Genomic DNA, 116,863 nt, shown 5'->3' on the forward strand with positions numbered 1-116,863 from the left:
ATCAAACAAAATGAATCAACGATATTTGCCCCTTTATTTAGATGAAATCCTGGTCTGCTCCATCAAATACTTTATCATGATTATTTGTCAGCAACATCTTTTTCATAATATTCAATCAGCGTACATGTACACTCTCAAAATTACTTCAAGATAACTGTTTGCAGTAGGATCTTTAATAAATGTTGCAAAGTTTGGCATTATCGTCTCAAAATTACCATTAGCAAATTCAAACTAAAATCATGCACAGATTCATTGTGATATATCGAGGCAACAGTCTGTGTCTGATTATATAATGAAGGCACATGTAAAATAGTTCAAATTTCAGAGCAAAATGCAATTTATTGATTCTGCATCACATGGAAAATGGAGTACATGTAGCTGTTAGGAACATGTGCTGTATGTCTGATTTTTAAACAATAAAAATCCTTATTAAACTGTTTTCATTCAACAATTTGTTTGCTTAACATCCATCATGGAGTTTCTTTTTACTTTCTTTTATCAAAACAAACTTCAAATCAAGGTAAACATGTGCATATATCTAATATGTTGCGTATTTTTCATCCATCAGAAATGCTGTAGTATCAAATTACTGGGAAAATTTGATGGATTAGCTGCAAAAAAGGATGACATTGACAGTATTCTTTCCCGTTCTATTATATTCAGTCCATATCACCAACTTGCGATGACATCTTCTAGACACTGACAGTCGCTGTGTCATACAGTCAATTCACGTACTCGCTTGCAAACATTACCATAAGTTTTCTAAGTAAATTTCCTCTCTTTGACAAATTCTAGACCTAGTACAGGTCCATGACAATCAGGAAAGGGCACAGGTATTGACAATGCTCCAAAATTAAAATATTGAATTTTCATGTAATCACAAATACAACTCTTTAGGGTGTTGAACCTTTTTCAAGTTAAAGGAGTACTCCATGCTTAAAATAATATGATTGCACAGATAAAGAATACAAAAAACACATTAAAAATTCGATCAAAATCGGACAATGAAGAAGCTATAGAATTTCCAAGATTTGTGTTATTCCAGTAATACAGTTCTATGCATGTCTTTATGAATATTCAATGAGCAAACTGATGTCATACCCCACTATTCTAGTGTAATTGATATTCATTGAAGTGCACAACTTATACAATTATGAATGCTACCTATCATTCACACAGTATGAAAAAATGAATGAATTCTGATTTCATGTAATAACTTACATGTATGAGGAATAAGGGAATGTGACATCAAAAGCCCACCTAATGAACAGTCATGATGATGCGCAGATACATGTGTATATATATTTTTTTAAAGGTCAAGTCCTCCGCAGAAAAAAAATTGATTTAAATAGAGAAAAATCAAACATGAATAATGCTGAAAACCTCATCAAAATTGGATGTAAAGTAAGTTATGACATTTCAAAGTTTCACTTATTTTTCACAAAACAGTTCTATGCTCAACTCAGTGCTATGCAAATGAGACAGTTGATGATGTCACTCACTCACTTTTTCTTGTTTTTTGTTTGAATTATACAATATTTCAATTTTCATGAATTTGCCAAAATTTTAGGACATGCTTTTTTGAACCACAAAATGTTAAAACAATGGAATTTCACATGTTCAGGGAGGAACGTATCTCTGTTTCACATGACAATGACAAGAAAATCAAAATATTTCATATAATATAATACAAAAGAAATAGTGAGTGGGAGATGTCATCGGTCCCCTCATTTTCCTTACCAAACAGGATGTGCATAATTACAACTGTTTTGAAAAATTTGGCGAAACTTTAAAATGTTATAACTTTCTTATTTTACATCCGATTTTAATGAAATTTTCAGTGTTATTATGCTTGTTTGATTTTTCTCTTTCTATTCAAATCAGCTTTTTATTGGGTTGGACTTGTCCTTTAAATACTGCTAATTTTTTTATAACTTCCTTCTTTGTTTTCAGATTTTGGTGAAATTTTTAGCATTTTGCTCTTTCAATTTACATACATGTAAATATTTTCAGCCCGCAGTATCTATCCCCTTGACCCCATTTTGTATCTGCCAGCTTATCCACTCCAAGCATGCCGCATGTATGAACAGATAGCAAGCATAAAGGGCATAAAGACCATAAAGTTAAAAGCTATACATTGTTACTATTAAAAGACAAATCTTCCAAAAGCTTATGTAAGTGCAGATTCATAGTTTATATATTTAAAAAATGGCTGAAATCTATGTTTACAAAAGGTTCATAACAAAGATATACAGGTTCACAATCATAAATGTACATGTATAATAGAGATAGACTGAAAGATTGTAAAAAAATTTAAACATGAGTAATAATTTAAACTGAATGATGGAAGGCTAATAATTAACTCATTATTACAATATATTTAAAATGATTATTTCATAAATTAATTCTAAATTGTTTCAATTGAAAACCGTACTGGTAATCAAATTTTAAAGTATCACTGTATGTCAGTGCTAACTGATGGGTGTTTGAATTTGCTACAAAAGGAATATTGTTACCCCTTCACCACTATTATTTTCAGTATTTTTTTCAGGATTCATCAGGCTAAACATAACAAAAAATACAAATTAACAAGGTTATGGAAAAAATGTGTTATATAATACTAGTGGTGGGCTATAGAATGGTGATGTTTTAGATCACAGACAGGACCAACTCCATAGATGCAGCTTGTGCTCCTGAGCATTTTGACATCATTTTCAGAAATATTGGTCAAACATTGAGGGGGTGCAACCCAAAAAATGATTTGGGACAAAAAGGTAGTTGACGGTTGACCCCCACTCTTTTTTGTCAAAATTGTAATTCTTGGCTTCTGCATAATCTATTTCATTTTTTTTTGCATTAATTTCTATGAAACATTATTTTTGACGAAGAATCATTTTTAACATATTCTAATGTATTTGGAAGAGAACATCAAATACATTTTGTAAAAAGGGTTGTTTTGTCATCATTTTAATTCAAATTAATGTCAAAACCACTCAAATAAAAATCCATCCTCTTCCCAATTCAACAAGTAATATGTGGAGATCTACATACAGTGTATATGTATAAAACCATCAATAAAAAGAACTGGCCTAAATGATTACTTGATTTCAAGGACAATATGTATTCAAATGTTGAAAAACAACTGATCAGGTATACATGTACTGTAAATACTTGTATGATCAACCAAGTTAAATCATTCTTTTGATCACATTATGCAAAACATGTGTTATGAACATGTACCTCTCACAAATTAAGGTTTTCTGTGGTACCAATACACAGGCACTATTACTTGTACCAGTAGTAAAAAAATGTAGAATAAGAATAAAAGCCAAACAATAACCTGATTGTACATGGATACTAATGGATGCTGATTCAAACTATAAAATTATGCAAAAAATGAGAAAAAAAAGTCAAATGAACTAACTCTACAGTGCGTATCACAAAAACAGTAAAAAAAAATCCTCTAAAATTATATTATGTAATATCCTGAAGCCGTTTTCTGCATTTAAACATTGGTACAGATCTCTTTCAGCAAATCGCGATATAACTGTTGAAAAATGTTTCCACTTGAGTGAGCAACAGTTACTTTTGAAAAGTTTGTGAAAAATTATTTGCGCAGAACTTGGAAATAGTTACATGTATATGAATAAAAGTGGACGACAATCATGAAAACACATGAACTTTTGCTAGAAAGATTTATTTGAAGATACCTTTTACCTTTTTAACCTGCCTCCTTGCCCAAAACACTTCATACATGTAGAGCGCCACTGCGACCCCCCCCCCCCATCCCCACACACCGAGGCCATCGTGATGATATTTACGCAGAGCTGTGATTCACATGCTATATTTTCCTTCTGTTACTCTTTATCAACTTGGGGAACAGTGTGAAGAAACGAGTATTAAATGAAATATGAAATGTAAGCCCACTCTAAATGACAAAAACTTAGTGAAAAAAAATACTGGAAATGTCTGAAGTAAAGTTTTGTTTACATTCACTCATGCCCCCAGATCCAGCTGGCACAAAAAAGCTAGTTGATGTGCTTACCAAGGGTCAAAATATTGATTTTGGTGGCAAAGTTGTTAAAAAATTGTATCTGTTTTATTTCGATTGGCTAAAAATGCAAAAATAATTTTATGAGAAATGAACCGCACGCTCAGATTGTTTTTGGCTTTTTTTCCATGACACAGCACGAAAATTATCATTTTTTGCGTAAACCAATATCTGCAAGCTTTACAAAAATGGACAGTGCTCACTCAAGTGTTAAATTATGTCAAAATTGTTGCTGTCATCTGATAGATGAAACACAAACCCAAGAATATATGTGAAAAAATATCCACATGTTGTCAATCCCCAGGACTTTTTTGAAGTGTAAACTTTGTATTGATAGGCACTGTATAACACACACACACCAACACACATATAAATAAAAAAAATGAAAATCCATACTTAATATACAGTTAAAAAATGTTTAAACGAAAATTACAAAATAATCAAACCTAATCCTGCACCCATCCCCCCCCCAAAAAAAAAACAGTCTCTCTTACACGTCATACTAAGCAAAATCTTTATCGAGAAGACACTTCCAACGTTAACGTCATCAATATAAAAGTAAGAGAATCATGGACAGTCTAAGCCTTTTGACGAGGCCCCACCACTTGGCTCTATTCCTTGTCAAGCAGTGGCCGAGTCGAGATTAGCGGCCTTAAGAGAATTGACAATACCCAAGATAGAGCGACTCTAGTTGGGCGATATTCTTCTTCATAATGGCGTCTGAACTAAGGGCGACTGTTCAACAGCAAACGCATAAACCTGACTCTGTACTTTCGACATGAAATGGTCTTCTTTTAAAAAAATATATTGCCTCCTTTACTGCTGAAGTTTCTTGCATTATCAAAGTGTACAGGTGGATGGCATCACTGACGATCTCTCGAGATGGCCATGGACAACAAGACAGCGGGCATTCCAATGTTTAGCACAATGAAATAAGGTAGTCTGCAGGCAAAGACCATGTTGATACTTAAAATCAACAAGTTTGGCTTCCTTCACACTGTTTCACACAACTTTCAATTTGTAATGAGGACTCAAAGCAACAAATTCACACAACTCTCCTACATGTAGATTGCAGGGTTAGCAGAGCAAAATTGAAGGGAGTTCTGTTTGGGACTGCATGATGGCATTTTCAAAACTATTGCCAGTTGGATGATGTGGCAGTGAGAAAGCCAATTACCGATGGTGGAATGTGAATCCCAGCTGGCACTTGCATTGGGCATCAAATACTTCATACCTGGGTAAAAAAGAGAACAACAAATAAATTACAAGTGGAATGTATCTGGCTACATCACACGATTCAATGTAGCAGCTGTGCTGACATTGAAAACAATTGCGTACTCCTAAAAATACACCATTCATTAGATACAGTACTAGGTTCATTGATCCTAAATGACCTTTGAATTTGATCATGTGACGTACGACTCGTGCCAGACGATGTCACACTTGATTACCCTTGTATATTTTGAAGTAGTGATGGCATTCAAAAATACCCTAACATGTTCCATGTTCATTATTCTTAACCCTAAAAGAGCTGGGTTATTTGTCCATCTCACAGCCGAGGGGTGGGGCGGATTCCGCCCTCTGAGATCTCGGCCGTGAAAATTTGCAGTGGTAGTGTGCGATAAAATCTACAAGGCTGTATAAATAATTTTTCTGATTTAGATTTTTTTTAAATGAATTAATTATACTAATTTATGCATGAAATAAAAGATTTGCTCTAATAATTACTTATTATGGCCCCAAAATTGTAAATTTTTATTCACAAACTCTTTGTAGGATTCTGATAAAATGTACATCAGAAAAAAATTGGTATTGCAAATTTATTATGTACATGTATTTTATAGTTTTGTTAATTTCTTATGCATTTCCCTGTTTTTTACCTATTGTTTATTTATGGAAATTGTTGCAGACTTTATTCTGATCACAAACAAGACAAAATGATTTAATTTTAATCAGTAAAAGTAGAAGTAATGATACATTTATGAATTTTGGCTAAATACAAAATTTGCATTGGATTTGTACATGAATTCACGTTTTTGAGCCCGAGTTTGAGTCTGACATGCACTTACATAATGTTGCGTAATTTCGTAACCACGTACCCGGGCATCACAAATTTGGTCTCAAAAGTTGTGCGAGACTTTCAATCAGCGAGCGACGTGGTAAAAAAATTTCGCACGGCGGATTAATCACAAAAAGTGTTGAGGGGAGGGGGATTCCCCCCCAGCCTTTTAGGGTTAAATGACCTTTGACTTTAATCACGTAACCAGAAACCAATCATTGATAATCGACTACTAGTTTCATGTACTGGATCCATATACTTTGAGATTCATGACATTTCAAAAACTTAACCTAGGTTAGGATTTCGATGTTGATTCAATTCAATTTTTTCAATTCAATTTCAATTTATTTACCATCTTTAAAAATAAGTGTACGTACAAATATGACATAAAATACAGATACATATTGTTTAAAAATGAAGGGATACCCTTAATAAGCACAGTGCTTGTAAGCAGGGTCCCAACACAAACAATAACATGTACGTAAACATTATAATACAGATTATACATCATAACATAATACAAATTATACATTAAAAATACATATGTAACAATAAAAACACACATACATATGCATACACACAAATTAGAGAGAAACAGAGAGGGAAGACAGTGAAGGTGGAAGAGATTTACTACTGCTACACTACGGTCTACGCTCCACCTAGGCCTACCCGAATTTGGAGACCGTGAACTCAATCTGATATTCCGAGTGACAAAGGTGGGATTTTATGGGGGGAAAAATATAAAATTCATGCAACATCACGATGACACGATCTTTAAAAACAATTAAAACTAATATTCTTACTTTACACAAAAGTTTAACTTCTTTTCCATGCTTCTATCAGTCTCAAAATTGGTGGTTTAAACTTGAGCCAACATGAAGTTCCTCACACATAATTTGCCGCCGATTTCAAAACATCGCATGCATGCGAGGGTCCAAGCTCAGACCCTCGCGAATGCCATGTTTTGAAATCGGCGGCGAATTATTTACGTGTGAGGCATTCCATTCACAAGTGGATACCATGCATGGGGTCTAAGTTAAACACGAATTTCCATATCTGAAATGACCCTTAACAAGTATTGCATGAAACCACCCTTCAAGTATTGGAACGATATACTCTTGCAAATATTCTGAAATGAACCCCTAAACAAGTACAGAAAGTATTGTTATTCGGTCGTCGGCTACCATTTGGTTTAGTACGACCACATCTTCTACACCTCGCAAATCGGACTCTACGAATGGATCTTTATAAGACATTTGAATTTGTCATGAAATTCGACCCATAACGTAATTTTCTAGCGAAATAGATACCAATGTTTTTGACACCCTTATCACGTTACGTACGTAACGTGCATATCGTGAAAAAGAAATTTGGTGCAGATCCATCAATGTATCCTCGTGTGAGGAACTTCATGTTGGCTTAAATGTCCAATTTTGAGACTGATACTAGTGATAGAAGCATGGAAAAGAAGTGAACTTTGACCCAACTATTCTGCTAAGTGATATTCAGATTCAGAACATTCGTCATTAAATTAGGCTAGTAGTCATGTTAACCGACAACTTAAAAATCCATAGGCCTACTAGCATAAACACGTTTGTAGTGCGAGGTGGGGCTCCGAGGTGGGTATAGCATATACTAACCTCGTAATTCGTATGAGTGGATATAATCTGATAATCAATCATGATTAATATTCGTTAGTAGTACTAGATACCGGTACCAATAGTAATAACTAACAAAATTTAGCTCGAATGGGACTACACTGTACACATTGTCATGATTGTGATTGGGGCTATTCCCACAGTCCACATTGATTCACGAGATTCACTTGCAGCTGCAGTCTGATCATTTTGGCATAAATTGACCACATGTATATGGTAGAAATGTATAAAAAGGGTGGGAGAATGTGAAAAGGGACAGCCTACCTTTATGATGCCATAAATTCAGCACATTCATGAGCGAGGCCAGAATGACGTATAGTGTAGCCTACGTTAATATTGCGTTGATCGAGCGAGCGCGAGCGACGTGAGATGATCTGCGCGCGCCGCATGCCCGGCATGCATGCAGTGCAGTGCCCGGATCATGAGCCCTTGCGAATGAACAAAGCGAGCTACATGTAACCATGATTTGGATTTTCCCTTGTTTTCTATGCATATACCATATAGGCCTAGATCTTAGTCTCGGAGATTGATTTTTGAAATTTTGGAATTTAAGGTAGAAAAAAAAACATTAACTACATTTTAGAAATCTAAGGGGATATGATCCAAATATACTAAAATAGGAAAAAATAAATCGGGGGCTTAATTGTCCTTGTGTTCAATTATAGCTCCCCCTCACAGGCTTTTAATGTTTCAGATCTAGTAGGCATATGGACTGTCTAGATTTTTTCATTTTCTTATTTTTGCGCTATTTAACCCTATTCGATGAGTAGTCCGGGATCTTAGTGAGTATTGAGATCTTTATACAAGGGGTTTTTATCACGGTATCGCTTTTGATAGGGGGTGGTAATTTTTTCACTAATTTGATTCTAGAGTTCATATAGAAAGAAACAAAATGGACCCCTCACCTTTTATGAAGATAATGGAGGCTGACGTAAAAAAATCCAAATTGTATTTTTTGAGGGGGCATGTGCGAGTTGACGATGATTGAAATGCATCAGCAGTGATTGATCCAGGGGGGTGGGGTGATGCGTCCTCTCCCCCTCGTAAGTAAAATGTTGTACCTGAGCCTATATATGGCCCCAGAGAGGGTTGATTACCCCGTCCCCGTGGACCAAAATTACGAAATCGTTGCCTTTAATCAGAGACACTTAACCCGACCCATTTAAACCTCTATTTGATAAGTTAATGGTAAGACATTATAATTAAAACGATTGTACATGATTTTTAAGCGATTTCGAGAAAAGGGTCTTGAGCACAAGTTGCATTATTGTGTACATTTCTCGGCAAATGCTACTGAAAAATAAGACTATACTGAAATTTAGTTCGACCTTCTACTTACTTGTTTTATTGTTTTTCTAGTCACTAGATGGCGACAATTTACTTTAAAGAGCGGTCTTCTAGTCTTTGTTGCATACCTGCTATATTTTTGTTCTGGCTCTGGCGCACAGATGGCGGAGGGGGGGGGGGGGGGGGCTTGGAGTCATGCCCAAGCCGGAGAAACAAGAAAAGCAAGGAGAAAAAAAAAGAAAAGGGAAGGGAAATAAGGATAAGATTAGTTGTTGTGTTTTCTTTATTATATCAACAACGTACAAACATTAGGCCTATATTTTTATTCAAAAAGGGCCAAAATTTTGATCGCTCGCTTCAATTTCTGAGGATTTTAAAGAAATTTTCTGACGGAGGCCTTGTTCATGATGTTGTGACCATTTTATTTATTGTGCTTATTACGCCAATGAGTTTAAGGGTGCAATACTTAAGAAATCATAGTCAATGTATTTTATCATACGCCTAAATAATATTGTGTTTTTATGAAATAAGAAATAAAATATTTCATTTTCAGTATTTCAAATAATACCCCGATGTAATGTAGGCCTAAAAATGAATAAATTTCGGGAATCCCCGATGGATGGGTTGGACATGCTCCCCTGGAAAATAAATACAGAAACCTAGACACGGGGATACTTTCCTTCCTTCTGACCGCGACGTAAAAGTATAAATTAACAACTGATTTGGGTTACATTCATTTAATAGTATCATAAACAAAACCGCAATTTTCAGCAAATTTTTCCTTTTCCGTACATTGTTAAACGATTTGTTTTTCTTAATCATTCTTTCAAAGTCATCGCCACGTTCGTTTTCTTTTATTGAAAAGGGTTCAATTTCCTTTGTTGCGCTATTTAACCCTATTCGATGTATCTTAGTCCGGGATCTTAGTGAGTATTGAAATCTTTACAAGGGGGTTTTTATCACGGTATCGCTTTTGATAGGGGGTGGCAATTTTTTCACTAATTTGATTCTAGAGTTCATATAGAATGAAACAAAACAGACCCCTCACCTTTTAAGAAGATAATGGAGGCTGACGTAAAAAAATCCAAATTGTATTTTTTGAGGGGGCATGTGCGAGTTGACGATGATTGAAATGCATCAGCAGTGATTGATCCAGGGGGTGGGGTGATGCGTCCTCTCCCCCTCGTAAGTAAAATGTTGTACCTGAGCCTATATATGGCCCCAGAGAGGGTTGATTACCCCGTCCCCGTGGACCAAAATTACGAAATCGTTGCCTTTAATCAGAGACACTTAACCCGACCCATTTAAACCTCTATTTGATAAGTTAATGGTAAGACATTATAATTAAAACGATTGTACATGATTTTTAAGCGATTTCGAGAAAAGGGTCTTGAGCACAAGTTGCATTGTGTACATTTCTCGGCAAATGCTACTGAAAAATAAGACTATACTGAAATTTAGTTCGACCTTCTACTTACTTGTTTTATTGTTTTTCTAGTCACTAGATGGCGACAATTTACTTTAAAGAGCGGTCTTCTAGTCTTTGTTGCATACCTGCTATATTTTTGTTCTGGCTCTGGCGCACAGATGGCGGAGGGGAGGGGGGGGGGCTTGGAGTCATGCCCAAGCCGGAGAAACAAGAAAAGCAAGGAGAAAAAAGAACGAAAAAGGGAAGGGAAATAAGGATAAGATTAGTTGTTGTGTTTTCTTTATTATATCAACAACGTACAAACATTAGGCCTATATTTTTATTCAAAAAGGGCCAAAATTTTGATCGCTCGCTTCAATTTCTGAGGATTTTAAAGAAATTTTCTGACGGAGGCCTTGTTCATGATGTTGTGACCATCTTATTTCTTGCTTATTACGCCAATGAGTTTAAGGGTGCAATGCTTTAGAAATCATGGTCAATGTATTTTATCATACGCCTAAATAATATGTGTTTTTATGGAACTAAGAAGTAAAATATTTTTAATTATCTTAAATAATACCCCGATCTAATGTAGGCCTAAAAGATAAATAAATTTCGGGTATCCCCGATGGATGGGTTGGACGTGTTCCCCTGTAAAATTGATACAGAAACCTAGACACGGGGGTGCTTTCCTTCATTCTGACCGCGACGTAAAAGTACAAATCGCAACAACTGATTTGGGTTACAATCATTTTAATATTATATACAAAACCGCCATTTTCAGCAGTTTACCCTTTCCGTACATTATTAAACGCAAGTATTTTTTTCTTAATCATACTTTCAAAGTCATAGCCACTTTCGTTTTCTTTTATTGAAAAGAAACCCACAATTTTTGCGGCATGCATGAGAGGGTTAGACCCAGCATGATATGGCAGTGATATTGATCATGATTTGAGCCCACTCCCTCTATTTCTGTCTCCCATAGCAAATAATAATAATAAATCAACAGGAGGAGCTTAATTTTGTCAAGAAGAGTAATTCTATTGGGAAGGGCATTTTCGTCCACCCCAGGTACATGTATAAAGCCTACACTAATAGCGCGAACCACCTATGACGTAGGTGTATTAGGTAGCAAAGGTCTCGCCTGCTTTCACACCCTCAACCCTCCCCCCCCCCCTCCGTGAGCAGTTTTTTTTACAGTTTTAATTTTTTATACCAATTATTACACATGATTTATATCGCTTGAAACAAAGTGACGAGTTCATTTTATAATCGATTAGTTCAAGGTGAAATGAAAAGATGTAATTATGAAGGATCCAAAAAGTTTCAGCAAAATGATCGGATGTTTCTTGTACTTAATGAGTAAATACATTCTCAAGAATGTATTCAACTGAATATGACTGATGATTCTCCAGGTTTCACATTTTATATGCATTAAAAGGGCCTGTTGTAATCATTTTCTTTCTTTTTTTTAAATTACTATTAAAGGACAAGTCCACCCCAATAAAATATTGATATAAATAAAAAGAGAAAAATGCAGCAAGCAAAACACTGAAAATTTCATCAAATTTTCATAAACAAAGAAGCTAGGACATTTTTAAGTTTCGCTTTATTACATAAAACAGTTATATGCACACACTGGACGGTATGCTAATGAGGGGACGTCACTCACTCACTCACTCACAATTTCTTTTACATGATTATGATTTAATATAATTTTCTCCTCTTTTATTTATTAATATTTATTTATTGGTGTTATTTATTTCATACTGCAGGGTAGGCCTGTTCAGTTATGCAAAACTGCTTTCCAAAGGTGCCCTGCAGTATAAAAAGTTTATTCCTCACCGAACATGTTGAATTATTATGGTGTTCACATATTGGTTCAGACAAGTTGGTCATTATTGCCAAATCTGTAATAATGGAAATATTGTATGATTCAAACAATAAGAAGCAAAAAGAAATAGTGAGGGCATCATCGGCTTTCTCATTTGCATATCACTGAATTATGCATGGAACTGTTTTGGGAAAAATAAACGAAACTTTAAGATGTCATAACTTTCTTATTTCACATCCGATTTTGATGAAATTTTCAGTGTGAGGCTTGTTTGATTTTTTCTCTATTGATTCAAGTCAACATTTTTCTGGGGTGGACTTGACCTTTAATTATACCTTAGCTTATCATACAAGGAAATGTCCTGGGTAAAATATTGAAACACTTGAGATTTATTCAAGGGCCTATTGAAGTGTGGAGGGGGTTGGGACGTATACTGCAACGGTGACAGAAAATTAATTTCATATATATTGTAATCTGATTCATTTTTGTGTTTTCTGGTCCATTAATTGGATTAAATTTCGGACTGATAACCACTTGATCTCGCTATCTTCTCGGTCAAATTTATGCTAATCTGACATTAAAACCTCAAATTCCTCATGCCTTTCTTTTTAGACTTAACCACCCCGCCCCTTCCCCATTCGAAGGATGGTTACAATGCAAAGACGCCAATAGGGGCAATTAAGCATTTGAAGTTATATGGATATATAGGCCCTATGTGTGTGTGTGTATATATATATATATATATATATATATATATATACATATGTATGAAGAGCTCACTTGCAAAAGGGGTTAGGTCCTCAGATATTTTTTTGGAAAAGAACATTTAAAACAAAAAATATGAAGACAGGTAGATTTCTTTTATACCCAATTTTATGTTCACATGGTAGGGCATCATGGAAATTTAGTTTCACATAAGAATATTGCAATATGGGATCAATGATTTTCTTGGAGTGGACCTTACCCCTTACGAAACCACACTCTTCTGAAAAGCTTATTTGTCAAAAGGGGTTAGGTTTATTTTTTCATAAATTTTGTTTTTTTGTCTCATAACCCGATTTTTAGTCGGTCTGATACCGAAGAAAATTCGAAATTCACTTTAAAACGTGAATAAAAGGGGCAAAGACCAATCACTTTTTCATTCAAAAGAGATTGGATTCATAGGTCCATGATTTTAATTTTTGAAAGAATAAAGAGAAAAATTAAAGACAGATTTCTTTTATACCCAATTTTATTTTTACATGAATATTGCAGTGAGAATAAAAACACGATTTTTCTCGGAATAGTCCAAAGTGGACCTTACCCTTTTGCAGCCAAGCTATATCACGTTACATTCCGTGTTTAAGCTTCTTTTCATACACAAACTAGTCGAATGATATCCATGGGATATTGCATTAAAAATATATATTAAAAAATTATCATTAGCTTTTTATTTTTATACTATGCATTTTGTTATTTCCTGGGGGGGGGGGCAACAGGACGGGGGCTCTCAAGTTCCCAAAGAGTCTCTCTAGAACCGCTACATGGGCATTCAATGTCTGGTCACGCCATTGCCTCTCCTCATACTTATCCACCTGATCACTCTCTGTATAATGATCTTCATCCCACTCATCCTCACCATTACCATCTCTATTATCACTGTCATAAAAAATATTACTTATCTTCTTTATCAATTTAGCATCAATATAATGATCTTATTATCCTCATCATTTCCATCTATCGTAAACTTACACTTATAGGGCCATCATCATCTAACACCTTTTATCCAGGGGCACATCTATTTTTTTTAAGGGGGGAGGGCACAATCAGAAGAATCAAAGCTGCGCCAATGTTTTTTTCGAAACCCCTTTTGTCATGTTTTCCTGGCATTTACTAATGCAATAGAAATACTGCAATAGAAACAATGACAGGTAGTTCATGCTATAGGAATATATGGGTCTGGACATAATGCTTTTTAATGCACATTTTTTTTTTCTAAAAGAGAGGGGGAGTTAAACCCCCTAATCCCCCTCCCCAAGTAGATCAGCCAGTTATTATCATTCATCATCACCATCATCATACTCAACATTCCTTTTCCTTTCCAAATCAAATACATCATATACATGTAGAATTAATTTCAATAATTTTATTAGTCCTCATCACAAAACACAAGTTCATTTTGCTTGCATATTACAAGTTCTTATGTATCTGAAACATTTAAATAAACAAAACACACACTAATGATTACATTTATAAAGTACTGTACTTCATTTGAATGAAATGACTTAACCATAAAAAGACGAGGGGGGGGGGCTCATTCAGCTCCCCTTATGATCTCGGCCATCAATCACGACGAATATCCGCATGCCTGCATGCATTACCCATGGCATAATCTACAAAATGGTAAAATCAAATTCTTCCAAAAATCTCATTGCTAATTATGCTATTAAATTTATGAGTAAAATATAAATTTTGCTCTTATCAACAAAAATCAAGGCCCCTAATGCAAAATTTTTATTCACAGACTCTTTATAGGATTCTGATCAAATGTACTTGAAAATATTCAATAAATATTACAATTATTTTGAGTAGAAGAAATAACCAGTTGAACCACGATGAACCTCTTCCACATCATATATTTTATATGTATTTTATTCTGTAATTTTTTAATGTATTTCTATGTTTTTCGACTTACGAACAATATTCTGACCATAACAACAGATAGGGGAGGCAGGGTAAATTGTGACACTTTCTGCATTTTGCATGTTAGAATTAATAGGCATAATAATATTAAAGAAATAAGTACATTGCCTTTAAATTTGATTCTTTTAAATTTAAATATTTTTCACCAATATATAACTTTCTACCAGCACACTGAAAGTCATTGTGACCTTTGAAAAAAAACAATGCCAAATGGCTCAACTTGCCCTATCTGTGGGGTAAGTTGTGCCACCTTCTGGCGTAAGTTGAGCCATAAAAACTATGTACAAAATGTATGAGGGAAGAACTAGCATGTCAAAATGTTTATTTAAAGTCTTTTCACTTGCTAATTCTCTGTAAATACTAACATGCTCTAAAAGTAAAAGAACTGTCATGTGAATTTGCTCCTTTCTGCCTGCATATCAATGGCTTTTAAGGTTAGTTTGTTAGTTTATTACCATAAGAATAACCATGGCTCAACTTGCGCCATGTTGGCTGGCGTAAATTACCCAGGTCCGAACTTAATACAATATTTTCACATCAACAGATTTCTTATGCATCCATAAAAGACTATGACAAGAATGAGAATCCATACCTGGACTAACAATATTGTTCTTATTTCTTCATTATATTTAAAGACGAGTGTGAGTAAAAAGCACTGATCTATTTCAGACCATTTTTTACTTTTTTGGCTGAAATTTGTATTTTCCCTCTAAAAATTGCTTTTTGTTGAAAAAAATGTGGTCGGGTTAAGGGTTATGTAATGGGTCATCAATACATGACACCACCACAATGTCTGACTCATTCATTATTGGCCTGGGGATGGTGGCTCAACTTACCCCGCCTTCCCTACCGGTGTGTTGGGTCAGTTGGTAGAGCATCTGTCTCACAACCGGGGGGGTCGAAAGTTTAAACCCCAGCCGTGTTGGATGAAAAGACATTAAAAGATGGAAGTTGCTGCTACCCAGTTTGGCGTTCAACAATCAAAGGGATGGAGCCTCGTCGATCTGGCGCTGCACAGCGGCTGGCAGGCCTATGATCAATTGGGCAAAACAAATTTCCGGAAATTTCATTTCTGATGTCTATTTCGAACAATAAAATATGGATAAACATTAGATTGAGTTTAAAGCGACCTTTCATTGACAAATCATGGGGAAATCAAGGCTTATCTCAGAAAAAAAGGAGGGATTCAAGTCTTTCACTCGGAGGCTTGCCTGGGGATGTTATGTAATAGACGCCGGCATGTCTGGGAGGTCTAAAGGAGAGCAATAGTTAGTAGACTAACCAACCAGAAGTAAACTGCGTGTTTTCACTTTGAAACATGTAACTTTACAGAGATTATTTATTTTGGTTTACAATCAAGAGACCTGCTATGATTCTAGGAATTGGGATTGTTGGAAACTGGAACTGCTGATCCGAAGTAAATCACGAGTTCAGTCAAATTTGTGATGTCCAAACCTATCGCATAAGTCTGACGGGTGCTCACGATGGACGGATTATATTACGCAACTCAATTGGCCTTTTGCAAATTTCATATTAATTCAATTTCCCAATAATTTGTCAGTGGCTGGGCCCTTTAATCAGTAAAAGGAGAAATAATAATATATTTGTGAATTTGGGCTATAACACTATTTGCATTAGTTTTGTACACAAATTTGTGGTGTTTAGCTATTAAAAGTCTGCATGCACATGCAAAATGTTTGCGTAATGTCAGAACACACCAGGTTGCAAATACACGCGACTTAAAAAGTCAACAAGTGGCGCATAAAAAAAAATTCGCACAGATTTATCACAAAATATGTCGAGGGGGGGGGGGTTAATTCAGCCTTTAGGTTTTGCGATAAATGCAGTCTTATTAGGGTTAACCTTGAAATAGACTGGGGTATTTTGGAGGCTTGAAAGAGTTATGATGGTAATTCAACAAATATTCCCAACATAGCCAAAGTTCATTGACCTTTAATGACATTTTACCTTGATCACGTGACCTGAATCTCCTGCAGGATTTTCACTGATACTTGATTACTCTTATGTCCAAGTTCCATAAACTCTCAACATTGTGATTCCATTTCAAAAGCTTTTTACATTAAAAAAAAATTGCCTTGGTTAAAATTTTGTTTTGATTACCCCAACATAATCTAAGTTAATTGACTCTAAATGAATGTTGATCTTGGTCATTAGACCTGGAACTCAGACAGGGTGTTCAGTAATACTTGATTACCCTTATGTCCAAGTTTCATGAGCTAGGTCCATAATCTCTCTACGTTATGATGATATTTCGAAAACTCAACTAAGTTTAAAGGGTCATATTGACTTCAGAAATCAATACTGCTAAGATCTTGGCTGAAATTATCAACTAAATATCCCTATGCATACTAGAAAGTTGAACTTATTTTTTAAAGATCACCTGATATTTAGAACCCATATTTTTAAAGTCGCATGACTTCTGGCCGGTATTCCAGCCTATCGGGTATTTGCAAGTTCACTGCTAGGCCGGAACACATGCCTATCGGGTACAAAGGGTTAATGTCCCTTTAAAAATAAAGGGATGGTCCGGGCTGCAAATATCTATATCTAAATGAATATAGTAAAATTCACAAAGCAAAAGGTTGAGAATTTCATCAAAATTGGATAACAAATAACAAAGTTATTTAATTTTAAAGTTTACCAATATTTTGTGAAAACAGTTATATGTACATTGACATGAATATTCATTAGGTGGGTGGATGTCACATCCCCACTTTCCTTTTTCTCATGTTATTACACAAAGTCATAACTGTTTCATTTCTTCATACATGTGTAAATGATGTGTCTCCATTATGATGAAAGAAGTTGCGGCAATAAATAACTAATGCCCTTTAATAAGTTGTCAATCCAATTGTTTTAGTTCTTTGTAGAAAATTTGTCATATTATTATAAATTTCATATAATAAAATACAAAAGAACAAGTGGGGATATGACATCATCAGTCCACCTAATGAATATTCATGAAGACATGCCTAGAACTGTTTCACCGGAATAATGAATATCTTTAAAATCCAATAACTTCGTTATTTGTAATCAGATTTTGATCAAATTTTCAGCATTTTGCTCAGTAAATTTTACTCTATTCATTAAGATATATCTCCTACCTGGACTAACACTGTGGATGATACGGATTGAAAAAAGTCGGCTAACTTCCTTCATTACCTCTGAGGTAATTGGAGTTCCTCTATCAGCAAGCATTTATGAGGAAATCCTTGCCTTGAGTAGATGCTCTACAATATTTCTGCTACTGTAGCAGTATTGTCTACCAGCGTTAATATGTAGCAGTGACCTCTTGATGAACATGAGGTAATTGGCCCTTGGGAACAGCAACCCAAAGAAATGGTTCCTCTATGTTTGGCTTTAAGTGGAATCTTTCTCAGTCTTTCTTTCGGTATTAACCTCTGATAAGCACCGTCATACCTGATGAATCACTAAGAATCAGCTTGCAGACCTGGTCAAAAGAAATTAGAAAGTAGTTTATCAGCTGTCTCATTTGCGCCCAAGTGACATGAATACATACATGTATTAGACATTGATATTGCATAAAGTACATGCAAAGAAAATTTGCCCTAATCCTGGAAATCAATGTGTAGTTCCAAACTTTATAGGGTGATCTTTATAGGGTGTGTTCAATGTCATTTCAAAATTTAATCGGCAACATGGATCAAGATTAAAAAACGTGATTACAAAACATGGATAGAATGAGAACCAAAGGGTGTGTTCAATGTCCTCTATTTCCGGTCGAATAGTAAACATCTTTCAAATCATGATTCGAAGGAAAATTTAAACATCGAAAAAGATGCGATTAAAAACGCAATCAACTCAAATTTTACGACCTTGACCATCACGAATGGACATTAAACACAATTTGAGATTTGAAGCGTGTTTAAATTTGCTCTCGTATAGGAAGCCTACACAAACTGGTGCCAGAACTGACCTTTCATGTGATGGGTCAAACTGCGCACTAAAGCTGCACTAACTAAAGAGGGAAATTTAAAGACGATCAACACGTAAACTGCTTTATGTTTTCAACACTGAACAGTGCAACGCTGATCGTGTTTGTGTTCAGTGATTTCTAATTTAGTTTTCAATGATTCATGTTGCTGTTTAAATTTGAAAATCGACATTGAACACACCTTTAGTTTAATTTTTTATTTATTTGGGACAATCTACAAACATTTCCAGATAAAGGCTATATTGTGATCGATTGTTCATCCTTCATAAGCCCTTTTTTCAAGCTTCCTCCTGATATGACAAAGGAAAATGGCACATGGCTTGCAGAAATTATGTATCTTTCAATGTTATTGAAATCATGTGTGTGAAATTTCGAGAATCAAGAATTTACAATTTCCCAATCTGAAGCATGTTCCTTCAAAGGCATATTTTTACAGATATCAGCCAGCAAAATCCAAACCTGGTAAATAATTTGTATGTAAATAATCCAACAATCTTTGACAGTCGCTATTGTTTTCTTTTAAGATGCACATAATTAGAAGGCGGACACTATCTTTGCATCAAAGGAAGGCTCACATTAACCGTCCATATCTTTGTAGTTCCGATCAAAATGTACATGTACATGAATGACCATCACGAAGAGGTCCATGGTACAATGTTCTAACATTGTACCATGGACCTATTAGCGACGGACATTTAACGTGATTCTTACCTTTAAATAGACAAAATCCGCCGCCTAAAGATTATGTGCATATTTATGACAACATACAGGTCTTTTGACAATATACATCTACCAAGGCGTAAGTGATCATTTGCAAAGGGACAGTTCAGTTTCTTGGTCTTAGTTTTGTTGCCTGATGCCCTGTGTCAGAAAATGCTTTTCAATCAACATGCATTAGATTTCGAGCAGAAAAATTGAAAGAAAAGTTGGACAAAGATTACCAGTGTCTTTGATTTTCCAAGATTTAAAGGATCTTTCATCTTCTGCACATACAGTTTATGCAAAAGCAATGTTAAAACATGAATCATTAGTTATAGTTCATAATTGTCAGAATGAAATATAAATAGGAAATGTGAAACATCACCAACTTTTAGTCTTAGTTCCAAATCACCCCAAATAAACTGAACTGTTTTGTGAAATAAAGCACAACACTGTGTTTAGTTTTACACATGATATTTTAACATTTAAAATGAAATTGTTTAAGTGTGCTAGACCTTTAAAATCATTTGAAATATGAAGTCAATACCATAAATTTCCCATAAATATAGATCATAACTGATGGCTTTACACCTCCCTTTTAAAATGACTTAAATTCAACTCAACTCAACTTTACTCTGCAAATAAAATATAATAAAAAAAGGCACGTACATGTACAGTATTTATTTCACAGATGGAGGGTTCAAATGAAGCATTACTGTTATTATGATTTTTTCTCATTTTCATTGAACCCATTCTCATTTTCATTGGCCCCATACATGTAATTTACAGATCAATGCAAAATCTGATATTATGGGGCCAATGAAACAAACAATAATAAAATCATGTCTGGCAGAACAGTTTCCTTACTGGAGTTGCTGCCCTGGGTAAATAAGACACTAGTATAATCATTAATAGTATTGAAATGTCAAAGAGAGACAAAGAGAGAGGTTGAAAACTACATGTGAGTCATTACAGTGATAGAAAAGCTGCAGCAGTGGTTAAGATGAGTTTTGTCCCGGAGAAATGCTCGTTTGAAGTCATTTAGAGATTTGCATTTAACTTAACAGAAAATAGGTAATGTATTCTAAAGAGAGGACAAAGAAAATAAAAATGTTTGTTGCAAAGGAAGATCGGTGGTAATTGTAACAATTATTGTTACAATTGCAATTTACTAAGATCTTTTACTGATTATTCAAAAAATACAGGACAATAGGAATCCCCAGCAAGGGTTGGTCGAGGCTCCGATATAATAAACAAGCAAACTCCATGCCAATCCCTGAAGGAAGGCAAATTGAATTACATGAACATACCTGAAATAGTTCCCGCTGTCAGCTTCAACATTATTTGGTCTCAAGACGCTAAACACTGTCTGTGTTACAGCTGATTCAGGTAGTTCTTGAAACAACTGAAATTTCAGAGATCAATAATAAAAGAAAATAAAAAATTAAGATATAGTGAGTATGCACTATGAAAAAAATGCATAACTAAAAGGGGCATAAAATCATATTACACATCAAGTTTTCTATAAAGATCAATGTAATCAAGAAAATGTGGGGACTTAGAAATATAGAATATGTAATGCATACTTCAGCTCATCAACCAATTAAGGAATTTATAAAATGTGTATCTTCCACATGGTTACTTTTTGAAGTAATTTGACTTTTATATTTCAGAGGACAATTTAAAATGTATTGCAATGAGATGTTGCATTTGAGTGAAACTGTCAAAGTTCTCAGTAATATAACATTACAAAATCCTTTAATACAAACAATAAAATGGACATTTGTAAAGCGCTGGTGTTCATCATGAGACAATGCTTTATGGTGCAATAAACAAAAGACACGGAAAAATGGAAACATGTTAGGCCAGAGAAAAGCTTCATTTACTTGAAAGCATATACAATGTACATATATGTGAATAACCAAGTTTTTAGTAATATTTTGAAGGTCCTGCTTGACAAAAAATATTGCACATGTCTTGTGGAAGTTAATTCCATAGCATATTGAAACAATCCATAACCCACATAAGTCATCGATAGTGGTACAGAAAGGATGCGCTGACAGTTATTTATGAGAAGATTGAGATTATTGAGATTCAGTTGAGATAGAGAATTTCTTGATTAAATACAAGTGGGAAGAAATGCACACAGCATAAAGCGCCTGGGATGGGGCACCAGCCGCATACATTACTGGTTACTGATCAAGCACAAAAGAGAGGGATTGACTGCAGCCAAGCAAATGCATATTCAGAAGACTCACAACAGAAATAAAGTATGTTTTGAACTGTAGTACATGTACATATCATAAATACATAACATACACATGTAGATCACCATACATGTGCATGTACTTTTAAGTATCCCAAATCGAAGGTGTCACGATGAAGCAAACCAATGTCAAAATATTTCATTTGTGCCCCCACCCTCCGGACTATGGCCACCTGCATGAAAGACCCTGTGTACAGTGTATGTAAAATATTGAGATTTGAGCCCCATTTATAATATCAATATTATATGAAATCAATAACAAAATTAATGAAGCCAAGCCAAAAAAATGAATATTTTCCACAATTCACTTACTCTTAATATCCTTTCATCAGAAATTCAATGGAGGGGCACATCCCCCCAAAAATAAACTATTCCACAACCAAGAAAAAGAAAGCAAAGGAAAAACTATGAAATGTGGCCGAATGTTCTGTGTATACATGTACATGTATCATGTCAAAATGTTCAGGTGTATACTGTAAGTATCATGTTCAAAAGTTTAAAAATTTTGCCCCATATGCCACGTTCTGCGTCCCTAGTAGTATTTGGATAATTATGTTAACAAAGAAAAATTAATAGAATCATGAAATAGCAATGAAAGTTACTTTGGTTTAAACATATTGTACAATCCTAGAAAAATCATCCAGATGCTGTCTGCACTACCGGTATATAAACTGGTGTCTCGCGGTGTACATGTAGTTATTTATACTGTAGGTTAAAATGAATTTACCTGAAATGATACTGATAACAATATACAAATACTTGAGATATTATAATGTTGCCTGGGGACACACTTTCAAGTCTTATCTTGATAAGTTGAAATTATTAAAGAAAAGGGCAATACGACTTATGTACATGTATCCATCATTGTCGTTCAATTGCGTATTGTTTATGTTCAAACTACAATTAATGCCTCAAGAGTATACATTACAAAATACCCCTCCAGAACTAACAAATAGATACATTATAATACATGTATGCATGCCACAGGGATCATGGTCATTAGCCTTTTGCGAGAACAAATGTCACCTGAAATCCTTTCATATCCTGCATTAAAGAATGAAACAGTATGCCTGTTGATATGAAAAAATAGTACAACTCTTTCCATGTTCAAAAAGTTCTTGAAAAGTTATGATCAGTTTTATGTGTTGTGTGGATGGGTGCGTTTGTGGCTGCCAAGTGTATGTGTGCCCCGCTCACAAGCCTTGCTTTTAAAGGGGTCCTAAACCAATTCAGATACATGTACATGTACAACACTGTACATGCCATAATCTAATTGATATGAGTTTATGTAGTCCTAGATGCATTGTATATTTAATTATATTTATAATGTGATATTTTGGTTTTAAATTCAGTACACGCATGTAAAATTGAATTTTAACTATCCCTTCAAATCTAGAAGAATACCCTAGAATTAATGTATACCTTCTTTTTTCTGTTATTTGTCAAGTCCCTGATGTTACCTACAAAATTACCTGAAATTGGTCCTAAATTAAATTGTGTGAAAATACATACATGCATGTACATCTAATGCAGTAGTATAAAAATTATTCAAATCTTGAAAGAAATTGGCACATTATCATTATTTGCATTTAAAAAATGAAAAAAAAAGTGAATTGCTGGCATATGATGTACATGTACAGTATGCACATGGTATCATTAAAGGGTTTGTTCAATCTATTGAGCAGTGGGTTGAACACATCCTCAACAAAAGTAAATTTATAGATTGTATAATGGACAAATGAATTCTCAGGTGCCATGTCCCTCTACTCTGTCCCTCATGTTCCTTGACAACGATAAAGGAAAAAAAGGATATTTGTAAAAAGAAAGGAAAGGAGGGTAAGATATTATGTTATTGTCTGAATATTATTTCAAAATCTATCACAATATCAGATTTTCATGCTAAGGTCAACAAATTTGCTCTCTCGCTGGGAAATACTGTCAGACACCAAGTTTCGACTCATTGCACCAATGTTTATTTTGCCAAATACAAGAGTGCTTCAACTCTTTGCCTGTTATTTTCCTGCTCCTCAACACTAATATGCCTATAAAAAGGGCAGAACATTTGAAAAAGAAAAGCAAAATAATGAACCAATTCAAGACAGAAAATTGAATTGACTTTTTGCTGGTTTTATTATCGATCTGTAGACATGGTTTAATAATAATTGTTAACCAATTGAATTGACTATAAACCTGTGTGAAACTCATAAATGGTCAAGAAGCTAGGCCGACAAAATGATGGTGTGCACTTCAAGTTTTGTATGCCAGACCTGCACAGTACAATGCTGCATTGGAAGACTTCTTTTTATACTGTAGAAGTACTCTCTTTAGAGTTTCTGCTCATAGAGGTGGGTTATAAATGGGTGATTTGAAGCAGATAAATATAAACAGCAATGGTAAAATGGAAAGTAATTTTCCTGGGTTTTTGGCAGAAACGTGCTGTCACTCACCATGGCAACACAATCTCAAACACATTTGGAATAGAGAATTGCTTTAAAGTTTTTAGCTGAAGACCAATGTGGATGCTAACTTTTGATGAACCCTGACCAAAACCCTGAGAATAGCAGTTTTTCTGTGTTTGTGGCTTTAATTGCAATGACCACAGCAAAAAAATTTCTGACAATGCAGTTGCACAAATTGTCTTTAATACACATCTTTACTGCATAAAAAAAAAGAATGTGAGAGTTACATGTAAATTTCATAAGAATTCGTTGAAAACTGATGAAGCGGTTTGAAGAGCAAGATTCATGGCAACATGATTTCTGACACATGCAACAAATATATCTTGCACATCTTTACCTCAAGACCAATGTGCATGCCAAATTTCATGAAAATTGGTAAAACTGAGGAAGTACATGTGTAGTTTGAATCACAATGTTTTTACCTAATTTTGGCCATATTTGCACTGACGGGCAATCCTACAATATGCTGTATTACTCCCTTAACCCTAATTTGGATTCTTCTTATTCAGATCTTGGTTGGGGATTGCTCACGACGAAAATTGATGAATGGTAGAAAACGATGTGATCACACAGTTACATAACCAAATTTCACTTAGTTTTTGGTGCTAATTTACATACATGTATAATTTATAAAGCCCTTGGCTTGAACTGCTAGTTCTGAGACCTAATCCTCTGTCGTGAAGTAGCATACCGGTACTTAATAAAGGCTGATTTGCTTACTTTAGCACTAGCTCTTTTAACTTCATTAAACTGAAGCGCAAGCCCAAGTACAGCAGTTGGCTAGAGAAATATGATACTGTTGATTACCAAAAGAAACCCACACTGCAAAACACTGGTGTTTATGTAACACCAGCCTGGTATCTATATCAGTCCACATCACAGAAGCATTCACCAGACCTGCAAACCTCTGGAAATGAAAAACTTGTATTCTGTGAACAAAAAAAATGCATATTTCCCAAAAAAATGTACTTTTATTTCATAATGAAATACATTGTGCGAAAGCTCATCGCGGCGCTCAAGCTGCATGCAAGCTGTAATGTGCACTGGTTTTAACAAAATGATTGAAAAAAGTTTCCTGAAATTACATTGATTCAAAACCCATTTGTGTTATTTTTCAATTTTTTTCTCTCACAAAATCATAGTTTTTAAAGAAAAAACATACTGACGTATTCTGGTTGCAAAAACATACTAAATACGCCCAAAACGTACTGGTTGGCAGCTCTGCAACAACACTTAAGAATCAAAACCAATATTGGTTTTGCACTGATTGGTGTTGGTTAAATGCCAAATTAGTGTTAGCGTAGTTACACCAAACCGGTGTTGTTTTAACACCTCTCCAGTATGGACAGATATACATGTACATGTAGATACCTGGCTGGTGTTAAATTTACACCAACCTTTTTTGCAGTGCACCTGAAACGTCATGTGTGACAGTGCGTTGATACATGGAGGCCTTACAGCTGTACATTTGATAGGATTTAACACACCCTGATATCGCTGTATAGTTTTATTGGTTTTTTCTTTGAAGTCTTGCACAAGTTTTGAGACCAATTTCACACAGAATACCTCACATTTTTGACGTGTAGATTTTTTAATTGATGATATCATCTTCAAGAAATGGTGATTTATTTATGTATTGTGTGCATATTCAATGGAAACTGCCTTCCTTCATCTCAAATTATCACATAACTTAATGAATTTAGTGGTAATTATGACTTAATAATAGCCTGCAGAAAATTAAAAAAGAAAATTAAAATTAAAACCTACAAATACATGAGAAATTTAATAAACAAAGAAGTTCCATATAAAAGTAGAAATTGCCCCTTCCCCTCAATCTCAGGTACAGCAATTGCCCCTCTATGAGAAATAGATCTGCCATTTGCTATAATGATACATGGATGTCTAGACTAAATACTTTTGCCTATAGGGGTGTAAGTTAAGAAAATGTGAAGGGTTATTCATTTAATTTTGACTTGTTCTCATTTCTTTATTTCTGCATCAACCTTGTTCAAACTTGGTACAAATGATCCTTGGTTGATACCATGTGTGTGTTGATGAGGTCAAAGGTCATCTAGGGGTCAAAAAGTCAAAGATAGGAGGCCATTAGTCATTTTTTTTTTTTACAGATTTTGGTTTAAATCAATTTTTTTTGTTTGCATCAATATTGTTCAAACAGTATTCTGCATTGTGTGAATAGTTGAGTTGTTTCATTATTGATGTGATCTAAAAATGGAAACAGTTTAAACCCATTGACTCATTTGTAATAGATATGTGGTGCATTTTGCTTGATTGTAAGAAAATCAGTATGGGGTCGGACGTACACTGTCTGAATGCATGTCAACTTTAATCAAGCATAACTCTTCACCAGCATCAGATTCATTTGTTAATTCCATCTTATGTGAAAGACAACTAACCAAACAGTATGTATATTAAAAAAAATCCAGTTTAGAATGTCTATGTTTTGAGTAACTGATCTTCAAAGGGGGTCGGACGTACAGTGTGCAAATATTTTGCACAATGTACGTCCGACCCCTTCAAAGTGTACGTCCGACCCCAAATAGATCAGCCTGTAACTAAAACAAAGCAATGCCTATCAATTTCTTTGCTTCATTTCTTGTAAGATTCATCCTTTAGCTAACAGCTCATATTAGAATTTTAGTACCTGCAACACAAAAATCACAGAGATTTTGACATGAAATCTAAAAGCATAAAACCTGCTTTCGTCTGATGTACGTCCGACCCCTCACATTTTTGCCCATATTTTCTATTCTTCATATTGCAGCCTGGTCCTGTCATGCTGTAATGATAACCTAGGTCACATGTTATGATATACTAAAATAAATAAAACACTGCTATCAAATTAAAGGAGATACAGCTCTTAAATGTGTCCGAATGTACGTTCGAGTTTTATGGAATGACCCTATTATCATACACACCAAATTATAATGAGCCTATAACTAGGTTAAGTTAACTACTGAAAAGTTATCGCATTATTAGGACTTCAGATGGGTGAGATGAAAACATGTCAGTGTGACCTTGACCTTTGACCTCAAGATCAATGGGCTTCCTAGGACCCATGCTACATGTAGTATCGTACACACCAAATTATATGAGCCTAGGTTATTAAAGTTACACTGAAGTTATTGTGTTTACAAGGACTTCAGAAGGGTAAGATGAAAACATGTCACGGTGATCTTGACCGTTGACCTCAAAATCAAAAGGCTTCATGGGATCCATGCTAGTACATGTATTTATATGAGCCTAAGTTATAAGTTAAACTGAAGTTATCACATTTACAAAGACTTGAATACAGTGACCAGCAAATAATTTGTCAGATTATTGGCATGAAATGTAATCAACTATTTTTATTCAAAGCCTGTAGCCCATGTCAAGTTCGCTGATTATTCTTTTTTTCTATTGCAAATAGAGCATATGAATGCACAAACCAATCACGTTTATGGTATGATGCCTACTCCCACCACTGCAGTGCAATTCCTCCATGTAGACTTTAAGTAACCCATATGCACTTCATAGATCTGGGTTACTTTAGTAGACCTATGGAGGAACAGGATGCCACAAAGCCAGATTAAGTCTCAGGGTAGCAAATCCTGGCAGAAATAGACTGAAAAATATAGACCGACTTCTCAGTAAAACACAGATGGGCAATGTGGCATTTGACTGCAGCAACTCCTTGGGTAGAGTTAACTCAGGCATAATTAAGACTTTAAGGAAAATGAAACCTTTGGAACATGACAGCTTATGCCCAAATAGAAAAAACAACAAAGAAGTAAACCAACAAAGATTTGAGAAAATTGAATAAATAAGAAAGTTATGACCATTTTTAGTTTAGATCATTATTTTAATGCAGATCTTCCTATTAGCAATACAACAAAGATTTGTGAAGTCACATGTGAACAACTTTCCTATTACTTTTGTATATATCTCACTTAAACTGCCTCTTTTATCACATCTATCAGTAGATCATTCATACAGTGTAGGAGGGCATGTAATACAGATTAATTCAAAGAATACATGTAAATCATAGATGAAATATAACCATAAGAGAAAATTAGGGGGCATTTTAATTCTGTAAAAGGGAAAGTTGTAGTTGGTCACATGTGACATCACATATCTTTGTTGCATTGCCAATGGGAGGATCTCCATAGCATTAGTTATCGCAATATTCAAATGATCATAACTTTCTCATGATTTGTCCGATCGTTCTCAAATTGTCTAATTCTTTGATTTTTCTGTTTTCACACATGCCCACTTGTCTAGGTTTCATTCCCTTTGATGTTAGGGTAATATGATCAGCCAGCACCTCAGGCCTCATTCATGTCTCAGAATCACAATCCGCATAATTTGGTAATTTGCGAAGGTTTACTAAACGCTGTTGTTGGGCCCCCTTCCCCATGAGCATAATCAAGCAATTTAAAAAAAATTCTGAAATGCAGTGTCCGGTCTTCCCGGATTCAATTTCAATCTTACTTGTCTTAACAAAATGACTGGCTGAAATGACCGAAATATAACGTTAGATCTAGAATGAGGGTCTAGAGACTAACATTAGACCGACAATGATCTAGTCTAAAATAAAACCCTAATTTTTTCAAATTTGTATATTTTTTAGACACACTTTTAATATAGAAGAATGTAAGGATAATAATAATTGTCATTTATATAGCACTTTATCAATCTACGACTGCTCAAAGTGCTTCACAATTATTATTACCCAGTCACTGGATTCATAGCATTTCAAGCAGCCTGTTAGGCGCACACTTGCTAAACCAACCACAATGAGTTGTTTCCTACTGTAGGCCTACCCATTTAACACCTGGTGAGAGTGGCAAAGTGTGGATTGATGCCTTGTCAAAGGACGCTAGGCTATGGTGAGATTCAAACACACGACCCTCTGATTACAAGGCGAGAGTCAGAACCGCCACACCACGGCGCTTCCATGGAGAGAAAAGTAAAATGCCACTTTCAGAATTTGTATCTGCAACTGTGCATCAATGTAAAGCAAGCAGGAGATCAATAAATATTACAAAAGTCATGGAGGAAAAACCCTATAAGAATCTATACCATGAACAACTTTGAAGTTTTATGAATAAAAGGGCATACAATTCAAGAGTATACCTTGCCGCGCGTAGCAGCGCATTGCACTTTACAAAGGATTACAGTCCCAGTCATTGCATTTGTGTAAGTTGTACTTTTGCTGCTGAATAAAATCTGCACATACATATTGTACTCTCCTTTAAACAGGTAATTATCTCCTTCAATATTACACATCATGAGGAGACAGGAATAATCATTGTTTCTGGGGTTTTCTTTAAGAAATTCTGACATTCCACTGTCAATCCCTTTGAGAGGAGTCAACATAGTTCAGAGTAACAACCAATGCACAACCTGACTAAAGCTTTAGGTCTAGATCTACATGAGTTGATTCAAATGGATGATTCCACCCCAACAAAAAGTTGATTTGAATAAAAAGAGAAAAATCCAACTACTACATGTAGTAGCATAAGCTGAAAATTTAAAAAAAAATCGGATGTAAAATAAGAGTTATATTTTAAAGTTTCGCTTAATTTCACAAAACAGTGGGTATGTAAATGAGGGAACTGATGACATCACTCACTATTTCTTTTGTATTTCATTATTTATTTCTTATTTTATCCACATTGTTCTGTGGAAGAGTTTTATTTTTCCCTGGACATGTGGAATTACCATTGTTGAACATTTTTTATTCAGTCAAGTTGGTCCTCATTGTCAAATATGTAAAAATTGAAATATTGTATAATTCAAACAATAAAAAACATAAGAAATAGTGAGTGACATCATCGATTCTCTCATTTACATGTGAGTAAATTGTGCATGTCACTATTTTGTAAAAAATAAGCGAAATTTAAAATGTCATAACTTTCTTATTTTACATCCAATTTTGATGAAATTTTCAGCATTATGCTTGTCTGATTTTTCTTTCTATTGAAATCAACATTTTTCTGAGGTGGACTTGACCTTTCAGCACTATTCTTTTTCCTACTTCACAAGCTTTAAAATGGTACCAAATTTGTTGGGATTCCTTCAAGATTTCAGAAAAAGTCAATAGGGTCCATCTCTTCAATGTAACTAAATTCGGCCCTCAATATATTCTTTTACAGAAATTTTTTTTGCATATTTTCCCCTGTAAATTTTAAATATCCCTGTTAATATTTCAGAATATGAGTTGATTTAATCATCATTTTTTGTCTTATTTCAAAATTTTTTTATATGGTATGGAATTTGTTGGGATTCCTTCAAAATTTAAAAAAGTCCTTGATCCCTTGCAAAGTATATTTAAAACTTGAATTTTAGGCATAAAGTAAAAATAGGTGGTAGCCAACTGCGGGCCATTCCACTTTAAGTGGCGAGGTTCTCGGGGCTAGTATTATTGTGTTGGAATGGATCGCTGTTTTTGTTGGTCGTTGTAAATCATTTCCACACCCAAATTATCTCCTCTCAGTGTGTCTGTCACAAGGTTGATGAGCTGCTACAATGTAGGTACTATTTGCTTTATAGATACTGGTGCTAGAAGTTGGCATTGATGCTTTTGATGAAGTCAAAGAATGGATCAAGATAAATTCCTAATAATTGTAACATCTCTTCATTTCTCGTCTTGGCATGAGGGGGGCGTGAGCCGTAGTATGGCCAGTCTCCCCCCCCCCCAGTCTGCAGTCCTCCTTGTCTTCGCACATGCCTGTCTGCATGATTCTAATAGTAATAGAGGATACAAAATAACTTTGGAATGCAATGGCATGATCGACAATGAGAACAACCTTCCACGGCATACATTTTTTTTCCTGAACGTTACTACACGGTATATAGTTATAGGAAGCACTGGCACTGGTCGGACAGCGCCCTGCGGGCCGCTTTACACCAAAAATGCAGATCAATGCAGCCGGAACAGATTTCTTTCTCCTTTTTCTCCATAAAAAGAAAATGATATGCTTTGGAGCGGCTTTCTTTGTTTCTTTTCTCAATGAGATAAAAATGCTATGAATTGGAACAGAAATTTCAGTGTAAAAATGGGGGTCCTCTCCGCGGCACACCCACCATGCATTACATACTGAGTGCCTCCCCCCTCCCTGGGTAGGCATACACTACAAGGGGAAGTGTATACTGAGGTTATGTTTGTTTCCCTCTATGTTACTACACAAAGATCTAGGAAGCGTTTGCGTCACCGCACGCCCGGAGAGGGGAGATGGAGGGGGGGTTACATATTGAGGACAATTGTTTAATGTGATATGGAATTGTCCTGGGGGGGAGGGGGAACTCAGTATATAATGCATAGTGGGTATGTGCCGCGGAGGGGGCCCCCATTTTGACACTCAAATTTCCGTTCCAAGGCATAGCATTTTTGTCTTATCATATCAATTTGTTTGCGCTCCTTTTTTGCAGTGCGTAGCGTGTTAAATTATTTCCCTATGGAGAATAATAGAAAATACGCCGTTTTTTTAGGGATTTGCTAAGATATCTCCCAAACGCGTCAACAAGGTGATCTATCAAAACAGAATAGAATTGAGCAGATTCTCACCTTTAACATGATATGATTTTCATTTAATTTTAGTCAAATTAAGTTCTGTCACTTTTGAGGTTTTTGGAACCTTTCTTGATGATTTTGGAAATCCATTTGTACATGAGCCAATGGGCAAGTGCGAGAAACGAAACGTTTGGTGCGACTTCACATTGTTGTAAAAAAATATATACGTCACAATAGACCCTATCAAAAAAAGACATTTTGCAGAAAATGCTGTAGATTGCGAATACCTAAGAATGATTTTGATTGGATAAAAAAAACCTCTGTCACTTTTCACATTTGCAAAAGCTTTTGCAATAATTGGTCACTATAGTTTGGCGGGTTCAGCCGATGGCATTGTGTGTACACAGTATAGTACACAGTACACACGCATAGCTAGGCAACGCAGCGCGTGTATTCGTACAGGACGACTTGAGTGTATGTTGGATAGGACCGTACCATTTTTGACCGGGGGTGTGCCAATGAATGCAAGTGATCAAGAAGAGTTACAAAACTGAAGGGAGTGAGAAAACAAGGAAAGTGAGAGGGAAATTTATGAAAACAAGTAATGCGAGGAAATATGACAAGAAAAGGAGAGAAAGGAGAAGTGAAAACACGCAGCTGAGTGCGCTCACGATATGTAAGTTGAACACCCCTGCACCGCAATGTAGCAGCCCGCCACTATACACGTAGACTGCCTGCACGATGCGAAGACAGCGGCGCGTATTAGTGACTGTGCGTCAAACGTCCCATTTCTATGCCTTATAAGAGCGTTTTTTGTACACAACAAATTGATATGTGAGAAAAAGAAATTTGCTCCAAAGCATAGCATTTTCTTCTTATCGAGAAAAAAGACAGAAATCCGCTCCGAAGCTTCGCATATTTTCTGTTACGCCGTTCCGGCCGTATTGATCTGCTACAATGAGCCGCACTTTTGGTGAAAAGCAGCCGCAGACCGCTGTCCTGTCCGACCATCGCCTCTGCGCTAGCGCACCCGGCGCCCGTACCGCCAGGCTAGCTGCATGCACGTTCCATAGGGATGCATATATATGCACTCACACTCAGGTGACCCGTTCCAAGGACCCCCGTTTTCACAAACATTCATAGTTCCGAAGCCCGTTCCGAGGACCCTCCTTTTTACAATAAGCCCGCTCCAAGGCCCCCGTTTTTTGTCTCGCCCGCAGCACACACCTACATGTACTACTTTTTTGGTAGATCAGTGCCCTCCCCGGGAATTGTGAGGGTAGGGATGGAGAGTGCACTACAAGTGGCAGGTGATACAGGAGGTAGTGGTAAAACTGGAAATGCTATTTGGACCTATAATGCTATTTTTAAATGAGCTTCGGATGAAGCTACATGTACGTGTACATGTTGTATTATTTCAACACTACTTATGAATACTTCTATACATGGCTACATGGATACGTGCACTACGAAGGCTGTTATTAATAACCCGTTTATCGATGGTCCTGTCGAAAATCGCTTGTTTCTGCCACTTAGCGATATCGATAATCTTTCTCTCTGTCGATAATACCCGCTATAAAAACTATTATGCAGGGACACAGACTGATTTTTCGCATTTTCAGAGAATTCAAGGAAACGGCCCTTTGAAAGTGGCTTATCAAACGGAAAATCACAGAAAACTTATTTTTCATCAAACTGCACAGAACAGCAACATAAATTATTCCAAAATCTCAACGAAATACTAGCTCACTCCCACTTTGCTTTTATCATACTAGAAGTGGGGTGATCGATCGTGACAATCCAAACATCATGACGTGACTATACTCGACTCCATTCGATCGAATCGAAAACATCACAAGCGCAACTACATGTAACATTCCTGCCCTCTACGTTCGAACAGAACGCGAAGCTACATGTATACAGCAGGATATCAAAATGGCGGATAGGCGAAAGAAATTGACTGCTCGGAATGTCCAAAAAGCCCCAAATTGTGGATAAAACTTCATCCAATCCTAAAATCGTGAAAGGTGATGCATGCTAAATATGATTGTTAAAAGATGCTATATCATGTAGTCATCACTCACACGTACACTGTACCGTATTGCGAGGTATAATAGTAGATAGATCTAGTACATGTATACTAACCTCGTACCATGAACCGCGTTTGGCAGTGGATTTCTAGCTAGTGCCTGGGTCGCGCGTGCTTGGATCTCAGTTCTGGTGTCCACGACACTAAGTATGGCTTGATTTTTCAGTGCGCGGTGGCATGGCATGGCCTGGGCTACATTGTATGGCTACGGGAGCCTACAATAAACTACAAAGTAGGCCTAGGCCTAGTGTACAATACATGCCATAGGCATAGCTCCGCGCTCCCCGGCTCAACATCGAGGAATCGCACACCATGGTGACTCAATTAGGCCTAGGCTATAAAAAATCGACTTCAGACAGTCACAGTGCAGTCATTTAATTATTCATTTATTGGCATTGCGTGCTAAAAACTAAAAAGTAAAAGTAATGGATTTGGAGCAAAGACATGGGGCACCATCATCACGTATCTCAGTCACCATCTCCACTAGACAGGATTAACCGTCGTTTCTGGGGATTTATTCAACAATTTCTGACATTTTACTGTAATCCTGGAGCCAACGTAGTTCAGCGGAACAACCAAAATACATTACAGAGACTGAAGCTTTTTTGGTCTACATCTCGACAGGTTTTAGGAAATTTGAAACTTCCATACCGGTACTTACCATTAAATTCTATAATTACATCGTCCTGTAGGCCTACTCCTGTTTTCCCGATTTGTAAGACGAAGTACCAGTACGACAATTACCAGACGGTGGACTGTACTGTTTCCAGAAGAAGTAAAAACTGCAGGATGGTAGTTGGTACGGAGTATGGTTGGTCGGTCACCCGGCAGTTTCGGCCGGGACAAAACCTTTTTTCCGCTGTGACGCAGCGGCGCGGCGTGCTTGGGCGCCAGTGCAGTGCAGTGCTGGGCAGCTGGCCTGGCTGGATGACACTCAGCGCGCGCCGCGCGCGCTTTAGTGCAGTACGCAATCGTACATTTATAAACTGGTTCAAATTATAATTTCGATGCTCTCTCTGTGTATAAAAAAGGTACTGCACCCGCAGAATTACAGACTTGCACAGTCATTAACTGATAACTTTTTTAATTTGTAAGAATTAAAATTCTCTTCCGTTTTGTGATGATTATGTTTATAATTTAAATGATGAAATTATTTAATTCATCTGTATTATACTGATTCAAAATCATAATTCTTTACATAAGTTTACTGATGTCATTTGGTGAAACAGGTGAGGTATTTGCTTTTGGTGTTGGCTGGTGTATTTTTGTATAGGGGCAGTGAAATATATAGCAGAAAAACGGTAATACCATGTCATTAGACATTGCATTTTTATTGATGTGTTAAGAACAGGAATCATGATCACCTGTTGTCTTGCCTTTAAAAAAACCCCTTTAATATTCCTAAAATAATATTCTACACTCTTTCTAGGAGTTCTCATCATCCCTAAAAAGTAGTAAAATTGAACAAACGAAAAAGTACAAGCAATTTAGCACACAATGTGATGGGCATTATTTTTTTCTTTCTCCCGAAATGGGGGATTAGATTCAAATTTTCAGGGGACCACTTCCATTGACGAGTGGATACCAGGCGCGACCATGGGATTTCGAAAGCACCCTAAACAAGGGAAGCAAGTCTTTTCCAGATTATGAAAATGATCCCTTAACAAGCTTTGGAAAATTGACCGAAAATACGTACCTTTCCTAACAAAATATATCCCTTTTTAAGTATATCGTTTTTGACACCCTCATAACCTTACATATACGTAACGTGCCAACTCTTGAAAAGGATATCCCTTCTTACACATGGTCGCGCCTGGTATCCACTTGTCAATGGAAATGCCCCCCCCCCGGGCGACCCCTCGAGTTCTGGGAAGAACCAAATGTGACCGTGGAAGCTCGTCTTTAATCGGATATATCGCTGTTACCATACAGTAGCAACCAGATCGAAATTTGCACACGAAACGCAGATTGAATGTTTCCGTTGCGGATGCGAAACGTAAAAAAAAATCATGTCACAACTTGCATTACAGGACAGTGTTTTGCGACGGGCCCAAATAAAAAGTCTCTTTCAAAATCGATATATACCGTCGTAAAGTCCGTTCGCGTTGCACAGCGAAAATGTGGAGTAGCAAAATCGAATGAGGAGAGCTGTACAGGTGAGGGTGGAATCCCTCTCGCTTAGCCTGGCGGAAATCATCGGATATAGATGGAAAGCGCCACCACCACAATAAACTCAAACCAACCGACAAACGCCGCCACAATGCGTTAGTCTTCGCCAGATCAAACGTATCGCTTACGTTCAGCATAACAGCAAAGACAATAACTGCAGCTTCCGCCTAGATTATAGGCTAATAAAGATGGGGAACACCTCCATTGTAGACAATTTTTAGGCCACCGGCATACACCATAGCTCCCCCAGTTCTTGTCTATTTACTTATTCATTTATTTTTATTTATTTTTTAATTTTTATTTATTATATTTATTTATCTATTTATTTTATTATTATTATTATTATCATTTTTGGGGGGTGCTTTTGTCATTTCTCCATGTGTTCTTCCTCAAGGCCCCTTTCCCCTTCACGACCCCTACCCCACCTAACCACCACCCATAAACCCCTTTCTACATCTGCATGAAGAAGTTTTGGTGAATCTTGGATTTCAACACATACAAACGTGAAAGGTCTGAAGGGTGAGTGAAACTTAACACATCGAGATAATACATTGTTAACAGACTTACATCACGATAGTGTACAAGTTCAGACCCCTTAAGATTTATGAATTCATTTGTTACATCTGGCGGCTACTCCCCACCACCAAAAATGTCCTGCAATATTTTTCAAAAGACCCTGATGCTAAGCAAGACAATTTTCCTCCGATTTTATGAAAATTGGTTACCTTCTCAGTTAGACAGATGCCGCTGCCACCCATACTAGAAGTACAATATTCAATGCTGAACAAATCCTCTCATCCTCTGGGAGCCTGAACAAGGCACAGCGAGAAGAGGGATAAGTCTTGAAGAAAGACTCAGGCCTTGATAGGATTAATGAAATGAGGACAGCCATGCTGGATAGAGAGGTCTGGATCGAAGCGCTTTTAAGTTCATGGTACCTGAGATAGCATAGGCTAAAGTCTTGTCCTGCCCGCAAACTTACTGACAGACTGACAATGCATTCTTTAGACAAGACAGTAGTACAAGAATATAAATATTTGAGGAATAAATATCAAAGCAAAAGAGGATAAATGCCTAAATGCTTTAGATCTATGTAATTTAAGTAACATAAAATGATCAGATAACCTTTCCGGCTATGTCATTTGATAGCTGATGGAAGAATGTAATCGTATTAAATATAACTATAAGTTTGCCACATTATATTTAAAAAAAAAAAATTTAAGTACAGAAAGTCCTGTTATAATTTCATGGTTAAAGGATATCATGAAATAAAGAAAAATAGATAATTGTTTCAGTCTCATGATTTACTTTGATTTGAATATGAATATGTTCTACAATATAAACGAAAACTGATGTCAACACAGCCCAGTTTTTATTTAATTTCATCATCCACAATACAACATCGTCATCACCATCATCAAAATCATCATCAGGGGCGGCTGAGGAAGTTGAAATTGGGGGGCACAGGGAAAATAGGCACTATATACACCCACTCTGAAGAACATATATATTTACCATCAGATTAAGTTATTGCCTGACGTAGCTGTTTTTTCGTGGTAATGTATGTTGAACAAACCCTTCTTGAAGGATATTTATGAATATTAAATCTCAAGTATATATGCATGCAAGCTATGTATTCCGAGAGAGAGAGAGAGAATGAGGGGGGGGGGGTTGAAATCCTAAGTAGTAGAACTTGCTTAGTGGTCTATTCTGGCGCTAATTACTAGAAAATCATCGTCGGAAAATTCCCTCACGAAAGATCCCTTTTATCGATTGATGAGAACATCATAGGATCATGTTATCACAGAAAAATGATGGAGAGAGCAATTTCGGCCTCCCAAGGGCACTGTATGGTGAGAGACTAACTTAATGCCCTCTGTAGGTATGACATGTATGTTAGATAGAATTCATCCAATTCTGTATTTTGTGTAATATATACATGTATGTGGCCTTTGAGCGGCGTAAAACAGAAAATGAATAGAATGGAAATACTTGACGAGAAGACATACATACCAAATATAAGAGAATAAACTTTAGAAACGAAAACGATTAAAAAGAAACGTTACATTATCAAGAGCGTTATCTTTTTTTAAATAAGTGTTTTTGCTGTATGGGAAATTTTAGGGTCAAGGGTGTCCCCTGCCTCTATCGATTCCACTGCCTATGCAGAAAGAAAACGGTGCTAATTGCAATTACTTTACATTGACAGATTGAAAATTTGGAGAAACTGGAAAAGAAAAGTTGCATTTATCAGAGGAAAATAAGGGCATATTCAAATTGGGCAAGGGGCACACTGAAGAAAAGGAATTCCTTGTGAAAAAATGAGCTACACTGTAAAAAATTGAAGTGCTAATTTAGCACTTACAGTGATTGTATTGTGTGACTGCACTACGAGTGCTGATTTAGTCATTCAAATTTGAACTAGAAACTCAGCACTCGTAGTGCAGTCACTATACAATCACTATAAGTGCTACATTAGCATTTCATTTTTTACAGTGTAAATGAGGCAAGAAACACATCTAAAAGGGACTGTTCGATTTAAAAGATGCACTTGCGAGAGTGGAACGCTTTATCAGGAAAACGAATGTATATCGGGCATGAAAAGAGCGGTTAGAAAGAGCAACTTATTTGGTATACGAGAGTGGGCATTCTAACATGTCGAAGATAAAAAAGGGGGCACTGTAAGGTATATTTATCTTGGGTAAAAAGGACACTTTTTAGTGCTTCAAGCATGGAGGGGGGGGGGGGGGGGAAGCACTCTTCTCCCTGCCCTGATGATCACCACCATTATCATCATCAAATACTTCTCATCTCATCTTAGTCAAGGTTCCTTCACTTACCGCGGGGCAATTATAATTGACTCAGTCACATCATGAGTTAGGCTAATTAGTTCTCTTCATATAAAAATGTATAAATCTTTGCTACTTACCCAATAAAAAAAGAAAAGAGATGTGGACATTGCTGAAATAACTATTCCAAAGAACATCATCCAAAATTCAGGAAATAGCAACAAGTCGTAAGGATTTCTTGAAAGTTTGTTTACGTAAGATATGTTCGAAGACTTCTTAGGGCCCATGGAGATGGCATTTTTACAAGTTGCGTTCGTTGTTTTGAGAAGAGAAGCTTTTGTTTCTGGGTTTTCAGCAGGTTGTTTTAATTCAAGAGATTCCTTGACAGGTTTGGAGAAAGTTGCGCTTGCAGCATAGCCAACGACAAGAAGAATAAAGCCACTTATTCTCAAAGTGTTACGCCATCCCACATCTGACACGAGCTTATATGTGATCGGGTTGAACACCAGCATGCCTTATAGAGAGACAGAGAGAGAGCGAGAGGGGGGGGGGGTGTCAATTATTATAATCTATTTATTTATTTTGTACATATTCATTATGAAAAATTTTATTATCATTATTATTGCTATCATCATTACTACCATCATTATTATTATGATTGTCATTGTTATTTTATTTTTTTTGGGAGGCGGCACTTTCCCTTCATAGATATAACGTCCATGTAAAAAGAAAAGAATGGACTATACTTGCATTAACAAACTCGATTTAAAAATACAAATAAAATACCTAATATGCATGTAGATGAGATGGTCTGAGTACCGGGGGGGCACTTCCATCTACGAGTGGATACCATGCGCGACCATGGAGTCTCGAAAAGCACCCTAAACACGTAATTTCCATATTCTGAAAGTGCACCACTTAACAAGTACTGGCGTGTGAACCCTATACCCTTAACAAGTATTGGAAACAAAATGATACTTCTCTGGAATGAACCCCTAAACAAGTACAGGAATGTCTTATTGTTACGGGTCCTTCGGTCGTCGGCTTTACCTTATTTGGTTTAGTACGACCCCACTTTCTACACCTCGCGCAAATCGGACTCTAAACACGAAGTGTTGGGGCAAAAAGGATATTCTTTATAAAACATTTTAATTTTGTTTAATCATCCCCGCAAATTCGACCCTAAACACGTAATTTTCATTGCGAAATTTCACTATTTTTGTTTTTTTGACACCCTTTACACGTTACGTACGTAACGTGCCCTATCGTGAAAAAGACATCCTTTTTACGTGTTTTTTTTTGTCGCGCATGGTATCCACTCGTCAATGTAAGTGCCCCCCGGGTCTGAGTAAAACTGAAGTTCAAATTACCAGCCGAGGTTCCAGCTACTGCCACAGCAGTTGCTCTCGAACAGGAGTCTTTCGGGAACCAGTCAACAATGGCAACCATTCCTGATGTTACGGAAAAGGCCGAACCGAACCCATATAAAATTCCGAACGTAAATATCATCGGAGGATAGATGGGCATCACTGAGGTGACGAGACAGGCGCTAAAGCATAGAGATACTCCCATGAACGCGACTAGCTGATGAGAAGTCTTCTTGATGATTTCATCCGCCAGTACAGCCCCTATGAGACTTAGTCCTGTTGCAATAGTGGGAACCCAACCTACAGACATGATAAAACAAAATTTAAAATTTCTTATCACGGCAATCCTCTGGAGGTGTGTGTGTGTATATAAATATATATATATATATGAATATATATATATATATATATATATATATATATAAATGTGTGAAGCTATACATGTACAACAGCTTTGGCAACTCTTTTATTTAAATATTGTAAAGAAATGGATGAAGAGAACAATGGTAGACGTAGCTTAAATCAAGGTTCCCCAGAGCTATCTACCCTTTGGAAAAATTGGTTATGCCGAAAAAATGTCTCTGCCGGGAATCGAACCCGGGCCCCCAGCTTTGAACGCCGGTGCCTTAACCACTAGACCACAGAGACGGGCTAGTGGATAGGCCGACCGAGATCCGATTGACCGTCAGAAAGACAGATTTTCGACACTATACCAACTACCTTTGTCGGGTGAAGGTGGGTTTTGAACAATGACAAGCCGTCATGCCTCAGCTAGATCAAAGCTATTGCTTCGATACAGTACACGTATGTGAGAAAGTATATACAAATGTGTGAAGCTATACATGTACAAAATTGTTCAAAATTGTTCAAAACCCACCTTCACCCGACAAAGGTAATTGGTATAGTGTCGAAAATCTGTCTTTCTGACGGTCAATCGGATCTCGGTCGGCCTATCCACTAGCCCGTCTCTGTGGTCTAGTGGTTAAGGCACCGGCGTTCAAAGCTGGGGGCCCGGGTTCGATTCCCGGCAGAGACATTTTTTCGGCATAACCAATTTTTCCAAAGGGTAGATAGCTCTGGGGAACCTTGATTTAAGCTACGTCTACCATTGTTCTCTTCATCCATTTCTTTACAATATATATATATATATATATATATATATATATATATATATATATATATATATATATATATATATATATACAGTATATATATATATATATATATACAGTATATATATATACATATATACATATATATATATATATATATATGAACGTATGACCGTATCCTATCTCGTCCTTTCCTAAAGAACGAGATAAAAAATGAAGAAAAAAAATAATGGATAAACACGGAAACTTCTCATGTAATTTTCTATTTCATTGTGTAAAACAGCGCTTTGGAACTTTTATGTAATATCGGTCATTAGTATAATTACTGATTTGAATAAGGGCCTACAATAATACTTTTTCAAAAAGTCACTTCATGCATTTTCCATTTCTAAATCTGGTAATATCGATTAAGCCTCTTGATAAATCAGATCAAATTAATGTCAAGTATTCATACCGGAAGAAATGAATCTTTATGCTCTTCCACATCCTATAATTTTGACCCAAAAAGGTATGGCAAAAGGAATTAAATCCAACAGGCTGATCCAAGTGGGCTGAAAGGGGGGGGGGGGGTACGCCTTTAGCGGGTCTCAATTTTTTAGGGCCAGGCATGGAGAACAGGGCAAAATTTATTTAAAGCTACAAATAAGCAAAGCACAAAGTTTACAATCTAATTTCGTAATTTTTCGACATTTTTGCATACGTTATTTTAAAATAGGGCCTATTTATCAAATTGCACAATTTTCTTTTCCATTCCTAATTTTCTCAATTTTGGGGTCCTTAATACATAAATAAATAGGGCCCAAATAAATCAGTGATCGATACTCATAATGTGGTAAAATGAACGGGGTATATACCCTATGCACTTAATAGTTGCAGTGAAGGGCAATTTTCAAAAAGATAATGCCATGTAGGCCTATAACATAAACATGAACATTTTAGTTTACCCTGGCCTGGACTTTCTTTCTCGCTCCATCTGTATCTAACGGTTTCTGAAATAATGGTCTCATTATAAATAAAAATTAACATTAAAATAGATTCATAATGCCAATGACCCCCCCCAAAAAAAAGAAAAAAAGCCATCAGAGAAAACAATATTTGTGTCAGTCAGCCCCCACCAGGAATACCAATGACACTCATGAAATGGAGAGAAAAAAAAGGGAAGAGAAAAAAAGAGAGGGAGTGATGTTGATATTGTAATTTCCAAATAACAAAATCATAAATAGATTTGAAGTTACATCGATCGGAGCCAATCCGTATCAAGCAAATTGGATACATCGAGCTGACAATCCCGTGAGAACAACAGATAGCAAATAGTCTAGGTGATTGACCAGTGAAAAAATGTTCGGAAACCAGTACAAGCATGAAAATTGGCACAAAGGTAGAGTAAGTTATCCTAAACATCCTTAGCGGGGGGTGCCAACGTGAGTTTCCCAAATATAGCAACGGTTACTAGGTAACATATTTACCTGAGTAATCAAGCTTTATTGGGTTTGAAGAACAGTTTTACAAGCATTATGTCACATTAATTTTTATCTAAAGCATATTTCTCTGTATCACAACAGTTTTGATCCATTCATTCATAGCAACGGTTTCTAAGGGTCCCTTTCGATAGCAACAATAGTATATCATAGTTCAGATCATTATAATTTACTCAGAAAAGCTCAGAAATTAATTTTGGCCCATAGATTACTTATGTTATGAATGTTTCAACAGCACCAAAGATTTCGAATATTTCCTCAATAACCAATATAGGGTGTTTTTATGATTATAATATTTGTGAGCCACCACATATTTTCTACTTAAGCAGTGATACATTAATCACAACAACCCAGGAACATGCACACCATGTTTATCCGCCCATGATAAGTACCAATTACTAAGTAACATGTTTTCTGCAACCGTTTGTTAAAGGCCGTATGGTAAGATTATCAATGCGTTTAAGAAGTACTCGTACTAGTAGATGCTTAAAAACGTAAAACCTTGCACAAATTAAACTACCTCATGATATGGTTTATATTTAAAAAAAAACGGTGTCTATCATGTGTCCATGGGGTCCATATCATTGGCATAATGATACTTGTTGCATATTAGAAAATTCACCTTAAAACCAATCTTTCTCTATTTGGAAACCATATTTATCAGGAATTAACTTAAACATAATTATGTTAAAAAATTAATGATTGATCAATTCATTTGGCGTCTCTCATAGTAAAGGGTTATTTGTTAATGTTTTTTTTATTACTATACATGTATAGATACATGCTTATCAATGAATGGTAATAGACCTCATGATTACTTATCTGACCGACTGACAATAAAGGTAGAATTGATCGACACTGTCTTGTATTATCAAGAATCAAAGGTCGAGAAACCATTGACATTAAATTTGTAGCTACCTATTTTCCAAGGAGGCCCTACTTATCACTTTTTTGACCCTGTATATCTACAAATGCCCTTGGAATGAATTCCACAAAATAAATATTGAACGAGAGGTCACTCTTGTAGAAGAACGGTTACAAGAGCTGACCAGGAGGTCAAGGGTTCTCATAATTAACTTAAACATCTCTGATCTTGGAGAGGTGAAAGAACTACCGCCAAGAATTGATTCAGTCAACTGATTTCAAAATAATTTAAAACACCAAAATATCGCCAGAATGTAATTTTCCAAATGAGTGCTTGCATAGATACCATTTTATACATTGCTAACAGTATAGTCGGTCGCTTGAAAGGCCTTGGTTTTACCCATCCCTTCCGTAGCCTACAAGGAAGATATTACTAATTGCTGTTTCCAGACCTATTGCTCCGTGCAGGAGTTGATTTTGACTTGTCATTTCCGTCTCCAGGTGTTTTGACTTAGATCAATCCTGCGCAGCTCCGGGATCTATCATGAAGTGAAAGTTCCTTTTCCAGGCGTGTTGGCTTGCTGCTACATGATCTATGGTGTCTTCTGCAGAAGTTAATTTGGACCTGTTATTCCGATTCCAAGTTTTTTTTAACATTGATCAATCCTGCAGCTCTGGCATCTATCATGACGTGAAAGATCTTGATTTAGACCGGTCAGTTCCATTTCGAGGCCTGGATCCTGCAGCTATATGATTGATCTATCACGACAAGATCCTGCAGAAGTTGATTTGAACCTGTCAGTTCTGTTTCAGGTGTGTTTGCCTGGATCCAGCAGCTCCGTGATCTATCATCACTTGAAAGCTCTTGCAGAAATTGATTTTGACCTGTCAGTTCCGATTGCAAGTGTTTTGAGTTAGATCCTGCAGCTTCAATATCTATCATGACTTTAAAGATTTTGCAGGACTATACGCAGCTGACTTTGTCACATACATGTGAAGCACTTGTAATATCAGGTTGTCTGGACGTTATCCATACTCGGCCACAGAACAGTAGTATTTAGTTCTGATATTCTTCTTCCTTCCACATGTATACCTCCAATACTTCTTGACATGTCTAGATCATATAGAAATGATTCTGCTGGTGGCATTATCACTTTGTCTCGCAATATAATGTTCCTTTGGGGAGAAATGTTTCTTATACTTCGATTGATGAAAAATTCATCTTTCCATTGATAGGATGTATTTTTGCATGTATTTCTCTGTTGCCTCTAATATTCTTTGTCAAACATAATGCATGATTCACCATGTTCACAGTGGCTTTGCTTTCCCCTACTTATGATTAACCAAGAAAGTCTTAACTTAACGTCATCATCTAGGAATTGCTGTAAGACATCGGTATATTATGCAAATGACTCTACTGCCCAGCATTATAATCAAATAAAAAAAGATGCATACAGTGGTATTGCTTCTAAATCTTAAGTAAAATAGATGCTGAAATATAATGGGCAATGAAAGAATCTCAAGCAGGTTTGAAGCCAAACCAACACCTTAAAACTGCTTTCTATTTTCCAATCATACTTGTTGATGACCTGTTACAACATATAATATATTGCAGTCTATTGCTTCGTCTACATGATTTGTAGGATGCGGCGTATAGTTTGTGTCAATAAGCATGATAAGGCAGAGATCTTCATTTCTCTCAAAAGATTTTGTTGTATAATCACCAAATGTACTGCTTCGTTTCCGGCTTAGTTACATATTTACAGGTATAGTCAACGACGCTTGTGCTGTTTCAGGTCTGCTGACAATGCTTCAATGCTATATACAGGGAACATAGTTTACAGTCAATGATGCTTGAGGCTGTTTCAGGTCTACTGTACATTCAAGTCAGTCAATGATATCAAAACCTTACTGACAAGTAAGTGTGTGGGCATTACTCGACATTACATCCAAATGAAGCGATTAGTTCATATCAATAAAATTTCAGCTTCCCTTCGCCGGTGTCCCATGCCACATCCACTACAATACCCTGTGTCATTTTCATAACAGGAGAGATCTTGTATAATTGTTTAATAGTAAGTATATTTAATGACCCAGTAATGATTTTTTCTCTGTGTTAGCTGTGTCATGTATGAGTAAAAAAAAGTTTGAAGAAAAATGATGAAATTATGTACACCGAAATTAGGTTTGTAATGTATATACGATTATTATGCAGATTATTTTGGGGACTGTATCTGAACTCTTTTTGTATATTATGAGATATTCATTATAATTCCAAATTTCATACTTTGACCAATTTTCTTACCATATTCTCATTAAAATAATTTTTTTGGACTGTATCTGAACTCTTTTGTATACTATGAGATATTTATTAGAATTCCAAGTTTCATACTTTGACAAATTTTCTAACCATATTCTCATTAAAATATTATGTCTAAATGTTGTATTCAGGAATATTATCTATAGTTTCTACGGAAGATAAAAATTATGTTGCTTAGCAACTGTTGCTATACATGGTTGGAATGTTGCTTGATATGTCATTGTGAAATTGGCGCTTAGAAGTCAAAATATAGAATTAGGATAACACTTCCAAATTTGTGGTTGCTAAGGTAAATAAGTTACCTAGCAACTATTGCTATACAAAGAGAGATCAGGTTGGCACCCCCAGCTAAAACTGTTCAGCACTATTTAGTCTACCCGTCAGCCAAATTTCATGCTTGTACTATAGTGTGAACAATTCTTGCTATATTTTGCACCGATCATCTACACTAAAATGCACATGTACATTCACGTCACATGAATGAGACTGTGAAAGTGAAGACAAAATGAATCACGAGCTCGGTGACAAGTTTTCGTACTCAGCATTGTCTCATAGGACGTACTTGAACCTGATTGAAATATCATTTAAATCAATTTTCATCAATTCTTCGAAAATGTATACTCCATAATTTTCGAGAGACTACATTAGCACGGTAAAATCCCGGGGTAATTAAAATCACCGTCTAGCATGTCTCTCCGATCATCGTAGACACGTTAATGAATATTCATGATATTTGTATAGTGATCATAGTGCGCATGTGCAATGAGGAAAAATAATTTCGCTGGGGGGGGGGGGCTAGATAGGGTTAAACAATTGGTTTATTTCTGGCTCATTCATGGTCTAAGTAAACGTGGTAACTATTGTATGACCAGTCATATCCGATGCTGATCATGCTGGTTTTGATAAAAAAGTCAGGCATGTCTATAAAAAAGTGTAATTATCAGCATATGGCACCCTATGAGCACTTGTAAAGTTTATTTTATACAGCGGTTGAGCGGCGATAGCTTTCTAATAATTTGAGATAAAAGCCCATCCTTTCAAACCTTATATAGTATTATCAAATCATTTTTAACAGTAATTCAAATAAAGAGACATTGATATTGATAGGAGGAAAAAAAAAGAAAAAAGGGTAGCTTCTCGCACTTATTATTTTTCACTCTAGTATTTTTATATCATAAGTCCTAATTTGATACTAAGGGGGGGAGGGTATTCATTTATTTTTTAAACTGTAGCATGCCTTAAAAAGGGTGAGTCCAAACCGTTATTTTGAGTACATGAAAAATCTAACAAGCATAACACTGAAAATTTTATTTCATGAAACAAAAACAAAAGTTATGACGTCTTTAAATTTCGATTGGTTTCACGAAACAGTTATCACTGGCGTAAATCCCGGGGGGGGGATGGGGGATATATCCCCCCACTTTTCGAGGAGGGGGGGATGGCCTGTACTAACATCCCCCCACTTTTTACGAAAGAAATGAAAAAAAAAATCACAAGAGATAATTGATTTATTGGTGAAAATTCTTCCTAAAATACCGCTTAACAAATAAAACAATATTATTGAATCATAAAATGCATATAAAGAGCCAGTTCACCATTTCCGAACGAAATATTTATGTCCTTGTTATAACATTGAAGAGAAACCCCCGTTTCTTCCAATTCATCAATGTTAGGGTCTTTGGGAAGGGATTAAGATGGAATGTCATAAAAAATGAATGTAATCTCTAATAAAACCATTACACCATCATGGGGTAAAAAAGATAATAATATTGAAGGGTATTTGCCATATGGACATACAGTGGCGTAAATACGGGTTGACATGGGGGCACATACCCCCATCGGCTGATCAAATAAAAAAGGGGGAAATGAGAAAAGAGGGAGAAAGGAAACGTTGTGGGAAAGAAGAAAATATTATTCATTATCATGTTATTTTATATTATGATTATGTTATGTTACATTACGGGCCTACGTCTTCATTGTTCCTGGTGCTCGCATTGTCTGTTTAACGAGATATACAATCCTGGTGTACTAAAACATCCCGTTTCAAGTCTATATAAACTAAATATATTTCCTAGCACTTGAGTTATCATTGTTTTATGTAGTTGACATGTGCTTCTTTTACATGACTAAAACGGTGATTGCCCCATGTTCAGGTCTTCTTTTATATATGAAACATTTCCTGTCCGTGATTACGTTCGCATTAGTGGATTGGTGAGATATGTCTGCTCTTCATGAATTCCTAAAATCGGTCCTTAAAATGTCCCTATTTCTTTCGTATTATGAAAATATGAAATATTTCAGTGTCATCCTCATTATGATGTGAAACTATTTTCAATCCCTCCTTGAACATTTGGAATTGCCAATTTGTGAAACCTACTGTTATTCATTGTCAAATCTGCAAAAAGGAGGAAATATTCTACTTTGTGAATGCGGGGAATATTGTGCATAAAACTGTTTTGCGAATTTGAGAGGAATTTGGACTTTCCCTTTCCTCCGATTTCGATGATTTATGTATTTAATCGACTTTTTGTTCGGACATTTCAAGTTCATTTTTGTTGATTTCATTTTCAACTCAACAATAAAAATGTAATGATTACACAGTAATCAAGATGTCAATGCAGATTAATATACACTACTTGCGAATAAAAAACAAAATTAAATCCTATATTTCACAATACACCGTTTCAAGTAGAGCTACCTTTGATGAATGTACAAACAGAAATTCGAATTTTGATGTATTCATGTACACACTCCTCCCTAATTTACAGAATCGGAAGTTAGTGAAAGACATTCAACATTACAAAACATTACTTCAATCAAAGTATCCACAGATTACGAAACAAACTTTATATAAATTATTGCTGAAGTAATGAAATTAATGAATCAATGTAGACACTATGCGTTTATATGGTATTGATGATCAAATTTGGGCCTGGGTGAAAGACTACTTCATATGCGTAAGCAGGTGACTGTTATCAATGGAAATTGTTCTGAGCCCCGTTTGGTAATTTGCGAAGTACCCCAAGGAAGTATATTTGGTCCGATGTTTTTTTGTAATGTATTTGAATGATATAACCAATTATCACTATATGCCGATGACATTTTGCTTGCAATGACCCAGTTGAACTTGAACGTAAAATAAATGAAGATTTGAATAATATTGCCAATTGGCTTCGTTATTATCGAGCAAGTAAGTTTGAATATAATTTTATGATCATTTCGTCAAAACGCAAACAACGTCTGTTTGCCAATGTACAAATCAAAATAAATTCCTATAAATCGTATGGAAAAATGTAAATATCTCGGTGTTGTACTAAATGAATATATGACGTGGAATGACCAAATTGACAAGACGAAAAGCAAAATTACTTTAAGTCTATACTGTTTAAAACGCGTGAGACCATATGATCTATCTCAAGATACAGCTTCGTCATTGTATGTCTTATTCTACTCCACTTTGACTATTATATTTGGAGAAATGCAGGGAAAACCCACATTAACCGTCTCATTATAATGCAGAATATGGTCCTTCGAATTGTGCTCAAAGTAGATTCCTTGTTCAGCACATCAGCATTATACACCAAATTGAATGCTGAACCAATCGTCTGTAGATGGAAAAAAAATACACTTGTGTTAATATTTATGTTATTCAATGAGCTTTTTCCGTATTTTATACATTACATTAGGATTGGTCTTAAGCAACATTCTACCCACACACTCCGTAAATCAAACAATATAATAAACTTAAAGGTCAAGTCCACTGCAGAAAAATGTTGATTTGAATAAATATAGGAAAAATCAAACTATCATTATGCGGATGTCAAATAAGAAAGTTATGACATTTTAAAGTTTCGCTTATTTTTCACCAGTGACATGTACAACTCAGTGACATGCAAATGAGACAATCGATGATGTCCATCACTCACTATTTCTTTTGTTTTTTATTGTTTAAATTATACGATATTTCATTTTTTACAGATTTGACAATAAGGACCAACTTGATTGAAACATATAGTATTAAACAATGCTAATTACACATGTTCAGGGAGGAATTCATCGTTGTTTCACACGACAACAGGGAGAAAATTGGAATACTTCATATTTCATATAATAAAATACAAAATGAATAGTGAGTGATGTCGTCAGTCTCCTCATTTGCATACTTACAAGGATGTGAATATAACTGTTTTGTGAAATTTAGCGAAACTTTGAAATGTCATAACTTTCTTATTTTACATCTGATTTTGATGAAATTTTCAGTGTTATGCATGTTGGATTTTTCTCTCTTTATTTGAATCAACTTTTTGTTGGGGTGGACTTGTTCTTTATACCTCGGTCGCATTTGCTCTACGGCGGCCGTACGGCGAGTCGAAAACAGCCGTTTTAACATGTTTTGTAAAAGCTACATATGGTAGGTTTGAATAAAAAAAATAAAACGGGTGTTTTCGACTCGCCGTACGGCCGCCGTAGAGCAAATGTTGACGAGGTATTAAAAACACCCAAAACAGACTTTGCACAAAATAGCAGCCTAAATCTTGCCATACTTGATTTAATTCATTGGCAGAACATATTTTTACCAAATCTAAATTAAATTTATTTTAATCTGAAATAAAAAAAAGTCCTGAGATCTTGATTATCCCTTTTTTACCAAACTTTTTAAAATTGTTTTGTTGCAATTGTGTTTTTGTTTTTTCTGTTTTGATTTTGTTTTTCTGTCTTGATTTTGTTTGTTTTGTTTCATCCTCCCTCTTTGATTTTGTATATAAGTTTTTGCTTGACTTATTTTACTTTGTTATGATGTTATTCTTTATGTTGTTAGTACATTGCACGGCCTGTCTGAAAACCAGCCATTGGCTGATCGAGGGCTTTCCACAAGTTTTAATTTTATAGCTTTTTCCACATAAAACAATTATTGTCACAGGTCCATTATTTTGGAATGATCTACTAACCGACTTTAAAGATCGCAATTCTACATGTATATATACTTTTAAGCATAAATTCCTCGGCTCCTTAGTGTTCCATTTCACTATTCTCAGTCCACCTCCCTCTGTTTTTTCACTCCTTATTTCGTTTTTTTTAAAGGATTTTTTTTCTCTTTCTTTTCTTGTTGAAAAGATATTGATATTAAAACAAGTCGACAACTAATTATAATTTCATTAATAGGGAATTACAAGCTCTTCTTTTTGATAGTTTTTCCTTCATATCCTCATCATATTGATATTATTATCTGTCTGCAATCTGAACGTTCAATTGTATAACATTTGTCTTATTTATTATGAATAATGGTGATGTATTGTATTATTTCATTAATGATTTACTGTCTTTAAATGGACGTTACATTGTATTTGATATCTTATGAGATATGGAAACAAAACCAAACTGAACTGAAACTGAGCCGAGTTTAAATAAAATAAATCAAATCAAATCAAACCTCTACGCCTGAAGAATGTGTCATGACATTGAAGAAAATATTTAATATAGAAAAAGGCAGATATAGAAGATGCTAGGGATGATGAAATAAGTATATAGATAGGAATTTGGAGGAACGCTACATGAATAAGGGAATACGGAATTATTCGCTATAGAATGATCGGTGGAATTTTTAACTGTTACGACTCCAGTGCTTACATTTACTCCAAAACTACTGCAAGAAATAACTAATACGAGATACAGAGAAATGAAGGTCAAAAGTGACAATTATGATAGAGATAACTGTTACCTGTAGTTGTTATTCCTATGTCAAACTCCTCTTGTAGAGATATATTAATGATACCAAAGGAATAGAGAAAACCAACTATGAAGACATTCATGAGGAACGTTGCCATGGTAACAATCCAACACCATCGTCTACGGATGAAGGAAATACATCCAGGACCACACTCATCCCCCATGATGGTATGTATGATGGCATTCGATTAACAAGTGGATCAGTGCATGATTGTAAAACAACCGTACAATGGTGAGTTGAAGATGATGGAAGGTTGACAGTAGGGGGCGTATCATTTTGTCTCCCTTTAAATAGGTTTATTAAAAAGATATATGTCGAGAAAAAGGAATAGGTGAAACAAAATGCGACATATTTTTGAAAATAATAATACTTTTGAATGCGACAGATGTGGAATGTGTACATTATCATCTTTAATGTGTAAATTTCATATATCTGATCTTCGTTAACGGACCTACATGCATACACTCTAACTTACCACCGGAGTTTCCCGTGGTCAAAGTACAAAGGTTATTATGTATGACAGCGGCATAGCAGGGGTCGTTGGCCGGAGGGGGGGGGGAAATTTTCCAGTCATAATTATGATGTGAACATGAATTTTTAATGATCGTGCACAAGTGTTAGCGCCAAGCTCTTTGCGGCAGTAGCATGATGCGTAGAAAAAAAAACATGAAATGGAGGGGGCACAGTATGGCACGTGTGGCAAATGCTTTTAAACAAAAGTGTTGAGTGAGCGATCGAAGCAAGCGAGCAAAAACTTTTCCTTTTCATGAAAATCTAACTTTGTTATAGATATTGAAATGATTTTCAGAAAATAACATCACATCGTACACTGTTTTCTTTTCCTTTTCTATCTTTTCTTCAATCTAACCCAATCCATAGCGCCTGTTCCTTTCAGTATAACAAAGCGCCACACACATTACTCCATGTTTGTGCCACCATGCAAAACATCAATCCTCCTTAGTGCTCTTGGTATTAATGAACTTTGGGGGCCATGGCCACAAACCCTTTCTTCCGAACACCAGTGCTGTATATTGGTCGGGTGCGGCCATTGGGCCATTTGAAAATAAAATTCTAATTATGTAATACATTTTTACATTATGAATAACATATCGTATTTCTATACTCCTCTTATTGTATTTTTTCTTAGTTGTGATAAAAAGCCTCACCACGCCAGTATTAGTGTAAAGATTAACGCAGGAAAGGTCCAACGGGGTTCGGTGATAGAGCACTTTGAACTGTACACGGGAGGGGGGGGGGGCACACTGCCCCCTGCCTGTTACTCGACTCACTATATGCGTACTATATGTTTGCATTCCAACGTTTTGTTTGTTTTAGATATCTATCAGTTAGGATAAACATAATTCAAGTTCTAAGAGTGTGATGATAGAACAGAAGATTTGTGAAGAATACAGCAATCTGACATCTGACAAGAATCTCAGTTTTGGTTCAGGAAAAGCATAGCACAACCCGATGCTATCCTTGCCTTAATAAACAAAAACTCTAAGTATGTCGATATTTACACCAATAGCGAAATGAAAATAATCTTTTAATGATTTTTTCCGAAGCGTTCGACACAGCCGACCAAGGTACAAAAATTCGGTACAAAAATTTAACCCTTAAATAGCCGGGATATCAATTCTGATTGTAATCAAGAAAAAATTAATTAATTTTATTCAGTAAAAGTAGAAATAATGATACATTTATAAATTTAGCTAAATACATAGTCCAACTATGTATACAATGTTGGTTCAACGCTGCCCAGCAACAATGCTCCAACGTTGTCTCGCAACATTGCTCTGTAACATTTTTTTTTAATTCTGTTTTTATTATAACAAATTGAAATAAATCAAAAAATTTACAAATGATTAGGTGATTGGAAATCACATAAACACAAATAAGTTACACAAAAAAGACAAAATAACAACCATAATAATAATAAAAAAAACATACCCACTTATCCTCCCCCACCCCCCAAAAAGGGGATGTGGCAAAGTGATTACTTAATATCAGTGTTATCTATGCAAAGATAGGTGATTTGGTAAATAAAGTAGACAAAACAAAATATACAAGCTATGATTATGAAGTGGTTTCCAAACGACCATTCATAGGATTGAAAAACACAATTGGTTATCCAAGACGACATAATTATGGAGGTTTTTTAACGAACAAGTATATCAAGGAGACTGAGATACAAGGTGCAAGAAAAAATGGGATATGATGTCTACAACCATATAACCAATACAGTGCAGTATCATTTAAAAATGGGGCACTAAGCCTGTTATTCAAAATATACAATGTTAGTTATCATGTAACCCTCTGAGTTCCACAATAACTCATCTGTCTTGTCTGAGTGAGTTTCTTGTAAAAAAGTAACACCATGCAATATTGAGTTTTTTTTTCATATAATGAAATATTTTCTTTCTTTTTTGGAAGTCTTGCAATCCACGGCAATTAAAAGTATGAAGCTTTATATCCATATTGGAAAAATATAGAGATTGTCTTTTAAATACCACACTATAAATATTGTTTGTTGTGTTACATCAAAATACTCAATACGGACTGAAAAAACAACAACCATGCATTTAATTTTCAAACAAATAATCACAACATGAAAAAAAGAAAAACAAAAGGAAAATAAAAAGCATAACAATGCAGGCAAAAAATAATAAAAAAAGAAAATTAGATACAACCAAAAGAAGAGAATCACAAAAGCGCGAGATGAAAAAGAGGGCTTCAAATCAAGGCCAGCCCTACAAAGCGCCCAAACCATGGCATGATGCAGCAATCACAAAACAGACCGAAATCCGGAAAGGATGTAACTTAAAGGGTCTAAAATCCATCAAATCAGAAAAAAATAAAACTTGTCATTCTTTCTTTTTTTGTTCAGTGGACAAAAATCAAATATGAAACTAAATGAATGTAACAACATGGAGCTGAACTTATAAATATATATATATATATAAATACATTATCCTTATTTCTCAAATAGGGAAAAAAGAACCCCCTAAGTCAGGAATATCAACCTCGAAAAAGTAGGCCTATTGAAAAATACAATGATTCTTGCAATAAGACAAGGAAGATATGGCCATCAAAGTCAACATTTTACAATATACAAAAACATAAAAACTAGGCAAAAAAGGATCAAATTCAAAAACAGAAGGTAGAGTAGATGTAAGTCCTTTAATTCTACGAACGGATATTATCCATTATCAAAACCTTGACCTTGGTAGATAGAAACAGGTAAAAGGTTAATACAGTCATCTCAAACAATGTGCAGCTTTCCAGAGAAATCCCCCCATAGGCTAGTTTTGCTGGAAATAAGAAGAATGTCTTTTCCCCTGCTTCTTCAATTCTCGGAGGGCATCCATCTTGCCTTTACGGCTTTCTAGAAGCTTTTTAGAAAAGTCGTCTGACACAAACAGATTCCTATCCTTGTATTTAGATGACTTAAGCTTGCTAATGCAGGTCTGTCGCACCTTTTCCTTAGTAAGGAAGGAAGAAAATGCAATATGGACCATCCTTGGACGGCTCATCAGATCCTCAGCACTGCAGTATGATTTTATGTACATGTATGGACCTGTTGTGGAGGTGTGCATTTACCGTGATGGCCTGGGGGGGGGGGGCACTTACATTGACGAGTGGATACCATGCGCGACCAAAAAAACACGTAAAAAGGATGTCCTTTTCATGACTGGCTGTTGTCGTTGTTGGGGTCCGGTGACACTGTTTGAAGCAGAGATCACTGGCAGGCAATCCTACAAACTCTTCTAGGACCTCTCTCAAGACAGACTCCGGGAAACCGTAGAACACTAGATTGTTGCGACGTGCCCGATTTTCAAGGTCATATCTAATTTCCAACTAAGTTTTTCCTTCTAAATTTTCAGTTTTTCTACCCTCTCCATCAAGTCAGATTCGAGTAAGTTACATGAGCTTACTTTCTCATCTTGGACGTCAATTCTTGCAGAAAGTTCGGCGACGTGAGTGGAAACAAGGGCTTCAATGCGAGTATCCATACGTTTCTCAAAACAGACCATGAAGCTGGTGAACCAAAGCGGGGCTAGCTCGGCAGAAGCACCCGCGGGCTGGGCCCCGGAGGAGGATGGAGTTTGTTCTGGGTGCCATGAGCCTAATTACATCAGGGGCCCGTTGCAGAAAGAGTTGCGTTTAAACGCAAGCCAAGAAATCAATCGCAAGTCCCAAATGCGCGCTGTTGATTGGTTGAAAATCAAGTTGCGCATGATTTTTAGAGTTGCGATTGATTGCAACTCTTTCTGCAACGGGCCCCAGGAGGGCTCAAGATATTCGTTCGACCATGGACCTACCAGCAAATGGTTCGACCCAACCCATTCGAATTTTTTTTCAATTTGATGTTGCTGATTGACAAAAATGTATGAATAAAATGCTTCTTTTGATTTTTCATACAGTCAATGGAACTTCCCCCAGTTACAATAGGTCTTTGATGCATCATTACCAACCCTCAATAAATTTACGATCCTCATCATCTAATCTCTTACAAATTCCAGTTGCTAAGAAATCATGCGGGGAGCGGGCCTTTGCTCATGCAGCGCCTTGCCTGTGGAATTCTCTCCCACACAGTTTGAAAACCCAGACTTCAGTGACCACCTTAAGGGCAACCTGAAAACATACCTGTATAAAAGTGTTTTTGATAGACATTGACTGATTGTTCAGACATGTATTACATGTATATGTAAATAGTCTTTGTCGTTCTGCTCTGAAGCGCCTTGAGCATCTAATCAAGATGGAAAGTGCGCTATATAAATCTTATGTATCATTGTTATCATATGATTCAAAATCTAACACTGAACTTCCTTCGCCCAAATTGGGATGATAAAAAGTGACTTGGAACTATTTTTTTGACTGGCGGACTAATTACGGCTATTTTACTGTTTCAGTCGATGAATTTGATCCATTCATAGTTATCTTCATAAATGGCGATTTATTTTTAAAATGAGCTGGCTACGGTACCCTTTCCTGGTGAGATATGGAATGCCAGATATATATCCTATCCAATGGTAGTAAACGATTCCGAGAGAATACAGAGTGACCTTGATAAACTAACATGTTGGCAAAATAAGTGGCAGATGGACTTTAATGCTAAAAAATGCTATGTCATGCGAATCTCTCATGCTAGAACCCCCCTGAAGTATAATTACACCTTATATAACACTGTACTGGAAGAAACCAAAACCCATAAGTACCTGGGTGTAGATATAAGTAATCATCTTTCATGGAATTCTCATGTAGACAGAGTCTGCTCCAAGGCAAACAGAATACTTGGTTTCCTGAGAATGAACTTGCATTCTTGTCCATCACATGTCAAGGAAATGTCGTACAAGACAATGGTCAGACCAATACTTGACTATTGTTCATCAGTATGGGATCCACATACTCAAACACTCATCAATAAATTAGAGCAAATCCAGAATAGGGCAGTTCGTTTTATCAACGGAAAGTATGAAAGAAAATGTAGTGTAACTGATATGAAGAAGACACTCAAAATAGAGTCTCTTCAACAGAGACGGAAAGCAAACCGAATGTCATACCCCTTTCATAAACCCCATTAAAATGAATTAGGCGGCTAATAGCAGCATAATTTGGTCGTAAAATTGGAGGAGGACAAGAGTTATCCGCATTACTCTGATGCTGCTATTATCCGCATAATAGCAGCATCGGGACAAGATTTTGAGTTTATGAACGCATTTCCAAATAATGCGGATAATTGCCATGGTGCGGTCACAAGGTCACCCTTTTCCAACACAACCGCATCGGAGGGGGCGTGTCCAGTTGTCATGGCGATTATCCGCCTTTTTCATTACGGGCGCTCGTAAAAATAATGCGGCTTATTTTCGGAGTTTATGAACGCAATTTTTATTGAATTATCCGCATTACTCTTAGGCGGCTAATTGGAGGATAGGTTTATGAAAAGGGTATCAATCTTCCAGCAGGCAATGTCGGGCCAGCTCGCCGTGCCGCTGCGATCCACCCTGCACCCGGCCAAAAAAAACCCTGCGTAATACTGCAACCACAAATAGCTTTATTCCGATTGCAACTAACAAAAACTGCTATAAGTTTTCTTTTATACCACGTTCTGTTGTTGACTGGAACAACTTGCCAAACTCAATCAAATCAATTCTCGACAAAGACAAATTCAAAGTAACAATCCAGAAGTACTTAAACCAAAATCAATACTAAGCATCGCCTCTCACCTCCGCGTAACGACCATCAGCGCACCCTAAACCCTGCCCGTTTGACCCCTTTTAGGGGAGTTGGGCAGTATCCTGGAAGTAAGTAAGTAAACATTCCACCCTCTAATTTCACATTTATTTTTTATGAATTTTTCAAAAGTGCCATTTTAACACACAAGTCTATGGGGGAATGTTTAACGCGCGTGACACCTCTGCGGCCAACGAAGAATTACCGGGATCATCTTCAGTATCAACTTTATCAAGCTTACAAAAAAAAAACCAAACAAAATAAATAGTGAGTAAGTGACATCATTGACTCTCTCATTTGGATGTAACTGGCTAGTTCATTTAACTATTTTGTTAAAAATAAACGAAACTTTGAAATGTCATAACTTTTTTATTTTACATCCGATTTTGATGAAATTTTCAGCATTGTGCTTGTCTGAATTTTCTCTATTGATTCAAATCAAAATTTTTCTGAGGTGGACTTGACCTTTAAGCCTGTTCACGGTTGTAAAATGCGCACAAGCAGTAAAAGGTTATTTGAGATAAACCATGTTGTTGGTTTTCAAATTCACTGACCGTATTTGATGATTATTCAGGTATTCCTTTTAAACTATTTTTGTCATCACATCCAGGCTGAAGAGTAACAAAGTCTTTGTATTCACTGGTATTTGACAGTAGCCCCAAAATAGTCAAAAAGTTCGAGGACCAGACAACAAAAGAAACAGAATTTTTTTACCCCTGATGTCTCGTCACCTGCTCTATACAATGCCTTTCATTCTTAGAATTTGAATGCTTTGCCGGAAAACTTACGCAACATCTTCATTTGAAAATGTTAGTGCTCATCCTAATGGAAAATTTGAGAAAAGTTGATCATCAGCTAACAGTGAACTGGCTTATTGGTATTGAGGAACTATTACATTTCCTGTAATTCAGTATATTTCTGTTGACCCTTGATACTGGTCAGGAAAACGTTGAACTACAAGCGTCAAAAGGTATTTGTTTCTCATGTTATTGTAACCGTGTTATTCAAATAATCACAAGTGAATGGGTTAAAGATTTTAAACAGGCAACAAACAAGTGACTTTTATTGGCGACCATGAAGGGACAGTTTGTTAAATACATGTTGCTGTGTTTTGCTGCAGGCATATGATTGATTAGTAGGACTGTTAAGCCGATATTTTGTTCACGCTATCTGTCATCTAATCTACTATTATAACTTACTTGTTACGTAAGCTCCGCCCCAAAAGATGTTTTAGATGTCAAGCATTTCACATGCAAAATTTGTACGGTAATTTGAATGAAACTTAACTAGAATTCACCTCCAGAGCAGAAATTGAATGCGTGATAGTGATTATCGTTCGTGATTCTAATCATGTTTTAGTTTGGGTTCACATCATCCTTCAAATTACGATTTGTTTTACCGTGTGAAAGGGCGGCCAGTAAAGTTTCACTCAAACTACGATACGAATTTTACGTTTGAAAGGCTGGACCTCCAAAACACCTTTTTTTATTTGGGGGGGGGGGGGGCGAGCTTACGTGACCTTTCAAGCACTTCCATAGATATTTCAATTGTCATGCACTCATCGTAGTTTTTATTTGCGATGCAGTGCTTTGATTGACAAGTCACCAAGGACACATATTACCTTTACTCGGGAATTCGAGTTCAAATCACAGTTTTCGAGTGAGCGTGTGAAAGGTCCAATGATTCTAAAGACGAATTGCAATCATCACTATAATGATGATTCAAGTTTACGTGTGAATAGGTCGTGAGTAAACTATAGCTCTGCAAACACCCGTTGTAGTTTTTAATGTTTGAGGTTATCATTGTAGGGATTCCAGCGCATTAGTTACAGTTCAAGGTATATACGGATCTTGACTTGGTAATGCATCAGTTTATTTGCCTCCCTTCTCGGCGTTATATAGTCTTTGATCAGTGTAAAGATATACACTCGCACCTAATTGCTGTTAACAGGATGACACTGTTCTCGAGTAAGTTTTTTTTATTACTACTTACCATATAAATCGAATCATTTTTATTGTTTATTTATTTTCTTTTCACGTTTATTAAATCAGGTTGACCTCATTATATTGCTGTCCTCGAGGGCCCCGAGACATAAAAAAAAAAAAAAAAAAAAAATCAGTATTTACAATATGTACAAAGAATGCATCAGTTAAAATGCCATATATATAAATCGTTCAAAAATTGATATAATGAATATAAAAATACAATCAAATAAAACAGACAAAATTAATTTCAAGAAAAAACAATGTATCTTGTACTGTCAAACTTAAGTGAATAAAAAGCGAGGAATTAAGTCAGTAAAAAAGAATAAAGTTAAAGCAATGAGAATTCACTCAGTATGGTGGTAACTGAAAAAAATAAAGGCAATGACGAAGGATTGCATATTATTGTTTCAATCTCAGTAAATCTAAAGCTGGTAAAAATTAGATCGTAATGGTAGAAAAAAATAGTTGCAGTAAACAATCATTACATTAGAAAGCCTATAATTACCACCATATTATCATAGATCGAGTTCTGGTATCTTAGTGAAATTGTGAAATATTAGCTGAAAACCGATACTTCTAATCATATCTAACACGTCAAACCTCCGTTTGGAGAAAGACCGCAGTTCAGATTGCAAACTGCGGTTTTATACCCCTTATACGTTTGGAATTCCCAAAAATCATTTCCAAGCGCAGATCAACCCTGCTTGGCCAGGTAATGCCCGCTGTCTCAATTTCACATCCACAGCTGTATATGAGCGTTGAGCCAGGAGCGAAATGATAAACAACAGCTGTGCTATTTACGTAAGACTTCTCTGCCTGCATGTAGTAAGACCTTCGGAATGATATTATTGCATTCGATATTTGATCACGTTTTCAAAGGCATATTGTATTCAGAAACCCAATGTTAGTCCATTTTCAATTTCGACGAAGAAAATCGACCTCGAAATAAGGAAAGTAAGGGAACAAGTGGAATGCCTCTGGCCGTCTCACCTGCATCACGCGGTTCAATATAGCAGCAGTGCTGACTTTGAATACTACTCTAACTCGCACAAGATGTTCAGTGATACATGGTGACTCTTATGTCCACTTTTTATGAACTAGACCAATAAACTTACAGAGATATCATGGTTATTCAACAAAAAACCCCAACATGGCCAAAGTTCATTGACCTTACATAACCTTTGACCTTGATCATGTGACCTGAAACTCGAACAGGATGTTCAGTGATACTTGATTACTCTTATGTACAAGCTTCATGAATCAGATCCATAAACTTTCAAAGTTAGGATGGTAATTCAACAGATATACCCAATTCGGCCAAAGTTCATTGACCTTTGACCTTGGTATGTGACCTGAAACGCGCACAGGATGTTCAGTGATACTTGATTACTCTAATGTCCAAGTTTAATGAACTAGACCAATAAACTTTCAAAGTTATGATGGTAATTCAACAGATACCCCCGATTCGGCCAAAGTTCATTGACCCTAAATGACCTTTGACCTTAATCATGAGACCTGAAACTTGCACAAAATGTTCAGTGATGCTTGATTACTATTATGTCCAAGTTTCATGAATCAGATCCATAAACTTTCAAAGTTATGATGGGAATTCAACAGATATCCCCAATTCGGCCAAAGTTCATTGACCCTAAATGACCTTTGACCTTGGTCATGTGACGTGAAACTCATGCAGGATGTTCAGTGATACTTGATTAACCTTATGTCCAAGTTTCATGAACTAGGTCCATATATTTTCTAAGTTATGATGACATTCCAAAAACTTAACCTCAGGTTAAGATTTCGATGTTGATTCCTCCAACATGGTCTAAGTTCATTGACCCTAAATGACCTTTGACCTTGGTCATGTGACATGAAACTCTAATAGGATGTTCAGTAATACTTGATTAACCTTATGGCCAAGTTTCATGAACTAGGTCCATATACTTTCTAAGTTATGATGTCATTTCAAAAACTTAACCTCAGGTTAAGATTTGATGTTGACGCCGCCGCCGCCGTCGCCGTCGCCGCCGCCGTCGGAAAAGCGGCGCCTATAGTCTCACTTTGCTTCGCAGGTGAGACAATAAAAATGACGGCATGGTTTGCAGGGATGTCACCGCGCTCACACATTGCCATCCATCGTGTGTGGCCGGCCCCTGCTGTGACTGTATATGCTGGGCTATTGTGTTATCTTCGGACCAAGGTTAAGAAAAAGATGTTTTGATACTTACATTGCTTGCTAATTGGGGCAGTTAGGGTTAGTCGTACTTGGATAAGCATGATAAGAGAATTGATGAAGAGGGAAACGGGTATAGCATATGTGGGACAGTGTATTAATATTGCTTGGAAAAATATCCCACATTTTACGAAATTCTGTGCTTATTTTGCCCATTTATCAGCAATTACACATTGTTTTCCAGAGTTATTGGGCAAATATTTGTTTATTTATACATAAAAACACTTGGGTAGTTTATTGTATTGGATTCTATTCGAACTCATGTTGAGATCATTACTACAACTGGTGTTTATCTTTAAGACAAGGATCGACTGCCATTTTAGGTTGATTTAAGTAGGGGAAGGCGGGGTAAGATGAGCATAGGGGCAAGTTGAGCCACCAGCCCCAGGCCAATAATGAATGAGTCAGATATTGCGGTGGTGTCATGTATTGATGACCCATAGCATAACCCCTAACCCCACCTCATTGTTTTCAACTTTGAAACAAAAAGTAGTTTTTTAGAGAGAAAAACATGAATTTCAGCCAAAAAAGTAAAAAAGAGTGTGAAAAAGATAAGTGCTTTATAAACACACACGTCTTTAAATATAATAAAGACATGATAACAACATTATTAGTCCAGGTATGGATCTTCATTCTTGTCATAGTCTTTTATATGATGGATGCATAATAAATGTGTTGAAACAAAATTATCGCACTAAGTTCGGACTGGGGTAAGTTGAGCCAAACAGCATGGGGTAAGTTGAGCCAAACAGCATGGGGCAAGTTGAGCCATGGTAATTCCTATGGTAATGTATCCTAAAAAACAAACAAACCATAAAAATCAATTGAAATGCTGGCTGAAAGGAGCAAATTTACATGACTGCTCTTTTCCTTTTAAATGATGTTAGTATTTATAGAGAATTAGCAAGTGAAAAGACTTTAAACAAAAAAATTGACATGCTGGTTCTCCCCTCATACATTTTGTACATAGTTTTTGTGGCTCAACTTACCCCAGAAGGTGGCTCAAACTTACCCCATATATGGGGCAAGTTGAGCCATTTGACATCGTTTTTTTTCAAAGGTCACGATGACTTTCAGTGTGGGGATAGAAAGTTATATTTAGGTGGAAAATATTTCAGAATTAAATTTCAAGGCAAGATACTTATTTCGACAAGATTATTAATCATATAAATTCTAACATGCAAAAAGCAAAATCTGTCACAACTTACCCCGCCTTCCCCTATTATTAAATACTCCATTCGATCATATTGTATATCAGCCAATAGATCTTGAATGAATGATTTTATTAATTATATATATCTAATGAATAAGTGAAGCTGGAACGTCTTAATGACGTTTTTACAACGTTTTTACAACATTTTCCTGACCAGTATCAAGGGTCAGATTGACGTCGTATATTGACATGATAGACTAGACGTCTTAATGATATCCATGCAGCGTATTCCTGACCGGTTTTAGATGTCATATTGATGTAATTAGGACGTCTTTTAAAGTCAAATACGACCTCTTAACGACAACTTTGCAACGTATTACTGACCAGGTTCAGATGTCATATTAATGTAGTTATGACGTCTTTATAAGTCGACTACGACGTCTTAATGACGACTCTGCAACATATTGCTGACTAGTACTAGATGTCATTTTGACGTCGCATATTGAAAAGATTATGACGTCGTATATAGTCAATTCTTATATCTTAACGTATTTTGATGTAATAATGACTTTAACATTGATATTAAATTCTACATGTAATGTACACACAACTCTTCAAAGACCTTGTCATGAGGATTATCTATTGTTACTGGGGTGCTCTGACAATGCCCAGCATTCCCAGTAACAATATAATGAGCTCAGTGTTTGTTTGATCAGGGCGATTGTGATTTTTGTCATGTTTATGCACCTGAGAGAGAACTCAAGGTGTACCGTAGCCTTTAAGTACATGTTTTCTTCCTATTCAAATGCCAAATATCTGAATTTATCAAAAGGAAACAAGTTAGTTTGACACCACGTCTGAGAAAGAAATGTTATAGGAAAGAAGCGGTAATTTGCATATACAGTTCGTCCCACAAAAACGAAACCGAGATTTATCGATGATTTATCATACCTTAATCGCAAATACAATAGACAAATGACCTATCATTGTAAAACCTAGAGTCTTCTCTTTCATTTGAAATAACTCCGATTATTCCTCATTCATACATGAGTGAGCAAAAACAATTTGAAGAAAAGAAAACAGAAATTCACTTAGCGGGCGGTATCTGAGTTTCAAATGAAAATCACATTTAAAAAAATTCAATATATCTGCTCTTTAATTTGATACCTCAATTACAAAAAATGGTCAAGAAATTAAAAAGTTCTGATTATTTGAAATAAGGCTTGAATTCCAATAATTTCATAAAATGAAGAGGTTTTACGGATTAGCTTTCAGACTTTAGGCCCCCTCACACCTAACAGAATTGCTTAAAATATGCCTTGCGATGGCTGGCGAAAAGCATTTTAACAGAAATCGCTTTCAATGGCAACTGATAGTAAATCATATTTACCCTTTGTGTTTATGTTCGTACACCTTCTGAACTAACAGCTGCAATTATACACATTCGCACGGAAATTTTGAACATGTTGAAAATTTCCCGACGAATTGAGAAATCGTTGTTCATCTGTTTGAATTCGCATCTCTTATTCAGTCTGCGGTAATCGTTAGTTTATCGTTCGTGTTTGATTGTCACGCAGTCCCTGATCGCGCTTTTGCCAATTAAAGTGGACCGATCTCAAAAGAACCCGTAACGAGGCAATACGATGACACAACAAACAAGATTTCCCGATCTATTCCCTCGTCTTCGTTTCTAATCGCACGCCATATCAAACCATTGCTCACTGTTCGTTCGTCTTATTGGGTTATATCAACCCTTCGCTCGCCATCGGCCGCAATTTTCTCAAAGAGGTGAACCGAAAAATCGATATCCTTAATTTCTTGCATGTCATATTCATCCTTCGCTTACTGTTCTTTGGTAACATTTGACAGTAGTTATACCATGGTCACATTTGCTACGGCCGCCGTAGATTCTAAAATTTCTACGGCGAGTAGCAATTCTACGGTCGCCTCAGAATTTCCACGGCCACTTACTCTAGCGGTCACATATGTTACGGTCGCCGCACGGCGTATTTTTTAATTTATGGAGAAAAGAAATCTGCGGCTGACGTATGTCCTTGAAATCATGACGTACGGTCGCCCTAGGGCGACCCTGCGCTGGCCGTAGGTTTTTCACAAATACTACGGCAGGCGCAAGGTGGCCGCAAGGCGCCCTCACGGCGGCCGCAGGGGGACTATACAGTGAGAAATACCATCATGATATTTTACATTAAACATTTCATTTCAGAAAGTTTTCAAAGTGTCGCACCATGCCCATGCGCGTATTCTGGGCGGGAGGGAGGTGGGGTTCGGGGCCCGGGCCTCGGGTAGGCGAAAAGGGGGGCCCCATAAAGAGGGAGGAAAGAAAGGGAAAGAAAAGGGAGATAAAAAAAGGAGGGGGAAATAAGAGAACGAGAAAAGGGAGAAAAGAAAGAGAGAAGGAAACAAGAAGGGAAAAGGAGAGAAGAGAAAAGGGGAAAGGGGGAGGAGTAATAAAAGTGCTGGGGCGCCAAATTGATGTTCGACTTAGGAAGGGGGGTCGCCAAATTAATGTTTGATACTGATCTGAATATTATACGATCAGTAATGTTCGACCTAGGAAGGGGGGGGGGGCAATTCGACCTTTGTGGTGATTCGCGCTTCGCGCTCGCATCGAATGATTAGTTAGATGACATCCTGTTAATGATTACCTCAATTGCGTAGAATGTCTAGTTTTGGAACGGAATATAATCGAATAATTTTTAAGTGCCCATCCTGATCTCGATTACCAATAATGCTTAGAATTTCCAAACTTTGGGTCATTTTGGAATATAGACAATCATCAACTCGCCATGACAGATAGATACCCATCCTGCTCATGCTTACAAAACTTCTCAGAATATTCTATTTTCAGGTCTATACACAAGCTATCAAAAATCGCGTTCGCATTATTTATTTGGACTTATGAAATAAATCTCCCTATAACCATGTTAACTTGTTTGTATGAATAAAGTTAAGATGTTAATAAACACGTTAGTCTTAAGTAAGAACTAAACCCTAGGAAACAACAACAAAAATCAGCATTTAACTCCCCATGATAGTAATAATAATAATGATAATGATAATAACATCATATTTTACCCAAGTTAGCCGCTAGTGAAAGGGCAATATCTGTGCTACCTGGTCACATTTGTTTTTTTTTAAGTGGTATTACAGTATATCATATTCATGGATAGTTTGCTTTTTATTAAGTCATAATAAAAAAGTTGTCTGCAGTTGTCCTTTTCATGTGATTATGAAATAAGATAATTCAACATGCATTTAAGGCACCTGTTTGCCTGACGAGGAGGGGTCACCATTTTTTTCCGAAAAGTACACATGCATATGGGCCAAAATTATAGGGAGAGGGCCCCCGAGGTGCAAAATTCTGAATACGCGCCTGGTGGCTTCCGAGCAGATAACACAAAGGAGAAGGGGAAAGGAGGGAAGAAAAACACGAGGGCAGCCGCACGGCCACCGTACGCTCAACGTACGGCCGCCGTAGACCGTTCTACGCCATGCCTACGGCTAGTCTAATTTCTACGGCGAGCGTAGAAAAGAAAAAATGTTATAACTCCGAGTTAAAATTCTACGGCCACCCCTACGGCCTGTAAAAAGTAGGAATCCGCCGTACGTCGACCCTGCGGCCACCGCAGATTTTCTGCGGCCGCCGCAGAAATCTCTCGAATTCATGTATCTACGGCCGCCGTACGGCCGCCGTAGAGCATATGTGACCAAGGTATTACTGATCGCATGATTTGACTGAAATTTTATTTGAATTCATTGGATTCGCGTGCATTTCGTTTATTTTTCCCATTCGTCACCCTTCGTCCGCCTAGATTCGGTCAGGTGGGAGGGGAATTTTATTCGACACTCAGTTTTGTTGACGATCAGTCATGCATAAAGTCTTTTGTTAACCAATTATCTATTTATTTATTTAAAAATCTTTATACAGGATAAGCATGTTCAGATAATATATACACTGTTTTTCAACATGGTCCTGTTGACATAGTAAATATCTAACAATGTACAGAAAAGATGCATTCAACAATTTAAATTCAGGCAGAGTAAATAGTAAAACAAAATTGAGTAACATAGGTATTAACAAACATAGATATATAAAAATAACAAAAGATACATTGATACATACAAGAGCGCCTTGAGCACCTAACAAGGTGGAAATGTGCGCAATATAAATATCCTATATTATTACATGTGCACTGTGTAATGAATACCAAACTGAAAGTTGAAAACATAAACCGGCATAGAGATGTATAGAATGGAGAGCGGAGAGTGTTACGAGAAGAGTGTTTTCTTATATTTCCTTTTAAAGGGATCAATTGAAGTTGCATTCTGGAGTTCCGAATCTAAATTATTCCATACATTTCCTCCTGCATATCTTAAGCTATTCTTAAAAAACTCAATGTTCGGTTAAGGTATAACAACGTTGAGCGAATTGGCAAATCTTGTATTTATTGGATGCCTATCAAAAACCACATCAATAGAATTACATAAACTTTCCAGTGGCGGACCGTGACCCGGAGGCGTATTTTTTTTTTACACCACTGCTCCGCCAAAATCCCCAGAAATACGAAAGAAACGACTCGCGGGCAAGTCTAATCTGTGCGCTCTTGAAAGCAAAGCTCTCGGAATTCCCGCGTGAGATGTGCATGTATGAACCCGGTGTATTAAGTTGAATGAATTATCCAAAACCACCTGAAATCATCCCGTTACCACATTATTTTCTTAAGGTTATTGTTGATATTATGGAAAAAGGTTCTAAAAACCATTTTAATTTGTAACTGAGCTGATTTTGTATTGACAATGAAGATGTAAAGGATATTGTCTATTCAAAGTCTTGTGGCGAATTGAATTTGCTGAAAGAAAGTGTGGTGAGGGCACTTTTAGTATTTTTCCTACAGTAGGGGAAGGCGGGGTAAGTTGAGCAAAGGGGCAAGTTGAGCCACCAGCCCCAGGCCAGTAATGAATGAGTCAGACATTGTGGTGGTGTTATGTATTGATGACCCATAGCATAACCCCTTACCCCACCACATTGTTTTCAACTTTGAAACAAAAAGTAGTTTTTTAGAGGGTAAAATATGAATTTCAGCCAAAAAAGTAAAAAAGAGTGTGAAATAGATAAGTGCTTTATAAACACACACGTCTTTAAATATGATAAAGACATGATAACAACATTATTAGTCCATGTATGGATCTTCATTCTTTTCATAGTCTTTTATATGCATAATAAATGTGTGGATACAAAATTATCGCACTAAGTTCGGACTGGAGTAAGTTGAGCCGAACAGCATGGGGCAAGTTGAGCCATGGTAATTCCTATGGTAATATATCTTAAAAAACAAACAAACCATAAAAATCGATTGAAATGCTGGCTGAAAGGAGCAAATTTACATGACTACTCTTTTCCTTTTAAAGGATTTTAGTATTTATAGAGAATTAGCAAGTAAAAAGACTTTAAACAAATAAATTGACATGCTGGTTCTCCCCTCATACATTTTGTACATAGTTTTTGTGGCTCAACTTACCCCAGAAGTGGCTCAAACTTACCCCATATATGGGGCAAGTTGAGCCATTTGACATCATTTTTTTTCAAAGGTCACGATGACTTTCAGTGTGGGGATAGAAAGTTATATATAGGTGGAAAATATTTCAGAAGAATTAAATTTCAAGGCAAGGTACTTATTTCGACAAGATTATTAATCATATCAATTCTAACATGCAAAAAGCAAAAACTGTCACAACTTACCCGCCTTCCCCTATACAGTGCGTATCAAAAAAAAAGTTTACACTTAGAAAAAATCCTGTAAAATTATACATTTGTAATATCCTGAAGATTTTTTCACATTTTAACATTGATACAGGTCCATTTAAGCAAATGACGATAAAAACTGTTGAAAAATATTTCCGCTTGAGTGAGCACCACTTACTTTTGAAAAGTTAGTGAAAAATGATTTGCGCAGAACTTTGAATTAGTTATGCCATTAAAAGTAGACCTTAATCATGAATAACACGTGGAATTTAGCTAGTAAAATTGATTTGAAGATATCTTTTACCTATTTAACTTGTTTCTTTGCCCAAACCACTTCGAGGAGTGCATTGCGCCACACCCCACTCCCCCACACAGCGAGGCCATCGGGACGATATTTGCTTTACACTGAGCTGTGAATTACATGAAATGTCTTAGGCTTGATTTTCATTTTTTTAATCGTTGTCAAGCTTGGAAAAGGTGTGGAGAAACAAGTATTAAATAAAAAATGAAATGTAAACCCACTTTAAATGATAAAAACGTAGTGAAAAAGTGCTAGAGATGTCTGATATAAACTTTGGTTCAGATTCAGCTATGTCCTCAGATCCAGCAGGCACAAACATGGTAAAAGTTGTGTATACTAAGTGATAAAATTTCAATTTGGGTGGCAAAATTGTTAGAAAATGCTTGAATGTATCCGTTTTATTTCAATTGACTAAAAGTGCAAGGGAAATGTATGAGAAATGTTTCACAGGGTAAGTTTGATTTCAGTCTTTCCCCTTGACACAGCGTACAAACGGGCATTTCTGCGCAAACAGATTTCTGCGAGCTTTACAAAAATGGACAGTGCTCACTCAAGTGTAACATTCTGTCAAAACTTTTACTTTCATTGGATAGATTAGACCCAAACTCAGGATTGTATGTGAAAAAATTACCCACATGTTGTATATTTTTAAATTCCCAGGGCTTTTTCAAAGTGTAAACTTTTTTTTGATACGCACTGTATAGGCCTCACTAACGTCCCTACGGGGGGGGGGCAGGGGGGCAGTCTGCCCCCCCTGACGAGTCACAAACCATGCAAGGGACGTATCCCTGCCCCCCCCTGACGAGCTTGAAGCCCTTTTTTTTGCTTGTCAATTTTTTTTTTCTGGTACGAAATCCTATATTTGTGGTTGAAGACCTAGTTATTTATTTATTTTTTTTTTGCTTGTCAAATTTTTGGGCGGACGAATTTGCCCCCCCGTGAAAAATCCTAGGTACGCCACTGATATAGGACTTCTAGTATTGACTTGTTCTGAGGTTTTCCCAACCTTAAATACTTTTCAGAATCACGTACAGAGTATACATTTGCAGCAATTTGTACGTAGTGCACCTGTTGGATAAAGTTCAGTAGTAGCTGTGATCTGAGAAAGATGAAAAGAGCCCGAAAAGAGAAGCTATAAGGGTGGGGAGTGCGAAGGAATAGAGATAAAGGGGGAGAGCTAGGAGATACAAGGAGATTGATTTGGAAAAAAAATATATTGTGAAAAAAAAATCAAAAGAAATGGACCTTAAGCAAGAGGGGTGGGGGAACAAAACAAGAGTCTACCCAAGCAGAAAAATCAGATGAACAAAACGAAAACGTTCATTGGACATCTAAATATTTATGAAATTTTAATCACATGAAAATATGGGGAAATCACATGACAAATTGCCGATTTCATGAAGTCATGGATGCACCACTAACCATTTATTTTGTTTACAAATGTATTTATACTGCAAAAAAAATCATTATTTGACCCATCACATGATTTTTTCAGAACTCGAATCAAGCCTTACATAAATTGTTATGTAGGCCTTCTTAAAATATAATGAACTCAAAATATTGAGCTTGACTATATTTTTACACCTTTAATCACTCAATTATATAAATATTGAATCATAAATTCATATTTTCAAGGTTGTTAAATAGAACTCATATCAATTTGTTTGCGCTCCTTTTTTGCAGTGCGTAGCGTGATAAATTATTTCCCTATGGAGAATAATAGAAAATACGCAGTTTATGAGGGATTTACTAAGATATCTCCCAAACGCGTCAACAAGGTGATCTATCAAAACAGAATAGAATAGAGCAGATTCTCACCTTGAACATGATATGATTTTCAGTCAATTTTAGTCAAATTAAGTTCTGTCACTTTTGAGGTTTTTGGAACCTTTCTTGATGATTTTGGAAATCCATTTGTACATGAGCCAATGGGCAAGTGCGGGAAACGAAACGTTTGGTGCGACTTCACATTGTTGTAAAAAAATACATAGGTCACAATAGACCCTATCAAAAAAAGACATTTTGCAGAAAATGCTGTAGATTGCGAATACCTAAGAATGATTTTGATTGGATAAAAAAAACCTCTGTCACTTTTCACATTTGCAAAAGCTTTTGCAATTTTGGTCACTATAGTTTGGCGGCCGGTTCAGCCGATGGCATTGTGTGTACACAGTACAGTACACAGTAAACACGCATAGCTAGGCAACGCAGCGCGTGAAGAATTTCACTATTCGTACAGCGACGACTTGAGTGTATGTTGGATAGAACCGTACCATTTTTGACCGGGGGGTGTGCCAATGAATGCAAGCTAGTGATCAAGAAGAGTTACAAAACTGAAGGGAGTGAGAAAACAAGGAAAGTGAGAGGGAAATTTATGAAAACAAGTAATGCGAGGAAAAATTACAAGAAAAGGAGAGAAAGGAGAAGAAGTGAAAACACGCAGCTGAGTGCGCTCACGATATGTAAGTTGAACACCCCTGCACCGCAATGTAGCAGCCCGCCACTATACACATAGACTGCCTGCACGATGCGAAGACAGCGGCGCGTATTAGTGACTGTGCGTTAAACGTCCCATTTCTATGCCTTATAAAAGGAGCGTTTTTTGTACACAACAAATTGATATGATAAAGTCTGTAATAATGGAAACATGAAAAGCATATCTATCATCTAGATATCCTGGAAAAAGTTTTGAGGAAATCAAAATTTCGAAAAAAAATAAATTTTGTAGTAATGATTAATGAACTATGGTTAGTCGTGCACCTATGATGTCAGCAAGTTGGTAATCGCTTGGTGATATTCACTTCATTGAAAATTCATAACATTCTTATTAGTTGTCCGATTTCCCTCAAACTTTTTATGCCCTTTCTGTCAATCTGATTTTTCTTGTCCCGTTGAAAAAAAAAGTTATTTTGGCGTAGACTTTCCTTTAAAAAACTGAGAAAGAAAGAATTAATAGAGAGGTAGAGAGAAGATCGTATCTGCCAAATAAAAATGATAATAATAATGATCAAAATATGACTAATATAAAATCATATTTCTAGAGCGCATATCACTGCAGAAGCAGTCCCTATGTGCTGTGTAATTAACTAGAGAAAAGCAAAGGTATCAAGGTGTACTTATCAATAATTACAGACCAAATTTATCGACAAAGTGATTGTGCCTAATTTAATGGGATTTAATGACAACAAAATAAAGTATTTTTTGTATTGGGCAAAAAGCAAGAGGACAATGCAGAGACCACTGTCGCCTAAATCAGAACGGAGAATGCTGGAGAGACTCAGAGAGAGAGGGTGAGTGCTGAAGATCAGAGAGGTGAAAATTCTAATCGACGAAGAAAAGAAATCTTGTCTATCTGCAGCTAACCCTCGCTAGTTCTTTGTTTCATGTATCTGAATGTCTGGAGGTGCCATAAGTGCGATTAGGTCCCTACAAACTAAACGCTTTTAAAAAGCTATATATCTATATTGAAATCATAAGGTTTGTTTTGTATGACCATATTGAACGAAATCAAGATGTGTACGACGAAACGTGTGTGGTCAACGTGTTAGACTCTAGCGCGAGCCGTTTCTGTGGGGTTTTTCAATATTTTGGCGGAGCAGTGGTGTAAAAAAAAAATACGCGACCCGGAGGGGACAAAGCATAGGAGGGGCACTCTATTGTTTGCGAACAATGCTGTTCCCCTCCAATGCTTTGTCTCCTCCGGGTCACGGTACGCCAATGCATGAACGTATCGGAGCATATCCATAGACACAGTTATACATAATACATGCAAGGAAATAATTTCGTCTTTTTTCTAAAACCTGCCATTTCAATCTCTTAATAATGTCAATACCATTATGAGTATAATTCTTTTCAACTATTCTCGCTGCTCTTTTTTGTAATCTAAACAAAATTTTCCTATTACTGACAGTACAGTTCCTCCATACTGAACAAGAGTAATCCAGTATGGGCTGAATTGTACAATTATAAATTTTATTTAGAACATTCGTATTAGTGAAATTACTGACCTTTTTCAAAGAAAATAACTTAAAAGCTAAAGATTTACTTAGGTTCTTTACATACAAAATCCACGAAAGAATCTCATCAATTTCGATTCCTAGATACCTAATATGTTTTACTTGTTTTATAATGCTATTATCCAGATGTATGTTTAATTCTTATGAAGATTGTGTGTTTCGTTTTAATAACATAGTATACGTTTTGTCGACATTAAATTTTAATTTCTTTCTCTTATACCACCTACTTATGTTTTCAAGATCAGCCTGTAATTTAGTAGTAATGACTTCGGTACTTTTATCAGAAATATAAATAACAACATCATCTGCATATATATTGCATGAACATGATAATAAACATTCACTTAAGTCATCAATAAAAACAAGAAAAAGTAGGGGATCCAGGGCACTACCCTGTGGCATTCCTACAGAAGAATGATTAAATTTAGACGATTTTCCATGACAATAAACAATTTGTTTTCTACCTGATAAGTTATTAGTAAACCATATCAACCAGGGTGACCAGATTTCACAAAATGAAATACGGGACAATCGACAAAAAAGATCAACAAATAAGGCTACACAGTGTTACACCTGTGAACAATTATAAAGAATTGGAAAGGATCGAGGCCGTGAACGAAAGAATGAAGGAGAGAAAGAAAAGACGAAAGAAAAGAGATATATTGAGAAGAAAGAAAAAATTAAGGGGAAAATGAAGGAAAAAATAAAAAAAAAGAATATAAAGAAAATTAGAATAAAATGATGAAAGAAAGAATAAAAGAGAGAAAAAAGTTTCCGTCATTCTTTGAATTGAATAAAGAAAGAAAGGAATGGAAGAAAAATACATGTGTTAAAGACAAAATAAAGGAGAGAAAGAAAAAAAATAAGAAAAAGGAGGAGGAAAGAAAATTGTTTCCTTCATTCTTTGAAAGAAAGAAGCAAACAAAGAAAGAAGGAAAACAGTAAGGGAGGAGGGAAGGAAGGAATTAAGGGAGGGGGGAGAAAGAGTAAGGGAAAGAATGAGAAGGAAAAATAAAATAAAGAATGAAAGAAAGAAAGAAAGGAGGAAAGAGAGGGAGGAAGAGTGAAGTGAGGAGGGAGTGAAAACATAATGGAAGAACAGAAAGAATTAAAAGAAAAAGGAGAGGAAGGGAGGGGAGAAGAAAAAAGTTTAAAGAAACAATGAAGGAAATAAAAAGGGTCACCGGAATCCGAACCCCCGCTCTATATACCGACTGAGATATCGCAATCGCGCCTCCTAACCATAATATGTTTACACGTGAATATGAAGAACACATTTGTTCTTCACTAAAGATTATCCGAACCATATCAATCCATCATCAGAATGAAATAGACCAATCGTGGAGTTACACTGCAAAAACTCCGGTGTTGATTTAACACCAGCCCGGAATCACACCAGAGAAGCATTGAAACATCACCAGTTTGGAATCAAAGCGATGCTTTTTTAATGCTAATTAGTGTTGACTGTAATTATAAACACATATCTGGTGTTCGACCAAAACGAAACTGGTGTTGTTTAACACTTCCCTGGTATGGACATATATAGATTCCCGGCTGGTGTTAAATCAACACCAGAGTTTTGGCAGTGTAGAGGCAGACTAATGGCAACATCAGGTCAGAATAATCAATATATTTGATTTAATGTATTCTTTTCTTCTGCATTCATACACTGTTAGAAAAAATAAAAGAAGTTCCTGGAGCAGAGTCTCGAGAACACCTGTAATCTTACCGAATTGCGTAATAATCATTCTGTAAATTCATAAAACAAGAATTTTTCTGCAATTTAACAGAACAGGTCTGTTTAAAAAAGGGGAAAAGCGTGTTTTATTCAAGGAAATTTGTAAGATTCCATACATCAAATACCAATTTCCTGTAAGATTACGCAATTCGGTAAGATTACAGGTGTTCTCGAGACTCTGCTGCAGGAACTTCTTCTATTTTTTCTAACAGTGTAGCATTCGCATAATATGTTTTTTCATTACACAACAAAAAGCATTTTGATAAATATTTTTTTTGGCATGAATCACTAATCAAATGAAATGTTATTCTAAGCAAATATGACCTACACTCAAATAAATGAAGTTCCTGCAGCAGAGTCTCGAGAACACCTGTAATCTTACCAGATATAGCGTAATCTTATAGCAAATTGGTATTTGGTGTATATGGAACCTCACTTACAAATTTCCTTCAATAAAACACCCTTTCCCCTTTTTAAACAGTAACTGTAAAATTGCAGAAAATTCATGTTTTATGAATTTACAGAAAGATTCTGATATCGCTTTTTGCAAAATCTTCTTTCTTTTTTCTGTAAAATCAGGGTTTTTTTAACAGTGTATATGGCCTACAATCAAAGCTGCAGAGATCAAATCTGCATTGCAATATACATGCCGGTACTGTTAGATGACCAATAGATTGACTTTTTTTAAAATCAATTTGACTGACATAATATTTATAACACTATATTATTAAAATCCTACACCCGATACCGTATCTTCACATGATCCCTTTATGATTATTTTCTTTCGATTTTGTTATAAATATACAAGTATATGTTCTGTTTTGATTCCATTCACTGAATTGTCGTCAATATCCTCATGCAGGTTCCGTATCGGTAATTAGATTTGCCTAGTAATAATACGTTGTGGTTTCCTTACTGTTGAAATGAGGAAAGAAATGTTACATTTATGAATAATATATCATGTTGTATTATATAAAAGAAAAAGGAGAGGAAGGGAGGGGAGAAGAAAAAAGTTTAAAGAAAGAAAGAATGAAGGAAATAAAAAGGGAAATTTGATAAAGAAGACGGGTAATAAAAGGAGGAAAGAAAGAAAAATGAACACAGAGAGAGAAAGGGTCAGATAGGAATTAAAGATGGAACAAAAACAGGCAAGCAGGAAGGATAGAAGGATGAAGAATGATAGAAAATAAAGAAAGAGGAATCTGAGAACCCATGATATAATTATACAAATTTCCCGCCGATTTTGTGATTATTTTGGCATGTTTGGTGGAGAGAATCTGCTCCGATCCTACATGCCTAGCTAGTACTAGCTTGCCACACATTGGCAGGAGGCCAGTTCGTTTGCGATGTATTGGGTTAGCAAGAAAATCACCGCAGAGCTTGCAAAAGTTATTTTATTGTTGTCTCTGCTTCGTCATCTGTTGGTTATTTTGAAAATTCGTCACTTTTAAATACATTTTGTTGAATATTCTGAAATACGGGACAATTAGGCGTCCCGGGGAGGGTTTGTCGGGACGCCGGGACAAAGAAGCAAAATACGGGACAATCCCGGGAAATACGGGACGTCTGGTCACCCTGATATCAACTCATTATTTTTAACACCATATCTTTCCATTTTTTCCAATAGGATATTATTAATACAGTCAAAACATTTATATATGTCCCCAAAACAAGCACCAACCATCCCACGTTCGTTGAAAGAATCATCCCAATCTTCTAATATCTTATGTAAACATGTAGTTGTCGAATGATTAGGTAAAAATGCATCTTGCTCAATGTTTATGAAATTGTGTTTTGTAAGATAGGAAAGAAACTGACTTTGTACATCTTTTTCAAGTAACTTCGCCAAATGACATACAACAGATATTGGCCTGTAGTTAATCATATCATCCAAATCCCCTTTACCTTTATAAATTGGAGTGGTTCGAGCGATCTTCCAGTCATCTGGTATAGATCCGCTAGACAGGCTTTCATTAAAGATTACACTCAATGATGCACTTATAAAAGGAGCGCTATACTTAATAGTTTGGTATCTGAATTTAAAATGTCGAGATTAGAGTCATTCGGCAACTGTGAAAGGATATTTGTTACCTTTTCACTAGTGACACACTGGAATGTAAAAGTATAAATGCTGTCAGGATGAATCCAAACAAAATCATCGTTTTTAAATGAGTCTGAAATTTTCTTGCCAACATTCATAAAAAAAAATCGTTAAAATCATCCCCATTCAGGGAATTGGGTATATCATTATTTTTTGTTTCTGTCCTGTAAATTTATTAATTTCTTTCCATAATTTCTTACTATAACCTTTATACATTTCAGTTATATTATTAAAGTACTCTCGTGCGATAGCGTAGGTGGGAAACCGGTGAAAACTGGTTTGTTTCATAAAATTATATGGAAATATAAGCATTGTTACGAAGAAACATAACATTGTTATTTCTTGAATTTTCTGCGATTTAGCTATTAAAATAAAGAGTGGATATTGAACGTTTTAGGTGTGTGATTTTCTTTTTGAAATATTGATATCCCCTGCCAAATGACTTTTTGCTTTCCTTTCTTCAAATTGATTTTACTTACTCATGCGTAGATGTGAAATCTTTTATCGTATATCACCTAAAAGAACAGATTCCAAGATTTACAATGATAGGTTATTTCTCTATTGTATTTGTGATTAAATTATGATAAATCATCGCTAAACCTCGGTTTCGGTTTTTGTGGGACGCACTGTATATCGAATAGAAAATGTTATCTATCCATACCGCCCCGAGTCCCGCATTTTCTGTGAGTAGTAGTTCGCACCAACGTGACGTCGCTATTGTTCAAACCGCTAGCAATTGCTTTCTGAAGGCAAGAAAGGGATTCAGGCACTACCATACGTGCATACGGAATCAAGCAAAAGCCTAGAAAAAGAAATGGTTACTTTTGATGGATCTGACCCATCGTCTTAATGCAATGTTCTCCTTCTTTTAGACTGTTTGAAGTCCTGCTAGACACTTCTGTTTAAGGAAATTTCTGGCTCATCTTTCCACCTTCAAGACCTTTCAAAGGTAACCCAACAACTCACGTATTTTAAAGCTATTACGTTACTGTATTGTTGCAAAGTGGACCATTAATTCCATTTTATTCTTCTTCAGAAAACTGTACTCTCACGTCCGTACTGTTTACATGACCATGGGTCAAATGCATAAAAAAGTAGCAATTGATTTTGATTGTCTTATTCCATGTGCATAAAAACGAGCTACCAAATGATTTTGCTAGTAAGCTCAAGCAATTGCTAATTGCCTGGTAGCATTTACTTGACGATTGCTAAAAAGTGTATGCATAAAGCGAAATAGCAATAAAGCAATGGCTAGCAATTGCCGGTGCTTGAAGAAATTACTTTCTAGCAATGGCTACTTTTTATGCATCTGACCCATTATGGATGCTGGTATATTCTGTCTGATGTGATGAAAACTGGCTGTCAAATTCAAACGCAGGTCGGTGGATGAGGGCGAAACAGCCACATCCCACCAATTGGCGGCGCAAAAATATAAGATAGTCATGATACAATAGAAAGAATTTAGGTCAGTAGAAGTTTCAGTCGCCCTTCGCGCTCACATCATTGATCTAGTTAGGTCCATATCCGATTTACAATTTTCCTACATGTTAAACAGTGCTAAAAGATCCAGTTTTCAGGTTGGAATTGTCACCATTCTTGAGCTCATGTTCCGCACTCGAATCATTCAGGTAGTATCACCTTCTCTTTTTGGGAACAAATCTAAAAATGTGCTTTAAACTTCAGTATTTAATTACACCCTCAAAAAAAAATCAGAAGACGGTTTTTAGCGGCAGATCAGGAAAATTTATAATACTTCTCCACCTCCCTAATAGCGAAAGCTGAATTCCGAAATCTAGTTTAACTCAAATTTTATATTAACTGACTACAGATATCGACGACACTCTATGAACGAAGGCACTGCAGAGAATAATCAAGAGTTCGTGCACAACATAAGAAGAAATGACGTCACAAAGAAGCAACCGTGTGTCTGATGATAAACTTTCAAAGCTTGATTTGCATCTACCAAGTGAGTGGATATAGAACTGATGTTTTATCTAGATATATTCTATAAAATGATGGCGACTGAAGGCCATAGCTGCATGTATATGATCACACTCCAAATGAAGAACCTAGACTCCAAAATATTGACCATAATTGACGGACTAATGTAATAGATTCCATAGTTATTATCAAGGAGCTTCCTTGTTATTATCAACAATGCTAACATTTTTTTTATTCAGGTAGCAGAGCTTAAAACAGTATGCATGGTATGTGTACATGTAACTCATGTAAGTGTTGCATATTCATTTCATTTATTCATATTCAGATTAATATTCCACAAATTTAAAGTAAATTTCATCGATAACAAATCATTTCAACTGGAAAAAAATACTTCGTCTGCATGAAATAAGCAGATTTCGACACGCACTAACATAGAAAAGGTGGACGGGTCTGCTGAAAAGCAAAGCTTGTAAGATGTAGGCCCACTATCATGACTATCAAAATGAATATACAGTGCATATAAAAAAAACTTTACACTTTGAAAACGCCATGGGAATATACAGCATGTGGGTAATTTTTTCCACATATAATCATGGTTTTGGGTCTCATCTATCGAATGACATTAAAAGTTTAGACAGAATGTTACACTTGGGTGAGCACTGTCCATTTTTGTAAAGGTCGCAGAAATATGTGCAGAAATACTTGTTTCCACGCTGTGTCAAGGGAAAAATCAAACTTACCCAGAGAAACATTTTCACACATTTGCCTTGCACTTTTAGTCAATTGAAATAAAACAGATACATTCAAGCATTTTGTAACAACTTTGCCACCCAAATTAAAATTTCAACACTTAGTAAGTACAACCTTTACCCTTTTTGTGCCAGCTGGATCTGAGAACATTGATTAGCAAAATGAAAATCAAGCCGAAGCCATTTCATGTAAATCACAGCTCAGTGTAAAGCAAATATCCTCTCGATGGCCTCGGTGTCTGGGGGAGTGGGGTGGGGCGCAATTCACTCTTCGAAGTGTTTTGGGCAGGGAAACAAGTTAAAAAAGGTAAAAGATATCTTTAAATCAATTTTACTAGCTAAATTCCACGTGTTCTTCATGATTAAGGTCTTCTTTTATTGGCATAACTATTTCAAAGTTCTGCGCCAATCATTTTCACTAACTTTTCAAAAGTACGTAGTGCTCATTCAAGCGGAAACATTTTTTGACAGTTATATCGTCATTTACTTGAATGGATCTGTTCCAATGTTAGAATGTGGAAAAATCTTCAGGATATTACAAATGAATTTTACAGGATTTTTTCAAAGTGTCAACTTTTTTTATACGCACTGTATAGTAATACGATAAAAAAACCCCGAGAAAATCTATTCACACTATAATGGACACAAAATTATACATGTACAAATATTAACTTTAAAATAATAAACAGTACGACCATGGGTAATTAAGAAAGTTCATAAGATATTTGATTAAATCAGTAAGAATTAAGAAAGGATTTTGTTTAATGAGTAATCAAATTAGTTCAGATTAACCGCCTCGTTTAAAGGGGAAGTTCACCATGACAAAAAGTTTATTGTAAAAATAGCAGAAAAAATAATAAAAAAATATTGACGAAGGTTTGAGAAAAATTCATCAAATAATTAAAAAGTTATTTGAATTTCAATTATTTGATTTGTGACGTCATATGCGAGCAGCATTCCTACATACATGACATAGCGAATGGTAAAAAATTAATGAAATGTCATTTTCTCAGGAAATTCAAAATTGTTTTCACTGTACCTTTTGTATGTCAATAGACAAATCATTTCACACCCGATCATGAATAGAAAACATAATTAAGTCATCAGGAACCATAAAAAATTTGAAATTAATGCATTTTATATTACATAACACATGGGGCAGCTGCTCGTTTATGACGTCACAAATCCAAAACTTTGAACTCAAATAACTTTCTTCTTCTTTAACGGATTTTCCTCAAACCTTCACCAATAATTTTTACTATTTTTTCTGCTATTTTTACAACAAAGTTTTTATCAGGGTGAACTTCCCCTTTAATGCTCTGTCCAGACAGACAATCGCGATTCCAGTCCTGTAAATAGATCTGATTTTAGGTAAATGATAGTCATTAGACTGTATATTGATAAAACTACTACTACTACTACTACTACTACTACTACTACTACTACTACTACTACTACTACTACTACTACTACTACTATTACTACTAGTTTTAGTACTACTAATACAACTACTATTACAACTACTACTGCTACTACTACGACTACTACTACTGATAATAATAACAACGGCATATTTACCAAGGATAATAACCTCAGTCCAGAAAACTGTCTCCCTACAGGCCCTACTATTATTGAAATGAATAATTATTACTTATATTTTTGTAGGGCATTATGAACGATAAGTATATTGGAATAGCTTTATAACACGTTTAAGCGGGACAGAGCTCTGACTTTCAGAATACGTTTCTGACGAAATGATTCATCTGTATGAGCTCTAAAAGTACATTGCAAATCACTCGCAGTGCTTTTTTTTTTTGGGGGGGGGTGGTGACGCGACAATTGCGCTGGGCTACATTTCATCTTAGATATAGGGTTATAGTCGGGGTTCAGTTATACCACACCCATTCTTTACACCAGGGCGTAAGACAAGAACGACAGAGGGCGAAGAACAGGCGGTATGATATGCATACACCGTTAATTCTTGATAATAAACATTAAAACTGAAAATCCCTGTTAACGTCATTATTTCTCAGCCCTCATCAACCAATCAAATAATCCAGCACAGATGAGTTAAGACACTCATTTACTTCACAATAACTTAAAATTCCACAGTCCAACAATGACGTTGATTACAAGTATTCGAAATCATGACGACGACAATTGATGACAAATGATGGTTCAATCTGCAGTTCAGAAACAAAATTAACAATCATAAATAAGGAGTCTAGAATGTCAACATTATAACACAATTGCAAATGTATAAGCCCAAAGGGTATGCTTAGTTTTCTTTGATCTAACTGAATGAATCTGAATATATCGAGTTTGTTCATACCACAATTAACATACCAATGCCTACCCTTGAAATGGTCATCAATAAATATTTCAACAAGTAAAGCCTTGATAACATTATAATAAACAAAGGTTTAAACATCGTACCCATGGTAACCAGTTTCAAATGTGTAAAGAATTAATTCACCACTGTTGTACACAAGAGCATAAATTCCACTCAAATTTGCCTACTTATATCATTCCTTTATACTCCATGTAAGTTGCATATGAAATTAACCCATTTTGGGAATTCGTATGGCCGGGAGGGGGGAGGGGGGTTTGGGGGCTCCCAGCCCCCTTGATATCTCGGCCGGTGACCGCGCGATCGCGCCGAAAACCGGCACTCAGGTTGTCTGGGACATAATCCACAAAATCGTATAGTAATTTATTTCATGCAAATTGCTATTAAGTGATTATGCTAATTTATGCATAATTAGTTTGAGAAATCATACTTTTTCATCTCCCTAATAAAGCTCCAAATGTTTTAATTATTGGTGTAAAAACTCTTTGTGGTGTTCTTGGCAAGTGTACAGGAAAAAATGCGATGTCAGATAAATTTCCCATGTTTTATATATTTTTTTTGCAATTTCTTATGTGTTTCTATGTTTTTTAGCCCTTTTGTTTTTCATTTTTTTAAAATGAAATTTGTTTGGGACTCTTCTGAGATTATAAACACCATAAAATGAATAAATTTTAGACCAGCAAAACTTAAAGTAATCGTACATTTATGATATTTGGCTGAAAACACAATTTGCTTTGACTTTGTACATGAAATCACGTTTTTGAGCAATTTTTGGTCTGACATGCACTTGCATAATTTCGGAACTGCATACCCGGGTGACGTAAAACTGGTCTCAAATGTTGCGCAAGACTCGAAAGTAAAGAGTCAGCGAGCGGCGCGGTCAAAAAAATTCTCGCGGCGAAAATGTTGCGCGAATCGTTGGAGGGGGGGGGGGGGGTTGGCTCAAACCCCCTCGGCCTAGATAGGGTTAAGTTACCCCACTAAATGATATGTATAAACCTCTTGTCTTATTATTGATTCTACTGTCAACAGTGCCATAAATCTAGATTCATTTTTGCTGCATAAACTCTTACCGTAGATGTACTTACAATTTCTTATGTCTATACACATTACCGAGTAACCTAATATATGTAACCAAGCCCAAATTAAATCATCAAATTTTCATTTTTATCCTTTTCCGTATCATTACAAAAAAATCTTCATAAAATCATCTTACATCTTAACTTCAAAATAAGATACAATTTAAAACTTACAGCATTGATCTGGCATGGATTACCGTGAATATTCGGGGATTCGGGCATACTGGAAATTACCCTCGAAGCAGATTAATCAGAATCCAAAGAGAAACGCCCTCAAGGGCAAACGTTTTCCCCGCTTCGACGTCACCAAACATCGAATCTATGACAAGGTAATTAAAACACGTTCTGTTCGTAACAACCCCCTAGTTTATCAATTACCCGGGATAAAGTTGCATGGGCGTCTCCTGGTTGGCTGCACCCATTAGTCCAAGGAAAAAATAGGTTTGACCTCAAATAAATTGCAACATACTTTGTTTCACCGTGATGCAATTTTATTAAGTCTCCAATATGACACGCTAACAGTCCAGGAAAACCCAAGTTGTGGAAAGACGTCTTCATGGTCTTATTTGCATAAAACCAAAATGATAAACAGGCCTTTCTTGTATAAACATTGCAACGAATTTATTTCGAAACAGTGCATTTTCCATACTTAAAGACCAGAAAAAATCCAACTGGTAGTTATATCGTCTAATTTACATAAATGCTAGATGGCTGCCATTGTGAGAATTTTTCATGATTGATTGTAGTAGAAGGCTACTCACTAGTCTGATCATATCACTGAAATAATGATGAAATCATTAAACTTTCACCATTGTTATATATTGTCATAATATCCAATTCAAAATTGAAATGTAAGTCAGATATGACCTCTGCAGGGGCCGCGGAAGCGGGGGGGGGGGCTGGGGGCTTTACCCCCACTTTTTTTCAGAACCGTGTACAAAAATGTAAAAATTAACATATGATTGTGATTTTTGGCATGGTCAGCCCCCCACTTTGAAAGCAGTTCCGCGCAGGGTGACCAGATTTCACAAAATGAAATACGGGACAATCGACAAAAAAGATCAACAAAGAAGGCTACAGTGTTTCACCTGTGGAAGGGAGGGTGATCGAAGAATGAAGGAGAGAAAGAAAAGAGATGAATTGAGAAGAAAGAAAAAAAAATTACGGGGAAAATGAAGGGAAAAAATAAATAAAAGAAAGTTAGAATAAAAGGATGAAAGAAAGAATAAAAGAGCGAAAAAAGTTTCTGTCATTCTTTAAATTGAATACAGAAAGAAAGGAAAAGATAGGAATTGAAGAAGAATACATGTGTGAAAGACAAAATAAAGGAGAGAAAAAAAGAAATTAAGAAAAAGGAGGAAAGAAAACATGAAGGAAAAAACATGTTTCCTTAATTCTTTGAAAGAAACAAAGAAAGAAGGAAAACAGTGAGGAGGGAAGGAAGGAATTAAGGGGCTAGGAGGAGAAAGAATAAGGAAAAGAAATAGAAGGAAAAATGAAATAAAGAATAAAAGAAAAGAGGAAAGAGATCGAGGGAGAAAGAATGAAGTGAGGAGGGAATGAAAACAATGGAAGAAGAGAAAGAATTAAAAGGGAGAGGGAGTTTAAAGAAAGAAAGAATGAAAAATAAAAAAAGGAAATTTGATAAAGAGAGGTAAAAACAGGGGGAAAGAAAGAAAAAATAAACACAGAGACAGAGAAAAGATCAGGAAAGGCAAATAGGAAATCAAGATAGATGGAACAAACGGGCAAGCAGGAAGGGTAGAAGAATGAAGAAAGAAGAATAGAAAAGAAGGAAAGAGAAAGTTCAGAATTAAAGCAAAAAAAAAATCCAAGCATCTAACAAAAAATCATAATGAAATTTGGTGTTTTTCAAATATATTTTTAAGACTAAAAAAAAAAGTTTTAGAAATGAATAAAATTTCAAAGTGATTTTTTATGTAAAAATTAGATGAAACCAGGCGCACCGGAACACTTTAATTTTTTTTTTTGGGGGGGGGGCAAAATCCCGAAGGGGGCACAATATTTTTGACAGTGTGATATGACCTTTCTCATCTTCATTTGCAAACGTCCATAAGAAAAGCTGGGATGAACCAGAGAACATAGCTGCCATCTCGATGTGATTAGTAACAGGTATTGGGAAGAAGTTTTTGAATCTAAAATACATAAGTGCTATATCATATGAGCTGAAATAGTATCAGACAAAACGCCTTCCAATCATGCCAATGAAAAGGAATAGAGGAAAATACGGGGCTGTGAAAATATCTTAAGATTTTTCTTCATAGTAGAGCAGTACTGTAACGCTTATTTGTTTTCTTTTATATTCTTTATTTATATGTTTATTCATATCTCGGATGATATGAGTCCGGTCAAGAAAACACTTTCACAAATGATTTTATTTTTTTTCATGTCTAAACATTATCTCAAGTTGCTTTCGAGTGGGATTCACCATTTTCACAAATTATGAATTATAATCCTCTACACGTGATTATTCTCTGTGTAATTTTCTGATAACATGTCTATATTGAGCTGAAATGACCTTGGTATTCCCGACCTTTCGTTTGAGGACGCGGACGCTTATTTACAACGGTAGTTGACTTTGGAAGGGACTTTTTGGGCCCGTCATCATGGTCGTAAAACTCAGTCCTGCAATGCAAATTGTGTGACATGAGATTTTTTTTCGTTTCGCATCTGCGACGGAAACATTCAATATGCGTTTCGTGTGCAAAATTCTGGTTGCTACTATGGTAACAGCGATTTATCCGATTGAGGACGACTTTCCAAAGCCACATTTGACTCCTCCTAGAGCTCGAGAGGCCGCCCGGGGGGCCCACTTCCATTGATTAGTGGATACCAGTAGCGACCACCCGTAAAAGGGGACAGAGTGGGCAGGTACGTTACGTATATAGGCCTATGTATCGTTATAAGGGTGTCAAAACGAATGCTGAAATAAGGGATATATTCAATACTTGTAGGGTTTCACAAGCCAAATACTTGTTAAGAGATGCATTTTCATAATCTGGAAAAGAATTGCTTCCCTTGTTTAGCATGTTTAGGGTACTTTTCGATACCCCATGGTCGTGCCTGGTATCCACTCATCAATGGAAGTGGTCCCCCCGGAATTTGAATCTAATCCCCATTTCTGGGGAATGTAAAACGTAATGCCCCTCACATCGTGTGCGAGAGGCATATCGTTTGTGTATAAGGAGTAAACAAAAGAAACAAAGAAACAAAAGGAAACGAGTTCAAAGGTATCGCATATGATGTGTACATATCAACGCGTGCGAAATGTTCGGCTGGAGAGGTTGATCTTATCCATGAAATCAATTGCCAGTGATCCACCAATAATCCACATTAAATATAATATCGATTCGATGGACTGTAATGATCTATATTTAAGCCTTCATTCAGTAAGTTTTTCCTCACTCAATATGTTCTCGATTTGTTTGAAAAACCACTTTCTTCTCCATGTCATAAATCTATTTTAGGTCCTGCATTTTGAATATCTCCAGCCATCTGTCGTAATATACATGCATGTATGCGGTACGGGTGTCGCGAAAAGGGATTTTGCACACGAAAAGCAGATTTGTAGGGCCTTTAACACCCCTGTTACACAAAGCTTAGCATTGATCGTAGAGCAGTTTTCTACGTTTGATTCTATTGACTGTAATGCATAATCAATCTTAAAAATCAAGTGTATGATTAAGCGTTAACTTTTGTGTGAGGGGACCCTAATACTAGCGTCCGTGATGATTGCGAAAGGTCCCAATTTTCTTTAGGGCACTGACTTGCTAGCACTGTAATTGAAACAAGTTTCTCGAGATGTTATGGTTTCTGGGCTTGACAGCTATGACATAGATATGTCCGAGTATGTGTTCACGCGCGTTTGTGATATCGGGTCCGGTCTGAGCGTTTCTGGGCGACCGCGCGTTTGTCAGACGACACAGCCAGCATCATAGAGTTATAAACCTAATCATTGGTCGACCACTATCAATTTGCCATTCGCTTTTAGTCTGAAATGTATTCTTTGAAAGGTTAAACGTTATCACACTGTAATAAGATGGAAAAGGGGCTTATCAAAGAGGCTTACAATGATAATGTATTTGCCCCGTCAGGGACAATTTTTTTGTCACTTTTGACAATGGAAATGACAATTTTCAGTCAGAAAAGTGCCTTCGTTTGCTTTTGTCCCTAAATAATAATCATTTTTCTACTTTCAGGGGGGCACATTAAAAAAAATTATTTGGGGGGGCAAGTGCCCCCCCCCCGCTTCTGGCGCCCTTGGATGAAACATTGCTGCATCATACACAACAAGACTCAAAACGAAAGCTGAAACAACTTGATCGATCTAGTAATGAAAACTCATTAAGAACTTGTTCCTCCGATCTGCACATCTCCAAATCAGTAATCTGAGAACCCATAATATCATTATACAAATTTCCCGCCGATTTTGTGATTATTTTGGCATGTTTGCAGAAAATATGCTTAGATCCTACATGCCTATAGCAAGCAGGCTGCCACACACTGGCAGGAGGCCAGTTCGTTTGCGATGTTTAGCAAGAAAATCACCGCAGAACTTGCATAAGTTTATTTATCGATTTTATTATTGTCTCTGCTTCATCATCTGTTGGTTACTTTGATGAAAATTCGTCACTTTTAAATATATTTTGTTTAATATTCTGAAATACGGGACAAATAGGCGTCCCGGGAAGGGTTTGTCGGGACGCCGGGACAAAGAAGCAAAATACGGGACAATCCTGGGAAATACGGGACGTCTGGTCACCCTGGTTCCGCGGCCACTGCTCTGTCGAACTCTAAAGACAATGACTTAAAGGATCATTGACCTCAATATATACATACAAATTTATGTTTTGCATTATTACTTCGTTAGGAACATGGTAAGGTTAAGTTGTATTCAAAGTTGTGACTTTGAACTCCTTGGGCTTCAAAGTCACTTTTTCATCGGTACTCGGTTTTGTTCGGTACTCGGTAACTCATGCCCGCCTTCCTGCTCACTTCTCCCTTTCTCGTTTTCTTCCCGTTTTCTTCCCTACTTCTCTTCTCTATTCCTAGCCCTTCTTATCTTTGTATTGTACTTTGTGTATTGTATATATTTTATTTGTCCACAGGCGTATCCCGCCCTAGGGACCGACGCCTTCCTCTGTACACATAAGTTGTTTATATTTATATTCTTTATGGAAATTGATTTCATGTGAATTCTTGTTAACAAAAATGAGTAATTCTGTAAAATGGAGGAAAATAAATGTTTATTTGTATTGAATTGAATTCAAAGGTCAATGGATTTAAAACATGAAATTATTCTCTGCTACAGAGTATGCGGGTACTGTCTTCGAAAGATCTCCTCAGTCAAAGGAAATATAACCAATCTCTAAACAATAGTTGCAGGTCAATCACAAGTTATATTAGGCCAACAAAATATGTGAACAGCCTGTATGTCCTGTCAGGTATTGACGACCTTTTTTAAAAAATTGATTTTTCATGATTTTGTTTAACAAATCACTTATAAACAATACAATTAATTTGAAAATAAAAATAAGAAATAAAAAAGCAGCATACACATCATTAGTTTACATAAGAAAAAGTACAGCTTATCAACAGAATAAGTGATAAACATGTAGTAAAAGCAGTCACTCGACACTTCTAAGTATTCCTCATCCCCTGTAGTATAGTAAAGGCAAGAATGTAAATAACAGGTAATCAGGTGATTCACCTATTAGATATTAACAAATTTCCATCCTCAGAAGGCATATTAATATATTCTTCACTTACAAAAATTAAAAGTGAATATCTTACAACTTAAATCTCCATTTCCGAAAATGGCTCGTAAGTTTATTTTCCTTGGCAATACGATATTCAATATCCTTGTTAGAGGTCAAATATGCTTTATAGCAATCAAAATTTGGTGGTTTATTCTGAAATTAACAAATATAAATATAATTGAAGCAAAATAAACAAACGTGTAAGGAATGTATCATCAGTATAACCGAACATCTTTTCAAATTTTGAAACATTCTGTTAATTAGGCCTTTTGGTCTCATTAATAATAGCTTTCATAACTTTATCCCAAATGGGTTTCACAACAGGACATTCAATTAAAAGGTGTAAATAGGTTTCCGGGTCACTGTTACAAAATAAACAATTAGGGGAGTCCTTCCTTTTAATTTCATACAGGAAATCATTCAAACCTATTGCTTTATGAAATAACTTGAAATAAAATAGCGCACACGTGTCATTATAGTGGACTTACAAGTTATTTACATGAACTTTCTCCCAATTAAGCCCAACTGTGTTATCATTCCCATACGTTTTTCTGCAACACATGGTTCAAATAGAATACGATATGCATATTTGAGTTCTCAAAAGTGTGGCTCTGATTTCATGAAAAATTCTGGTGGGGTTAAATCAGAGATAACTAAACTGGCTCTGGGCAAGACGTAACGCGTTACATCTATAACGTTAGTTTGATCCATTCGGATCTTGCTGAAATGCTGGTGGGGCCGGTCTCCCGGAGCCGCCCGGGCTGCAAGCATTGGCGGCGGAAGCCAATAAATTTAGGGGAATTTAGGACAAGCGCCCCAAAAATTTTTGACAAGCAAAAAAAAAAAAAAAAAAAAAGGTCATCAACCGAAATTTTAGGGGGGGGGGACAACACACGTTTCAGGGGGGGCCACATGAAATTTAGGGGGGACGCAGGAAAAAAATTGACAAGCAAAAAAAAAAAGAAGATTATCAATAAAAAATTTAGGGGGGGGACCGTCCCCCCACCTAAAATTTAGGGGGAGACACGTCCCCCCGTCCCCCCCGCTTCCGCCGCCTATGGCTGCAAGTCAATCGCAAACTTCTCTGCTGCACGAATAGCTATTTTTATTCTGAAGTCCAAGGTAGTCTACATCAATGAATGCAGCAAAGGCTTGTTCTAGCTCTTTACTTGAAAGTAGTTTACTGGCTCTCTCCCTTGGTAAGACGTGCATGTAGCATATATTTGCTGGTGGTAAATCGTCATTTTCGCTGTCAAAACACGACGGAGACTACGGCATCTTATCCGCCATCATAGATTCTGTATTCTGTAACCAAAACACCTCTTTTTATTCGGCCATTGCTGCTCTAAATTTTGACCAAATTTCATGTTTTTGGTTTCTTTGTAAAGAAGAAGAATCATTGTTTTAGGTCATGTGTTTGGATTTATAAAATAATAATGAAATATAGGGTAAACTTTTGATCTAAATCAAGAATTTTTTTTTCATGCAACAAAATTTGTTGCTTTCACACTTGATTTCTGTTTGAGCACAGATGATTTTAAGATCATGATAGAGTTGAAGATCTAAGCTTTGATATGATATAATTTTTATAAGAAGATGTAAATATTTTAGATGGGTCAGCAGCCAGCTTTTCATAGGACAAGTACATTTAGTAGCTCAAAAGAAAGAATACTGCGCTCTGATTGTTCACAGAGACCACACACCCACGCAAATTCCAATGTTCCCCACACTGAACATCTACAAGGTCACACTCACCATGTGGTAATCTCTTCAAACTACCCGCGCCTGTTGTTTTGAAAACATTATTCAGCCAATAAGAACTCTGGATTTTATGTTACTCAGAAATTTCAGAAATCTCGTCTTGCATCTTGATGGAAAAAGCTGGCTGCTGACCCATCTAAAAGATGCCAAATGTCAAGAGTGACATTGTAAGAAAGTATAGAATTTGAGCTTTCTGATGATATAAATAGTGTTTGTGCCTAAAACGCAAAATGTTGCACAATTTGCAAATGAAAACAGAGGAAGAAAATTTTGTATGATGCATCTTTTCAGGTAAAACATTAACTTATTTATCGAAATATTACATTCAAAAGAAATATAAAAAAAGTAACATTTACTCTTTCCCATGGTACAAAGAATAATGAATATTACTCAAGGAAAAGTGGTTAAATTCTTTGAGAAAGAAAGTCTAACAATTCACGAGATTTTGCAGGGACATGAATTCAGCCACGAGAGGACTTGGATAAATCTTGCTCATTAACATAGGGGCTTGCCGACTGACTGATACGTATAGCGTGTACAGCGAATTAAAAAAAAAAACGCGAACGAGGTTACATGCATTGTACACGCTTGCACGCGTTCGCAGAAGTCCTTAAAGGGGAAGTTCACCCTGAAGAAAACTTTCTTGTAAAAATAGCAGAAAAAATAGTAAAAAATATTGGTGAAGGTTTGAGGAAAATCCGTTAAAGAGTCAGAAAGTTATTAGAGTTCAAAGTTTTGGATTTGTGACGTCATAAACGAGCAGCTGATCCATGTGTGATATAAAATGCATAAATTTCAAATTTTGTATGGTTCCTGATGACTTGATTTTGTTTTCTTTTCATGATCGGGTGTGAAACGATTTGTCTATTGATATACAAAAGTTACAGTGAAAACCATTTTCAATTTTCTGAGAAAATGACATTTCATTTATTTTTTACCATTCGCTATGTAGGAATGCTGTTCGCATATGACGTAAAAAATCAAATAATAGAATTTCTAATAACTATTTAGTTATTTGATTAATTTTTCTCAAACCTTCGGCAATATTTTTCAGTAATTTTTCTGCTATTTTTACAATAAACTTTCTGTCAGGGTGAACTTCCCCTTTAACACCCGGTGTGAATGGCGGAATTTCCAGTCGAATCAATGGTACGATTTCGCATATTAGTATTTTAATTTTGTGTTTAGGAGCAGAATTTAGCAATGGCAACATGCTGCATGTATTCACACATAATATTTTACATATTATCATGTCCAAGTACCGTGGTTGCGTTTGGCGCACCACGGAAGTGAAAAACTAGAGACATTTTCCTTGTCAACCCCACAGTCTCATTAGCCCACCTAATGAATATTCATGACGATGTGCATATAACTGCTTTCACGAAATATTGTTAATTTAAAATTCAATAACTTCGTTATTTGTTATCCGATTTTGATGAAACTTTCAGCATTTTGCTCTGTTAATTATACTCTATTTATTTAGATATACATATTCAGCCCTGACCATCCCCTTAAGTGATCTCCAGGGGCCCGTTTCTCAACACCGTCATAAGTCAAACTTTTTGACTAAATCGGAAATAGTGATCTACTTGTCCGCTAACCGTTTCACGAAGTCCTCTTTGCCAAGATCGGGTACAACAACGTCACTAAATATTTATGACACCTCCAGAGCTGTCATAACTTCTTTCTTAGTGACCTGGTAGCATCACGTGGGTAGACCATGACATGCAAAAGTTCCTAGAAATTAGAAAATTATAATCTTACGTATTTCAATCATAGAGGTTGAAATTACATTACAAAGCAAGTGGGATAATGCTATGATTCAATGATAATTGCAATACTAAGAAACTATAAAAACTGTTAGTAAAACTTCTAAAAAACATTTATTTTGAAAAAAGTAAAATAATTTAATCGATAAAGATTCTACCACGTCAGGCCATCCATAAATGGACTCGTACTTGTCGTTTTCAGAACCCTATAACATTTGGATAAATTTTATCTCTAATTTATGCATAGAATTTATCAAATCGTATGATTCTGTATCAAAGATTTAAAAACTTTATGGTAAACTATATTTTGATTATTTTGGAATCATAAAAGACTGTATAATTATCATCATTTAACAAAGGAAACCGTTATGGTTTACTTTCGTAAACTATTAAAATTGGATATCCCGGGGGACCCATCTCAACGTCCACTTGTGAGTTTTTAGTCATGAAATGAATGATTCATAATTCAATTTTCTCAGCAATTGAATGCTCCAGTCTTCATGGTCTAAGTATGTATAATGCATAATTAACCTGTGCTATTATTTTTGAAAATATTTTTTGAAAGAAGGTATTTCCCAATTCATCACAATATTTGCAATTTTGTCATCATTTTTCTTTTTGAAAATTATGCTATTTGGTGACTAAGGCTACGTGTCGTCTGCTCTTTTTACCGATAATATCGATATCAAGGTATTCTAGTTAGGAAGCCTTTCGAGAAACAGGTTTAGTAAGATTGGAACTAACTTCGTGGTTGGTGGATAAAGCTATATCACTAACTTGTCCAGGTGTTGAGAAACGGGCCCCAGAAAGATTCCATCTAATTCATGAATCATTTTTAATTCATTCCTTTAGACCTGTACGTATGTCCTGCGGTAAGAAAACCCACCAATGGCCAGTTGAAAGATATTGCACATGATCTTGGATTTCACTATGAAGACGAAGACATTCAGGTTTGATGAACAGATATTTTGATATTATTTATTAAATAGCTTTTCTATAGGACAGCGCATATAAAATACAATAAAATAAAATATAGAAAAAATAAAAAGAATGACCAATAAGGCCTACATAACATGAGAACGAAAAGAGAACCGCCAATCAAATAGGATTCAAACAGAAAATGTTGATATAAATGTATTCTGAGAATTGAGAAATGCGCGTTTCGCAAATGAATTAATTGTTTATTGATATGCTTAAATTCAAACATTGCTTAAAAAGAAATTTGTGCAAATGAGTGAGGGTATGTTTTTGTATATTTGCGTATGCTCTTATGGTTTCAAATTTGCTTCCCTATGAAATTCCGGATCCGCCCCTGCCAAAAACTCCCTCAGATAAACACACATATATATACCTCGTGCACAAACATATCAATGTTCACGTAACATAAGATATAAAGTTCTTTCACGTGTCTGTATTGATAAACCACGTACAATAATCTTTTTTTTAATTCAGCGGATTTTCTCCGCCGGCCATTCTCCCACACCGTTCAATAAAATATTGTACTTTATAGATTTTGGCAAATCATTACAATGAACTCTAAAATTTTCTCTGCAAATGAATATCCGAACAATTTCCGATCAATAAATTGTTATGAATTCATCAAAGAAATAAATAAATTAATAGTTTCGTTCACTTCATCTCCCATTTATGCCAGATTTTATGTTGTACTATCAACTATGTTACCATGAATATTGTTTTAATGATCACTTCTCTTGCATGTGTGCGTTTCAAGAAACTTTTTTATATTGTTTTTATTTTACTGTTTCTACTCATTTGTTTCATCTCTGTTGTCATAACTATGTGACAACTCTTATTTTATAATTGTTTCTTTGTTTTAAATGATGCTATGTTGATGTCCATTATTTTTAAAATATTTTTATTTTGTTCTCATATTAATTTCTCTTTAATGAAATAAAACTGGACGTGAATACTGGATTAAATTGAAATTCATGTCTTCCATTTTTATGTTTGATAATTTTAGAACTACAAAGAGATAATCGGAGAAAGTATCGAAAGTATAAACAATGCAGAGCGGTTGATGGAGCCAAGATTACCAACCAAATATCCCAGACTGCCTGGATACAGACCAAACCAACAAGAAAATCCTTATAATGCATGGTATGATCATAATGGTTCTAAACGTTAGGGGGGTAATACTATGTGTGTATTCGAGGTCTTTATTTCATAAGAGAGGTTATACGGTGTTTGATTACCTTGGGTATAAGCTTTCGCTGTATTTCATAAATTCCACTTTATCTATTAAGTATATCATGTATATCAGTCTTTCGATTTGTTGTCAATTCAGAACATGAGTACATTTATTTCTAACACCTTGATTCGGCTCTTAATTAAAGCATACCCATTTAATTTTACAAGGAATAAAAACACACAAACATACGCAAATGAATGCTGGTAATATGTGTCAAAATAATGGACAAGGACCGTTGCCCCCCTCAATCCGATGCTATACTCCCTTACCACTTACAGGTACTGGAAATGCGAGATCCAGGGATCTAGATGTGGTAAATTGGCAGGAAAACGGATAGCAATCAAGGATAATGTAGCAGTAGCAGGGGTTCCGATGATGAATGGATGCTTCGCGCTTGAAGGATACACACCGGACTTTGATGCAACGGTTGTCAATAGAATTCTGGAAGAAGGTACAAAATATATTATCGTCTCGACACCTATTATAATTTTAATTGGTTGACTCTTAACAAGTTTAAGATGGGTCAATGTATGGTTTGACCACTGACTGTCCGTTCAACTAGTTTTTTGACTTTAAAAACCATGGATTACACATCGAAAGTACATCTCTCGGGCCAATATGAAGTGGGCTATGTCTGCTTTAAGTATTAGAAGCCATTTCAGAATCAATTTTTTGAAGCAATCGTGGATTTTTGGATATACCAGACCCCTGACTTTCCTTGTAACTTGGTAACCATGGTATAGACACAAAATCAAACTACTGGATATTGAGCAATCTACATAGTTTTTTCAGTAGTTAAAACAATATCATACTCCATTTTTGGAAGCCATCTTGGATTTTCGAACATACTGGACCACTCAAAGGTGTGTGTGTGTGTGTGGGGGGGGGACACAATTGCGTTTTCCATTGTTCTTTTATACATACACACATACTCTCACACATATATAATGAATATAAATAAATATAGGACAGTCACTTCTTAGCTTTAGGTTTACAAAAGAACATGTACATTTATATATAATTATAATGTATAATTTTTTTATGACAATTTCATGTATTATGTCCTGAAAATTTCTGACCTAAAACTGGACATTCTATGAACGTTTTGTAACCATGAACATTGTAGGTATATAACTATACAATTAATGTTAGCGCGAAGCGCGAGCGGAAACAAAATTGAGAATTCAGACCAAAAAACGGGACACTCTATTCATGTTTTTCAAATCAAGAAAAGGATGGGGCATTGGGTATTAAAAAAAAAATGTGAGCGCGGAGCGCGAGCAGAAAATTTTTGATAAACGTTCTGATCTAAACGTTTTAATAATAAAAAAGCTGCACGAATCTGAATAAACATGCATGCTCGTGTATAGATCTACAGCTAAAATCTGGACATTCTAAAAATGCATTTTTTATTTTAAAAAATTAACGTTGGGGGGGGGGGGGGTGGGGAGCTGCCTGGAAAATAACATACAATACACAGCACCCCTAAGGAAAATATTGCGGATACTTTAGCACCCCAGCACCCCTGCGTCCCAGGGCCATGGTTGAAAACCATTTGTTGTCATTTGTTCCAGGTAATGGTATTTTTGGTCTTATATTGACCCGTCTATTTATTCAACTAAAATAATATGAATAAAGAAGTGTCACGATATAGGACCTAGCAATTAACCTGTAACATTGTATATTGGCAACCAGGCACATTATATGTACCAGGCTATAACTGGATCACTGAGCAATGATCATGAACACTCGTGATGGGGGGGGGGGGTGAGGAATACTAGTTTCTAATAATACTAATTTCTAATACTAATTTTCATCTTAAATTGCAATAGGGCTTGTATAGGAGAAGAAAACTGCTTCGACAACTCAACACTTGAATTAACAAATGCAAGTACAAGTCTAATGATGATTCCTTTTTTATACCCCCAAGAGTAAGACATATGAAATTAATGTCATATATCAGAGAAGAACTCTTATAATAGTTCACATTACTTTCTTCTCATCCCCTCTAATTGCCTAATTGGATGTACGATATTTTGCAATGGAGTGGTCTATCTTTCATGTCTTTGTTTCTACTGTATAAATATGTGGATTTTCTTGGATGTGATCTGTATTTTTAGTGAATGGTGTCAATAAGTAAATCTTCAAACTAAAGGAAACTTGACATCACCTTTTTCTTGTTTCGTTGAATTCTCACCACCAGGGGGATTTATTGCCGGCAAGACAACCTGTGAAAATCTGTGTTTATCTGGGAGCAGTTACACAGCAGCTAAAGGACCAGTATTTAACCCTCATGATACCACAATATCATGTGGAGGATCAAGCTCTGGCAGTGCTGTTGCAGTATGTCTCCATCTATTGATACCTATAAAAATTCAATCATGTAGTAAATATTTTGCTAACTTCAGAAATTCACCTTAAATAGTGAAATCTACAAAATAAAATGTAAAGCCATCCACACTGGAAAAACAGGAAATTCACCCATTAAATAAAATACCCGAGCGCAGTAAATATTGATACCAGCGTTTCCTTTGTATCTGAATCGGTATATCAGGTAGGTTTAAGGCCCCTTTCACAATTGGTGGCGCGACTACTTCCAACCGTTGCGATTGTGCGCAACATTTACGTATTGTGACCAAAATGATCGCAAACGGTCGCAGGGGTGGATCAAGCTTTCGCCAATAACGGGGGGGGGGGGGGGCGATTTTTTTTGTACCCATATTTTCCCCGATCGGCCGCTCAAAGTTTATTTTTATTTGTTTCTTTGAAGGGTTAGTCAAAACAATCACTTTTTAGCTTTATTCTCACAAAACATACAAAAATATTGTTATATAAAGCCCTAATTGAACAGTACAAGGGCGAGCTAATTTTTTACGGAAATTTCATGTATTTTGTCGTAAAAATTGAACAGCAATGATTGTGATCCTGAGCAAACTGTGTATGTAACTAAATAATTACTGCGAATCTCTAGCAGAAAGTTTTGATATAGTACGTTCTGGCCTGAAGGAAAACAGACCGTAAGAACTGTTTGCAGTTACCCATAACATTTTAGATATTCTGATATCAAACTGGATAATTCAGGCACGTTTTGAATAATGAAAAAACTGTGTTTTTTAGATTTAGACCTAGAATCTGCATTCTAGATTCATTTATTTTATTATGAAAATCAATAAAGCGCAAGCGCGAGCTTAACAAATTTGAAGGCGTTCTGAAGAGGGTAATTTTAAGAACTATTTCAAGCATCGTAGGAAAATTGTGAAGTGGATATTGATCGTACTTGAATGATACGAGCGCGAAGCGCGAGCCGATTTAAAAAAATATATTATTTAGACCAAGCACCCGGGGAAATTGTAAGGACATTTTGTCATCATATGAAAATGACTATATACTTCTTCCTAATCGCGAGATGAAACTTGTCGATATCGATATTCCAGTCTGAAAATAAGGAAAATTTCATTATTAGGAATTCGTGAACCTTATTTTTCAATCTGATTAATGAGAGATCGAAATCTGCTAATATTAAAGGAAACCAAAACCCAACACGAGAAGCAATCTTATTGGAAAGAGTAAAATGAGAGGAACAATTTAAAAAAAGTTTCATCAAAATCGGTTATGAAATAAGCAAATTATGGGAGTTTGAAAACTGTTGTACTTTCTATGGGGATCCTCATTGGCAAACGTGCTTCAAAATGGCTGATTTTGTGGACAACTCTCCATTTGTTTTGTACACAAATTTTTAGATTTTCCACATTATCTTTCAAATTGCATCTTGCCTCCTTCTGAGCACAACATTTGTCATGGGGATATATATACTTCACACCACATATGTCAAGGTCAGAAGGAGATAATGTGAAAGATGTAAAATGATGGGGAAAGTCTGAAAATTTGTGTACAAAACAAATGGAGAGTTGTCCACAAAATCAGCCATTTTGAAGCACGTTTGCAAATTTGAGGATCCCCATAGAAAGTACAAGACTTTTAAACGTCCATAACTTGCTTATTTCATAACTGATTTTGATGAAACTTTTTTTTTTAATTGTTCCTCTCATTTTACTCTTTCCAATAAGATTGCTTCTCTTCTTGGGTTTTTGCCTGAAAACGGGACATTTTCAGCATTTTTAAATACTGTTTTACAGCCTACTTATGCACATATGATAATCCTATGCAGAGCAAATCAGCCGTTGATGGAGTGCAGGAGACACGTGCGCAGGAATGTTTTGATGCGCGCAGGTGCGGTAGCGTGGTTTACCTACATTTTGTGAACTAACAGAATGCGGTGCCACTGCAAGTAGGTCTGGGATCGGACCGGCCGTTACGAGGCTGTAAATAAAACATGGGTATAATAGCTCATTCGTACTCTTCTTTCTGTTTTTTTTTAGCGTTTCTATCAAGTTAAAAGGACATTTTTTGTTGCCAAAAATACGGGGTTGGGCGGGGCCGGCTCGCCCCCATCCCTTGGATACCCAAAAGTCGAGTCCCCTACTTGGTGATTAAATAATATATTTCCTAATTGATAAACGTTGAATGATTATCTACATACAAATATAGAAAAAACTGAATGGCGCAATAAATGAGAAAATGTTAGCATCAGTGGCATTGGCGGCGATTGGGGGAGGGGACGGAAGGGTTTTCGAATTTTGTACAGCAGCCTATGGGGGAAGGGCCGTCTCACCCCTCCACCCCCTCGATGGACCATAAATCTTAAGAAATCACCGAGTATAGTCAGTGTCGATTGACGGCTAATGGTGCGTCTCATATTAAAAAACGTCGACAACGCTTCGACGTCGACTGAATTTTGACATACTTGAGCTTTCCGACACTGCACTCACGAGAGTAAAATCAAACGATGATAAAACCGAAAGATCGATTATGATATATTGACCCCTAGCTATGTGCTAACTGTCCTTTGCATCCACATTGATTCATGATAAGACGATCATAGTTTATTCATTACAAAATTTGTCGGTAATCATGCAGTCTTATTTTCTGCCGTACAACTTAACATGCTTAAAGCTTGTGTATAGTTTTGGTAAATCCACCAAAATGCACCTATCACTATTCCAATTCATTGCTAGCTAATATGAATGGATATGCCCTATAACAGTTATGATGTGGAGGAGGATATGAAATGAAAATGTGTTTTACAGGATAAATTTTGCGATTTTACATGGAAATTTACCTTGATCGGGTCACCCGATCAAATTAAAATATCTGTGTGTTTTTGTCTTTCAATTAAATCCTATTCCAAATCATGGATTGGGCTGAAACTTTCAAGATATGTTCTTTGTCTGTAACTTTTGGATATCTAATCACTAAATTTATAAGATAAATGCTTGAATGCCCATTTTTAAATTTAAAACAAGCATCGCTGAGAGAGGGCGCTATATATCCAATATTTGAATATTTGAAATTTTCTCAGAGAAGTGCAGTTGGAAAAATATCTAACGGTCTCTACGCTTCAGTAAGACTGTCATATTAGATGATATTCGATTATCAATCACATTATTGACCCTTTACCAAAGCTATACACAGGCTTTAAAGGAATGCTCCGGGCTGAAATATTTATATCACAGAGCCGAATGCTGGAAATTTCACCAAACTCTGATAATAAATAGCGAGGTTATTGAATTTCAAAGTTAAAAACAATATTTTGTGAAAACGGTCACGTGCACGTCGTTATGAATGTTCATCAGGTGGGCTGATGATATCACATCCCCACCTTCCATTTTCTTATGTTATTACATGAAATCTTAATTGTTTCATTATTTCATACATGTGTGAATGATATGTCTCGCTTATAATTAAATAAGTTGCAGCAATAAATATCTAATGCACTTAACCAGTAAACCTCATTTCCTATAATAAAACACCAAAGAACAAGTGGGGATATGACATCAAAAATTTGCTCAATGAATATTCATGAAGACAAGACGTTTTCACCGGAATAAGGCAAAACTTTAAAATATCATAACTTTGTTATTCCTTGCCGATTATATGATCATATTTTCAGTGTTTTTTTGTCTGATTTTTTAAAAAATCTGTTCAAATCATATAATTCTTAGCCTGGAGTATTCCTTTAACGGTACCTATGAAATGTAAATTTTCAGCATCACAAAATCAATATATCGTAAACCTGGAAAGCAAACCCGCGTGTGCTGATGTAAAGAAGAAATACTATTTCTCCCTACATAGGTTTTAGTTGGTGACGTTGATATGGCCATTGGAAGTGACCAAGGTGGATCTGTTCGTCTTCCCGCAGCTTGGACTGGTATTGTTGGTTTGAAGCCAACATATGGACTAGTCCCTTATACTGGGGCTTGGTCTCTTGAGCCTTCCGTTGACCATCTTGGACCCATGGCGAGAACTGTTCGGGACTGTGCTACGCTCCTTGAGGTTTGTTTTATTACCATTACAAATTGACCGCAACCAAATGAAATGCTAAGTGCAACTGTGAGTCGTTTCTGAGAGCAACAAAGGTTGCATTTTCGTTTTTTTCTTAAATTAACATAAGAAATAAATACTCATCATATTTTCTTTCTTTTAGCCTTACACCCCTTCCATTTTCTTACCCCCCCCTGATTTATATCAGCCCTATAGGAAAAAAGAAGGTTTCCTCGTGCGTTTGGTTCTGACTTCCGTCTCTTAGGTTTAAGTCACAACTCACAACTCCGACCGATTAGTAGCCTGCTCAGGCGCCGCTGGAATAAAGGCATCGCCGAACGATTTTTGTTGAAGTCGAGCGGGCTGTAAAAAATCTTAGCGGTGGTCGAGCAGTGACCGGTCGATTACCCATTGATCAAGGCCAAATCTGGATCAAATCGGGGAACTTATCTGATCCAACGAGTTCAATTTTCGACCTAAATCGTTCGACGGCGACCGCTCGATTACGTCGGCGCCCGGACGGCGACCAACCGGGCGCCGAGCGTATTTCGGGCGGCGAGTGAAAAGTGAACAGGCGCCGCCAGAATTTTAACTCATCGCTAAATCTTGAGCGGCCACCGAGCGATGCCCCAAAAACCTGGTGGTGCCCGGACGGCCGTCGGTCGGTGCCCGGGCGAAATTGGCTAAAAACTCGCCGCCCGGTCGCCGAGCATGCTAAATCTTGGAGCTGTAACCTTAACCTTGAGAGCGTGGGTTCGAATTATATTGCTTTACTGCTTTCAACTCAGATGATGCAAAGGGAAACCTTGCATGGGTTTATTCCATGAAACGCAGGTAACAGCTAATTAAGACATGATAATCATTCTGCGTAGTAGAGTGCTTACAGACTAATAAATTCAGTGCGAGATGTGGTGATAAGGAAAATTACTTTTAAATTCCGATTTGACTTTGGCTGCTCATGATTTATCTCCATTTGAAATACAATTTCAGGTGATCGCCGGATACGACAACGGTAACGACCATAGACAGTGCAAACACATACAAGTCCATGAGTATGTCAAAGAGGTAGGAGTAGACTAACAATAATTATTATCAGAATTATTTTTAATGCGAATTTGATATGAAAAGAAAATACAATGAAATTATAAATTCAATCATGGCCGAAACCATAAAAAACACTTATTACTCATTTAAAAAGTGAGCCTATCATGGGTATTGAGACTACTAAGTCTTAAAAGTATTAATGAGATACCAAAAAATTGACGAGATGTTATGTGCATAAATTTAAGGTTGTTGGTGAATCGGACAGAAGCGCATTTTTTATGAATTCATAGGTGACCTTTTTAACATTTCTTTGTATGAAATATAAGTTATGGTCATTTTATTAGTAATGTAAACATATAGATTTGCAAATATTGATGTCTCCCTTTCAGGTATTCAAATCAAGGTCATGATGCATTTCAGTACCCTTGGAAAATTTTGCTGGCTGGCTTCGCTCGCTCGACACTTGCAATTTTGTGCCCGTTATTATTGTTTTTTAAACTCACCAGGCTACGTCTGCATATAGCGTCGCGCTAATGATCGCACACAGTCATTAAAAAGAAAAGTCTGTTCATATTATGATAACGAAGAATTTTTTTGGCACTTGCCCCCATGGCCACCTAACCCCAGTATAAAGTTTGTTTTTAATTCTAATTTTGCGATATTTTTTTCTTGCTTGCTTATATTTAGCTTGAAGGTTCTAATATATCTGGTATATCTATTGGTATATTAGAAGAAGGACTTAGTAACCCTAAAGCAGATCCCGGACTCTGTGGTGTCGTTGAAAGTGTTGTCAACCAGTTATCATCTTTAGGAGCTTCTATAAAGAGAATATCAATCCCCCTTCATTCGAAAGGTAAAGAGTATTGAAGGGCTTGTCTGGTAGATAAGCAATCCGGTTTGTCGGTGAAGGGCATGTGGTTCACAGTGTGAATATATCTCACACTTGCAGTTACACTCTAAAAATATTGGGGTAGAAGTGCTCCATGAGGATTGTTAAATGCCCAACCAACATTCGGCATTTCTTTTGGATATCTTTATTTATCTAGTGTGATGAAAACTTTGCCCATTCTAAAGTAATTGCTGCTTGTTTTTAACCTTACTGGACAATATGCCTTCCACGTTGGGTAAAATACTGCCCAAATTTGGTTGGACACATAATTACCCTCGTGGCGGTAAAGGTTTTACTAAACATTTTCTACAGTGTACCTTCTAATCTGGCGACAAACTTCTCCCTCTTAAAGCCTATCTTGGCTATAAAATGAAAATGTGTTTTATTGGATAAATAATATTGACTGATTTTAAACTTGAACTCTTACCCCAATTGTCCTTTTAAGTTAAAACAGCAACAACAACAACAACAGCAACTACTCACTTGTCCTTCAATCACTTCATTCTCTAATTCATCAAAGCCAAGAAAATAAGCATGTAATCGACAATCACGCTCATAATATCAACGGAGACAGTAAAGAATCTTGGTGCACAACCTACGTGACCAACTCAATCCCTCTATCTTTCAGTATACGTGTGCATGCAGTAGATCCTATGCGTGCATCCGGGGCGGGGGGGGGGGGGCACTTGCTCCTCTACCCCCCTCCCCGGTTCCGTTGACCCTGTTTTAGGGGGAAAACAAACTTTGATTGTGAAAAGTAATTAAATGTATAAAACAACATGTGGAATAGCAGTAATAATGAAATGGTAATGATTTCAATGTGCAAACGTTTAGAAATAGCAGAGATTGAAATAAAAAAAATAATTAAATAACATCACTATATATTCATCAATAACTGCGATTATCTTCATATTTTGACAAAAATTGAATTCAAACACTAAACACCAATATCAGTGGATGAATTGAGCTGTTTGTGATTGATATATTCATGAATGAGATTGCGATAGAATATTATTTAAATTGCAAAGAAATTCGATTGATGTCAGTTATTTGATCATGATGGGAATTAATTCCAATTTTTCATAACGTATTCTACAACCATGAAACAATAAAACAATTTATAGATGTTTTATTGAATCGTATATACAGTATAATCGAATACAAATACTCAAAATATACATCATAATAAACAGACAATGCCTTATTGGTGATCACTATTCATTAATCAGCTTAAGTACAGTTCCGGACACTGGTACTCTAAACCTTTGTCTTAAATCTTATTCGCGGTACCTTCGCTTTCCCTCAGAGTCCCATAGCCGGATCCAATTTAGGGAGCAGTTGGAAAGAGATGGTTGAATCGATTTGTGTAATCAAGGTTCGTTGCAAAGTTGCCAAAGTATTTGCAAAGTCTTCGCAAAGTTTTCTGCCTTTAACGCCCTATACAACTTTAAGGCACATTTGGTCAACTGCAAAATGTGCAATTTACTGAAATGTGCCTTGACACTCTTTGCTCCTCACATCCCATGTATTACTTCACCCTCATTCATTTGCCAGCCACCATTTATGAAGTTATTAAGCATTTTAGTCAGGTCCTTGAAATATCAACGGTATTCCCCCCCTTATCTTACAAGTCTTGATCTTCAGGAAGATGTCGCGATATATTGACATGATTGGGAATTAAAAGGGTGTTACATTGAATGATGCCTATTGGATGTTCTGATCTTTTCACAGATAATGCGAATCATTATTGATAATGATTATAACATTATTGTTGTCATTAGCTTTATAACTATTATTATTATTTCATTATCATTACTTTATTTCTAATCCATTTCTGCATAGCAGAAGTGAAAACGTGGTGCTGTTTGTAGCATTAATTTGATGAGTATAAACACAGATTGCTGGTTCAAGAATAAAGTTTATTTCAGTACAATTATCCTCTTAGAAATAAACATATTGTTCATTATTTTAAAAATACTAGATCAAATTAAATGAAACTGATAAGAGATTATCATTTGATAACACAGAATATATGAAATTAATAACAAGTTTTCTAGTGGCGTAGCTAGGATTTTTTTCCCGGGGGGGCACTGGGGGGTCCTTGCTTTTTCAGGGGTCACCGGGAATTTTTCCGGTGTGTGTGTATGTGTCCACAAGGGCGGATCCGACTTTCGCCAATAGGGGACGGGGCCCAAAATTATCTTCACCTTTATCAGTCACTTCTTAGTTTTATTCTTATAAAACAACATAAACCTAAAATAATCTCATAAGCCTTATAAAAAGTGCGAGCGCGAAGCGCGAGCGATTTTGTTTTTACTTTAATTTATTTTTTCCTGAAAATTTATTTTTCTGGGCAATGTTATGTGTGATCCTGAACAAGATTCGTATGTACCCCCAAGCGCGAACAGAATTTTTTATCAACTGTTCTAGCATTATCAAAAAGGGACCTGTTAAGGACTGCTTACAGTTACCCACGAAGACGGCATATATTTCAATAATGCAAGCGCGAAGCGCGAACAAATTTTTTGACATTCCGACCTAAAAAAATGGTCATTCTAAGCACTTTTTGTATTAATTAATGGGATAGGTATGTAACTAAACAATTGATGCGAGCGCGAAGCGCGAGAGGAAGAAAATTGAGATCTTAGACCTAAAAGCGGGACACTCTATTCATATTTTATAAGTCATAAATAGGATACAGTCAATTGGGTATCATTAATAATGCGATCATAAAGCATGGGCAGACAATTATTGATATTCTGATGTGAAACTGGATAATTTAAGTACATTTTAAATAAAGAACATGCAGGCTATTGCGCATGTTTTATATTTAGACCTAAAATCTGGGCATTCTGAATACATTTGTTTAATGGAACATTATGGAATACACGTAGACAATATGAACTTGGCAAATCAAACAATGTGACCACGCAGCGTGAACTTAAAATGCTGATATGTAGACCATAAAACGGACATTCTACAGAGCACTTAAATTTGTAAATGAAAAAAAAAATAATGAAAGCTCGATGTCCGAGCTAGAATATGTTTTGCATATTGACTTCAAAACTTGCTCCAAATCAGCCTATTGAGCAAGATATAAATCCCATCGACCAGGCAATTATGGGGCGAAGCGCCAGCAAAAATTTTATATAGTAAAACATGAAAAGATTTTTTTTTTAATTGCAAGTCTTCCCCTCACATTATTTCATTCACTCGTCTTCCTTCTCTTATTTTCCTCTTCTTTTTTCTTCTGTCTTTCTTCTTCTTTTCCTTTTTCTTTCTTCTTTCTCCCTCTTTTTTTGTTTTGCTCTGCCAATTTTTTCTTGGGGGGCACACCAAATCTCAGGGGAGGGCACGTGCCCCCCAGGCCCCCCCCGTAGCTACGCCACTGCAAGTTTCTCAATCTCAATCAAAGTCAAAGGTCAACAAACTCAGTGCATGTGTTGTCCCATTTGTGAAAAATGATTTATCTTGACTGTTTCCAAAGTCAGCCATTATACTGTTATTTCTTGCCCCCCCCATTTTAGGGGTGGAGAGGGGCATCTCAGAAATGAATTAGCGATGTAACAATTTTTTTTGTTTCTGGACCTGATTTTTCCCGTTTAAAGCCAGTGCCATAGCTGCTGGTAGGATTAGTCTGCTGAGCAATCCTAGTCTGCAGGCAAACACCCTGATTGAAACCTCGATCAACAAGTGGGAAGACCCACTTGTGGATCAAAGTTTCAACAAGTGTCTGTGTGTGCGGACAACATCTAGGGGACAATGTTCTCTTGTCATGTTATTATATATACTGGCAGGTTCTCACATAAAACAGTTTGAAAGAAAATTGACAAATAGTGTCATGCAAAGTTTTATTTGTTGAATTGAAAATGCAAAGTTTTATATGTTGAATTGAAAAGCTTCATTTTGTACACAATGCTCCATCATGTTACTGGATACATGTACTATAATGTATTTACATGTATGTACAGTAGTTTGATGAATATTTTATAACCTGGGCAATTTAAAGAATGAGAATAGTTTGAATACAAATGGAAAGTATAATATTTGAGGATATAAATTTATAATTTTGTATTTTCATACAGAATTTATCACTTTTTGTGAAAAAATGAAAAATCCGAAAAATTCACAGCAGCTGAAAATTCTTAAAACATTCCATGGAAATTAAAAAAAAAAATCCGAAAAGTTTCTAGCCCTTTGCAACCCTAGGTACTCAGGATATATCATGTAGACGCTTTAGAACTATTTTAAGGTCAAGTCTACCCCAGAAAATTGTTGAATTGAATCGATAGATAAAAACGAACTTAACGAAAAAATGAAAAAATGAAATGGAAACGGTACTTTAATTTTGCCACTAAACATTTGGGTGGAGATTTGTTATTTTCATGTGACTATATACCAGGTTTATTGAAAGTAACAGCTTCCAAATTTTACATGGACTTATTAGAAGAGTGGGTAAATATAAGACATACTAGAAGTACAGAGTTTGGGAAAGTGGTGATTTTTAATAATAAGCTTGTTCGATATAAAGGGAGTTGTATATTTGATAAGATTCTATACGATAAAGGGGTTTATAGACTGCATCATATTTTGGACAATAACGGTAAACTAAAATGTGATACACATTTTCTTAATTTGAATTTAGATGCAAATGATGTTGAAAAGATTAAGCATATTTATGCCTGTTTACCTGTTAGTTGGAAGAACAATAGTGAAATGAATGCAAAGCATAACTCTGGAATCGATTTCAATTTGGGTAAGAAAATGACTAATTTGATGTTTTTAAAATCAAAAGAAATATACGAACAGCTGTTATATAAAAATGAAATTAAACCTTCCATTTTTGACAGAATTAGAACGAATTATGATCTTACCAATAAGGAAATAGAAAGTATATTTTTAAGACTAAGATATTGCACACTGAATAGTCGATTAAGGGAGTTCCAGTATAAACTCTTGCATAATATTTTATACACTAACCACCACCTTCTCCGTTTTGGTCTTATTTCGACCAATTTATGCTCATTTTGTGAAAGGGAAGAAGAAACATATGAACATCTATTTTATACTTGTGAATTTTCAAAATCACTTTGGGATCTATGTGCAAGAAGTTTAAATTTTGAAATAGATAAATTTAGTTGGCAGGAAATTCTTTTCGGGAAGCAGGAGAAAAGTAAAGGTAAATATCAATTAATTAATCATGTCTTGATTTTAGTTAAATATCTTATTTACAAAAACCGAGAATTAAAAAAAACCTCCTTCATTGATTGAAATAAAAAATAGTATTAGGGGGGATCAAAGAGAAGAAAAGAAATTAGCAACAAAGAGGGGGACTCTTACAATCCATTTCTGTAAATGGGAAAACTTAAATTATATTAGACCATATACTGGAGCCCAGAGCCAGTTCTCCACCGGATAGGGGATGGGGGTGTTCAAGGGAGGGTGGGGGGGAATGACAAGGGCTGAGAAAAAAAGAAAAAAAAAAATCATAATCCTTTTTTCTTTTATCCTTTTTTCTCTCTGATCATGTCATATTTTGTTAATATTTCATTTTGTAATTGCTGAAACGCATTAGTATATTAATTTCTAGTATTTTTGAAGTTTGATGTATAAGTTGTATAATTATATTGTAATGGATTTATTGTATAATTTATAATTATGTTTCAAATAGTTTGTACAAAGTATGTATGTTGATTTGAGATAATATAATAAAACATCCTTTAAAATGATGATATACCTCACTTACTATTTCTTTGGGTTTTTTTAGTTTGAATTACTTCATTTTTTTTTTACAGATTTTACATCAAGGACCATCTTAACCCTAAACGATTTTGATATCAAGAACCCGACTTAACACTGAACTGTTAAAATAATGGTAATTCCACATGTTCAAGGAGAAATAAAATTTTGTTTCACATGACAATAGGAGAAAATTAGAATATTTCATATAATAAGAAAACAAAATAAATAGTGAATGGGTGAAGTCATCAATCTGCTAACTTGCATACCGACCAGGTTGAGCATATAAATGTTTTGTGAAATTAAGCAAAACTTTGAAATGTCATATTTTACATCTGATTTTGATGAAAGTTTTAGTGTTATGCTCCTTGGATTTTTCTTATTTTATTCAATTCAACTTTTTGTTGTGGTGGACTTGTCCTTTAAGTTTTAAAAAAATTATATTCGATCAGTCGAAAAGTCATCAAGGACCAAGACTTTATGCATATTCTTTTATACAGCTACTGATATATGGAACTGTCTTTCAGAAGGGATTTATGAAACAACTGTGCGACATGGAGGTGAGATTTATCAGGATTTCGGCGAGATTCTATTTTCTGAATTTGATTGCGAGGCTAGGAGCGTGTGTGTGTGTGTGGGGGGGGGTATGGAAGAACAATAGGTAAAATCAATATTTTCTGAGATGAGTATTTCAGTGAAGGCACTCATTCATATTGATACCCGACATGCTGAATCAAATATGATTTACAGACCCTTCTTTCTACGTTAACAGATTGAATTATTTACGCAAATTAAAGATCAATCGACACTTAATATTATATAACACGGTAACAATTTGATGCAATAGCCCTTGTGAAAACATTGAATACATTTATTTCACATCTTCATGGAAACCAGTACAGCTGTTCATGATAATAAATTAACAAAGAAAAAAAAGGTGGTTTACAATCGGGCCCTGTTAATTAAAATACATATAAATTACGATCATGAACATACATACGTGCAAAATAGACAGGAAATGAGGCTTAAACAACTCCCAACCATCTTTACCCACATCACATTTATATTACAAACACACGAACACACAGAAATATACAAACACACACACATCTTCCCTCTCACACTACACACCATAATTACTTGTAATACTGACAGGGCGACACGCGTTGATAAACAAAATATTAAACCAGCTATTCAATTTAATCATGACTGAGAATAACAACTAGCTCTTTTCCGTAATGAATTTCATGTTTCAATCATTTTACCAAGTTCAGTACTATTGTGATGCCTTTGTGATATAATAATCAATATTAGTTGATCGTCTTCTTGAAGCAATTCCACATTTGATTTTTGTATACTCAAGGTACCGAAATATATATATAGATATATATATATATTAAGGGGGGGGGGGAGTGGCGTGTCGTAGGTCCATATATTTGAACATGGACCCAGTGGCGGACTGTGACCCGGAGGAGACAAAGCATTGGGGGGGGGGGGGCACTGCATTGTCTGTGAACAATGCTGTACCCCCCAATGCTTTGTCTCCTCCGGGTCACGGTCCGCTACTGCATGGACCTATAGGTCCATGATTTGAAATACATATTCTACTACGGCATTCTTTGGGGCATATTTATCTAATGGCTTATCCAGTGTTCTTTAGATAATTTTCAATTCAAGTCAACTAAAAATGTTGTATTCAAACATGCCTCACAGCCAAAGGCTGAATAAAAAACATTTGTACAATTTACAGTAATAAAATGATACTTAAAGTACAATTATGAAATCATATAGATGGATTACAATTACTTCTTACACAATTCACTAGAATGAGTTGTTGAGAATAAAAGTTATACATTGTAGTGAAACTTGTACGCAAATTATAACCACTGCATTGAGGCACATATTAGATTCCGATTCATTAATTTATTGTCCTCAATGGACATTCATTCTTTGGCATTATGAAGTGTACATACATTATTTACATAGATTATACTCATTTCATTTCACTTTATTTATTTCATTTCAACACGGTTAACGAAATTCAGCCAATGGTTGTTCTTTTGAACATCCGTGCATACATATTAAAATCACATTACAAATAAATATAAAATTTAAATATTTTTACTGCACATTAATATACATCATGCACACCGTATATGTCATTATTTCAGTCATTATATTGTTACATTATTATTTTATTTCACTACATGTATAATCACTTAAAGTGATTAAAGTATTTTTTTGGTAATACTTTATTAAATCTGAAAGGTGTTGGAAGTGGGCATAATGGTTTCTATCCATCTGGGTTCATCAACGAGTGTGCCAAAATGATTAAATCTCGCCCGAATGACATCTCGGATCAAACTAAGGTAACTTTCTCAAAATTATGTCCGATAACAATTATTATAAAATATTGTAATCTGGTCTCAAATATCCTTTTGATTTTCAAAACCCAAAGTAGAATTTCGCTTGTGTTCAGAAAACTTTCATCCGTTGGCGAGGTAAAAAAATGTACCAACCTATTTCTTTAGAGGGCATTCTATCGTCCATTCTTGTGGCGTTCTCTTATGATTTTATAAATATGAAATTACCACACTGAAACTTTGAATTGATCGAAAAGGTAATACAAACGTGATAACTCTTAATAACTGATATATATTAGTATCATATATTTTGTGCTTATGTATATTCAATCATGACCTATATTTTTATTAAAGGGATGGTCCGGGCTGAAAGTATTTATAGCTTAATAAATAAATCAGAATTCACTGAGCAAAATGCCGAAAACTTCATCAAATCGGATATCAAAATTATTTTAAATTAAGCAATATTTTGTGAAAATAGTCGCCATGAATATTTATTAGGTGGGCTGATGATGTCACATCCCCACTTTTTTTTTGTATTTTATTATATGAAATTAGATTTATTCAATTTTTTCCTCCAAAAACTAGAAAACTTGGATTGACAACTGATTTAGTACATTAGATATTTATTGCTGCAACTTATTTCATTATAAGGGAGACGTATTATTTATTCAAGTATGAAAACAATGAAAAAAAAATATGATTTTATGTAATAGCATACGAAAACGGAAAGTGGAGATGTGACATCATCAGCCCACCTAATGAATATTCATGACGACTGTTTTCACAAAATATTGCTGAAATTCAAACTTCAATAACTTTATTATTTTTTAACCGGTTTTGATGAAATTTTCGGCTTTTTGTTCAGTGAACTCTACTGTATGTATCAAGATATTAATATTTTCAGCCCGGACCATCCCTTTAATGCCCCAAGCGAAGTTATGTTTCGGAAAAACACACATTTCTGATAATTGGATAGATGACGAGCTTGACGGAAGAAAGAGTCGTCGCTACCACTTGCCACAATTGATTCAACAGATTGCTGACTAAAGTTTTGCATAGGGTCAGGGTCAAAATTTCTTAACGTGAAAAACTTTTTTCTTCCTTGTCCAAAAACTCCTATTTCCTATTTTTTCCCTTCTCACAATTTTTTTTTTCATCGACGGTGTAACATCCGCATTCATGGATACGATAAAGGTTATCAAGCTGGTAGATTAACATCTGTTACATTCTTTTACAGCTCACCTTAATGAAAGCTGAATATTTGAAAAGGAACTATGACGGGCGAGTGTATGCTAAGGGGCGCAATCTAACCATCACGCTTCGTGAGGCCTATGATAAATCCCTTGAAGAGGTTAACATCATTGCCATGCCGACCATACCCTTCACTCCGACAAAACTCTTAACTAAAGATGATTCTCTTCCAGGTAACTATTCGCCATTGTTAGGAATTTAATAATCTTTATTCATATAGGTACACCTTCTTGTAGTTTGATGATATATAAAATTGCGAATGATTATAAATAAAAAATTAAAGAACATATGTTTTAGGCGGAAATCATAACGATTATTATCGCCTTCGGTGCTCATTAAAGCTCCTTTCACTATTGGTGGTGCGACACTGCTTACAACCGTTGCGATTGTGTACAACATATATTGTTACCAAACAGGGGCGTCGATCCATTTTTCAGATTGGTGGGGGGCAAAATCATGAATCAACGTTCCACACAAAACAAACAACCAAACACACACACACACGCTGACACGCACATAGGCATATACATATACACCCACCCACACACACATATATATGTCATTAGAAAGAGACACATATCTCACAAACAAATTAATGCAAGCGCGAAGCGCGAGCTGAAATTTTTTAGTATACTGTCCTGAAAACAGGAAAAAGGCACCTCTTTATAGGACTTTTTGTAGTAACTCAGGAGGATGCATATCTCACTACACAGATAATACGAGTGCCGAGAGCGAGCATAAAATCTTTATATTCTGACCTGAAAGCTTGATATTCTAAGCATTTTTGTACCAATAAATAAGACAGGTATCTAAAAGAACAATAGATGCGAGGGTGAAGCGCGAGCTGAAGTTTTTGATATTTCGATATGAAAAAAAGGAGTTTAAAATCCAACAAAAGGTTATTGCAAATCGAAGTGGGAGTTCTTTTGAGGTTTAAACCTGCAAACGGGACATTCTATTCACCTATTTAACCGTAAAAAGTATGGGTTTTTGCTCAGGAAATGCAAGCGCGAGCTGAAAATTTTTACATTCTAATTGGAAGAATTGGAAAAGCTGACATTTTGAGCACGATTTTAAATAAAGAACGAGTTGTGTATCTCAATCTCGCTTGTTGATTTCTTTGTAACATTACAATCTCATTTTATTTTTGCACTTATACAGAATTATTGGGGGGGGGGGGGCAAAACGATATGTTTGCCCCCCCAATATTTTCATTGGTGGGGCGATCGCCCCCCTGTCCCCCCCCCAGGATCGACGCCTCTGTTACCAAATGATCGCGAACGGTCGCAAGACCTATTGTGAGAACCCTTACATTATATGGACTACAATATCATAAAAACGACTGCATAGTGTGTGTGTAGGTGTGTATCTAGAATTCAGATTTGGGGAGTGACCGACAAGTTGCACAATCTGACAAATTTCCATGATTTTGACTGGCTAGCTTCACACCTTGGCGTTTTAGACAGCGTATGCCCGACGTATTAAAATTTCTCTAAAACGTCGGCATACGCTGAACTTTGATTTTTTTCAAACTCTTGGCGTATACTTAGCGTATTCATAACGAGTTGGACGTATACATAACGTATTAGTAACTTATATCGAACGCTTCATTAACTTATAAGTAAGTAAGTTATTCCAACAAATGCTTAGCGTATTGCTGGCGTACACAACTTATGCCCTACGATAGCCTAACTTACGCATAGCGCGCGGCAGCGTGTCGCTGAGGAACACGTGTCGTAGCCGACTATTAAAATCATAACCGCACGATACATCACCGTATCAACACCACCGCCATGCCGAAGAAAACTCCTGTGAACCCCACCTTTATATACCAATTCCTATAAACGTTGTCAGTACGCCATTATACGGTAGCTGTAAGTTATAAACACGTTCAGTAAGTTTTGTGGTCGTCCGGAGCACGTCTTCATACGTCTTCATACGTCAATATACGTTGGAGTTAAGTTACACATACGTTCAAAGCACGTTACTCATAGGTTAGAAGTAAGTTTTAGGGTACGCTGGACATTATCTCGACGTACATCGACTTATGAGTAACTTACGAGTAACGTGTGTCAACGTGTATCAACGATCGCGTAACTTGCCTACAACTTATGGCCCGCTTATGTGGGACGTATGAGTCATACGCTGGCATACGTCGAAAAATTTTGTGCTTGCACAAAATTTTTAGACGACCTCACCGTATGACGACGTATACCAGCGTGTTTTAGCGTACTCTTAACGTATGCAAAACTTACCCGTAACGTACTCGACGAACGCCAGCGTATTCGCCAAATTCCTCATACGTCGGGCATACGCTGTCTAAAACGCCAAGGTGTGACAGCGCCATAAGGAGCTATTTTACTGTCGGATAAAATGGGACTTATTTGTATTTGTATTTTATTTATTTAATCACGGTTAAAAAGCCTGCTTTCAGCTAGAAGCTGCTTTTCAGCAAGGCCGTGTCGGATAAAACGTCCGACAAGTCCTTTCATGAAACGCTCCCAGGTTCTACTCATAAGTGTGAAGAAGTAGACATAAAATCAACCGCATTTAACGGGTTGTCCTCGCTGAGTACATACTTGTGTTTTAGGTGAAGCATCGAGATATCGATCGGTTTAATATCAGTATCACCATCATCATCAGTAGGCTGAAGTGATCTTCAATCATATTTTCCCTACATGGATTAAATATAAAGAAATCAATAACAGTATCAACCCACATTTCTTCTTTGTAGAATACCACAGACGAGCTTCTGAGGTGAATATCAACACGCATCCATTTAACCTAACTGGTCATCCTGCCCTTAGCGTTAACGCAGGGTATTTAAGAAAGTTACCAGTCGGACTCATGTTAGTTGGTAGACACTATGATGAGATCACAATCTTCAAAGTCGCACAGGCAGTGGAGAAAATCAGAGACGAAACAGCTACCAAAAACGGTTTCCTTATGACATGAAGGAAATATGAATAAATGGGCGTGAAATTTTTTATTTGATCTGACAGTACAGACAAGAAAGTTGAAAAGGGTCGCCAAAAGACGAATACTATTCATATAAAAAACCCCTCAATAATAGAAACACCAATAAGTTTCGCAATGATTGGATTATACATTTCAGGCTCACATCCTGAGATCTGGAAAGACCTTTGTATACGTATTTTATTGTATATCTGTATTTTATTTTTGTCACATTGCTTAAGATTCTTTATGCTTTTTCTTGCATTTGTTTCCAAAGAAACCTCCTCAGAATTATTTCATTTATTGTCATAAAATAAAGCCGACTAAATCGCTTTTGTATCGGTCAATGCAATGGCGTTGTCTGGAGCAATAATAATAATAATAATACGAATACCGAAAAAAAAATTTAGACAGAAAATTGCAAATAACAGAAATGGGACTTAAAGATCAATATAACATCAAAACTGAATATTCCATCCTGAAAATATATTTGAATGCAACGATTTGAAAATTAACTATGATGAAAAATGAAATCGATTTCTGGTGTGTATGATACTTGGTAATTTGTTTGCCTTTTTATAGCATGATTCCATATTAACCTTCCCATATCAAATGATTATGTCTTCATGACACACTTTTTACTTAAATTGGTGATTTGTGAAGGTAATACGCAAAAAACGTAAATACGCAACACACACCCTCATACACGTTTACACACGCCCATCTTGTTCATTCTAAATTAACAACACTGAAAAAGGAGAAGGTGAACTATACACAACAAAAAAGTAAGCCCCCCCTTAAACAAACATCAATAATTTCCGAACCAATGCGAGTTTTTAATATATGGACGAATTTTACGTCATACTTCAGTGAGCACCGTCAGAAGGCAAAAATGTCACTTTTCAAAAGTCACAAGCCAAATATTATTACTTTGATTCCATTTTTTTGGAACTAATCTCACATTCTCATCATGAAAAAATAATCAAAAGGCTTGTAAAAGGTACTTTCTAAAAGACGATGCAACTTTTTTGGCTAACCGCGGAATGGTTTTCAAGGGGGGGGGGGGCTGACCCCCCACTTCCGCGGCCCCTGCAATACGTAGTGCTCACTCAACCATGAACGTACGATGTCAAATTTGTGTGCGGAGTGGCTAAATGATGAATAGTGAAACAGCATAACACCATAAAATTCTCCTAAAAACAACTGTTGCCCAACTTTGTATTGGCACAATCTGAAAAACGACTCTCGTGACTTTCAAAATTCAGTA

The 116,863-nt window shown here is 36.0% G+C and overlaps 2 protein-coding genes and 2 long non-coding RNA genes across 11 annotated transcripts; 1 reads left to right on the forward strand and 3 right to left on the reverse strand.

Moving 5' to 3' along the window:
- Positions 1-2,175: 2,175 nt before the first annotated feature.
- On the reverse strand, positions 2,176-8,117 carry LOC121410069. The gene is made up of 2 exons (XR_005969270.1): positions 8,033-8,117; positions 2,176-5,285 (listed from the first exon to the last, which is right to left on the reverse strand). It is a non-coding gene; the product is annotated as an uncharacterized LOC121410069 (long non-coding RNA).
- Positions 8,118-15,760: 7,643 nt separating this feature from the next.
- Positions 15,761-34,904, reverse strand: LOC121410070. 3 transcript variants are annotated; one of them, XR_005969272.1, is made up of 4 exons: positions 34,643-34,904; positions 20,965-21,059; positions 18,105-18,451; positions 15,761-16,009 (listed from the first exon to the last, which is right to left on the reverse strand). It is a non-coding gene; the product is annotated as an uncharacterized LOC121410070 (long non-coding RNA). The 3 variants fall into 3 exon arrangements; XR_005969271.1 differs by lacking the exon at positions 15,761-16,009 and having other exon boundaries at positions 18,012-18,451; XR_005969273.1 differs by lacking the exons at positions 15,761-16,009; positions 34,643-34,904 and adding an exon at positions 34,038-34,120 and having other exon boundaries at positions 18,012-18,451.
- A 4,015-nt stretch (positions 34,905-38,919) lies between these two features.
- Positions 38,920-57,355, reverse strand: LOC121410071 (monocarboxylate transporter 5-like). Of its 2 annotated transcripts, none has more exons than XM_041601925.1 (3): positions 57,028-57,355; positions 40,310-40,606; positions 38,920-39,453 (listed from the first exon to the last, which is right to left on the reverse strand). In XM_041601925.1, exons 1-3 carry the CDS (start codon positions 57,137-57,139, stop codon positions 39,047-39,049), a joined length of 816 nt encoding a protein of 271 aa, XP_041457859.1. In that variant the 5' UTR covers positions 57,140-57,355; the 3' UTR covers positions 38,920-39,046. The 2 variants fall into 2 exon arrangements, with proteins under 2 accessions (XP_041457859.1, XP_041457858.1); XM_041601924.1 differs by lacking the exon at positions 57,028-57,355 and adding an exon at positions 51,800-52,122.
- A 1,422-nt stretch (positions 57,356-58,777) lies between these two features.
- LOC121410073 (amidase-like) lies at positions 58,778-116,530 on the forward strand. Of its 5 annotated transcripts, none has more exons than XM_041601928.1 (14): positions 58,779-59,012; positions 78,206-78,282; positions 79,162-79,299; positions 93,615-93,712; positions 94,744-94,880; positions 95,250-95,422; positions 97,175-97,314; positions 101,164-101,364; positions 102,343-102,417; positions 103,084-103,249; positions 109,525-109,584; positions 111,293-111,393; positions 112,628-112,814; positions 115,376-116,530. In XM_041601928.1, exons 3-14 carry the CDS (start codon positions 79,233-79,235, stop codon positions 115,594-115,596), a joined length of 1,626 nt encoding a protein of 541 aa, XP_041457862.1. In that variant the 5' UTR covers positions 58,779-59,012; positions 78,206-78,282; positions 79,162-79,232; the 3' UTR covers positions 115,597-116,530. The 5 variants fall into 5 exon arrangements, with proteins under 5 accessions (XP_041457864.1, XP_041457862.1, XP_041457860.1 ...); XM_041601926.1 differs by lacking the exon at positions 58,779-59,012 and adding an exon at positions 59,692-60,009; XM_041601930.1 differs by lacking the exon at positions 78,206-78,282 and having other exon boundaries at positions 58,778-59,012.
- Positions 116,531-116,863: the final 333 nt, after the last annotated feature.

The sequence above is a fragment of the Lytechinus variegatus genome, chromosome 3 (genome assembly GCF_018143015.1).
Source record: "Lytechinus variegatus isolate NC3 chromosome 3, Lvar_3.0, whole genome shotgun sequence".
Lineage (NCBI taxonomy): Eukaryota > Metazoa > Echinodermata > Echinoidea > Temnopleuroida > Toxopneustidae > Lytechinus > Lytechinus variegatus.

Bases quoted from the DNA above. Each gene is read 5' to 3' on its own strand.
- LOC121410073 (XM_041601930.1), top strand. From the start codon at position 79,233: ATGACGTCACAAAGAAGCAACCGTGTGTCTGATGATAAACTTTCAAAG. The intron at 93,713-94,743 runs GTTTGATGAACA...TGATAATTTTAG, and splicing joins ATGAAGACGAAGACATTCAG to AACTACAAAGAGATAATCGG. The intron at 95,423-97,174 runs GTACAAAATATA...TCTCACCACCAG, and splicing joins CAATAGAATTCTGGAAGAAG to GGGGATTTATTGCCGGCAAG.
- LOC121410071 (XM_041601924.1), bottom strand. From the start codon at position 51,971: ATGGGGGATGAGTGTGGTCCTGGATGTATTTCCTTCATCCGTAGACGA. The intron at 40,607-51,799 runs GTAACAGTTATC...TCATGTCTGTAG, and splicing joins CATAGGAATAACAACTACAG to GTTGGGTTCCCACTATTGCA. The intron at 39,454-40,309 runs GTAATTTGAACT...TCTCTCTATAAG, and splicing joins AGTAGCTGGAACCTCGGCTG to GCATGCTGGTGTTCAACCCG.